The sequence below is a fragment of the Ruditapes philippinarum genome, unplaced genomic scaffold (assembly GCF_026571515.1).
Source record: "Ruditapes philippinarum isolate M1 unplaced genomic scaffold, ASM2657151v2 ctg3556_1_1_1_1, whole genome shotgun sequence".
NCBI lineage: Eukaryota > Metazoa > Mollusca > Bivalvia > Venerida > Veneridae > Ruditapes > Ruditapes philippinarum.
In genome coordinates, this window is record NW_026853476.1 from 2,569 (window position 1) to 146,747 (window position 144,179).

The 144,179-nt window shown below is 32.0% G+C and overlaps 5 protein-coding genes across 10 annotated transcripts in view; 2 read left to right on the plus strand and 3 right to left on the minus strand.

Annotated features, from left to right (window-relative positions):
• Positions 1-1,186: 1,186 nt before the first annotated feature.
• Positions 1,187-14,879, minus strand: LOC132736988 (uncharacterized). Its single transcript, XM_060724219.1, has 6 exons — positions 14,666-14,879; positions 5,326-5,528; positions 4,735-4,900; positions 2,682-2,763; positions 1,885-2,006; positions 1,187-1,245 (listed from the first exon to the last, which is right to left on the minus strand). The coding sequence occupies exons 1-6, from the start codon at positions 14,793-14,795 to the stop codon at positions 1,196-1,198; spliced, it is 753 nt and encodes a 250-aa protein (XP_060580202.1). The 5' UTR covers positions 14,796-14,879; the 3' UTR covers positions 1,187-1,195.
• Positions 14,880-14,923: 44 nt separating this feature from the next.
• Positions 14,924-54,290, plus strand: LOC132736987 (coiled-coil domain-containing protein 150-like). 6 transcript variants are annotated; one of them, XM_060724216.1, is made up of 23 exons: positions 14,924-15,036; positions 19,789-20,939; positions 21,629-21,753; positions 23,957-24,142; positions 25,230-25,359; positions 25,851-25,987; positions 26,716-26,745; positions 28,919-29,026; positions 29,964-30,073; positions 30,655-30,832; positions 31,536-31,697; positions 32,218-32,238; positions 38,885-39,076; positions 39,635-39,826; positions 44,620-44,789; positions 45,164-45,290; positions 46,517-46,711; positions 48,430-48,498; positions 49,275-49,436; positions 50,063-50,149; positions 50,900-50,979; positions 51,598-51,706; positions 52,994-54,290. In XM_060724216.1, the coding sequence occupies exons 2-23, from the start codon at positions 20,531-20,533 to the stop codon at positions 53,198-53,200; spliced, it is 3,186 nt and encodes a 1,061-aa protein (XP_060580199.1). In that variant the 5' UTR covers positions 14,924-15,036; positions 19,789-20,530; the 3' UTR covers positions 53,201-54,290. The 6 variants fall into 6 exon arrangements, with proteins under 6 accessions (XP_060580199.1, XP_060580197.1, XP_060580196.1 ...); XM_060724214.1 differs by lacking the exons at positions 26,716-26,745; positions 32,218-32,238 and adding exons at positions 27,366-27,419; positions 33,325-33,345; XM_060724213.1 differs by lacking the exon at positions 26,716-26,745 and adding an exon at positions 27,366-27,419 and having other exon boundaries at positions 52,994-54,289.
• A 6,024-nt stretch (positions 54,291-60,314) lies between these two features.
• On the minus strand, positions 60,315-68,287 carry LOC132736989 (thymidine kinase 2, mitochondrial-like). The gene is made up of 10 exons (XM_060724220.1): positions 68,156-68,287; positions 66,957-67,009; positions 66,040-66,114; positions 65,736-65,789; positions 65,315-65,404; positions 64,531-64,604; positions 63,816-63,904; positions 62,735-62,814; positions 62,031-62,111; positions 60,315-61,387 (listed from the first exon to the last, which is right to left on the minus strand). The coding sequence occupies exons 1-10, from the start codon at positions 68,181-68,183 to the stop codon at positions 61,298-61,300; spliced, it is 714 nt and encodes a 237-aa protein (XP_060580203.1). The 5' UTR covers positions 68,184-68,287; the 3' UTR covers positions 60,315-61,297.
• Positions 68,288-95,906: 27,619 nt separating this feature from the next.
• LOC132736992 (uncharacterized) lies at positions 95,907-127,883 on the plus strand. Its single transcript, XM_060724222.1, has 16 exons — positions 95,907-96,614; positions 102,720-102,863; positions 105,320-105,468; positions 110,186-110,229; positions 113,377-113,537; positions 114,483-114,692; positions 119,155-119,266; positions 119,768-120,128; positions 120,519-120,623; positions 121,390-121,480; positions 122,198-122,470; positions 123,039-123,259; positions 125,721-125,890; positions 126,255-126,261; positions 126,326-127,170; positions 127,772-127,883. Exons 1-16 carry the CDS (start codon positions 95,987-95,989, stop codon positions 127,881-127,883), a joined length of 3,633 nt encoding a protein of 1,210 aa, XP_060580205.1. The 5' UTR covers positions 95,907-95,986.
• A 162-nt stretch (positions 127,884-128,045) lies between these two features.
• Positions 128,046-144,179, minus strand: part of LOC132736991 (uncharacterized) — a 20,074-nt gene continuing 3,940 nt past the window's right edge. Inside the window, exons 2-7 of the mRNA XM_060724221.1 lie at positions 141,130-141,865; positions 140,401-140,892; positions 140,068-140,121; positions 139,388-139,858; positions 139,143-139,173; positions 128,046-136,010 (exon numbers count right to left, since the gene is read on the minus strand). Of these exons, the coding sequence (XP_060580204.1) occupies positions 135,119-136,010; positions 139,143-139,173; positions 139,388-139,858; positions 140,068-140,121; positions 140,401-140,892; positions 141,130-141,859 (2,670 nt within the window). The 5' untranslated portion in view covers positions 141,860-141,865 and the 3' untranslated portion in view covers positions 128,046-135,118. The remainder of the gene's footprint in view (positions 136,011-139,142; positions 139,174-139,387; positions 139,859-140,067; positions 140,122-140,400; positions 140,893-141,129; positions 141,866-144,179) is intronic.

A 144,179-nucleotide genomic window follows, 5' to 3' on the forward strand; every position in this document is an offset into this window, starting at 1 on the left:
ACTGTTTTTACCTAAGAGGTCAATGTGACCTTGACCTTTGACCCTTGACCCCAAAATCAATAGGGGTCATCTACTGATCATGACCAATCACCATATCAAGTTTGAAGTCCCTAGGCCTAAGGGTTCTTTCATTATTGATCGGAAACCGTTTTTACCTACAAGGTCAATGTGACCTTGACCTTTGACCACTTAACCCCAAAATCAATAGGGGTCATCTGCTGGTCATAACCAATCACCATACCAAGTTTGAAGTTCCTAGGCCTAAGGGTTCTTTTGTTATTGATCGGAAACCGTTTTTACCCAAGAGGTCAATGTGACCTTGACCTTTGACCGCTTGACCCCAAAATCGTTAGGGGTCATCTACTGATCATGACCAATCACCATACCAAGTTTGAAGTTCCTAGGCCTTAAGGTTCTTTACTTATTGATCGAAAACCGTTTTTGCTTACAAGGTCAATGTGACCTTGACCTTTAACCCCTTGACCCCAAAATCAATAGGGGTCATCTACTGATCATGACAAATCACCATACCAAGTTTGAAGTTCCTAGGCCTTAAGGTTCTTTAGTTATTGATCGGAAACCGTTTTTGCTTACAAGGTCAATGTGACCTTGACCTTTGACCCCTTGACCCCAAAATCAATAGGGGTCATCTACTTGTCATGACCAATCACCATACCAAGTTTGAAGTTCCTAGGCCTTAAGGTTCTTTAGTTATTGATCGGAAACCGTTTTTGCTTACAAGGTCAATGTGACCTTGACCTTTGACCCCTTGACCCCAAAATCAATAGGGGTCATCTACTTGTCATGACCAATCACCATACCAAGTTTGAAGTTCCTAGGCCTTAAGGTTCTTTAGTTATTGATCGGAAACCGTTTTTGCTTACAAGGTCAATGTGACCTTGACCTTTGACCCCTTGACCCCAAAATCAATAGGGGTCATCTACTTGTCATGACCAATCACCATACCAAGTTTGAAGTTCCTAGGCCTAAGGGTTCTTTAGTTATCACTCGGAAACCATTTGGTCTACGGACCGACGGACCGACAAGTGCAAAGCAATATACCCCCTTTTTTTCAAAAGGGGGCATAAATACATGTCAAGTGTACACTTGTCATCAAATGATCTAAATGTACAATTAGCAAATGTGAAAAGTAACGGTACATTAAATTAATGTAAATCTATCAGTCTCTAGAATCTCATCTGGCTCTGTGACGTCTTTTTTCTTTCTTTGCAAGTCTAGCTTGATCTGAAAGCAACAAAAACAACAGTTCTAATATACAGTAAGATGTTAATTCAACATATTGGCTGGGTTTGTAGTCAAATAGTAACATATGGTTGTGCTTTAAAGTCAAATAAATAAATAAATAATATTGTTGAGATTATAAAACAAATTCAATTTCTACTGATAAAAGTTGACTTCAGGTGATTGACAACACAAGGGAGGTAAATAGGGCATACATATATATATGTTCTAATTTACTACATAGTTGTTATAAAGATGCAAATTCCATAAAAAACCTTAACAATATGATAACCTATACAAATGTATTTAGTAAGGAGTCAATATTTTATTTGGTTGGGTATAACATGGCACCAACACAGTATACCAAGATAGGTCATATGGTGACCTGCCAGTTTTACTGGTGGAGGACGACCAGAGTAGAACCACCTACGTTCCGTAACATGAAAGAATCCAAGATTAAAACCCACAGAGGTGAGGAGCAAATGGTTTGCAGTGAACAACCTTAACCAAACGGCCATGGATAACCCCCATGATATTTACTTGCAACATGTGACTGAAACATTCGAATCAAGACTCAGTGTACGAAGTTGATTTTCAGATCTGGATATTTGTACAAAATGAAATTTCACAAATTTTACTTACTGCTCTCTCGTTTAATATCACGACCATACAATCTTTTCTGTTTAAAATCAGCAGCTAACTGTGCCACTGTTTTACTCTGTCTGTCTAAATGCTTCAAGTCTGCCACCTGTACTCCACTTGCACTTCAAAAAAACATTTATGTCACGGTTTAGAACAGTTCATTATAAAGGGGAGAAGATGAGTACCCTAGCGGACAGATAGCTCAGTTGGTAGAGGCATGGAACAGTATTCCGAAGGTCCCAGGTTCGAGTCCTGGTAAGGCTGCACATTTTTCTCGCCCTGTAACATTTGGCACAAATGTGGGACTATGACTGAATATAGCTCAGAGTTTAATTCACATGGTTCTGTACAATATAGCATGGTGTATAAAACGATTTAAAATGGTTCACTATATAGGAGAAAAGAATGTAAGCTGCTGGATATCTCAGTCGTAAGGTGGCAGAATAGTTTTCTGAATGTTCTGGGGTTGAGTCTCAGTCAGGCTGCACACTTTTTTTCACACTGTGACAACTGCAGTAAAGTTCATTGTATTACCATTTCATAATCAGGTTTGTTTAATCACATAAACCATATTATACCTTACCATGCTAAATATGTTAAATGTACTTATCGATCTTTCAATATGGACTAGTCCATTCATCATTAAAATTTCAAAAATATTCTGACCAAAGATCAGATGACATAGACAGGCTGGCTGATCTTGGTCTGCAGTGGACACTGGCTAAAGATTAAACTAATATTTTTCTTTGTTTGTAACTTGAACCTTATGTCATGTTAAAAGATCGTTTTCAACATACCTGTCAGTAAATGCAATAAAGTCCTCCCTTAGCCCATCTTTTGATCTATGTTCAGCCCCCACATCTTCCTCTACCAAACTTTCTGAAAAGACAATCACACAAAGAAATACATAAACAATGATTACTGAAATGTCAAAAAATAATTATTTAAAAATTATGTCAAGCATTACAGTAGGGGAGACAACCCAATATGTTAACATGATGACATTGTACAAGTTATTGCTGCCATTTTGACACACACTTTTAGTTGAAAAAGACAACCTAGAAAAGGGGGCATTATTCTGTAAACATGCATAGCAGTGAAAAATACCTAATATCCTTTAAAGTGACATTATGCCCATTCATGAGTAAATAGTAAGTGAAAAGGTGAAAGCACAAAATCAGTTTACATTTTGCCATTTTATAATTTACTTCAGACGAGTGATTAATTACTTGCATGGCCCAAGGAAATATCAATTAACATCCACAAGATTTTACATGTAACCTTCAATAAAAGACAGCAGCAGTCTTTTAATATTTAAGGCAGATTTATATTTTATCCTAAACTTTTTTCAATATCAAATAATGGTCAAATGCCATCGTAATAGTCAATTTTTTAATTTATACTAATAAACTTTAGTTTGTTTGTGTTGAAAGCTTTAAGCTTATTGAAACACTCTCGAATCCATTCCTGGAACCAACCAGTAATAACTTACTCATTGCTAGTAAGCAATGAGTGTAAAGTTTCTTGGTCACAAAAAAAGCACAGCTTGTCCCTGTTTGAACCTACATGACTAGTTATCCTTAGATGTTAACACACTTTGCCATGCCATCACTTATATCTTTTGAAATGAATAATTAGTAAATTCAGCTCAAATTGACAACGGAAACATGAGCATAATGTAGAGCTGTCATCGATAGAAACAATATTGTTTTACTGCTGATATTTTTCTGTTGATTAATAATCGATACACTACACATTGCAAAAAATCAATAATTTTGACTAATTAATTAAATAAACAAGTAAATCAAGAAAAGGAGAGAATACACATCAAACATCAGGATGGTTTGTAACTGATTTATTCTAGGATCTACCGGTTTCGGTCTTTCAAGACCTTCATCAGGATATATTTCAAAGAAAAATGATTACTGAAGTACTAAAAAAGACGGGACAGAATGTGACGTATGTTACTATAAATAGATATATAAATGAGTTTTTCTGGGCAAAATGCCAAGTTATTTTTCACATATTAAAATGTTTCAAATGTTGGTTAACCACAGATCATATCTATGTCAATGGCCAGTTTTACGGCATGATTAAAAGGTTGATATTCGACTAAAATGATTGTTTTACTTAATTAAATGTGTAGAATTTAGAAAATATCACCAAAAACATTACATAGAAGCTCAACACTATGTTGTTGTTACATAACATAAATATTTCATAGCAATGATGACAAAAAAATGTCAGGAAAAAATCATGCATTGCGTGTTTATAAATTAGACATTGAACTGAACATGACTGTATTTTACTGAAATCATTTAAACAAGTATTAAAGTGAACAACAGAAAAGGTTATTTCTGATATATCTGTGTATCATTGATATCTGTCATCTGATATCAATATATTATTGATAAGCTATGCACAGAATCAATGACAGCTCAAGGCCGTCTGGTTGGCTCATTAGGCAGTGTTGGATTGTAAATCTGGCGACCAGGGTTTGATTCCCAGATGGCGCAGGTCACTTTTATTGTGATTAATCATGAAATCCCTTCTAATATGGTCATTCGCACTGTACCTCTGCTCTTGTATGAACAGAAGTACTCAGTTACTTACGAAAGTGAAAGGCAACTAGTACTGGTAAATTTCTTGACAGCCTGCCTAGGAATGAAGCAGCGGCTGAACAGTGGCTCTGGTAAATTCAATGTGGCTTACTGATCCAGAGAGAAAACTTCCAATATTTCCAATGACAGCTCTAGCATGATGTCCAACAAAGTTTCAAATGAATACATGTACCTGTACCAGTTTTCGAGAGAAAGTAAAATATTTTAAGTCAAACCCTTTTAAATTTACCTGTCTTCTTTTTCTTATGCCGTCTCTTCCTGCCATCTTCATACCTATGACCTAAAACTGTTTTAACTTTGTCAGTTTTCTGTACTTTTTTTGGTATTTCATCAGCAATGCTCTGCAGAAAATCATCAGGTAATTTTGCGCTTTCTAGATATTCACGTTTCTTGGCCTATGTGAAAGAAAATATATAGTTAGTAGAAAAACACCTTGAAAAGGAACTACTGTATGTTCCAACTTGATTGACAGGGTTGAACAATGATAAAGGTACACAAATCTTTCATTTCCTTTTTACACAGTTCTCTCCCCTTAATTTTAGATTTGTTCATACATTAATGTCATCTAATAGTTCCTCAGTATATACATGCTTAAAGCTTTAATTCATATCTTTGTGTTAATCAACTTGTCTAGTTTTTAATCTAAACCAGTCGACTAGATCCAAATATTAAATTAAGTTTGCGAAGGTCTAAAATAAAATCAAACTGATATTACTTAGATGTTAGATTTCACCATCAACAAAAGGGCAACCATCGTTCATGTAATAAAAAGCCTTGGTACACAATTCGTTGGGCTAATATAAGGACATTATATAAGTACCTTCTGTTCTTTAAACTGAGCATCAAGCATTTTTCTCTTGCTTTTCTTCTTTTGTTTCTCCGCATCTACTTGTCTCATGGCAGATCGAAGTTGTGTCAGTACTGACTGTCGGCTGTCATGGAAACCAATGTCTTCCGGCCCTTCATCATCACTGTCTGTTTCTGGTTTTTCTTGTACATCTTCAGGGTCAGAATCCTCGCTTCCTAATATATTTTAAAAGTTAAACCATCATTATTTTTTTTTGCAATTACTTATCTTAACTTGTTTTGAATATTTGTATGACATGGTCTACTGTCTCGCATGTAAACAAGTTTAGACAGACTTTCATTACGTTTTAAAACAAGAGCTGTCCGTAAGACAGCGCGCTCGACTTTTTTATTGCTTGCCAATAAAAAAAGTTTTTGCAGTAAAAGGCAATACAAGAATCTCTGTATTTTTAAAGTGAACAATGGCCATGAGCATTAAGATATTTAGTGAAGAATTATTTTACTGAATTGTGTGATACCCTTGAACACTGCAGCAAAGTTTGAAATGTTTAAGTCAAAAGAGGGCTGGTAAGAAAGAAAAAAAAACTGAGTTGAGCCTTTTATGGTAAAGTGAACAAGTGGATAGGAATGAATTTTTTTAGATTTTTTAAGTTTTTTAGTGCTTGCCTATAATACAAAACATTGACAGTTAAGGGCCATAATTCAAATAAAATCTTTGACAGAATTACCTTCTCCTGGACATGTTTGGGAATCATGATTGTAAACAAGTATTCCAACTTTCAAATTAATATCTCAAACAGTTTCAGTCAAAAAGTGGACTGGTACTAAAAACTTAACCAAGATTCTAAGTCGATAAAAGGCCTTAATTTTTAAAACAAATCCTTGACAGAGTTACCTTCTCTTGCGTACAGATGGGGGTAATGATGTGAAATAGCATTAAAAGTTTCAAAGCAATATCTCAAAGGGTTAAGGCAATAAGTGGATTTTACCCATATTCAATGTATTTTCTAAGTCAAAAAGGGGCATAATTCTGTCAAAAACCTTGACAGAGTTATGTCCTCTTGTCTGTTGATGAAGGTCGTGATGGTAAACAAGTATGGTCAGTTTCAAAGCAATACCTCCAATGGTTTTTGAAATAAAGTGAGGTGGTACAAAAAACTTAACCAAGCTCAATACACTTTCTAAGTCAAAAAAGGGCCATAATTCTGTCAAAAACCTTGACAGAGTTATGTACTCTTGTCTGTAGATGGAGGTTATGATGGTGAACAAGTATGGTAAGTTTCAAAGCCATACTTGTAATACTTCTGAAATAAAGTGGGGTGGTACGAAAAACTTAACCAAGGTGTGACGCCGACGCCGACGCCGGGGCGAGTAGGATAGCTCCCCTTTTCATAGAAAAGTCGAGCTAAAAAAGGTCACATTTTTAGTAAATTTTACCAACGCTTCAATTTTATTAAGATACCAAGCTACGAAACCTTACTGACCTACATGAATTTCAAGCATTTATGTTATCGCGTGTCATTTCAGTCATACATAACATACTTTATCACTTTCTCTCACACATGCCAAATCAATTTATAGAAAAAATCAAAAATTGAGAAAAAATAATTTTTTGGTTATATTTGTACAACAAAAATCTTTTTTTTCTTCTATTTTTAAATTTCTTAATATATGGATATTATATTACATGAATAATAAGATTAAAGTTAAAACAAATTGAAGGTCAAATCAATGCGACCAGCACCTTTACATGTGCGTATGGCCAATATTTTCACCATAATCAAAATAAAATGTATCATGATTTTCTTTCTGTTTGCAAGAAATTTTTTTACAGTAAGTGTTCAAATATCCAATTTATTTGAATTATGCTGTCAGTGTTCGCATTTACTGAGTAAACATATCAATTTACTCACTAAAATTGCCAGGGAGGAAAGAAAAAAAAAGGTTAAGTCCCTGGGACGAAACACTTTTCCCCCGATAATCGGTTAATTCTCTGACTTAAATTTTTTTGCTCTGATTAAAAATGGATTTTCTAATAGTATTCACCTTAAATAAATTGTATTTTAAGAACTTGACTTTCATCTCATTTTGATTTGTTCCCTTTTCATAAGCAATGCAGATTTATAACCCAAACGTAGACTAGGAGCAAGTGCTCGACCTCGTTTTTGGCCAACCTATCAATGGTATCCGCTATTGTTACATCAACAGTCACTGTTGTCAATATGTTTTGACATAAGAGACTGTTCCGTTGCTAAGTAGGAAAATGTTACCTTTGAAAAGGTAAAATACACATGTAAATACAGTCAACTATCGTTATCTTGACATCGCTTTTCTTGATATTTCGTTATCTCGATGAACTTTTGAAAGTCCTGATTTTCTTCCTTCTTTATCTATATTGAAAATATTTGTTTATCTCGATATTTTTATTTCGATATTTTCAGAATCTCGATGTAAAATTTTAGCCCCAATAGTTATTTTCACACTATTATCCTTTGTTTATCTCGAGTAATAGTTTTCTTTCGTCTGTTCCTTCAGACGTGTGAAAAACACAAACTAGACAATAATTGCTCAATAGCCCGTGTCATAATGATGATTATGTTTGTAACAAGTTAAGCTTTTTTTTATAAAAGTTCATCTATTTAGCGTGTTGATTGACTTATGTCCAAAATTAGTGAATTTTACGTTTTTAATAAATAATCGAACACTGTATCAATTCATTTTGACTTTAAATGTAAATGAAATAGTGAAGGTATAGAAACGCTATCGTTGCAATACTGTTTCACAACATCACCACCAAATCCATCAGCGGTGGAACAATCTTGATAACTAACCCAGGAGGATATTTGGATCAACCACCCTGTATTTTTTTTTCACTATATTGGTGTATTACTGAGTAAACCTCACTATGTGTTTTTATCACAGACACCCGTATTTCCACTGGTAAGCATCCGCTAATGTTACTTTGTTAAATATTGACTAGGCCTATGAAAACAAGACATGGGGATATCATAGTTTATTTGACATAAGGTATGCACATGTCTTTTGTAAAAATCAGTTTCTGCCTTATTCAAACCCTTATATGTTTATCTCGACATTTTGTTATTTCGATATTTTTTGGACGGTCCTGATGACTTCGAGATAACGAGAGTCGACTGTATGTACAAAAATATAGAAGTATTTAAATAAACCCTTATCCATTGCTTATAATAATGCTAGATATTTAGTAAATTTAAGTAACCAGCAGTCTCTTTTCCACATTCTTTCGAGACTGGAGACCGTTTAAGAGTAAAGACTGTAGACCGTACATTTGCAGGCTCTTCAACATGACGAATTGAACATGACTGTTAATGTTTTTTTAGTTTATTGACCTTCAGTCCTAACCTCTTTAATATTATTCAAGAGCACACCGAGGGGTGAAAGCGAAAAGGTTCTAAGTGCATTTTCCAAAATTTTACAGGAGAAGCAAAAAACTGTCTCAAATGTTTGTAAAATAGCAAAATTCCACAACACTTTGATTTTACACATAAAAAAATTAAAGAAACCTGTCAATGATAATAAAAATGCTAGGAAAGACTTGGCAAACAAGATATTTAATCAAATGTAACTTAGAACTGTTCCGCACTTAAAATTTCTCATATTTTGATTTTTATGTTCAAAGCGAAAAGGTTCCAAGTGACATTTTGATAGAACAAAAGCATGTTTTTTTTCTTATTTAATTAAAGATAGAGCAACATTTTGGCATTTCTAATTATATTTAGTAAGAGATTGAGTATAAATTGCCAGATAGGACTGTTTCGCACTTACTTTTTATTTTGATTTCATATTTTAGGTGTGAGACATTCGCTTACTCCACTTTCAAGTTCATGAAATTTTAAGTTTGACTGTGTTTAAATTAGAAACATAAATAAAGGTCATAATTGATAGTGTACTAAGCTTTTAAAGAACATCATGGGCATTAATCACACCTGAAAAACAAAAAGCAAATGCCAATTAATTTGATAATCATTTTAAGCTGAACTATACAAAGTATATGGAGAGCTGTCCTCCTTGCCATTGTGTCCGCGTCCAGATTTCAGATTAAAGTTTTGGTGCAGTAAAATACTTATGGTATCAGCTTCAAACTTCAGATATATGTCCTTGGCCTTGGTGGTCAATTCCTATGTATCAAAACTCCAAACCGGTGTTAAATAGCCAATAAACACCGGTAAGATCGATATTATTTCTTGATCATTACATGTTGTGTGACATGGTACATAACTCTAGCGTTACTACCTCGAGAATTATTCCCCCTTGAACTTTGAATTTATGTTAACAAATATAATTTTTTTACTATAACTTCTTGTCATATGGATAAGAGTTATAAAATGCAAGCTCCTGTATTCCCAGCATTAATTAATTATCCCCATTTAATTTTTGAAATTCATTTGTAAATTGATTTTTAAGTATTATCTTTATTGTTATAAATGGTATCTGCTCTAGACTTAAGATAAATAATGGTTCTTTTTCATTAGTCATGCATGACAAGGTTCATAACTCTAGCTTCTTTTTTCAAGAGTTGTTTCCAATTTGAACTTATAACTTACTTTAAATTCTTTTTGCTTTTATCATTTTTGTTTTTGAAGGGCTTGACTTGACTTGCAGTCTTTCCATTAAAGTAACATTAATGTTATTGACAAGATCATTATGTTGTGCAAAATATAGAACATTTGACTGCTTTCTTGATACTGATACAAAAATATATTTATATCATAATTGATTTTTCTTTCATAGTTTCATCTTCCTTACTGCATCCAGTATTTGAAGAGTCAAGCTTCGCTGTCTTCTGTGACAGCTCTTGTTATCTTGCATTTCCTGTCATATTCTTTAATATTCAAAATAAAACAGTTACATTCATATTCTTTCATAATCATATTTAAAATGGTTACCTTCAATAAGATATTTATTCATGGAAATTAATGTCATTTCATCCACAACTATTTTCTAACAATAGTTTATGTATTAATTTTTAAACAACTTAAAAATTATAAGCGGCTTAATGCGGTCATCCTTAGCCCATAGGTCCATTCTAAAATGCGCCAAAATGACACTTTCTTTTTATGCTGTTCATAAATAAAATACGCTTAAATGATGCAACTTATCTGGCATCACCATAGGATATGAGTCTGATTCTGATTTAGATCGGGAAAATCCGATTCAGCCAGTGAATTCGATTTTATAATTTGTTCTGATTACCACTGTTTGAACCAATGAGATTACAGCTATTTTGAAATCACAATAATAGTGAACAATATTCTCTGAAAAAAACTTTTTGGATTTGTCTGAAACTTCATTCAAAGTGCAAGAATATCTTTGCAGTAAACAGTTTCACAAAAAGTCCCAGAATATATTTGAACTGAAAATATATTTTACAAATTGTGCACACTTGAGACACCCCCATGTAGCAACAATGCATAGAAGAGATGATATGTCTAAAGGCCAAGTCCCAAAGGCCACCTTCATTAGCATAAGTGTGACCCATAACTATACTTTATTTTACATTGTTTATATACATCAAAGTCACCCATAGCTCCACCTACATTAAAATTTTTCAATATCTCAGAGGCACACATAGCTCCACTTTCATTCATGTTACTTAATATTTCAGTGTCACACATAGCACCAGCTATATTTACACAACTCAGTTTCTTGGACCCACACATAGCTCCAAGTTCATTTGCAATGCCCAATATATCAAAGTCACAATATCTTGTAATTTTGTCTATAACCTTTCCTACCTTATCATACCCAGATTTCTGATTATCATCAAAAAATCGCTTTTAACCATTCTAAATATCTCACTATCACCTGTAGTCTCACTTTCAAGAACATCACCTGATATCGTATTGTCATCTAAAGTTGTGGTCTCATTTACTCCTGGCAGAGCCCAGGACCACCCAGGTAAGTTACTTGATCCGGGGTGAAATTTTTGTTGCGGTCACACTTACCCCGGCAGCACTACTGTAATTCCCAACTAACACACAGGATGCCCCCGGACCATCCAGGCAGAGCCCAGGTGAAGCTCTGGTTCATGCCGGTGCTTACCTGGTCATTCCTGGATGACGCGGGCAGAGCCCCAGTTGACCAAGGCAGAGCCCCAGTCGATCCTGGCAGAACCCAGGACGATTTTGGCAGAGCCCCGGTAGCACCCCAGTGGATTGAAAACGTGCAAAAATGATGACGTTGATACATCATTTTCATTAATATAATTCTAAATAATATTTTCTCCTATCCAATAAGTAATTCATGATGATTTTCAGAATAATCCTTATGCAAGACTGGACAGAAGGGAAATGGGGAAAGGGTTTTATTACAAACAAGTGCAATCATTGCAAATTGCCGTAATTCTTTTGAAATGAACCGGGCTTTGCCGGGGCTCTACAGGAATCAACAGTAGCTCCATCGTCATCCTCCGGGGCTCTGCCGGCTTTCACAGGGGCTCTGCCGCATTCACCGGGGCTCTGCTGGCATTCACCGGGGCTCTACTGTAGCTCTACCGGCTATATCATACCCCGACTCATCCCTAGTTTGTGTCAGCAGAGCTACAGTGCTTCCCTGGCGTAACCCGGTCATTCTGTCATTCCCGGCAGGGCTAAGGATGAAGCTGGTAAAGCTATACCTTCCCGGATCACCCCGGTGATATTAAATATTTTATCCCATCTAGGGTCGAATGCCGAATGTTCCGGATCATCCTGGAGGTTGCAGGCAGAGTTATGAATGTATCCCGCTTGTTCCTTGATCATCCCCAGACGTCTACCAGGGCTCTGCCAGGGTGTGAGACCACAGCTTAAAGCTAAAACTTTCTTCAATTATGTCCCTGGATTAAGTACAACCAGCTAAAGCATCACTTTCAGTAACATTATCAGATTTCTTACCGTCATCTATAGCCCTACCTTTAATATCATCACACAAAACCCTTTAAGATAGTGCATGATCATTACTTTTCATGTACACTTAGAACTGTTTCCCTTTTAAAAAATTGATTATTTCATGAGTGGAGTTAACTGCGAAACAGTTCTAAGTACTTAAGTTTTCTTCCAAAATCAAGACATCTACTCTGAAACTAATGAATTTCTTATGTGATATTATTTAATAATGTACAATAAAAGGTTTAGCTTTCAAAATTGCTTTGATTGCTCTTATTTTAATGCAGTTTAAGTTGTTTTTATTTAATCTTGTACATTTTATACTCAATGAAAGCGAAAAGGTTCTAACTGCCATTTGCAGTTAGAACCTTTTCGCTTTTCACAAAAAAGGTTAATTTCACTTAGAACCTTTGGACAATTTTTCATTTCACCCTTTTATAAGTAAACTAAATCTTATACGAGGGTTGTCCCAATATTCTGTGACAAGATTGATTAAAAGCTAAATAAAACAGGTACGAATTTGATATTTTAATATGTTATAAACCCATATAATCTTAACATTTTCACAAATTGTCATAGATAAATATCAACAAACAACAGAAATATGCCATAAACACCATGGCAACTAACTGAATCGCGGCGCACGTCCAACGTCAAAGACGGCGTTAAATCTATGTAAGGCGCATTTCTCAAATACTCTCAATGGCTTTCAACGCAATAATGGTACCCATAAATCGTCAATTTCTGACTTAAATCATGTGGTTGTTAATGTCTGTTGAATGTTTGGATGGCATACATTAATTTTTTCTATACGCGAACTTCCGGTCTCGTTACTCCTGATTTTAGCTGTAGGAAATAGGCGACGAAGATCGGTCTTCCTATCCGTGTTTTCCTAATTTTCGCTTTTTGTAGCGCAAAACTCTGGTTCCGTTCATGCCTTTTGTACACAAATGCTCAGAATATGTTGCTTAACTGTTATATTTGGTATATTTGCTGAAAATCGTTACATTTGTCTTCTCGAAATAGTCATGAAACCTGAGTGACATGTTCACTGCGCCGCAAATTCTTCGAACGTCGCCATTTTAACTTTCATATTTTATATGAGATATTTTCATTTATTCGTATCTTTTCAGTTTTTTAAGTTATTTAACTAAAACTTTCAGAGATGATTTAAACATAGCAGCAGAGGAAGTCAACGTGACATTGTGCAGACACATCATAAGATATTTGAAATATACGTAATTAATTTCAGCCTATTCATAACAAAATGTAAATTATTTGACGTGCGCCGGCAACTCAAACCAATGTCGTAAATACTGAAAATTTCTAAGTAACTAGGGTAATTTTTTTGTAAATGATTTGTTGTAATGTTAAATAATAAACTTAACGGTTATATGTGTGAATTATTTTCTATTGGCGCTAAAAATGAACCGGCTATAAAATTTGTCACGGACTTTTGGGACAACCCTCGTATATTTTGACATAAGATGTATACGGGTGTTTATGTTACAAATATAAAAAAAAGTGAATTTTGTAAAAAAAGTGAGTTAGAACCTTTTCGCTTTCACCCCTCGACACAGCCCTCAAATTATAGATAAAGTAACACAAATATGATTGTATTACATTGTCATTTTTGTAATTGAGGACTCGTCCCATTTGAATTATGACGTAACAAATCTATTAGCACTGAGCAGGTACTCCGTAATTTGGGAAAATCGCTAACACTGCTGAGTGTTGAGCAGCTGTGATATTCACAGGGTTGTTAAAATGGCTGGATGAAATTATTCCAAATGTGATGAGAAAAAATGCACATGTTTTATTCGGCATAAAATGAAGAGCATATCTTTTTATCTTTTTGAAATTATGATAATTAAGGGAACCAACGTCTAGGTTCCCTGAGCAGGGTTTGACACAATGGACAACTTTTTTTGACATTGTCAAAATAGCAAAAAACAAGATACATGTCGAGTTTGTAATTATCAGGCAGCTGAAAATGCCAGATCAGCTTATGACATAAAAAATCATAATACATTGTATATGACATAAACAGAAAGAAAAATATTTGCTTACTGTCATTTTGTGAGAATAATATCCCCTTTTTCATGATTAAATAACGCATAATTTTTGAAGTCCTTATAAAATATGTTACATATTATTATTATAAAACAAAATAGAGTAAATAACTTTGTTATGCTTTAATTCATTGCGCGACACCTGTCAGCATTCCTTTCATTCAGGTTTCAGAGAAATCTTCCAAGTAATATGTTCAGCTGATAATATGCAAAAATATTTTGATGTATGGTTTGCAAAATAAATTATCCAATTTGTAGTCAAGTTCGGTTCAAGAAAGTGAGACTGGCACACATAACCCCAAGTGTCTGGGACATTTAACACTGTTTAACAGAAAAGTAAAATTTTACAAAATTATTAAAGATAGCTGTAGGTCTTTACCAAAGTCCTGATCATGTTCTGGTTTTGAATCTTCTGGCTCGTCTTCATTCATGTGAGAAAATGCCTCTGTCTCGAATCTGTCTCCCTGCTCTTCATCCTCATGCCTGTAATACCGTCTTCTCTGTGGCATATTTACACAAATTTGACAGCTAACACACGTGCTTGTTGATTTGAGCACAATTTTCACTGGTAGAAATTTACCTTCGCACCAAAATTTCGGAATACTCGAATTTTTTCATTGTAGCAAAACGGTAAAGCCCGATTTGCGTCGTTCCGAATAAAAAATTCGTAACAACAAGCACAAACTGGATAGTATCTGTGAAAAAATTAGAATTCATAGAGAAATTATAGTGTATCAATGTGAAAAATAGGTTGGTATTTAAGCAAAATATTTTTCTTCTTTTGTTCTGTAACATGATGGAGCAGAGAGATGTTATGGCAATTGAAAACATTAAAAAAAAGTGGTCGCAATAAACGGAACCGGTCTCATGGCCAAATAATCCTGTTTCAAAACATCCTAGTCACAAATAAGAATTTTTTCATGACATGTTAGTTTTGTTTACTTATTCAAATGTAAGAAGTCTATTTAAATGAGAGGTTATGCATTAAACTGAAAAATAAAGGACTGGATTTAACTTTGATAATTTCACACACAACTTGAAAATTTTAAGGAGGTTGACGTCTCCTCGACGTCGATGTCTACTTCGTGGATTTTGTCGAGAAACCCCCGTTGAAGTTGAAGTCTTTGGCAATACTGTGATTTTGCGATAATGTCGCAAAGAAATTGACAAAATCGCACTGCTTTCAAATGTGAAAAAATATAGGATATTACTGGTAAGTCAAAGGCCAGGACCGCGAAGCTTTTGCTTGCTCGGCTATAGACTACATGTACGTCATATATATTTAAAAGAAAATCAAATTTTTTTTTTTTCAAAGACAATTGAATTATATAGAGTGATTGGACACGTCCTCGATCAGCCAGGTCCTCGATCAAAATTTTGTTTTTTATATCTTTTTCAAATAAACTTGATAAAACACGAACTTTCTTTGCTTTGTTTTTCCACTTTACTAAACTCTCACTGAAAAGTAATTAATTTATGCACGGACTTTAATTGATTGTAATATAAATCCGTGATTTATGTGAGGTCAAAGTTCACGCAGCAGACGATTCTAAAAACAATGGCGAAGTTAAAGTAGAAATTACCCAATAAAAAAGTAAGTGCATCTTTTCTCCTTAGCTCTAATAATTATACAAAATATATAAAAATGACAAAAAATAACTACTTTTGATAATTATACAAATTTTTTTTTCTACATAATAAAATTAAGTAAGCTTTTAGCTCTTTTCCCAGGAAGGGGGTGGGTCGATTTCCTACAGTAATCTAGGTCAGGGATCAGCCATTAAGAAAAGATGCTAAATATATGCATATTTTGCCCAAAATACATATTTTCCGCTTTCCTAAGAATAATTAGATATTTTTACATTTTGTCTATAATATCAAAAGTAAAAAAGTAGTAAATTAAAGGATAGATAAACACATAGGTTACAAACCACTATATTTTACTGTTTTTTTTCCCTTGGTTTAACACCACTATATTTGGTGACACTCAATTATATATTTTCAGCAATGCCTAGGTCTCAGAGGACCCACCCAGATCAAATATATAGTGAGGCAAAACGTCTTGTGACCCAAGGCTATTCCATATGTAAAGCAGCTATTGAATTAGGCCTTCCTTTCACCACTGTACAGAACCATATCAATGGGAAATACAAGGGTTATATTACAAAATTTTGGGAAGAGTGTATGTTAAAGCCTGCGGATGACAAATTCTGATAAATTATGCAACATTCATGGCATCAAGAGGCTGTCCTCTTTCTAGATTATTTTTAAAAAATGTTGCAAGAGAGATTATTATCAGTCGTGGAGGTGATTAACGCATGGATCCCAGTAAAGGATCTCAAATAATTCATTTCTATTTTATTCACATTTCTTTTAAATATAAACTCCAAATTTTGTCATACAAGTACTAGTTTAAATATTTTTTTACATTATCATGTCAAAATTAGCTGATCGACGACATGTCCATTATCCTAAGAAAATTAAAAATTTGGTGGTCTATGACCTATGTTGTTATTTTTATATTTAATAGTTGCTCCCTAGCTTAAAATATGACGTTTTACAAGAAGAGTGTCTGGTGATATTTTTCAACGGAAAATATTACTCATACAAGAAGTTTAATTTGTTGGGTGTAATTTTACAATAACATTGATCGAGGACATGTCCACTGAGTCTACAGTATAGAATTCTAACTATACCTATTAATGAAATTTTTTAGTGTCAGTTCTAATTGGGCTCCACCATTTTCAATGTAACTCAATGATATTAGGTGGGGTATTCCAATAAAGAAACAATCACAACTTTTCAGATTAACAATTATCGTCAAGTGTTCCGATTGAAAACAGAAGCTGTGCATGAAATACTGAATGACACCTTTAAAAAAAAAAAATGAACAAATTTTTCTTACCAACTTCCCCGTTCATAGGCTTTGCCTGATTTCATATTAACTTACCATATTTTACTAGCTTGTAGAGCTCCAGCAACTGGGCAATTTGAGTGACTAAGACTCAGCGAAAAATCATAAACTTAAGGTGACCTAGTCTAAGTCACCTTAAGTTTCTGATATTCGCCAAGTTTGAACATCAAAGAGAAATCAAGTTCGTCCTTATTTTACTTACCGCATGTACAGATCTTTTCATATCACAGAGCTCGTGTCAATAAATTAAATCTTCGTCTCTGGGCTTAATTTAGAACTAAATTGGTGATGACAAAGTTACTGCCAACAATTGGCTGCAATTAACACATTTAAATTATGTGACATGATATGCAGCTTCATGAGATAAAGTGCCTCTGCAATTCGCAGATGTAAACATTGCAATTTATTGAGCATAATTTATGAGACACTGTTGCCATGTTTAAACATTTTACACTCAGAATCAGTCTTGCACTAATTGACAGTAACTACCGGTACACGTAACATCAAATCTACCATTTAAATTTACATGTATAAATTGATATACAACAGGAGCACAAGTAAAAACAAATTTTCATGGTTTTCGCACAGGTGGTCGTCCAGTCTTGGTGCCCACTGTGTGGCACACACCTCCATTCCTTCCCCCCCCCAACCCCCCCCCCCCCCCCCCCCCCCCCCCAAAAAAAAAAAAAAAAAAAAAAAATAATAAAATTGAAAAGTTGTTTTTGAAGGTCTAATATTCTTGCTTTTTTTTTAATGATATAAAGGAGTGCAAACCATTTGCCATAGAGTTATTTATACGATTAATCATGTAAATGATTGAAAAAAGAAAATGTCAAACAATTGTTATAAAACAATACGTAAGTCCTGACATGTGAAAGTCCTGACATGTGAAAGTACTGACATGTGAAAGTCCTTACATAGTCCTGACATGTGAAAGTCCTGACATGTGAAAGGATTACTACAAGTGTAGGTCAATATGTAATGCAATATTTATGAAGTATATTTTCTAATATAGCTTGTTGCACAATATATGTATTTTAACAGAATGTTTTGAAAAAGTTACTGATGTTTCAGGCCGATTCTTAGTGTCGCTCAAGGTCAGAATATCAGACTCATTCCCAATGGCAAATATACTTATTTTTTTCCCAATCTTTTAAAAAAAATTCCCAGTCAAACTAAAATTCCCAATATCCTAAATAACAAATATGCTGACGTTCATTCCTGTATCTAACAAATAGAATTTGTCTCCTCTCATTTTATCTTTAAATACTGCTGTTTATGTTATGCTTTGATATTTGATATTGTTATTGTTAAAATAAACAAAGTCACACAATTCAAATACTGCACCAAAAAAAAACTGACTGAAGGTTTCAAACAGTACAAAATATTTTCCCCAATTTAAGCAATTTTATGATGCAAAATTTCTTGAACTGGGCCAGGTAATTTTTCCCAAAAGATTTGCATTAAAGCAATCAGTTTTGTGACAGTAAAATAGTGGTTTGTTTTTTTTACAAATGGGATGTTTTTATTTTCACAAGTGGCTGTTTGTACAAATTTTGACAAGAAGCTACAAGAAGGTTTAGTTAGTTTTGTTGTAAATGATTTAGTTTTTCATATTTTTACAGTTATTTGTAACTTTTTTAGCATAATATGTACATTTGCATTTGTACCTCTTACCTTTGTCAATCATGCTAAATTTATATAGTCTTCACCTTGTGTAAAATTGACTTTAATTTAAACAGATGCATTCACTATTTAATTTGAAATCCATAATCTTTCATGAGAAAAATATTAATTACGGAAAAAATATTTTCCCTGCCTACCTAAACCTGCCTGCCTACCCTACTCTACTCAGACTGGCATGTGTCACAGGAGGGGAAACAAAGATTTAAATTTGTAAGTTAGGCCCATTTGTATATCCGGGACAGTCTGTACATAATCCCAACTCTATACTGCCTTCTCAAATTAATTATGTTTTATTTTGAAAAATCCATAATGTTAATATTATTAAATAGACATTTGCCAATTCAATAAGTTAGTATACAAATTTATCAAGATAAGTGTTAAAATTCCTGACTGGGGCTATCTTGACCCATACATGCTGATAAATCTAATTTTAAAGTGACATATTTATTTATGCTCATTTTTCCATTGTCAAGCTGAATTAACTGTATATTTCAGAAGATTTACAGTTATAATGGTTGTCTTGATACTAGAAATTGTTTAAAATGAAATATAAATTTGCCTAAAATATAAAAAGACTGACCCACTCTTTTCAACCGATAAATTCCAATGCATATTTACAGAAATTTCCTTGGGCCATGTGAGTTATTTATCATTCATGCAAAGTAAATTATAAAATTAAAAGGAATTGTCATATGGCAAAATGTAAACACTTGATGTTGTTCACCTGTTCACTCACTATATACCCTTGGATGGACATAATGTCACTTTAAACCTCCTTCTTTATTTTGGTAGTTTCATAGGTCATAATGTGTTAAGGGGTTAAAGGTCAAACATAATGTCATATAGCACTAGAATAGTAATGTCAGAATTTATTGTAAACCAGTATCATTTTATCTTTTCAGTATACAATCTACAATGTAACGTGTTCATCGATTTGTCAACAAATCCTGCACAACAATAAACCTCCATATAACCGACATAAAGATGGTAACAATATACAGAACTGAAGGAATTTACGTATAAAGTCTTTTTTCTTGACCTGACTGAACACGAATAGTACAGTTATAAAGGGATCGGATACAGTATACTAAATATGTCAAACTCTAGTGGAAATTGTAAAATAACGAGAAACTTAGACTAAGTTCGATCCGTGGGTTGTCAAATATCATGTCTCGTTTATGTAAATTTATGGCATAATTGGTAGAAGAGTGTAGCATTTTAGTTTGAACACATGTTGAAGAGGATTACGCTAAAGTCTGGCGTATGATAAGAAATGGATTGATTTATTACGGAGAGCAAAATTCAAGTGCCTCCCTGTTTGTAAAGCACTACTTTTCTTCAATATAAAGTTGTAGGCAGAATTATTTTATGAAGTCGATCTCTCGAACAGATTTGAATAAAAGTGGATATTTCACTGTGAAACAGTTAACTTTTATCAGCCACTGTTTGAATAAAGTTCTCGATATTTGCTAGGTAATTGAAGTAAAATAAGCAAATAAAGACCTGTTTGATTTTAAAGTGTATTGAAAAAATGCATTGCGTCAGTGTTATGGTTTTTGTCAGTAGTATGTGAAATGCAGTTTGATAGTAAAGTGATAGGTTTGGAATAAAAAGTGAAAAGGGGAGATAAATAAAGGGGAAAACATGACGACAAGGGCTGTAATTCCGCCTTTAAGTGTGGATCATGTACCACAGAAGCAGACTTATGAGATGCTGGAGTCTCGACTTCAAGCCGCGGAAAATGACACTCATCAACTTATCGAACATTTAGGGAGTATGGGGTTCGACACTCAAGTCGGAGGCAAGAGTGGATCGTACGAGACGGTGTCGCCATTTAGAGGTCAGGTGAACCAGGTCAATCAGAAAAACTTTGAAATGTTTAAGAATAACTACGAAACGTTGGTGTCACGAGTGTGTAAAAATGAAAGTGTTCTACAAAGCTTGAAGCTAAATCTAGTGAACCTTCATGGAGATCGGAATTTTAAGCAGAAAAATGACAGCGAGCTGAGAGAGAAGTTTCAATTTGCAAGAGAAGCGTATGAACAGGAAATAGGTGAGATACTTGTTTATTACATACTGTGTGTAACATTTATGTGAGGCTTTGATTAGAATAAGATAACTGATACTCATTTTGTTTTCATTTTAGTTACAGTTCTCTGCATAAGCCTGATCAGTGGCAAAGTAGAGCTCTGGCTTTTGCACAATATATTGCCATCTAATTTTACAACACCATGTACAGTTCATTATTTAAATGCTTTTAAATCACTTATAAATGCTTGATTTGTGGCATGAAGATGTAGCTACATTTACTTAGAAAGAATTTTGGAGAACATTGAATTTAAGTGACTTGGTCAAAATTAAAAAAATCTGAAAATTGTAAAACTCTGACTTTTACATTATATTTATAAATGGTAAGTGTTACTGATCCGATACTACTTAATTTTTGCTGTACAATTTATTTTTTAAAGCATTTGTTTGTTTCAATCTACATGTATTAATAAATGTCAGTGTAAGAAACACTGATTGTGTGTAAAAAAAACTCTGAAGGTATTGAAAGTAAACCCTGATAATCAAATGTGTATTAAAAAACACTGAAATTTTCAAACTGTTCTCAGGTAGTGAAAATAATTACACAAAAAAGACTGAAATTCTACATATAAAATATATCTGACAATTTCATTATCTCTTAACATTAGAAGAACCAATGTTGTTTTATATCATTTTAATTCAATTCAATTTTAGGAAAGTTGACCCGGCAGGTAGAATATTACAAAGAGGAACTGAACTCTGAACATAATGCCAAAGAAAAAGCTAGAGATGAAATCAAAGAGCTTCAGAAAGCCCTTGGACAAGCAGCAGAGACAAGGGTAACTTTTTAAACAATCTCCTCTATTGTGATAAATTGCAATTGATTGTTTTGGTCCATGATATATTCATCTTTGAAACCCTTGAGATGATACTGAATAAATTCATTACCGAATTTATTGAATGAGTTGAATAAAATTATATTATGCCATCCTTTTGCGAGCATCATATTATTTTATTGAACAAGGTAAATAAATTCAGTAATAAACCAACACAAATATAATATTCTATTTATCACATACCCAAAATAAAAACTGTTTACAGTGAAAAAGAATCACTTTTCATCGACTTGTTTATAGTTTAACGCTAACATTTAGCAAGTCTTTACACTATGTTTATTTAACGCAGATGATGTCGCGTCAAAATATATGCATGGCCGTGCAGTACCCTTTTTACTGGCACGAGTATGTGATAAATATTAATCCCTCTTTCTGCTGGAGTCTTAAAGTGATTAGCCTTTTCAACCAGTATAGAACCTGGCCAGTCTGCTCTAACCAGGTCTATTCTGTTTGCTAACCAACTTTAAACATGTTAAAATATTCATATTGATTTCCCCAAATTTATAATGGACATTTCCAAAAAAGGAAGCTGGACAAGTTCATTTAAGAAATTCAGGTAGTTAAAACATGAGTCATTATTTCCGTCATATTTGTAATAAACAATACTAGAAAAGTGTACACTGTGTATAACATAAGTTGAACAAATTTAGTGCATGTGTAAATGATTATTTTATCACATAATATAATAAGGCAAAACACAGAAAATCATAAAATCACTGTATATGAAGCATCATCTTTATATTAAATGAGTGAAAGTCAGATAAATACAGTAAAGACTGTCTTAGCGACCCCCTGTATATAGCGACGTTCTGTCTATAGTGACCATAGTTAGGTGCGCCGAACAGTATTTACTATATAAATGGTCTGTATGTAGCGACTCCCTGTCTAGTCCGTACAACGACCATGATTTAGTCACCCGTTACGGTATTTGAGCCGTGAACAGCGACTTTTGCAAGGGGAGCATGGCTTGAACTAGGTGACGACTTTGGCGAAGAAGTCGCCTTCGGATCAGCGACTTTGTTTCAGTCGCCCGATTTTTATAATTTTCCGTCATACTTATTTACGCCGCTAGGTCTGTTAATAATTTGTTTACCTCTCAATTACAAGCAATTACCGTTAATCCGCTAATTAAGAACGCGTGTCAACATCAACAAAGTTCAATACACGCCGCAAGGCAGAGTTCACTATGTTTATCTTTCTCATTACGTATTCATGCGATTGACGAATCAGAACGCGCGTTGTATCTACGGCAGTTTGCATTGACCAGTTGGCGACACGCTAATACACTGGCTGTTTGTTGACAATTACACAATATGGCGACAAATTCAATCAATTTTCGCCGATAAAATGATTAAAGACACATGCATATACATAATTGCTGCGGTGTTTTGGCGAGTAAAGATAAACAATGCCAAACGTCTTAAAGATGTGGTTATGTTTGAAACCTCGATTGTTAGTTTTTTTCGGAGCACTTATCTGTAGAAATTATGTGGAGATTTGTATCTAATGTTTTATTAATACATTGAACTCCGTAAAGTAAACAGGTAGATTATACAAAATTAAATGTCTCTACAGTAACATCTCATTAGTAAAATTAAAATTAAACATTTTTTTACAAACAGATTTATCAATATAAATTACATTTTAATGAATATGTAACTTTTAGATACTAATGTTATGTTGTAGTTTATAATCTTAACCAATTATACATGTAATTTTAACTTAAACCCTTAGTATGGTTCTATCCTGCTTTTCAACAAAATATTGGTATGATATGTTCATATATCCGAATTATATAGAGACTGTCCACAGTGACTCCCTGTCTATAATGACCTTTTTTCTTTTCTCCCATCGAAGGTCACTGTAAACAGTCTTTACTGTATGTCAAGGTTATTATGTACATTTAAAAACGTTAGTGACATCATGTAATATCAGGTACATTGTATAATGTAATGAAAATGATTTGAAGATAAACACCAGAATTGTATGATATTTTAATGATTTATTGTAGGATATTTAATTATTATAGAGAAATAGGATGAAAAGCTGCACCTCAATTTGAAATCTGAATTTTTTTTTCATTTGTTTGAATTTGAAAAAAAAGAACAGTTGAAACTTGAGACAAACTTTTTATTATTATATTTAGATGGAGGTTGCCATGACAGCTGAGGGATTGAACATGTCTCAGCAAAAACTTCAAAAGAGAATCTCTGACTTGAAGGAGGAGGTATTGAGGGAGCAGAGCCTGCGTGCCAGCCTCGAGGAGTCACACAACACACTGTTAACGAGGGTGAGGGAGATGGAGACTGTTGTAGAAATGGAAAGATCTGGGGTATGTTTTATATTTTACTTATTCACAAAGTATTTAGTCTATGAAAACAAGGAACGTATAAATACATGTATACTTTATTAGCAGTTACATTCAATATAAGAAAGGGAAGAACAAACAAATAAAAATAATATATGGTTAGCCCTGTTTCTTTTTGCAAAAATCAGCAATATTTTAGCTCTTCTTGACCCCCTCTGAAAACTTAAATGAAAAACTTCATTTGGAATGTGCATGCATTTCACCGTGTTGAAATTTTGTGACTCTCTCTGGTTAAACCCTGGATCTACACTGCATCAGTATTAGAATTTCAATTTTGAAATCCCCAATACTCATAATGGGATCTCCAAATTCAGGTTTTAGATTTAGGTTTAAAAGATGACAAACATACATTAAGCTGTAGCAAAACGTTTAGCCACGATATATGTTTTGCTTTTGATTTTCAATTTAACAAATTTAGCTCTCTAACTAAATGTAAAGCAATGATAAAATTCATTTTTCTACTTTTTGGGCCGCTGCTGAAGTATTGGCGACAGAAACTTAAACGCTGTTAGGAAGATCCGCAATAAAGATGCATTTTTCATCACTATCGTCTAATTGTTCATAATATTCTGAGATGAATGCAAAATCTTCCATATAATCAACTCATCTGAATTTCAAAATTGCTTTTTACTTACATTGTGCACTGTGATAGTGATATGTTCTTTGTGATTTGGTTAAAAATATGACAATAATGAAACCTGCATGCACAGTTAGAGGCAGAGTTTTAATCTTGCATGGGATCAAGTCCTCAAAAATTTAAAATTGCATTTCATTTGTATTGTGCATAGTTACAAGAACTATTTTATATGTTATGTTAAAAAAAAGGCAAATAGTGTGCTTTGCTGGAGACAGTGTCTTAATCTTGTATGGGGTCAAAAGCCTTGCAAAAATTGTATTTTTCGCACAGTGCCTATAGAACTATTTTTTTGTGATAAGTTAAAAAAATGACAATAGTGTATGCTTTGTTGGAGGCAGTCTTAAACTTATATGGGATTAAAAGCCTTTCAAATTCAAAATTTGTATTGTGCACAGAACTATTTTTTGTTTTTAGGTTAAAAACATGACAACTGAGTATGCTCAAATGAAGGCGGAGGCGGAAATGGTGAAAGAACAACTGAAGGATGAAATCAAGAAGAAGCAGACGGCGGAAAGCAGTGTCAGAATGCTGTGTGAGGAAAAAGGTATGTAATTGACATCCTCCTTCCAACAAAGCCAATAATAAAAACAAAACAGCAAAGTCCTGGAAAAACAGTGGAAAGAAAACCAAAGGTCTTTGCAACATTGATGTGGTGAAAAACTAAGCAAAGATATGAAAATTATTTTTATCTCCCTTCAGTGGATAGATAGGGTATGATTTAGTTCCATCTATGTGTCCTTTTGTTCCTCTGCCTGTTTGTTTTTCTGAAAACAACAGAATTCTTAGCCACAACATTAACATGTTTGGGAATTATTTCTTAGACACAACTTATCTCTGATAAAAAGTATTCAGGACGCAGGAAATGTAATAAAAAAAAATAATTGACGAGCATTGTTTTATATGAGCATTTCTTGTTGTAACTTTCTGTGACAAAAATGTTCATAATGTCTTATCAACAATGTAAAGAATCAATACAGAATTTCTTTTTTATTCCCAAAACAGGCTAAAAAATTTGTTGTTGATTTTTACTTTCAGATAATTTGTTGTTGAATTACAATAGTGCAGAGAATGATCGTCAGGTGCTGGTGACGGAGGTGTCGCGGTTACGAGAGCAGTACGAAGATTTGATACGGCAGATGGAACAAACTCAAACTATAATTGATAAGCAACAGGTAAACTTTTAATTAAATTTATAATTATTTGAGCCGCGTCACGACAAAACCAACATGATAGGTTTGCGACCAGCATGGATCCGCACAGTCTGATCAGGATCCATGATGTTCGCTTACAAACCCTATAACAAGTAGAGAAACTGATAGCAAACAGCATGGATCCTGATCAGACTGCGTGGATGCGCAGGCTGGTCTGGATCCATGCTGGTTGCAAACCCATTATGTTGGTTTTGACGCGACGCGGCTCATTTATAATATTGTATTTATGATATACTTATATTATTAGTTAAAAAGATATTTGACTCAGTGGTTATATGGCCCTATATAATTGGTTGTTTGCATAATATGCCCGGAGCCACTAGGTAAGGGTTATATTGCAAACAACCGTTTATATATAGTCAAAACACTTGTGAAGCATCTTTATAATGAATTTATAATGCAGCAAACTTCCCTTTTTTTTGAGAAAAAAAGAAAGAAATTTCACCATAAATTGACAGCAGCTGTATATGTAAAACTATATAAATGTCACAATTATCCAATGAAAAGTGACATTACAAAAGTGCAGTATTATAAATTATAATATAATAAATATAATCAAAAATATGTTTCTCATTTGTTACTATTAGGATTTGTTTTGCTTGAAAGACATTCATAAGGTTATTCAGTACTATTATATGTATATTTTAATTTATTTATACCTATATTTATCCCTAAATATCATTCCATAGGGATATTCACTCAGGAGATATAACTCCAAAGTAAGGAATTACCTCACTGAAATTTTGCACATTGCACAATTTGGGTTATGGTTTTACAGAGTATGAACAGTGGTCACAATAGTGAAATTTTTATAGTGATTTGGTGTTTTTTAAATTTGAGTAGAACTATCTGGGTAGTTGGTCATTTATTAACTATAAAAATGGTGAATCTGTGACCAAGTGGTTTAATTGTTGACTCCAAACCACTAGCTCCTCCCTACTTTGGGTTTAAATCTGGACAGGGACTTTGGATACTTTCATGTGAAGAAGCTATCCAGCTAGCTTACAGAATGCCGGTGGTGCCCGTTTCTGTCCGAAATAATACATAGAGAGGTCTTCCTTCTCCAGTAAAGCTGGAATGTCGCCATATGACGTATACAGTGTTGGTGCGATGTAAAACCCAACCATAAAACATAAGTCATATTGATATGTAAAAGAAATCAGATATAGGAATGTAATAATTTGAGGGTTGACCGCAAACCTGTTGAAGTTCTACTTTATTTCATATAATAAGTTACTGCAGTTTTGCAGTAAACCCTCGGCATGCTAAATTCAGTGACCATATTATAACATTGGCTTACTGAATGACTATATTACACATTAGCTTATGAATATTGTAGGAGATATTTTTAAGTGATAAGCTGAAGACAACTGACCAAGTGACTGAATGTTTGGTAAGCCATGCTGTGTTTGTGATGATGATTCTGAGTGAAATAATGAACAAGAAAAATGTCAACAAAAAAAAAGATTAACAAAGATAAACATAAAAAAAAAAAATTATTGTAGATAAACAGAGAAACTCATTGCATGGTGTGATAATATAGAATGATAACAGAGCTATGTATCTTTTTTCCATATCTTGTTGTGTAACTTTGCCGTGTTGGTGGGGCTTAAACCCTCCAAAAATGCAACCATCAGATGAAAAAAAGTAATTAAGGGACTTGTATATATGTACATGACTAAGACCCCAAGAGCAATTAAATATCATGATAACTCTCATTTGTATTTTTCTTAATGTGAGATATTGAAGGTGATGATTTTTTTTGCGGATTTTATAATTTCCTGCAAGCTGACAGAAACATATTTTTGTTTAAATTGATTTAAAATAATATGAAAATATGGAAGAAATATACATAGCTTCAGTTTTCAATCTTACAAAAAAGAAATATAGCATTGTGATTGCTTGTCTGTGATTGTTGAATATTCTAATAAATTTATATCTGATAATTGTTTCTATAAGCAATGGCCCAGTTGTTCAAAACTTTTGTTAAATATTTAACAATGAAATTATTGTTAAATAAACAAAAGATTGTTAAGTTCTTTAAAAAAATGTTTAATTTTTGTTTTTAAGAAATCCTGCTTTTCAAACATTGTTATCGTTGAAGTTGTGTTTAATTAACAAAACTGTTGTTAAATTTATTTGTTAAATATCTTTGTTGAAAAAGTCAGTTGCTCAGAAAAAAACATTATCTTTTTGTTAAAACATCCGCTTTAAGAACAAAATTTATTCACCTCGATAAGTTTATGCATTTTTATATCCAAATTAGACATACTCAGTAAGAATTTTCTATAAATTATTTCTGCAATAAAAGTCTTTTACCTAAATAAATAGTATATATTTAAATAAAATCATAGAAAATGTGACACTTATGTGACTTGTATAAATTTTCTGGTACAACACCATCTTGGTCATTCTACTATATATATAGAATACAATGTTAGTATGAATGTACATGAAACTGAAACTGTGTTATTTAATGCTAATTCTTGCTTAATTTGTTTAAACAGAAGCTGCTTTTACCTTTATGTTATAACATGTCATAATGATTATTATACTGATGAGATGATTTTGATTGGTTTATAAATCTGATGCATTTTGGCAACTTGCCAACAATTTTGTTAAGTCTTCCTCTGAAATGATTCTAAAATATATATGATGTATTGTATATTATACTAGTATTGAATGCAATAGACCACTTAATTGTAGTCTAGAAATGTATATAGTTTCCGATCTCCTTTCATAATTATGTTTATAGATATTTCCCCTACACCGATTTCTCTATTTTCCTAAGTTATTCTATAAAATTATTCTTAAATTTAACTGTTTTATACCTTTTTAGAAGTGTACTTATTTCTTGCACCTATGTAGTCACTGTAGTTGTTATTGTTTTAGAACAAGAACAAGGAGTTGGTGGAGGAAAATGAAAACTTGACTCAAATGTTACGTACGACTGCTGCAGAGCACGATAAAATAAATGCACAATTGAAACGGGAACTTCAGGTAATGGTTGTAACAGTTGTATAAATTTCAGGTATATACTTCAGGTTATGGTTTTAACAGTGGTATACACTTCAGGTTATGGTTATAACAGTGGTATATACTTCTGGTTATGGTTATAACAGTGGTGTATAAATCAGGTTATGGTTATAACAGTGGTATACACTTAAGGTTATAGTTCAAACAATAGTATGAATTTTAGGTTATGGTTTTAATAATGGTATAAACTACTGGTTATTGTCTTAACAGATGTATAAACTACAGGTAGTGGTTTTTACAGTGGTATAAACTGAAAATAATGGTCTATACATGGGAGAGGTAGCATGGTTGTAGAGTGAGTAAGGGTAGGTGAGGGGTGGTTAGTGACCAATCAATGCTTGGAACACCAGTCAGTCGTTACAGAAGTATGAATTTTGGATAATGATTGAAATTATAGTATGAACCTTAACTAGGGAAATATATCATTTTAGGTAATGGTTCTTACAGAACAACTTTGTAGTTTCATTAGAAAATTGTTCATATACAGACATATGACTCTTTGTTAGATTATGTATTAATGTATTCTACTTTATCTTTTTATCTTTTGTAACTGAGAGAACTGTTAAATAAACGAACAAAATACGTTGTTAATTTAAAAATTTAATCAAATTGAAGGGCACTTACCATTTGTCAAATATTATTTCTGAATGATCTCCCTTTTTGCATCAAAATTTCCCTTTTACTGTACAGAACAGTCTAAGAAATGCAGTGGACTGAGACTCTTTGTGAAAGGTTCTTTTTTAAATCAAAGATGGTCTAAGTTATAGACAAAAAGTGAACCATTGAATGTGCAAGATGTTCTACATGTATAGCCATACAGGAAGTTATGTTGAAGTTGTGGTCTGTTATACCCATATGGTATATCATTCTTAAAATGCATTATAACATATTTATCTGATAGAATGAGAAAAAGAAGAATTTGGATAAAGAAGTGGTAGAAGATGAAGCTATGAGATTAAAAGACAGTGTAGCAGAAATCACAGAAGATAACCTTGATCTCAGGAAAAAATTGTAAGATTTCACTACATAGTAAAATTAAGAGCTGATTTTTAATGCTTCTGAGGGATCACTTTTTCCCCCAGATATTTATACATCACAACAGTAGGTGTTAAGTCCTTTGTGGCAGACGGAAAAAGTTGCCCCATACTTCACTTCAGTGTTGTTGTATTTATCTGGTCCTTTGGGATCATTAGTCCAGCACTATTAAGTGTTTAGAATTGAGTAAAGCTCTTGAGAATTGAGTACTGCTAAACTCCATAAAAACGGTATTGCACGGCTGTGCATATATTTTGATGACGTGATGTCATTTACGTTAAACAAACATAGTGTAAATTTAAGACGCGCTAAATGTTAGCGTTACACTATAGGCGTGTCAATATAAAATGATTCTTTCACGCTTTAAACAGTCTTTATTTGGATATGTGATAAATACAATATTATATTCATGTAACTTCATTACTCTATTTATTGAACTTATTGAATAAAATAATATTTTGCTGGTGAGAGGCTTGCATAATATCATTTAATTCAACTTGTGCAATAAATTCAGTATTGAACCTACACTCATTCAATATCGTCTGTTTACAACACAGGAAAAGATCAGAGGAGGAAGTATCTAAGTTAAGAAGTAAGATAAGCAGCAAAGATGAGGAGTTCAGTAAGACAGCTGGCAGTCTGGAGAAGGAGCTACAATCTTTAAGAGATCAGTTACAGACGCTACAGAAAGATAGGGACAAGGCGCTCAAAGATAAAGAGGCATTGTTAGAAGAGGTAGTGTAATATTTAAAGGGGGGAAAAACAGCATTAAAGATGTATTTTCATGTGATTTTTATATGTTTTTTTTTTTTGTTTTTTTTGTTTTTGTTTTTGTATCTTTGTCTGTCAAAAGCTTTTGCAGGCATCAGGCAAACCCAACACAAAATGAGACAAATATATGTTTTTCAACATTATTAGCATTTCTCAAGTTGAAAGCTAGTTCTGTTCCTATGCGCCTTTATTGAACTAAAGATTTGAGGGCATCATGTTTATGTTCAGTTTGTTTGTCGCTATTTAGAATAATTTCAGGTTAGTGAAATGGTAGATGTACATGATTTTAATTTGGTAAAAATTTGATCAATTCTAGGTTTATCAAAATGTAGATGTACTTGATTTTCATTTAGTAAAAAATTGATCAATTCTAGGTTTATCAAACAGTAGATATACTTGATTTTCATGTAGTAAAACATTTGATCAATTCTAGTTTAATCAACAGTATATGTACTTGATTTTCATAAGTATAAAATGTGATCAGTTTTATGTTAATCAAACAGTAGGTTTACCTGATTTCATTAAGTAAAAGTTTTGATCAACTCTAGGTTAATCAAACAGGTTAATCAACGGTATATGTACTTGATTTTCATGTAGTTTAAAAATGTTTTAAGTTAATCAGTAGATTTACTTGATTTCATTTAGTAAAAAATTTGATCTATTCTAGGTTAATCAAACAGTAGATACAATGGTTGAAGAGAGAACAAAGTTACAGAAGCAGGTTCAACAACTCCAGCTAGAGCTGGACGGTCACTCAAGAGCTCGCAGAAAGTTAGAACACGAGAATGCTCATTTGCTGGAACGAGTGTCCGGCTTCGAACAACAGCAGGTACATTACAGTAATATCTGAGATATCACTGATTTTATTTTTGTAATGATGCAGTCATTTAAGTAGATAACTGATGCCGCAATATTTCACTAACAGCATGGACTCTGCTGCCATTCAGATTTTAACATGTGGCTTGTTTTTTATGCATTTCCATTGACTAAATATTAAATGTTGTTTTTAAAATCACTGATTATTGCATTTTGAAATTTTGTTGACACATTAGTTTAAAGTAATGCACTTATGCCTATCTGAGGTATTCCTGTATCAATAATTTAGCTTTTAATTCCCCATATGATCATAGGGCTTTGATATTGAAAACTTACAAATAATCAACGGGCATGTACAAAATCAAAGTTGGGCAGGTCTAGTATATAAATTTATCTGGGTACTGGGTAAAAGCTAATCATACTAAACTACTATAATAAGAGTGATAATGTTGGATGGGGGGCCAGGGAGCTCAAGCGAATTAAATGATATGCACCTTTATAAACATACAATGTTTCCTTTTAATTTTATTCAGAAATACATATACGTGTTAGAGGTATCTTTCTTTTCTAATATATTATATAAAGTACTGTTTGATATCAAAATTGCATGTACATAAAATACTCCCAATAAATTTATATTATTCTGGTCATTTATTGATGAAAATAATGAAATAATATTCTTCATGAAAATTACACAATGTATTTACTTTATTTTTTATTTTACTTTTTATTTTATCTCTTTATTCCTACTTTCTATTTTGCAAGCAAACAGAACTTGAATATGTTATTCTCCGTTATTTTATGATTGATTATTGATTATTTTATGATTGTTTATGGTTATTGATTATTTTATGATTGATTATTGACTATTAATGTTTGTTCAATTATTTTCTTTGTTTATTGCATACTTTCAGTTCTTTCAGATACCTATAAGTTTACATCTGCCTCAAATATTTTATTGTTTATTTGATTCTTTACATTTACATTAAAGTGGATTGGTCTTTAATCGGTACATTTTCAATAAGCAAAAGAAAAATATTGATCAAGCTTTAAGTGATTTTGTATAAACATTTATATGATTTATGAATATTTCGTTCTAGAACACTTTATTATCTGCCATATGAATATATGTAACATGGGATCATGCATCTCATATTTACCAACAACGTCCATATATAATTTTTTCATGATTAGCTGTCATGTATTAATACTATCATCATCACTATTTATCACATACCCGTGTTGCTTCTGCGTTTCTGTAAAAACGGTATTGCACGGCCGTGCATGTATTTTCACGTGACATCATTTACGTTATACAAACATAGCGTTAAGACGCACTAAATGTTAACGACTTTAGTTTTGGTATGTGATAATAGAATATTTCATTCATGTAGGTTCATTCCTGAATTTTTGAACTGGTTGAATAAAGTAATATAATGCTCGCCAGAGGCTCTCATAATATAATTTTATTCCACTTGTTCAATACATTCAGTATTAAACTTACACTCATTCAATATCCTCTATTTATTGTATAATAGATCTGAATAGACCAATGCACTTTAAAACTGTTGAGCTTGATTTTTTCTATGTTACCACTGATATAAAATAAAAATAAAATGGGTATATCTATTAAACTTAAGGATAGACTAACAGCTCATATGGTACGCTGGCTTATAAATCATGCATGTGGCATGCCACGTTAATTAACCGAAGATTTGGTAATTTTAATATTCTTTGCAGTATTTTTGTTGCCCATAGGTGGGCACAATAAGTCAGGGGTTGAGGTTAAGTCCAAGTCTTGAAGTGACTTAAGGTTAAAAATCCATAAAGAGACATGTAGATGTGAATAAAGAATATATGCCTTTCCCTTTCGGGAAGTAAGTTGGCACAATTATGCTTATGTTTCTTGAACATTTTCTGTATGATTTCATTTTGTTTCTAGAATATTATGTTTTTATATAATATTTACAATTTATAAATGATTATCAGTACATAACGATTACCAAATCTTCAGTATTTAACTCAAATGGCATATAACATTATTATGTGGATTTGGTGCAGTGAATTTATATTTAGAATCAAAGCATTGCAGAACATCAAAGCAGCATGTTAAAAGAGCTTGGGGGAAAGAAGTCATCTTATCCCATGCTTTATCTGCAACAAATGATGTTGAAATTACTTGTATTATTTTATTTTGCTTGATTCTTAATACTACATTTTTCACCATGTCCAATTGTTACAACAAAAAATTTGATCAATAATATACTATGTATGACTTTGACTTTCTTCACTATTGATGGATAAAAAGACATATTTTTTCTTCTTAATTAGAAACGATTTTAAAAGAATAACATTAATTATATAATAAAAGATGTGCCTGTGTCATGCTTGTAGCTTTAAAATTATCTGTGATGCAATTTTGTTATTGTAACATTTAGATAGGGTGCTTTTCAAATTTCAGGAATACCAACACTTGTTAATAATTTATCAGAATTTCGTCTCAATTTAATCTTATTGAATCGGAAAACATATTGAAGGGTCTTTTAACATTGATTTGATTGATTCAATGAATACCTAAGACTTCTTTAAATCATGTCTATTATGATTTGACATTGGTTACTTATGCATTTTTTCTTCTGTCTTTCAAAATGTCATATTGTTGTAAATTAATAAATTAATAGTAAATTAATTGAAATATAAAAGGCCTGCATGACATGCAAGCCACATCTTCGATTTTCAGTTATACATGGTTATCAATCAATCTGACAGACCTACTGTATTATGTCATATTAAATAGGACATAAGAAAAATACTTAAAAAATATATGAAATGCAAAACTCTATCGATTTTTAGATCAACTGCCCAAATGCTCATCATTTCAATTCATTGGAACCATCTTTATACAAAGTTGTGATAATATTTTTATAAACTGCAAAAAAATTTTGGGATTATAATGAAGTTCAATGATTATTAAGATATTTTGGAAGCTTTTATTCATAGTCATTTAAGCTTTGAACACTGGTAAAAGTATTAAACATGCACCTTGGACATATATTATAACTTTATAAGGGCTTTGGTGTCCAAAGTAATTCAGTAAAAGTTTGGCTGCAAGTATACTGAATTGCATCTTATTATATCAAAAGCAATTTTTTTTCATAATATTAATTAAAAAATATTAAAATAAAGATGTTACTGTTATTTCAGTCATTCAAAGCATTAACCCTATGTGCTAAAAAGATATGATACTTTTACCTTTGGTTAATGTTTGGAACTTTAGAGCTGTACTGTATTTACTGTCTATAAGTCTGACACTCTTATAAGGCGCTGTCTGAATTTTACACATAACCAGCATGCATTTCAAATATATTGCCTATCATTTCAGTGGGTTCCAATTCTGTTAGAGACTTTGAATTTTTAATGTTAGTTCACAGAATCATGTGCCTGTGCTCTTATTACTAGAAATAATTCAGGCAGAGGCAGTTCACAATTAAAGCTAAATAAAACCAGTCTTGTAAATGAGTTAATACAGTACTGTCCTTGTCATTTTTTTCCTCACGAACATTTTTCATATTTTCATTTGTCTCATAGCTTGAGAATGAGGTCAGTATAGTGTAGAACTCATCGTGTTTTAATTGTTTAATTAATAAATACTTTAACAATGTAGAACCCTTAACTGAAAATGATTGTATTTAGGATGTTAACTAGTAGTAAGAAAATAACTTCATGAAAAAGTAGAAGATTTTGTGTGTCGACAAATGTGTTGAGGTCAATGACTGTATGTTTGACGATTTGAAGCTAATACCTAGGTAGTTGTGTTAACATTTTAAAGAAAGGAAGTTATTTTTTTGTATGATAACTTATGTAGTAATGGTTTTGTATGATAACTTATGTAGTAATGGTTTGTACTTTGTGAATAAGGATTAGACTATTACTAGCTTAATTTATGTTTTTAAAGTTACCATGTTGGAGTAGTCAAGGTTGTCATCATCAACATCAAAGTTGTCATCATCATCACCTATATTGTCATTATCATCATCATTAGTGTTGTCATCATCATTTTATCATCATCACCACCAATATTAACATCATTATTCATCATTATTGTCATCATCATCATCATAAGCAATATTATCAACATCATCACTATCACCAATATTGTCATTATCTTCATCATTATTGTCATCATTATCATGTCATCATTATTGTCATAATCATCAGCAGTATCAGTGTCATCATAATCTCCACCACTATTAGTAATAAATCATCAACATCATCATTATCATCACCCCACCACCTTCAACTATCATTCACACCATCATTAATATCAACAGTGTCATCATTCTTATCAAAAGAAACATATTTGTGAAAAACATTGTCATCATCGTCATCACCATTATCATCACCCTCATGGACATCCTCATCATCATTATCATAATGCTCTGCGACCTAATCTTGTAGCCAGAAACCTTAAAGTTTATGTCATTTGTACCAATTTATTCCAACTTTAATTTGTACACTTATTTTTCATGTCCAGAAATGTTATAATTTATTTGTTTGTCTGGTGCCATGGATCAGGTTTTTGTATGTGTTTTACATAACCCAATAATTTGATTAAAATGTTCTGTGTTAAAAGATAGAGAAAGTAACAGATTTATGTGGACAGCTCTGTTACCAGGTATAGGAAATTATTATAAAGATGTAACAGGTTTTTGTGTAGCAATTTAAATAATTCATCACCTTAGTGCAGTAACAGGGTAACTCCTTATATAATTTATTAGGTGTTAACCTGTTACTGCACTAAGGTGATGATATGAGCCTCATCATGTGAAAAAGGTACCATGCAATTGAAGCATTTTTTTTTTTGCAAATAAAATGTGTGTGTGGGGGGGGGGGGGGGGGACACAAGTGCTAAATACCAATATCATTCTGCTTGCTATTAACTTGATGGTACTGTCTTGTATGATGATGGTCTCATGTGATATGTAAAGTAAATGATATACTGTAAAATTCCTATTAAACGCCCCCCAGGGCCTAACATTTCCCAGGGGGGGAGGGGGGCTTTAGTACATGTATATAAAACACAGTATCACAGTATCTCCAAAATCCAAAAATCATTGTAAATATGTTTGATGTTAAACAAGTTTTGGTAAAAACGTTAAAAAGTGTTAAAGTTTAAAATTCTATAGGGATAAAATTATATATGGAGGGACGTTGAATAGGAATTTTACGGAAATTTGTACTAAAATTATAATCTGGAAAAAATTAGTTATTTATCTATATTCAAAGGTGTGGAAAGATTGCATGCACCATTATAACAGGAAATAGTAGTGATCATCACTCTTCTGCATGTTTAATTATGTAATAAAGTAATAATTTATAATGTAATAATTATGTAATAAAGAAGATGTAACCAGCTTACAGGTTCGTTAAATATGAAAATTGTTAAGTGTCACCGTATGCGGTTTATGAACACATCTGCGGACATTTTTAAATTTAAACTTTTGCCATATTCATGTCAGTCGTAATGTTACAAAATACATTAGTCAGAAAGAATAGTTTCATTTCTAGCTAGTGTTGGTAATTGAATATTTACAGTCTGGATTATTAAGCTAGTATTAATTAAACAATGATTTCTAAAAAATTTAACCTCATCATTATAATATGTCTAATATTAAAGGGAGACACAGGCAAAATTTTCATTTCCTAGTTTTGAATTTTTCATTCATTATTCTGTAAATGTCCTTAAAATGAATACAATAAACAGTAAAAGGAACAAAAAAATTCTCCATATAAAGAATAAAATTGTGTTTTCCTAACTTGACCCGCGTGGGTCAGGTTAGAGCGCTAAGATTTCACAATAGTTGTCACTGTGTACTCTGGAAACGTTAAAGAACATGTCAAATCAATTACTTAGACTTGTTTCAATCATACAATATCCACAATACCTGTTATTGTAACTTCCAGGGTTTGTTCAAATTACATGACTTGTTTTTAAACTATTCTGTGATTCTGTTGGCATCTAGATTTCGTTCAACATAATTGTATAGATATATTAAGTTTCAAACCCAAAATATATAGAATTTATACAGAAATTCATGCTGGGACTTTAGAAATGACATTATAGGGTGATTTGAGTACAGAAGATCATTTTTAGCTCGACTATTCGATTAGAATAAGTAGAGCTATTGTAGTCACCTGAGCGTCGGCGTCGGCGTAACCTCTTATGTTAAAGTTTTTGTAATAGTTCAAATATTTTCAAAGTCCATTGACATATGGCTTTGAAACTTTGCACACTTGTTCACCATCATGACCCCAACCTGTAGACAGGAGGAGGTAACTGTATCAAGCATTTTGACAGAATTATGCCCCTTTTTCGACTTAGAATTTACGTTAAAGTTTTTGTAATACTTCAAATATTTTCAAAGTCCATTGACATATGGCTTTGAAACTTTGCACACTTGTTCACCATCATGACCCCAACCTGTAGACAGGAGGAGGTAACTGTATCAAGCATTTTTTTTACTATCAAGCACTAAGAATAGTCGAGCGTTGCTGTCCTACCGACAGCTCTTGTTTATATTTTTGTCATTATTTTGCCTGAGTATCCCTTTAAATGCTTTTAATTATATTTAGAGTTGAATAATTTACTCCATAGAGAATTTTTAGTAATCTTGTTAAAGATTTTCATTTCAGGACTGTTACCATAAATAGTAATTTTACCTTGTCTGTTTCGCAAAAAGGCAAACTACTATGATCCCTGCGGCATCATTTTCTTTGTGCAAAAATTTTAATGTAGCCCATTATTAAAACGTTTCAAATGGTATCAACACGAAACTTGGAATACTTGCTTATGATGGCAAGGTGCAGTTGATAAACAAAAGGCATAATTTGTAAGCAATATTTTTGGAGTTATGCCCCTTTTAATAGACAAGCATTAACACCCAGTATGCGGTGCTCTTGTTTGAAATATTATAAGACAAAATTAAATAAAAAATTGGTTGACCAAAATATATTATCCTTTGTCATTTTGAATTATGGAGGGTTTAAAGATGATTATATATATATCGCTGTGATATAAAATGTGCTGGTACAGCTTTACAATGAATCATAAATCTGGTTCATACTTTATACAAAGAGAGGGTTGAGAAAATTTGTTTAACAAAGACAATCATGTTTATTTTCTGTTTTCATTTGATACAGCAAGCACAAAAACATGTTGAAAACACACTCAAGGAAATGATGGATCAGAAAAATAAGCTTGCGTATGAGAACGGACGTCTGCAGACGCAGGTGGAACAGGCCACGATCGAGCTGGAGTCGTTGAGGAAAACCGATCTTGAGGTCACGAAATATAAACAGATTTCAGAGGCGTTGGCTTCAAAATACAGCCAGGTAGGTGGCACTGCATGATTTCAGTTTACTAATACATGTAGTTTTCATAGAACATAGTTAAACTTTGCAGCACATAAATTTTCATGTTTTCAGGAAATCACTAAAATTTTGAAAAAAAAAAATATTTTGCAAGTTATACAATATATGATATTTCAGTTAATAACAATGTGCATTTCTAATATTCTTTCACCATTATTATGACCTTAGGATTATAAATTTGACTTAAAAGTCAAAAACCACTACACCCCCTTCACTGCCCCCCCCCCCCCCCCCAACATCGGAAGAAAAAAGATCAACAATGCCATACATGTATACAAAGCATTATTTAAAACCTCTAACATGATTTTTCACATTATATGATATGATTATGAGGCCTTTAAAAACCGCTTCCCGTATTGAAATTTTCTGTAAAATCATGCAGTTTTACCAAATACTTAAACCAGCTTTTATACTTCACAGATTAGTAATTTTAGAAATAATTTTTCCAAAGGTCTCTTCCCATAACTAAGAAAAACCTCTGCATTTCTAAATATAGCGTTTCTATTTATATATTTTTAGTGTGAGACAGAGATAAGTGAGTTGAAGGTAACAATACAGCGTCTAGAGAGTCAGTTAAAACAGGCACATGCCCAGCTAGATACCCGCCATAATGACTACAGCTCTGTTAGTATAGCCAAGGAAGAACTACTGAAAGATAATCAAAGATTACTGACTAAACTACAGAGTGTTGAAGAGAGGGAAAAACGCAAGGTATGTTCGATTGAATATGTGGTAATTTGTGGGGAATTGCTTGTCCTTGGGTTATAGTGGTTGTGTTTTGAGCTCAAAGACTCAAAGGATATGGAATCTATTGTACTTACCCAGGTGTCGGAATCGCCGTCACACTTTGGTCAAGTTTTTGCATGCATATTGATATCTCCAAAATTACTAAAAGGAATGGTTGAAACTTAACTAACTTATTTGAGAGCATAATAGGAGGGCACTGTTCAAGGCTCGTAACTCTTTCATGGATTTCATGGTTTAATCTGTAAATTTAATCAATATACTTGCCCATTATATTTGTGAAAAAAAAGTATAACCTTTTAAAGTAAGCTATTATTTATTGCCAGAGAGAAAAGGTAAGAGTGAGTTTGATGAATAACTTGTAGTTAGTAGCGATCTGGTTGATGTTTTTAACCCTTACCCTGTTGGAATCGAATGTGAATTGATTATCCCCTGCCACCAGTATAGAGCCTGACCAGCCTGTACATCTTGCAGTCACAGTCTGACCAGGCTCTATACTGTTAGTTGTTTAAAGACTCATTATGCCTCAGAAATTCGCTTTTATTAATTTTTTTAGAAATGTCAAACATGTGTTTAATAATGGATTTAGAGCATGTTAGATGTTTAGCGGCTGAAGAAAATAGCGCTTAATTAATGTGCAGCAATGTGTAGTAAAGGTAGCGAAATGTTAACAAAGTAGTATTCTGACTTCCATACAAAATACTAATTCAATATAATTATATGCCAATTGTCAACAAGGCAAACAAAACAAAGATAGTTCATCTATTATATGTGGCTAATGAGCATTTTTTGGTTACTGTAATAAGATAACAAAAATTTAAAGTTTTTTGTGAAATAAAAATGATAGCATTTTTTAGGCATAATGGGCCCTTAATTTTTGTATTTTGATGCTAAAATCCCTTTATCTTTGAATGGACTGTTCCAATTTAAAAGCAGGGTAAATCCATTATACAAATTCAGCTGGTTAAGGGTTAAATGTTTGAAATGTTTTCTAGTAGATTTCTTAAGCAAACATGCCTGGTTGAAATGTTGGTTCCTTTTTTCTACATTTTTTGTTTGGAATTTTTTGTTTATATGTTGTTGTTTTTTTTCTTTTGTAAATGATGTTTATATGTACAGTATGTTTGTTTGCTGAAATTTCTGATTTTTTTATAGTCATGTTGAAAAAATCATGTTTCTTTTTCGAATTCTGGATTTTCCTAGTTTCTCTGATCTGACCTGTTTTAAGCTATTTCTTTTTTTAAATCTTGAAGTCACTTAAATCTGAAATCAAAATCACAATTTTTGTCTATAAAATCTATAATCAAAATCACAATTATTTTGCACAAAATCTGAAATTGGGATCACAATTATTGTCTACAAAATCTGTAATTGGATCACAATTATTGTCTACAAACTCTGTAATGGGATCACAATTATTGTCTACAAAATCTGTAATTGGGATCACAATTATTGTCTAAAAAATCTGTGATGGAATCACAATTATTGTCTACAAAATCTGTGATGGGATCACAATTATTGTCTACAAAATCTGTGATGGGATCACAATTATTGTCTACAAAATCTGTAATTGGGATCACAATTATTGTCTACAAAATCTGTAATTGGGATCACAATTATTGTCTACAAAATCTGTGATGGGATCACAATTATTGTCTACAAAATCTGTAATTGGGATCACAATTATTGTCTACAAAATCTGTGATGGGATCACAATTATTGTCTACAAAATCTGTAATGGGATCATAATTTAAAGATACTGGCACTTTAAGCATGTCTTTATATTTATGAGCTTTAAAATTTCCTCGTTAAAATTATGCAGACAAGGTCTATGTATTGATTTTTAAAAGTAAAATATTGTGAAGTGAACAAAGAAAATAATCTACACATTGCAATCAACACTTACAATCCACCAAATTACCAAAAAGAGGTCAAAATAGGCAAAATTAGCCATTACTGCGTTAGTCACGCAGTTGAAATGAACATAGCATGAGTAACTAGTTTATTTCAGTTGATTAAGTGGTAGTTACACAAAATATAGAATATTAATGGAATTCTTATAAATATTAAAGCATGATATGTACATTGTACATATATATTTTGTTATTGTAAATGTTTCAATTATATAATGGATGATTGATTGAAAAGGGTTGTTCGATTATTTTCGATGATTGATTATGATTTTTGTCCGATTAACCCTTTCACTGCTATAGGGACGGCATATGCCGTCCCTATTATTTTCGGCGTATTTGCCATATGGACAGCTTTTGCCATTTCTATAATAATAATAATAATAATAATTATAATAGTAATAATTATAATAATAAAAATAATCATAATAAATATATAGATAATTATACCATCGACAATAATTATTATTATACTAGCAGATTTGGAAACATATATAATTATTATAATACTAATAACAAATAGTAATAATAATATTAGTTAATAATATAGTAATTTCTTAGAAAACCTTCTGGCAAATAGGTGATCAATAAATAAATGACCCTCTGGCAGGGAAAGGGTTAAGAAACCCTACTCTGATTGCATAAGAGCATTAAGAACAAGAGTGTGTTGCTCTTATCATAACATTTACTAAAATTATAGATTTTAATATAGTTTTTTCACAAAAAGTATATTTTCTTTATCTGAGATCTTAATGTCTTCTTGGTTTTTTTTTTGTCTGAAAAATTAGTTTCTTGTGGGTGTTTGTTTGTATTTGAAATGATGAATTTCCATTTTTTGTGATTATTTTGTTTAGTTTGTTACTTTGCTGAATTGAACAAATGAGTTTGTTGTGAATTTTGCGTCCTTAGATTTTATGTTCTTTCTTTTCATTTTTCAAGTTTGACTGTTTTACATTTTGAAGGTTTTGCAGACTTTGTAATACAATTTTTTTATGTTGATTGGAATAATAATATCTGTCATATTTTGCGGTTCGGATCGGAATATCCGTCCCGAGGTGACCCGCCCATTGGGCGGTAACGAGGCTTGCCGAGTTACCGCCCATGGGCGGGTGACCGAGGGACGGATATTCCCATCCGAACCGCAAACATATGTCAGATATTTTTTCTTGCATATTCTACCATATTCCATTATATTTTAAATTCTTTATCTTTAATTTCAATGGAAATTTATATAATTACAACCGTAACTACTTTCTTACAACAGCGTATGAATTACAACTTCATTCATAACGGTAAAATGACGTCATCCTGAGCGTGCCATTGTACAGCACGCGACTCATCTGGCACCCCCCATGCCAGATGAAATTTCCGGCATGGGTAAAACTCACGGAAACGCCAGTCTGATATGCAAGAATGTGTTTTAAAAAATAGATTTCTGACAATATGTTGGTTGCCTAGTTTTGTCTTTGTTTTGTTGAGTATTAGAAGATAAACAATGTATTTTACTGTCCTTAGATTTTATGTGCTTTTTCTTCATTTCTCAAGTTTTACTATTTTTGAAAAAGATCTTTTTTGGTAGGCTGGAACTAAATGTATTGTACTGTTGAAAATTAAGAATCATATAGAATATAAAGTTAAAGTAGTAAATTATTTTCTTCAGTTCTGGCAACATTGTATATCTTAAAATTAATGTTAATTTTAAATTTTTATTTTCTATTATCTTATTTTCATTCATGATATAAAATTATCACCTTCTTTGTTGATTTGTTGTTAAACAATAATTTAGGTTTGAATAAAATAAATCTATATTATCCATTAAAACTCATGCTATCTACAGATAAGAAATGTTAGAATGTAGTTCAACATTCATTGAAATATGATTAAACCATGGAATACGGACAAAAGGCCCCTTGCCCCCATCTAAAAATGACACAGTGGACAAAAGCCCCCCACCCCTATCAAATTTACACATAGGACAAAAGGCCCCACCCATCGATTTCATTTTGATGCAAAAGTTAGTGTGAACCTTGATGAATTTGAACACCTGGGCGTGTGAAAAAAGCTTTTCCCTGCCAGTTTGTTTGATTGGAGGGGGGCTTTTGTCTTACCTGTTCTTTTGATGGATGGGGAGGCTTTTGTCCTACCTGTATATTTCATTGGGGGCTTTTGTCCTACCAGTTCTTTTGATATGTCAAAAATCGTTTAACTTATAACTTGAATCTATAATCTTTTACTTTTTCTTAAAATCTTAATACATTTATCTCAAGTTTGATTTTCTTGAAATATTTTGGCTTATTTGGAGGCTTGCAGCTTGCATGAAAGCTAAGTGTAAGTGAAAAAAGTCTTAAGCTACACTTAAGGGCAGCTGTGATCAATTTGTGGGGTCCTAAACTTTAAACTATTTTGTTTTACATTTATAAGTTCAATTTTTGAAAAGAGCTACACACTGTGCCTGTATATAATTTTATTATGGATGGTAGAAGTTCTATGGCTTGTAACACATGCATTTTTTATGCCCCAACTTATATAATGGAGGTAGGAGAATATAGAGTTATTCTTGTCTTTTCACATTTTTAGTTGGGTTTCTGAAATAATGCATATAAAGTAGGCAGGATTGCATACTTTATGTCATCCTTCGCAAATGAAACTGAAAAGGTCATCTTTTTGGCTTATTACTGATTGTTCACTGATGTTTGACTTATATAACTGCATCAGTTAATGATAAAACTTATAATAAATGAATACAGATATGATTTCATTGCGAAGTTTTTGTCAGCACTGACTTTGTATCAAATATAGTCAATATACAATGCATTTTTGTCATACATTCTTTAAATTTTTTAATTCCAGGTGAAAGCTTTACAAAAGAATAATGAAGATGCTAAGGCTGTGAATAAGGAGATCGCGTCCACCCTCGAGTCTGTGATGACATCACATTCCCAGTTACAGACGGTCGTAGAGAGCCTACAGATTGACCTCGGCAAGAAAGACTCCCAAATTAGCCGGCTTAAAAATGACAAGTATGCTGTATTTGGCTTATTTTATGAATGATGCTTTCAAATTGTTACTGCAACCAGTAGTTTCATTTTGTATTAGATACTGTTTATATGTTGTTACAGGTTCTGTTAAATTGTCATTGAACTTGTTATCGAGGGATCCCTGATTTGATCCTTGTGTGAGGTGAAGTTTCTCAATTACAATTGATCTCAGTCTAGAGTCTATGCATCTGTTAGGTCCAGCAGGTGAGATGGTTTTGACATTGACCTGGTGTTGCTTTAAGTTTGTAACACCCGAGGTTAGCCAAAATTATCTTTCCTGTTTCAGCGCCATATTACCTTAATTGTGTTGGTGGGCAGAAACACCATTTAAAACAAACAAATTTATATAAATTCAGGAATCGTGAGCAGCAAGAATGGAAGGTAGAGATGAGACGGTTTGAGGAGAGGATGGAGAATTTGAGAGAAGAGCTGAGACAAGAGAGAGATAAATCACAGAGAAAAACTACCAAAGATATTGCTGAGGTAGGGATATAGTTTAACATTGTGGTAACTGAGTTATTGTAAAGATTGAAAATGTATATATAACTTGTTCCTTGTAAAAGAGAAATTTTTGTTAAAGTGACATTATGCTTGTTTTTAGCCTGACTATTCGCAGAATAATCAAGCTAATGCAGTCACCCATTTGTCGGCGTTGGCGTCCCTGTGGTTAAGTTTTTGAGTGTAAGCAAGTATCTCCATAACTGCTGAAGAGAATGAATTGAAACTTCACAAACTTGTTCTCTGTGATTATCTAACATAATTGGCACAAGTCCCATAACTCTGATTTGCTTTTTTGCATATTTATGCCCCTTTATTGATTTAGAAATTATTGGTTAAGTTTTTTCCTGTAATCTGGTATCTCCATAACTACTGAAGCTTATTATGTTAAGCATGAAACATTGTCTAGTTGACCTCTACAAAAATTGTTCAAATTATAGCCCTGGGGTTAAAATTTGCCTCACTCTAGGGGTCATGTATTTTCATATATAGTAAATACTTTAAGAATCTTCTCCTTCAAAACCGCAAGGGCTACAGCTAAGATTTTAGCATGAAAAATTGTCTTTTGAATCTGTACAAAGATTGTTCAATTTATAGCCCATGGATCAAAATTGGCCCCACCATGTGGGGTCATGGGTTTTCCTTATACATGTACATGTTTGTATATAGTAACAATTTGTTTGTTATCTGATGCACAATTGTGAAATTTGAACCATAAGCACACTTTCAGAACTTTAGAATTATGTCTCCCAAAATTTTTAAGAGGCCACACAGTTAAGCATGCCCAGTATTCCCTATGAGCCTCTGTCAAATATACAATGTACATAATATTAACTTTTACAAATAAAAGGTTTCTTTCACATATTGTTTCTTAAATAACATATTCCATCAAATGTATAAAAGAATTTAACAATTCATCTTACTTAGCTGTTTATATTGATGTTTTTGTCAGTTTTGTTAATATAGAATATTGACCTCAAAAATGTCAGTTATAGTAATATAGAATATTGACCTCAAAAATGGCTGTCACTTTCGGCAAGGGCAATATTGTAAAAAAGGGAACTATCTACTGCAATTAACGGTATTACTACAAAGATGTAAGATCTATGTTTAGAATAAAATGGGTTTTTTTTTAGAATTCTGAATGAAAATCACAGTAATGGAATAGTAATAGAACAAAAAGTCCTATTTTTAGATTTTTTTCTTCTCAGATAAAGAAACAAAATGACAGTTTGTCAACGCGCAATATGGAGTTGATGAAGTCAAACACGGAGTTACGACAGAAGATGCGAGACCAGGAAAGCACAGTACAAGAATACAAGGAGAAAATCATTGACCAGAAACGTAAAATGGATTATTTGAGGCGAGGGAAAAGTGATGTGGAGGAGTATGTGAAGAAAATGAAGGTATAAAAAAACTTTTGAGCCACGCCATGACAAAACCAACATAATGTGTTTGCGAGCAGCATGGATCCAGACCAGTCTGCGCCTCTGCGCCGTCTGAATAGGATCCATGCTGTTAGCTTACAAACCTGTGGTCGAGGGGTTAGAGTCGTTGACTTTTAATCCAGTTACCTCTCTGGCGTGGGTTTGATCCCCGGGAGATGCTTTGGTAGTTTAGCATGGAGGAAGGTAGTCTAGTACTGGTGTAACTCTCCAGGAACGATGGTTAGGAAACTAACCGCCTATATGACTGAAATACTGTTGGGAAAAGGCGTAAAATGAAACAAACAAACAAAATCTTACAAAGCTATAACAAGTAGAGAAACTGATAGCAAACAGCATGGATCCTAATCAGACTGGGTGGATGCGCAGGCTGGCCTGGATCCATGCTGGTCGCAAACACATTACGTTGGTTTTGTCATGGCGCGGCTTATTTAATGATTTTATAGATTAAGTACGAAGGGTTTAACATTCTTCTCACTTGGATGTTAACCTTTTGCACTGTGAACTGTAAGCACACAGGTACTTGAAACAAACTATTTTAAATGTTCTATATGGACTATATACTATAATAAGACTAGTCTTATCATAGTATATAGCCCATAATTATAGAACATTAAAAATAGTTTGTTTCAAGTACCTGTGCATTTGTAGTCATAGTGGGGGAAAAAAAGGATATTAAGCAAGTATGGGGCTGAAAAGATAATATGTGTATAAAACGTATATTATTTAGCTCTGCATGTGACAAATTCCTTTGAATGTAGTTAACAATTCAAAAGTTTTTGCTCTAACATTTCACTTTATGCTTAAAGGCTGACTTACTGTAAAGAATGTTTAAAGATGTTTTGTAAATAAAGCTAATTCTTTAATTTGTGATATATAACTCTTTAACTAAAATTCAAGTTAGAATGTTCATATAATGATAAATTGAGCTGCGTCACGACAAAACCAACATAGTACGTTTGCGACCAGCATGGATCCAGACCAGCCTGCCCATCCGCGCAGTCTGATCAGGATCCATGCTGTTCGCTTACAAACCCTATTACAAGTACAGAAACTGATAGCAAACAGCATGGATCCTGATCAGACTGCGCGGATGCGCAGGCTGGTCTGGATCCATGCTGGTCGCAAACCCATTATGTTGGTTTTGTCATGACACGGCTCAATTATTGTGTGTCGAGTAGTACCGCAAGAGTTTAGCTTTTGACACCAGTATAGAGTCAGGCCAGCCTGCAAGTCCATGCAGTCTGATCCCTAAAATTGATAATGGACAGTCCCAAAAATGAAAGTGGGACAAGTCCATTTAAAACATTCAGCATGTTAAGTGTTAAGGTTCTTGACTTCAAACCACTTGCCTTGGTATGAATCCTGCAAGGGACTTTGGATTGCTTCATGTGATGAAGCTGACTTATGGAAGGTTGGTATTTTTACTCATGTGTGCGGCTGTGCCCTTGTGCCTGATACAATTCACAGAGGGGCACCTGATGTTTCCTCCATCTGTAAAGCTTGAAACTGCTGATATGACCTTAATACTGGTGGTATGACTTAAAATTTTGATATTTTGAAAATCTCTTATTTTAAGAATGGACATTTCAGAATTCGTACAAGGTCAAGTCCATTATATAAATTTAGCAGTTCACAGGTTGAAAGGTTCTTCAAGAATATTTTGTTTTGTTTTGTAGGAGATGAAAGTTGACATAGAAGAGTTGGAGTCCCTGAGAGATACCTATATAGCTAAAAACCAAGAACAGGTATACATCTATTAATGTTGATACTAAATACTGTAATACCCTCATCCATTGTAACTTTGGCTCCCCATCAATGGGTAGCTGCAGGAGAAAGTGGGGGAAAATGTTTTCATCTTCTGTCTGTCCCAACAATACAATGGTTTTCTTTTCGCACCTATTGGCTGAAGATATTTAGTGTGAATTTTTACCATCAAATTTGCTCTACAGACAGTGGACTATAGAATATACGTTAATTAGCAGCGTGCCTTTAGATTGAAGCAGTCCAGTTGGCTTGCTATGATATTTTAAGTTCTGCTGAGGTGCCATTTGGTTCTACTTTGGATCCATTCAGGCCCCATTTGGCTCTTTTTGGGTGCCTTTTAGTTCTACATGGATGCCTTTTTGTTCTATTTTGGTGCCATTTGGTTCTACATGGGTGCCATTTGGTTCATTTTTGGGTGCTTTTTGGCTCCACATGGGTGCCTTTTGGTTTTTCTTGGATGCCTGCTAAGGCTCAAATGATATAACGTAATGCACCCGAGGTCTCCCTATTTCCTTTAATTGGGAAATATCACCATGTAACTAAAATACTTTTAGTTTAACGGAAAATCCAGAACCACAAAAAAAACAAAAAAACAAACAGAATATATATTTTATTAATTATTTAATCTTAATGAGATCATAATGGTTTTTCCTGTAAAACATTGCAACTGGACTTACTGTAATCAAATGATAATTTAGCATGCAGTATGATGTGTTACAAGAATGGTTGATAATAATGATTATGTTCTTTTATATAGGCTGAGATGATCTCCACATTCATGGCTCAGATAAACTCACTACAGACCGAGTTACGACAGCTGGCACATGCTCAATCACAAACCCAGGATCTCATGACTCAGAAAGAGAAATCTATTGAGAAGGAGAGAAAATTAAAAGATGACTTCAGAAAGAAGTACAAGGTACCGTAGAAGTCTTTGAAATGCTCCCCAATGCTCCCACTTCCTAATAAATGCCCCCTTAATAAGCTATGTTGCCATTGCATAATAGATGTTTACTGGTATTTCGTTAGTCCAGTATAGAGGAAAGTTTAAGTCAGTCCTTACATTTCTTGGATGAGTTAGGTTCATTTGAAATGACAACCAGTGTAAGATTTTCTCTTTCACAAAAATTCAAGGGCCTCTGTGGCGGAATGGTTAAATTGTTGACTTAAAATCACTTTCCTCTCACCACAGCATATCCAGATTCTTTCATTTGAGAAAGCTATTCAGTTAGCTTACGGAATGTAGTTGTTTCTACTCGGGTTTCCGATTATGTCTGAAATAATGCACAAAGTTGTCCTAAAATTTGATAATGGACAATTCCAAAAATGGAAGCTGGACAAGTTCATTAATGTCATGAAACAGGTTCACAGTTAGGCTGGAAAGATATTAATAAAAGCCTTGACCTTGACCTTAAAGATAAAATTTTCCGAATTCTTAAAATTTCACCATAGGTTTGTTACTGAAGAAATTTTGGATGGAGCATTTGGGGTGTTATTTAAATGTCAGATATGTAATTACATTTTATGTTTTTTTTTCTAATTTAGCATTCAAGAAGGAAAGAAGATGAACTTGATCATATGAAGTCTTCTGCAGAAAAACGTCTGTCTGAAGTCAGAGAGGAGTCTCTGGAAGTAAGTACACGTTATCAATACAAACTACAAAATGTTGTACCGGTTTCCAAAGCTTGATCCATTCATCCATCACCTTTGTTTTCATGGAATGTATGTGGTCAAGTAAATGAAGTACTTGTTTTGAATACAGGAATTCTGTTAAAATATGTGAAGATATTGGTAGAAATTTGACACAGTACAGCTAGGTTCTTCTCCAATCTACAGAGCTAGTTGTTTATTTCCATTTATGTTTATTGACACTTCTATATGAGGTCCCTATAGGGGAGGGGATATCAAAATTTTCTTAATTGTCCTCAATACAATACCATGTGTCTAGACTGTTTTGAATGGCTCTAGTTTAATCTTATAATATAATTTAGATTAATACAAAATCCTGGAATAAATGCAAGTACTGGTATAGAACCCAAGAATTCTGTTCAAATATTGGGATAAAATTCAGGAATAAATGCAAGTACTGGTATAGAACCCAAGAATTCTGTTCAAATATTGGGATAAAATTCAGGAATAAATGCAAGTACTTGTATATAATTCAGGAAAGGTAGTTTAAAGGTTGCAGACATCCTAGGTATATATGACTTAAATACTAGTACTTGTTCCCCTCTTGCACATAAACAAAACATACATTTTTATTTATTTATTTATGTATGTAAAAAGGAATTTATTTACGATTCATTTATTCCTGCAAGTAACTGCCATCGTCATGTAATGGTATTTATTGTTATATGTGTATTTTTCCACCTTCATTTTCAGATATCAAATCATTTAAAAAGTGCACACGAATGGTTCAAGGACAAATTTGATAACTTACAGCATGAACTTGTCGCTTCAAGGTATGTTTTCTCATTTATTAACCTTCACAGTGCTGATATTGTGTTCCTCTTAATTTTGGTCTGTCCATTGCTCCTTGCTTCTAAGTAATTTAAGGGATTTTAAGATAAAAATGTTAGGTTTCAACATTCAAAGATATGTTTGTTTAAAAAAAAAATAATTGAAAATTATGCCTTGGTATTTGCCTGATAAAGGCATACACACTAAAACGCCAAACATTTGTCTTATAAAGGCGCATGTAAATGTCTTACATAATAAATTATTTACTGGTACTTAATTAAAGGCTAACATAAATAAAATACTTTTAGTATTTGATTGAAAATGGATACACAGGGCTTCCATTAAGTTTCAAAATTTGGAAGTCAGAGACTGCAAAATCTCTGACATTAGAAGTCACATTATATAGGTAAAGAAGAAAAAATAGAAGTCACAAGCCAAAATGACTCCCAAACTTTCATCAACTTAAGCCCTGGATACACATGAAGATGTCTTTGATATTTGTTTGAAAAAGGCATGCACATGTAAATGTCCATGTTGTTTATTTTACATGTAAATATTCCAAGTATTTGTTTAAGAATTACATGAATATTAATATTGCTAATAAAATTATATGAATACAGGAGGGTGCAAGAGAAACTAGTAGATGACAACTTGGAACAGAAGAAAAAGTTGGATGGTGAGAGGAGGAAAGCCCAGGCAGCTGCAGAAAAAGCCAGGGAAATGATTCAGGTAGGTGGGATAATTCCAGGGAAATGATTTAGGTAGGTTGTCAAATTCCAGGGAAATGATTCAGGTAGGTTGGTAAATTTCAAAGAAAGATTCAGGTAGGTTGGTTAATTCCAGGGAAATGATTCAGGTAGATTGGCAAATTTCAGGGAAATGATTCAGGTAGGTTGGCTAATTCCAGGGAAATGATTCAGGTAGGTTGGCAAATTTCAGGGAAATGATTCAGGTAGGTTGGCTAATTCCAGGGAAATGATTCAGGTAGGTGAAATGATTTGGGTAGATAGGTTTATTCCAGGGAAATGATTTAGGTAGGTTGGCAAATTCTAGTTAAGTGGCGCAGGTACGTATGCAAATTCCAGAGAAATGATCCAAAACAGTTATGGAAATTCAAGGGAAATTAGGGAAAACATGTTGAAGATGTTAAGGAAATGATTATAAATTTAGGTTTTAGGTATGTAGGCAATTAGATGGAATCAACAAGACAAAAGAACCATAGCTATTCTTGCATAGCAGGCTTGTGTTTCTAGTGTTTGTACCAATGCTGGAAAATGTGGAAGATGAATTGCATGCTTTGAATTGTATCATTCTGCTGCTGCTATAAATGATATTAAAAATTCATACCTGCTTAAAGAAAATTGATAAAATAAAGATATGGTAAAAGTTTAGCAATTTAACATTATTTCTTTTTTAAACATAATTTATATTTATTTAATGTAATATATAAGCAAAAAAATTGCTTAATGTAATTTAAAGGAAAAAATGTTTAATCCAAAACGAATGTTTAATGTAATATTACAAGAAAAGAATGTTTAATATTATATACAAGAAAAAGAATGTTCAAAGTAATATACAAGAAAAAGAATGTTTAATGTAAGGATACAAGAAAATTTGTTAATGTAATATACAAGAAAAAAGAATTGTTTAATGTAATAAACAAGAAAAAATTACCCAAATTAATCTGTACAGAAAAAGAAGTTTAATGTAATATACAAGAAAAAAGAATTTTTATGTAATATTACAAGAAAAAGAATGTTTAATGTAATGAAACAAGAAAAGAATGTTTAATGTAATATACAAGAAAAAGAATGAGTTTAATGTCATATACAAAAAAAAATGGGTTAATGTAATGATACAGAAGGGAATGCTTAATGTTACAAACAAAAAGTAAAAATATATACAGGTTGGTCCTGTCGGAATTTGACAGATTCGACTGTCTTGGAGTCCTTTGCGCGTGCAAACCTTTTAAAATTTTTTTGCGTTTTGACCCCCCGGTAAAATGTTTTTTCCCAGGCAAGCAGACAGACTATCTCACGTCTTGGTGATTATGCCGATTTAGCGGACCACGAAACTAAAGAACAGTTAAGCCAGTTATACAGCCAGTTACAACAGGAGAAAGATCATTCGAAATATCTCGAGATGAAACATCATAAATACAGAGACGCCAGTGCTCGACAGTTTGAAAACCTGCTTCATGAAACAGAAGATTCATACAGCTGATAGGTGCTTTTGGTTATAGATGACGGAACTACTTTTTTCCAGAGATTTTTTTTATTTTTTATATTCTTGTCAAATTGGGCCAATGTCTAATTTTGTGCTAAGGTCTTATTATTTTTTGTACAGGTGTATATGTATTACTGTTGGAATCTAGGACTTGGATTGATTAAAGGAAATACACAAAGGACTGTGATAGATTCTAGGAAATTGTACAATTGTTCATCGAAACTTGACTCATTCTTGTGAAGTTGAAGAATTTATCACTATATTTAGGAAAAAGATATCAATTTTGGGCGTATTCATATAGTGTAATGAATGGTTCAAGTTCCAATGCGAAGAAACAAAATCGCAAAGGCCTGTAGGAATGAGTGATTAATTTTAAATCATTTGAACGTTAAATCATGCATACTACAATGCAAGAAATTTAATATTATTTTTATTTAAAAATGCTTATAAAATAGGGAATTGATTAAAATTTACTTTAAACTACATTGAGCGGAGAAGTCATTTTTATGACGTCATTCGGTTAGTTGGCATCACGTCTAAGGTCACATGACAAATGTAAGCATTTCGTTTTTACACAGTGCATTTTGACAGTCCTGTCAAACCTAGGAACTATGTGAAGTGTATTAGAATTTATGTTTAGAACTAATATTTTAGGACTAACATTTAGATAGTACTGGTAGGTGAATCTAAGATGTAGATAGGAGTATATATTGTAATTTTGTATGTCCAAAATGTAAAACATTAACTAGTTCAAGTTCAAACCTTTAGACTTGGTAATAGCTTTGACTAACAATATTAGACTACAGAGTTCTCAGACAACAAGTTGTGAAATGTAAAAAAAAAATTGTGAAATGTAAAAAAAGTTAGTTAGGTTGAAAAATATTCATTCTTATTGTTTGTAAGTGTATATACTAGTAGGTAGAAAAAAAGTGTTTAACCAGTCAGCTGAGTGACATCTTTATTTTAGAGAGGAAATTAAAAACAGAAGCTGTTTTTATGGCACTTGTTCTGTCTAATTGTGTCTGGTGCCAATTGAAGTAAAGGGGTATCTGTCTGAAAAAAAAAATTTAAAAAAAATTGAATGCCTAGATAGTGTTGTATATTGGTGTATAAAAACTGCCAAGGACCTTTGTGATTCAAAACATGGCAGCAATATTGTAGGCTTGATAGGAATTGGTCTGGCATTCGGGAATCGACCATTTCTTATCAAATCTTCAATACTATAGATCTGTGATATTTAATAAGATGTGGTCTCTGTTTAAAATACCAGATAAAAGAAAATGAACGAGCACCGAAAACGATCATCCCCTGTTTTGAATTTTGGACAGTCCATTGCTAATATCAGGGGTTTTATTGTAAAAGGTGCATGCAATTGACTTATTAAACCATTTGAAATTAGATGTAACTTAAACAACAAGGGTACAAGTTGTCAAATGGTTAAAATGTCTGTCTGTCCAGCAATGAATTAATGGGTTCAAGCCATACAGAGATCACAATTTATAATTTATACTGGAACCAGTAAGATTTTTATATTACATATAAAGCTCCATAGTACCAGTATTTTTGTCACAAGTTAAACTTTCAATTTTTATCTTTCTTCAAAAATAATTTTTAATTTTCATCTTTCTATGAAAATAATTTTGTAATATAAAAGTACCAGCTAACTTCACATATGGAATAAAACAAATGTGATGGTGTTTGCATCAAGTTAGGCTAGTTGATACCACATAAAATAAGAAAATATATTGTTACAAATTGGCCTTTTAATAAGGTGTTTTAAACAGAGACCACCCTTGAAATGTGATATTTGTTGTTGTTGTTTTTATTCTCATGAAAAATATATGTATATATGTGAGAGAGATGATTTTTTTCTCACTCTTGTTTCACCTATAGTATACCATATTAGTAATTGTCATATGTAATGGCAGGACTGTATGTTATGTTATGACTGTAGAAATGGAAGTAGAGTCATAATTTGCTGAATATTTGACTTGTAGTACATGTACATTAAAGGCCCATTATGCCTCAGAAATGCTATCATTTTTATTTCACAAAAAACTTCCCATAACTATCTTTGCTTCTTTTACTTTGTTGGCAGTTGGTATAATTAAAGTGAATTAGTATTTTGTATGGAAGTGAAAATGCTACTTTGTTCACATTTTTCTATCTTTACAACACATTCAGCACTACTTTATTCAGCTCTAAATCCATTAGTAAAACATTTTTAAACAATGTTTGGCATTTCTAAACACTTCAATAAATATGGATTTCTGAGGCATAATGTACCTTTAATAAAGATAAGAATATGAAATATTGCCAGCTGGCATGAATTGATATGTATCACACATATAACACGTTTGTAAGATGCATTTTCTTACCTTTGAGATTAAGTTTAAAAAATTAAAGATCTGAAAGGCAAGTTGCTACTAGTTATTTTTAATTAAAAATTTATTTCATGTACTTACCTTAGTGTGCAGGGCTTGAAGAGGATTTTTAATATTCTGAACATGTCAATTTACAAAAAAAGAAATCAAGTTGCAGCCCTTTGGATCCTAGGCGATAATAATAATTACGCTTATTATTTGATTTATCTGTTAGCAAATTAGATATCATGAGGGACATTTTTTTCATCAGGTATTGCATTTTTACTTAAATCAAGTCACAAAGTATTTGAAATATTTTATGATTATTTATTTGAATTGATGACTCATTTATATTCTTGCAATAAATGGAATAAATTTACAATGTATACTTTTTGTTTGTTATTTTATTTGAACCAGTTTTTGTTACAATGTGGTCTGCACATAAATCCTGCAAACTCACAAGAAACGCCAACTTTTGAGTCAGTTTTCATACTTTATTCATATAGTAATTTGTCTTTTGGAATGGTAGTCAAAATGATGTACTAGTTGCCCAAGATAGGGAGACTTCCAAATTTTAATGATTGAGCAAGATCTTGGGTATTAACCACTGATCTTCTCAGCTGCCTGGAATGTCCTGTGCATCTATTCTCGGTGCTTGATTGTACGTGAATAAAACGTGTGGATCATATAAGAATATTTACCAAGTGGGATTATTCAATAAACTAATGCTGTATATAAGACTGTATGCTCAACTATTCTCAAAGCTTGACGTTAAGGAAAAGGGCTTAAGGCAGCACACCTCCAGATTCATGCTAATTTTTCATGACAATGTATTTAAAAGTAAAATATTGTGAAGTGAAGAAAGTAATTAACACATTGCAAACAACACCAACAATCCACGTAAATTCCCAAAATGAGGAATAAATACCTCTTACTGTGTTAGTAACGCAGTAGAATTATAGTGATTCTTACTGCAATATCAGTCATTAATCACATAACATTTAAATTAAATAATCAAATACTGAATCTTTTTACTTTTCTTAAGAACCCAATACATTTTTCTAAAGATTGAATTTCTTGAAATGTTTTGGCTCATCTGGAGGCGTGCAGCTTTAAAAGGTAGCTCAATTATGGGATCTGTGCCAAGTATGTTAGATAATCACAGAGTGTTTCTACCCTTTCCCTCGAGTAGTTTTGGAGATATCCACTTGCATGCTAAAAAAACTTAGCCAACCAGACAACAGGCTCTCCCTATTCTTGGAATTGTAGAGCTAAATAAATGGAGTTATTGCCTTGGAAAATGGCCTGCTATTCTGATTCTATTAGAGATTGATGACCTTAAAGATGGATGTGGAGTAGTACCTTCAGTGGTTGTTGAGAAAGGCATTGGACCATAAGTATTCTTATGTTCATAATGAGCTATAATTTGGTAAAACTCTAGGCATTGAAACATCAAAGCACAATTAATGCCATATGTAAAACAATTGTGTACATTGTATTTATTTTCTGTTTCCCTATTGCTTTAACAGATATAAGCTGAAGTAACTTAACAGCCTTTCAGTGATTTTTCACCTTTCATAACAGGACTATAAAAGGCCTTTTCCGACTCAAATATTCTTTATTTTCTCCAAATTCTGAGCTTACACCAGCTTTCTTACTTCCCAAATTAGCATTTTCTGTGGTAATTTTCCCTCCCAAAAAACAAGAGACTTAGGTTTCGAGAGAAAAAAAAAACCTTTGCGCTGGAGTGGATAGGGTTAGTGACTTCAACTGACTTGAATCATGGCAATTTGTCCGGATCCTGCCAGATATTGGATTCTTTTATGTGCAGAAGCTACCCAGCAATCTTAGGGAATGTCGGTGGTTCTGCTTTTGTGCTGCTTACATAGAGCCATACCTGAAGTCTTACTCATTGTGAATGGACTGTATTTTTGGGACATACAAAGCATGGACAATTTTGAGCATATTACAGAAATCATAGTTCTATAATTAGTCTCAATTAACCATTCCATTGTTATATTGTTAAAAACGAAAACGTTTAAATAACTTTACTAAAATTGTAATTTATTATCATTAAATACAATTAAGACACAAAGACATAAATCATTCAAAACCATGTTAAATGTAAAAAGCACATACAGGTATAAAAGTATTAACTAAAATAAGTATAAATAATCCATTCATACACAAAATAAATTCTCCATTACAAGTCTATCTTAACAATTACACATCCTAACCATATCAAAGATGATTATTTTTGACGTTTCACTTATCTTATTTCATTCACTAACAAAAACTTACAAACAAAATCCTAGCAACATAATTAAAACACAAAATACATACAATTAATTGAGTACATATCCTTTGAGCTGAGAGAAAAGAAATTAAAAAAAAATTGAATCAAAATTTCAAATATACTTTGTGTTGATACAATGTATATAAAGCAATGAGCAGATATGAAAACACTGTCCATAACAAAAGCTGTAACATAAAATTAAGTATTCATATGCAAAATGGTTTAAAATAGACTGTAGGTAGCTATTACGGTCACATTATGTCCAAAATTTATATGTAATCTGCAAAAAATCATTGATGTTGAAAATCTGCACAAAACAGAGTGAAAGAAGAACTTGAAATTTTGCACTCAAGTTTGGGCTAGCTCTACATCAAATGGAACATTTATGTTGAAAATTTAACTTCAGTCCTGTCATGCCCAAACACCTCAGTGGAGTCTCTTTAATTCAATCAAATACACAGGAAAAGGTATTGAGTACACAAACAATGTAAATACAAATTAAAATAAAGTTTTTATACTCATAAAATGCACAGAATAATAGCAACAAATAAAAATGTGTTCTTAACATTGAAAAAAATACACAAGTTATGACAAATTTAAAAAGAATAAAACATTATTTTGTTATATAAAATGAGTTAAAAGTAAAATTCTATTACAAAAGAAAATACATTTTTTGAATACTAAAACAAAAATAATTCAAACTAATTTTTCATGTTCAGAAATAAAATAAAAATCTTTCCAGTAAGTGGCGGGACACCTCTGTATGAATAAATAAAATATAAGAATACAAAGTCAAAACAAGCATTTGATAGTATTGCGGGCAATACAGTAGTCCCCTACCGGTCCCTCAAAAAGTTCTTTAATTGTCATACACTCCTGTGTATTGCCATTTATAATGAATTTGAGGATGAAGTCTGTATTTGAAAATATCAACCACAAAACATAATAAAATAAGTTTGTCTATATCACAGTAATGTGTTAAGTTTCCATGCTTAGTAAGGAAATTATGTTTATACAACCTTGTCATATTATTACGATGTGGGATTTTAAAGTAAATCCTATAAGGAATGAAGAAGTTGGAGTGAAAATACCAGTTTCTCGAAAAAAATCTAAGTTAAAGGGGGACATAATTCTGGAAATAGTCTTGCTAGAGTATTTAACCTTCTCAAAAATGTCGAGTGATAATAAGAAACATATATATGAAGTTTGAAGTAGATACATTAGGAAATAAAGAAGTTATTTAAAAAAGACAACATTTTTTCCCCTAAAAAATCTAAGTTCAAGGGAGGTAATACTGATATTTTTTGTGCTAGAGTTATAAACCTTGTCACATATGATGTGGTTGATGACCAGAAACTTATATTTAAAGTTTGAAGTAAACACCTTAAGAAATAAAGAACATATAGTGAAAAAGCTGAAAAATTTAAATCAGAAATCTTGAAATTCAGGCTATTTGTTGCCATAGCAACCAGAATTTTCAACATAGGAAGAAAAGAAAAAGATGTGCATAATCTCCAGACTGCCATCTACCCATATTTCAAGTTTCATAAAAATATTTTCAGTACTTTTTGAGTTATCACTGGATCCAGTTTATGTGTTAAATTTGCCATATTTTCAGACTATTTGTTAATATTTAAAAAAATCTAAGTTAAAGGGGACATAATTCTGGAAATAGTCTTGCTAGAGTATTTAACCTTCTCAAAAATGTCGAGTGATAATAAGAAACATATATATGAAGTTTGAAGTAGATACATTAGGAAATAAAGAAGTTATTTAAAAAAGACAACATTTTTTCCCCTAAAAAATCTAAGTTCAAGGGAGGTAATACTGATATTTTTTGTGCTAGAGTTATAAACCTTGTCACATATGATGTGGTTGATGACCAGAAACTTATATTTAAAGTTTGAAGTAAACACCTTAAGAAATAAAGAACATATAGTGAAAAAGCTGAAAAATTTAAATCAGAAATCTTGAAATTCAGGCTATTTGTTGCCATAGCAACCAGAATTTTCAAAATAGGAAGAAAAGAAAAAGATGTGCATAATCTCCAGACTGCCATCTACCCATATTTCAAGTTTCATAAAAATATTTTCAGTACTTTTTGAGTTATCACTGGATCCAGTTTATGTGTTAAATTTGCCATATTTTCAGACTATTTGTTGCCATAGCAACCAGAATTTTCAACATAGGAAGAAAAAAAAAAGACGTGCATAATCTCCATACTGCCATCTATCCATATATCAAGTTTCATAAAAATATTTTCAGTACTTTTTGCGTTATCGCGGGATCCAGTTTTGTGGACGGACGGACTGACGGACTGACAGACAGACGGACAGACAGACAGACGGACGGAGGGTAAACCTAAAGTCCCCTCCGGTTAAACCGGTAGGGGACTAATAAGGAAAAGTATGTTTAGTTTGAGGACTGTAATAATCATTCCAAGTCTAACAAAAATAAATTTCTCAGCTTTTTTTAAGCTATACACATTTGGATATGTGCAGCTTTAAAGTCCCATTAAGCCTGACAAATGATGTTGATTTTCCCCCTCAAAAGTCCATCTTGCTTCTTTGAACAGCTCAGTTTTCTTCATGTGATAAGCATATAACATGTTCTCAACCCTTTTTTACAACATAATAAAACACATGTTTTCTGTTGTCTACAGAAGAATCTGCACTTTTGAGGCCTAATGCGGGTTTAACAAAAAATAATTAAATAATTGGTCTCATTGCCAAATGGGGTGCAATGATATTTAAAATTCAGTAAACTACAAAAATTAAGAAAAAGAAACATGGTGTCTTAACAAATAAAGGAAATAAGATATATATGTTATCTGCATAGAAAATTGAGATCATTAACAAAAAGAGAAAGAATCTTGAAATCCTCAACCTCTAAAGATCTTCTATTCCATACATTTCAACTCCAACAGCCCCTGCAATTTTCCACCACTTTACTATCTTAAGATTAACACCAATCTTATTCACAATACAATGATCTGCTTGGCTTTTCAATTTTTCAGTGGTGCATTATTTTCCATTTTTTTCCAGTGGTGTATTTTTTTCTATTTTTCCTTTTTTCAGTTGTGTATTTTTGTAATTTTTCCGTTTTTCAGCAGTGTATTTTTGTAATGTTCCTATTAAGTTTCTATCGGGTTTTCATTGGAGTAATTTGTTGTTTTCTTCCAAGGTTTTCAGTCTTTTTCCATTTTCTGTGGAGTTTTCTAGGTAATTTTCCATTTTTTCAAAAAGTTTCCTTGCAAATTTCCATGGGCTTCCCAGTATGTCTTTCATTTGCTGGAAATTCTATGTTCTACATTTTAAATTCTAGGCCTTCCCTACCTGAACACTGCTTCCTTTTTTAAAAAATCTTCTTAGCATTTTCTTACAATTCAAACCTGTAAGTCACTTTTGTGTTATTTAAAAAATACCAAGGTGGAATTTAGTTTTCTTTATTTAACTGCAGGATTTCATCTCTGTGCGCATCAAACTTTTTATACATGTCATTTAATCCACAGTCGGTGTTGATCACCTGGGGAAAGATAAACATAAATAATGTACATTGAACAAATAACATCTAAAATCCTTGCAGAGAAAAACAACTGGCAAAAATGACATTCATGGTCTCCCTGTGTAATATAACTTTTATGTCTAGATTTCTTTATTTGACATTTTTTAAACTCTTTTTTTTAAAAATCTTCTTAAGTTTACAATAATGGAATAATGGGTGATAGCACGGGTGTATCATTTATTTCCTATGTGATAAGACATTGACTCAAACATCGTCATAAACATTTCCCAACTGTATGTTTTATCCTATTTCTTTGAAGATCCAGGGCTGTCGTAAAAATCATTCTCAGTAATCACACGGACAAGTTAAGAAATGCTTTACATAAAAACAGGCAAGTAAGTCAAAATCAGATTTTGGCAGCTCTTGGAGGAGAAAGGTCTCAGGTACCCTTTCCTGCATTTTTTAAGCAAGAGTAGGCACTCTAGTAGAACTATGTCCCTTCCTATAAATCAAAGTCCCTCCGTGGATTCAAACCCACAGCAGTGAGAGATAAGTGGTTTGAAGTCTGCCAACTTTACCAATTGACCTAATAAATTTAAATAACCATGTAAAATGTCTAAGACAAAAACACTAGTCCAGTGCAAAAAAAGATAACACCACTTACCAACACAGGACAAGGGGCCTTGAATTTATTTTCTTTTATCAACCAGTCTTCATGAAGATCATTCAATGATTGTAAATATTCCTGAAAATAAATATTTTTACGTAATCCTCTGCAATATCAAGGAAATTTTTCTTTTTAGAAAATGGTACAAGTATTGGCATAATCAGGCAAAAAAGCCAAAAACTTAAGTTTTTTTGGTTTGCAACCAAAAAACAAGGTTATATAAGTAGGAATTTCTTTCCTTTTTTAACTCAATAAAATCTGTGCAGCACAAAAAACATTAAAACTTTCCTGGCAGTACAATATCAGGCACTGAAAAATATTTTGAGTCACTAGTTCTTCAGGAAGAGTAGCTTCTAAATCCAATATGCAGGCAACATTTTCCTACTCATCCTGCATCAAATTCTCTTAAATTCTACTCGTAATAACGAGCGGACGAGTGGAATTTTCATTCACTGAATAAACCTAGTTTAAGTAATTTGTGCATGTCACCTAATGCGGGCAATGATTGTATGAAGTTTGTAGGCAAAACAATTATTAAAATGAACAAATGGATTAACACACAGATTATTTTTCCCATTGAGTTAAGTCAGAGAAAGAGAAGAGGCAAGCCGTTTTTTCCCCTTTTTACTTCAACACCTCAAGTATGAGAAATAGAATTTCTAATTTATATAAGAATTAAATTAATACTGTATAAAACTCACCAAGGGTACACTTTGTTCCTCATGTCGGTTTCTCATCTTAATTCTATTCTGACATGTTACAGGTTTAGCTTGCAGGTATACTGAAAAACAATTAGAAAAACATTATCTATATTCATGGAGCTAAATATACATGGAGAAGAAATTGTGACGTCACACAGTTAAATTCAGTACTGACGGAATTCTGTTCACGCAAGTTCTCATATGTGGCATGATTTTCAGAGATTTGATGCATCCTGGGTAAAAGTAGCCAAAATACCGCCATACTGAAGTCCCAGAGGTACATCGACAAAAAAGACAAATAATTTTCTACTTATATAAGAAGCAATAGTTACTTATTCTTAAATGTACAAAACACACTTTTCCATACAAATATTTCTCCGATGAAAATCCATGTCAGCAATGTAAACAATAATTCACGGATATTGCCGAAGTTTAACAGAAGCATGAAAATCAGAGATTAGAGGGAAAACCTGATGATCACGGAATGTGCAAAGGATTGTGGGTCTGAATCTGACTATCATCTATTTTCGGAGCTTCCTATCAGTTGTAAATACATCTGTGATATATTAAAATCATTCTGTCCATTACTGATGCTTATTAGCAGGGCATTAACTTTAGATAACAACATTTTGTATATCATACATGTCATAATGATTAAATAACATGGCATTTAAGGAGTAAGTAGTTCATGTACCTAGAAAATACATCTGATTACAGGCAAATGAACAAAACATGAAATAACATGTGTATTATATCAATATCAAAGTTAAACACAGAGTTGTTAAAATGTTTCCGATTTTACCCTGAGGAGGTCAAATGTTGACTTTACAGCTTTACTGGTGGAAGGCAACAGTGGCTGCTCCTGCACAATTTCAAGGTACAAACTTCAGGTCAGCTGGTCAGTAGAACCAAAGACATTCTGTTAGCCAGTTGAAAACATTTCCTGTTCCACAGAATCCAGTGTCCAAGATTGATTTGAAAACCTTTTTTGTTTGGGGACTAGTAATCTGAGCTAAGCAACACTAACCACTCGACTACAGAGGTAAGTGTAAACAATCTACTACCATGTAGTTAAGTTTACCTATGAGATCTATGTGCATGTCCTCGTTTTCTTGTATCCAGTTATACCATTCAGATAGTATGGCATAGTCCACATCAGGCATCAGACCACTAAAAGATATAAACACAATTTTATATATATTTTTTTGGTAGGGTTTAACATCGCACCAACACAGTATAAGTCATATGGCAACTTTCCAGCTTTACTGATGGGCTGCCGAGTAGAATTACTGACGTTCCGTAAGCTGGATAGCTTCCTCACATCAAAGAATTCAGGTCCCTGGTGAGATTCGAACCAACAGCGGTGAGGGGCAAGTGGTTTGAAGTAAACGATAACTGTGTTGCCCATATGAAGCTCAGACTCTTTACCTGCTGGCAGCAACAAATTCTAATTTAAATAATGGTCTACTGGTTTCAAACCTATCTAGTTTTTTAGGATTTTTATTCTTTAATTTAAATTATCTTGTAAGAAACTTTATTATACTTTTATGTTAATTTCCTCGCTTTTAAATAAAAAAGTATTCTATGTATTTTTACTTTGTAAATTTGCAGATAGTTGGGAATTAATACTGTCATTTTTGCCACTATTACTCAATTAAGTATTGCTGCTCAAATTGTGTACATGTATCCACAGCAGTAGAAACGTCCCCCCCCCCTCCCAGTAAATTCATTTTTATTACCAAAATAATTGATTTGCCTTTAATTTCATTTCCAAATGTTTTTAGATGTGTATTTACCCTTTAAACAGGTTTTCTACAAAGCAGTATCTAGCACTGTACAGTGATCGTTCAATCATCTTCACTGGACAATCCTGTAAAACAGAAAAAATATGTGAAACATTTGTTTATGTAGTGAAATCCAAGATCAAAAATTACATTTGAGGGCAAAACTTTAACTTTTGCAGCAAAAATTGAATTTATTGATGGGATTTTAAATCACACCAACACCACCTGAAATATGAATTCCTTACTAAGATAAACTGGAGCACTTAAAACAGAAAGACATACAAAAGATAATTAACACATATACTCAGAAACAAATTCAAAATTATATAAGGTGCTATTCTTAGCCAAATTTTAGTGAAAAAAAGCATTGCAACACTTCAATTATTGATCATTTTCACAATTAAAATAATTATCCTGGAAAAAAAACCGGTGTGAGCAAACAATCTGAAATTTCACACACAAGTTATTGGTCTAGAACATCAAATGGAACATTTATCTCAAAAGATCATTGCCAGTGCCGTCATGTCAAAAAACCTCAGTGAAGTATTTTTAATATATCTACATGTATTGTTGTTGATAGACAAAATTCCTCTTGTTATTAGAAACGACATGAAAGTCCCCTACTTCAGGGCCCCTGGCCCCAGTGCCTATTAGGTAATTAGGGCCCTCTTGATCTATTGATCAATTAAGACAAAAATACATGGGTCAAAGAATATCTGAACAGGTTGTTCATATAACTCAAACTGGTACCCAATAAATAATTAAACAAAAGAGTATTAAAACCAGGAAGACTTACCGTTTCTTTTCTGTGTACTTCAGCCATGGTGAGTTGCACGTAAGACTGGAATGCCAAACTCCATCGTGATGCATCCTTATACATAAGCTCCTAAGTAGCAAAAAAACAGTTAATTCAAACATGATCTTAATTTCATACTTTTGAGGGAAAAAAAACAAGGCTGATGACAAAAAAACGAAGGGTTGAGTCACACAGTAGAATCACCAAGTTGCACCAACATTCCACAGGCTACCTGGGTATCTTCCCAACATGCAAGAATCTAAAGTATCATATATTCATGAATCAAGAGTCAAAAGAATTCAGGAAACTAGTGACCTTGTGGCTTAGATTTCAGCCTATCAGCCCAAGGTTCATTATCAGTTCATTATCATAGGTGCAACAAAACTTACTCTATCTCAGTGTCACATACTAAAATGCTTACCAGAGTGTTGTATCCTTTGACATCTTTCCATTTAAAGACTGGCTCAGGGACAACCTATAATTAATAACAAGTGAAAATTATACATGAATTCAGCACAAATATTTCTTAGTCTGTAATGTGAACTATTTCTAACACCACTTTGGAGATTCACCACTTCACTCGATGTTTCTATTTCTATCCCAGCTAAAATTAAAAATATGATGAAAAACATACAGCTATGGGGACACTGACATCTAAGTGCACTAATGTGACAACATATTATCAACGTTTAAAGTAAATATCTATCTATCTATTATCCTCTTACCTCCACTTGTTTCTGCTTTCTGAAGTATTCAAGACATGTAGACTTTCCACTTCCTATATTTCCTTCCACTGCAACCTAAAACAAAGGTACATTTTTCATATTTAAGTAATTGCTTATCACTTCCAAAAATTCTATAGATGTGATCCAAACAATAGTGTCTGGTTTGACAGACTGCAGGCTTGTTACGTTGTAGCTAAATGGAATTGTTTGGAAATTAATGTATTTCACATAGCATTGTGTTTTGATTGTTGACACTTATGAGCGCACAAGGCTGCGTTCTACAAAACCACAAAGAGTTGACAGGTAAAAATGGTAAAATGATTACACTGATTACAATTTGCTGACTAATTAGTGGTTGCTGGTAACGTTGAGCAAAAGTCGCTATATAGAGAGAAAATAATCAGGGGTAGGGCTGGTAAATTCTGATTTTGAATTACTTGTAGGTTTCTATCTGAAGCATTTCTTAACTTGTCTGTTATGAAATTTACATAGTTAATTCTTGAAAATTTTCGCTTGTACATACAGGCTGTTGGACAACTTTGGCAATATGAACAATCAATTTTGCCACCCCATCAGGGGAAATTAAAAATGTTTTTGCTAGACAAAAGTGGCTTAATACATGTGGGGGCTTGAGCAAGTAAGACTGTAGTGGTGTTGTGTATTGGGAAGGGCCCCTTCCCCTGAACCTGTGAAAAAAGTCTTGTTGAAGATTCTTGTGAAAATGTACAAGCTGGCAAAATTATACTGTTTGCATATATATATATTCTTGTATTAAGTCAAGTTTTCATATCCCTAGCATGAAAAGATATAGGAAGCTAAGCTGCTTATCCCACTATCTTTTAAGTTTCAAAAATTGATGAAAAGTGTTATTATGATCCTTTCCATAAATTATGTTCATAATATTATTATATACTCACTGTGAAAGGTTTCTTTTTCTTGGGTTGTCTTTTTTGTGTTGGCTTGACATTTTCTGTAAATAGAAAATTACTGAAATTCAATTTTCTTGTAATTAAAATGATCAAAAATGGTTTATCTATTCTTGACATACAATACCACTATTTTTTCAACTACTAAGTCCCAAGTGCAACCAAGCCCCTCCCATCCATTAGGATAGAAGAAAAATGAGTCAAGTTTTTACCTTCAAATGTCCTTGTACTTCCAGGTCAACAAGCCAAGGAGGTTATGATTTTGGCACCAAATAGCCAGGGGTCCTACTAAACACTGCTAAGGAGGCACAAAGGACTGTTAAGGCGGTACAAATTAAGGACCACTAAACACTGCTAAGGAGGCACAAAGGACTGTTAAGGCGGTACAAATTAAGGACCTTAAAATACCTCCTAGGGCATTCTTAAACATATTTCAGTATGTTTAGTGATAAAAAATGTATTTTTTAAGAAAAAATATAATTTGAGTGATAGACTTTATACTTTCGATGAGTTACAGGAGCACTAAGGACTGCTAAGAGGTACAAAGGACAGATAGGGAGGCACAAAGGACCTCAAAATACCTCCTAGGGCATTCGGCAATCTCCTAGATTAGACCCCTATGTATATTTGAGGTAGAATTTCTTCTAAATAAATAACTATAGAAAACGGAATGAACCTAATATATACTCCTGGTTTAGACCCCGGGGTCTAATCTAGGATATAGCCGGGCATTCTTTTAACATATTTCAGTAAATTTAGTGATAAAAATTGTATTATTTTAAGAAAAAAAAATTTTGGTGATAGAATTCATGCTTATGATGAGTTGCAGGACCGCTTAGGACTGCAAAGAGGCACAGAGAACTGCTAGGGAGGCACAAATTCAAGTCGGTCATCTCTATTCCCTGGGGTAGAAGGGCAGAGCAATTTCTAAATACTGCAAATATACACTCCAGGAGTAGTAAACAAATCTTTCTTTTAATTTAAAGGATAAACAGGTTTTAAATTTAAACATGCTTTATGCTTCTTTAGGCCCAAAGCAGGGGTTTAAATGATCTAAAGAAACAGAACTGTCCGAGAACATGGACATATCCGATTACTTTTCACTTTGAATTCGTCCACTAAAATAATCTAAAATAAAAGATTGCCATACAATGGATAACTTAACACATACAAAACAAAAAATATCATACCAACAGATAGACTTTTCAAGCTCAGCATCTTGGAGGTAGAACTTAAAATCGATTCTTTGTGAGTTGTCTCTGTTTTGCGGGAAATTTTGCGCTCGTATTTCCCGCGTTTTTGTATAATTTAGTACATGTATCAATAAATTATATAAAGAAGCGAAATTAGGTAAAATGAAGCGACAAGGTAAACCATGTTTAAGTAACTTTATTATCCTATCAACCCCTTGCGGAAACGTATACATGTTTTAAACACGTTATTACTATGTTAAATATCTATTTTAAATATACATTGTAATTTCGGGTGCACACATATTTAATCTGGGACACAGATTAAATTAAGCAGTAATGTGCAGAAATACGGCAAAATGTGTAATGATTATGGAGGCCATCTAATCTGTTTACTGTACTGTTCGTTATAACTTTTTGTGTGAAATCATTAAACCAAAGAAGCATAAAAATATTTGCATATACGTGTATTGGGTATCTTCCAGATTCACCTAGAAAAGCATAATTTGTAGAGTTTTTGTCAACACAAGTTTTTTTTTTATGTAACACCACGGATTTACATTTTGTATGTTAATTGATGGAACTTTATAACCTTACAGAAATTTTGCATGAACTTAATAAATTTCGTATTTTCTTCATACATGCACTTTTGGCTTTTGGTCAATGTCGAGAGGCAATATGGGCGGATTGTTACGTTTTTGTTTATTATTATTATATTATTATTATTATTATTATTATTATTATTATTATTATTATTATTATTATTTGTTATTTTGTTATTTGGCAAAATGGCTAAACAATTATTTTGGTAAGTCTCTTCCTCTATTCAACTAGGTTGCAGGACGCCTGTGGTTCTATTCGGATGCTCGTTCGTGCCAGAAAAAGAAGGAACTGAGGTCTTCATTCACCTGTAAAACTGGGCATCGCCAAATGACATTTACAGTGTTGGTGAGACATAACAATCCCAATCTCAAAAATCACTACTTTTAATTTAAGTAATTATTTTGTCTACAATGGAATGTGTATCGGTCGACAGTTTGGACGTACTGGTCAAAATCGGAAAATGAAAGAATTTATTACATGTATAAAGTTTAAAGTAATTTAGAACGTTCTTCTGAACTAAAAGGACAGTGCAAATGTAAGACAAGTGACTGGGAAAGGGCGTTTGATTATTAATTTTAATGTCCGACTCCTCTATTTCAGGTGGAAGAAAAAAGACAAACTCTAATTTGATCTAAAAGTAAAAATATTTATAGTCACTAAATTATATTAAAGTACATGCGTTGAAAATTTACTTTGAATTTCTTTCTGTCATCCTAGTTTTTTATGTTAAAATAACTGTTTGTCATATAATGCTTTGCACTCTCTTTTACTTCAGTTGGATACTTTCTGGCGGATGGTCTGCTGGTACTCTGGTATTAAAAGAATAAAGAAAGAAATTATAGTATGAACGGTTTGGTTTTACTATACTCCTTCTGGCGTCCTTTTCCTCGCTAAAATGGACTTTTAGTTTACTTAAAAGACTTTTGACCTTACTTTTCATTTCTTTCTCGTCAACTTTTCCAGATAATTTCCAATCAATTTCCTTTTCCTCCTCTAATTTTCTCATTAATCTCCGCCTTTCAAGCACGCTGACAAATCTTTCACTGGTATCGTTATTGATAGAAACATCTTCCTCTGTAACATTAGATATGTCAACCACTACATCTGATATATCAGGACCATCTCCGGTACCATCCGTGTGTGTAAAGTGACCTACTTTTTCTAACAATTCGCTGTTGAAACCTTGATCCGTTGTCGGACAAAACAATTCTGAAATTGTGAAAAAAGGAAAACTTACAAAAAACAATTACATAAAATTGTGGACACTAAACGAACGAAAGAACGAACGAAAGCATGCACGTACGAACGAACGAATAAAACGAAACAAAAGAAAACAAGTAAACAAATAAATAAATAAATTAAGAAATAAATAATCAGAGGATATTCAAGTTTTTTTTTCTATAAATACAGGATTTATGTTCATTGACTGGTATGAAAGTAAATATTTCATGAGTGTCGGTAGTCCGTCAAGACACCAGTGAAAATACAGAAAATATGTTTTAATGCAGTTAAAAAAAATATAGTGAAAATACGGAAAATGAAAATACGCATTTTATTTCATCAATATTTCTCAATATTTCAATAATAAAATAAAGTGAGATGAAATGAAATGAACAGAAGAGAACAGAACACTGAACTGAACTAAACTGAACTGAAAAATAAATAAAATAAAATACCTTTCAAATAATCTGTAGATACGTTTTCCATGCTTATTTTATAAAGTCGCGTTGCTTTGTGACTTTCTCATAAAATTATTTGCTATCCTGCATTTTAAAAAGCGGCTGTCGTTTTGCGTTTGTATAGCTTACTGTCTTTTTACGCTACATTTTATGACGTCATGACGCTATTTTTGACAATAACTTTCAGGGGCGACAATTGTGGAAATTGCAATAGTTTGGAGTTATTTCCCTTTACACATGTAGCCTCGTGTTTAGATGTTCTTTCTAATTACTTAATGTGTTCGCCGATTGATTTAATAATTATGGTCAATGTATTACAAATTCTGTCGAAGAGCTTGCCCTTATTCTTTTTAACAGGTCATATGACGTTCTTCATTCATACTTTCATCCGAACGTCACGAAATCTCCGTATTTGCAAAAAATGGCGCAATTTGCAAACATTACGCCATTTGCAAAATATAAGTTCGGATAGTTACGCCATTTGTAAACATGACACCATTTGCAAACTTTACGCCATTTGCAACAACAACAACAACAACAAGAAAAAAGAACACCAACAAAAAAAACAAACAAAAAAAACAACAAAACAACACTTTATAGTTAGTGGACTGGTTATGGACTTCGAAAAATGAAAGAATTTTGAAGATATCTCTAAAAATAAAAAAGTTATGGCCATTTAAAAAGTACCCTAATACACCGTTTTGGCGCTTATGTTGAATGCGCATGTGTTACGGAAGGCGTAATCATGAAACCGCGAAAAACACGAAAATACGATGACGAAAACACGATAGGTTTAGTGATAATTATCGACTTCAAGTCGATAAATATCGCGTTTTAGTCCTCGTATCTTTGTCCTCAAGTAGATAATCATTGCCTTTTCGTTCTCGTATTTTCGTATCTTCATCATCGTATTTTCGCATTTTCTTCCTCGTACTTTCGTTCTTCGTGCTTCGAGTGGTCATCATCGTTCTTTCGCGTTTTCGTCCTCGTATTTTTTCATGTTGTAGCGTTCAAGGTTTACTTTATTTATAGGCGATGGTCCTAACGGAACACCGTAAAATCAGAATTCAAGAAATATATTTGCATTTTTATAAAATTTCGAGTTCACACACGTGTATGGTGTAAAAGTCTGTTAATCAGCATCAATTAATGCGTAGTTATACAAGAAAGGGAGTTGTAATACTTACTCTGTAGTCTGTACATAATGATTAATGAGTAAGGAGTAAATTAGAATTTTACCTCTTAAGTTTTTTAATTGTATTATTTTAAGGTTATCTCTACATGTATTTTGTTGGAAGATAAGCCGTTTTGATAGTTTTCTTATGTGTTTTTTTGTTGTTGTTGCAAACCAAATTTGATACGTAACATGTGCACGAAAGAATGCTTTTAGAACTAATTTTACTAAATTCGATTATGATTCAATCATTTTTATAAAAGACATTTCTTTTTTAAGTTTAGGTATCGGTGACAACTTACAACAGTAATTTTGATATAAGAACATGTAAACACATAACGAACATTTTAGAAAAGGGAGGTCGCAAACGATCGAGCAATGAAATAAATATAAATAAAAAATAATATGTGAAATTATCACACTCGGTTCGAATGAATCGGTTTATGGGGGTCAATGTATATCTACTCACTTATCTGGATAAGTTTGCCGCTGGTCAACACATTGGTCCATTCAGCTTAATTACATTCTGTATGATTTTGGCCTCGTGTGGAGCAAAACATCAATGTATCCCATAAACTTGCCCCTAATTTACTTACGTATGTAAATATATGTACAACGTTCTTCAAAGAAATTTTGAAAAAAGGTGTATTTTTCACCAAATAAATAAACATGACCATATGCACGTTGAGGACTGACATTTCCCAAATATAAACGCCATCTCTGGCACCAGTTTATCTGTGGGGGAGTCTTCAGCAGACCTTACTCGATTCTGGGCATGGCACGGGTACATTACATTATATGAAGATGACTGAGTCAATAGCCAACATGTACTGATCGAGAGAATGTCAGTCTAGTCCACTTCTCAAACCATATTAGAATCGCTTAACGGAGTTGGACGAATACGAATATTTCCCATGGATATTTCAGCAGTAGTTAATTGCAGCCATGGTATGCGCACGGGCGTATGATTTTTGACACATTTAAGATGAACACAGGGGTTTTAATCAACTGGTCATAATTTTTCTTCCCAGGTCCGATACTCGTGCCTGTGGTATGGGGCACATTGTGCGTAAAGGTAGGTAATCAAAACTAAAGTGTCGTTGTACGAAGATTGAGTTGTCTCCCGCAATGTAATCGTTATTAGTTTTGAATAATTAAAAATACGATATAATATTGCCAAACTCAGTGAATAATATTATTGAACTGCCTTTGATAAAACCAAATATGGCTGGTTATAAACTGTTGCATATATATCATATTGTAAAATTCAAGACGACAATTAAAACCGAAAGTAGAAATTTACGGACTGTCACCAACTCAACTGTCAAATGATTGGATAACGTTGTGACAAGACCCGCCCCCATTACTACATGTACAGAGGCGGTTTACTTTGATCATCAAGGTAAACTTTAGTAAAAACAGCTGATTGAAGAGACCGTCACATAGTGTGTGTGTTTTCACTGCTTTTTTGCATGTATGGATTAAATTTTGCCCTTATAATCTGGCTGTCATGTGTAATTATTTGAAATGAAATTTGAAGGAAAGAATAATTCATGCGAGGGAAATGGTTTATAACGTGTGCTGGGAGCAAATGGATCAACTTGAAGGTAAAGTAAGATTATATGACTATATAACAGTACTATATTGAAAATATATGCGGCAGTGTACACAAATAGATCTATATAGATAATGCTTTCTAAAATTGTCACGTTTTTACGTATTCAATACAAAAATATTTATGTAAGAAATGAATGTTAAGATAAGTGTTGTATCATAGATATTTAGGAAGTTAGGAAATTTAGTGTTCTCTTTTCTGGTATATATATTTATACTACTGTGTTTTCCTAATTTTTGGCCTTTAGAATGTTGTAAACATGTATATATTTTATATTTTAGTTTGACATATAACAATTGTAAAAACATCTTCAATGCATATAAATTACCTTGATTGGCTTGAAATATAAGATTGTTACTGTTTGAATTAACTTTATAAAGTATAACTGTGTAAAAAAAATAAGACAGATAAATTTATAATAGAGTATGTATTATAAATTTATGTGTGGATCCACGGATCTATTTGAAAGACCCTGGTGGATCCAATTAAAGTCTGTGGTGAGGGGATGTGTTTAGCCGGTCAAGACCCCAGCACCCCCTGGGCCCCCATGACGTTTGGCTAGAATGTGAAACCCATCTGAGATTTGGTTATAAACTTAGTTTTTTTTATCGAAAAGTCATGCAAAAAAAGTAAATAAATAAAAAAAAAATTCTTGAGCCCTCAGAAAAACTAGTAAAATGCCAAACCCCATCAGGAATATGCATAATTCCTTGTTAAAACTTTGAGATCCCCTCTGGTAAAAAATCCTGCATCCACATTTCCTCCCTTAATTGTGTCTCGCATTGACTCATTTCATCCTCTAAAGATCATGAGCTGCACTTGGGGTTTGGAATCTCAGGGCTAAAACTTACTCAGGCACATGTAATCATACCTGAGACATGGATCGATGCAAACACTGCTTAGCTTGTGTGACCAGTGTAAATTTAATTTACAATGACTAACATAGATAAAATATATATACTATCAAATATTTTGTTTCTCATATTGCAGTGTTTTGTTTCCCATGTCATATCAGATAATGTTTCATATATCCATCCTAATGTAAAGATCACTATAAAATTATGATAATATTATGAATAATGGTTGAACAATTGATATAAACAGAGATTTATATTATCAAGTGTGCTATGTATCTCTGGTATATAAATGCAAATTACATGTGCCTAGGCCAATTCAGGCACATTATGCCTCAAAAAATGAATAAACTTTTTCTTTCGGTAGAAAGTGCAAACATGAATTTTATCAAGTTTAAATAATTATGTAAGATGCCAATATCACACAAAGAAAGTAACATTGAATGTGATTTTTTTTTTCAATAAAAGTTGCAAAATGTATTTTGACTTCCATACTAAATTATAATATTGTCAAAAATAGAAGCAAAAGAGGGTTTAGGTACATGATAGGCAATGAGCTCTAACAGGACACCAAAATTGAAATGCTTTTGAGAAATAAAATAAAAGCATTTCTTGGGATCAATAGGGCCTTATAGATTTATTCAGAGTTATTATGATATCTATATATTACTGTTTTAAAAACATAAATATGGCATATTTTGATGGAATGTTGTTGATAGTGGTAGAAATATGTGGTTTTTGCCTTCTTGGACCTTTACCTTCCATCTGCATGCTGGAGTCTTAAGTGTGGGGTCATTTTACTGCTACTAACCAGTGTCTTGCCACTAATACCAGTGTCCTCGCAGCCACTGTAACTGGATCTCTTTTATTCATGATACCTATAGACTAGATTAAAGGGACTCCACTGAGGTTTTTTGACATGATGGGACTGAAAATATTTTTTCCAGATAAATGTACCATTTGATGTAGGTTTAGACCACTAATCTTTGTGCAAAATTTCAGATCATTCGCACACTTCGTTTTTCCAGAATAATTATTCAAATTGTAAAAAAATGACCCAAAATGAAAAGCGTTTAAACACTTTTCACTCAAATCGGGCTAAGAAAAGCATAAAAATACGATTTTCAATTTATTTCAAAGTATATTTCTTAACTATATTTGCATATATTTCTGTTTAAAGTGCCCCGCGTCATTTATGTTAGAAATTCAAATGTTATGTTTTAGGCTTTTAAACCTTAGTGGAGTTCCTTTAAGTATTTCTATGAGAACGGATTAAATCAGACCAGAGGAACATGAAATTTTATCAATATTAACGATAATATCCAAAATATACCCCCTATAATTATAGTGTAAAAAAGGGGGTATATTTTGGATATTATCGTTAATATTGATAAAATTTATTAATAAAGTTCCTGTAATCATACCCTGTACTCATTGGCAATTTAATAGGCAAGTTCTACTTGCAGTTTGCTAAAAACCATTCTTTGGTTTAGATGCCTTATTCTAGTTGAGCATAATAATATTTTTGTTTTTTTGTTTACTTCAAGTAAGATTCATAATGATACCCCTTATAACTATCTCTTTAAGAGCCAGGTAGGCTGTTAAATATTTGACATTTATAATAAAAGTTGACTCTGTTTATTATCAAACAAGCAAAAAAACACAGAAAAGCTAAAGACTCAGAGGAGAAGCATGATAAATATGTTGATAATTACAAAATTATAGTTATTATTATCATATTTCAAAATTCTCCTGGGAGAGTTTATAATACTTCCTTATTATATAATATTCACTTTTTGATATTTTCATAAATGCAGGATATCTATTCAAAGCACATTCTAATTTTTAGTGTACCCTAGTATATATTCCAAGCTTGTATTATATTTATATGCATTTAAAGACTAAAAGAAAGACTCTGGTTAGCCTTCTGATCCACTGGGCATTGTCATTGGCATAATTACATTTCTTTAAGGTCTTGTGGGCAGTTTTTTTTACCTCTATTAATGCTTTTAAACTTCAAACATGTCAGTTTTGGATCATAAATGTAAGTCCCATAACTGAAGCATTATTTTCTTTTACTAAATTATTTCCCTTTTGTGAACTAAAATTGAACAATTTTGCTTTTATTTTATTGTGAAGCACTAAGACTGAGAATTTTAAGGTTTGCAATCACACTGTCTTATTATTTAACCCCTGCCATGCTAAATATCTTAAATGGACTTGTCCATCTTTTAATTTGGACTTATCCAAATATTATTTTTAGGAAAAATTTTATGTACATTTGCTGACTGAAAAGCGAACAGTGCAGGCCATGATCTGACAGTAAGGTCACATGCACTAAGGGACATTTACTGCCAGTTATTTTCCTACTTATATAAAAGACTCCAAAACAGACTCTTCTCAATTGAAATTTTCTTTAAAACCATGCAGCTTTCCCAAAAATCTGAACTTTAAACCAGCTTTTTTACTTCCCAAATCAGCAATTTTAGCAATATTTTTCCCCCAAATCAAGAGGCTATGGCCTCTTCCCAATTAAGTGAGAAAATTCACTGACTGCTAGCAGATTAAGACTTTGTAATTATAAAATTTAAATATGTGACCTAGTTGTTTGCCCTTCTTATTGAGGAAATAAAGATATTATCATTATGAATTGTTAAAACTTTATCAATAATTCTCAATGTTTTGGATTTGTCATCTTCGATATCTCAAATGACACTTTTAACAAAATATGTATCAGATAAGAATAGGTAAAGATTTTACATAAATTATTCAACTGAAGTTTTCATTGATTTTAGCTTATATTTCAACCATTTGTCAATAGCGTTTCAAAATATAATGCACCTTTTCCCTTTTGAAGAGTCAGTACATGGACCAACTGTAATTTCTGTGATGTATTTTACCTTCTTATATCAACTTACCCTGGGTACTTGCAAACTGGTATAGTCTTGGGGAGGGGAATCATTTAAAAAAATTTTACTATGTATAGTTGTATGTACAATAGTCATATCATGTCAATGACAGATTTTCATGAAAGCGAAGGATTTAAAAGAAAACTATATTGATCATAGTTTTACATAATTTATTTAGACTTTAAAATTTATTAAATTTTTCCTTCAACTCAGGCCATGCATGTACACCAACATATTGACAAAACTCAAAACTGCATTACACAGGTGCATATTGTACACTTAGGTATTTATCAAAACTTTGATAAAGACATTATCTACAAGGTAAAAGGTTATCCTATTAATAATATATAGATCTATAAAACTGCACGACAACAGATCATCAGATAATGTTTAACCTTTAACCCTTAACCTGCTGAATTTCTTAAATGGACTTGACCTGCTTCCATTTTGGAACTGTCCATTATCATTTTGGGGGATATCAAGTTGAAAATCTGAAGTTGGTCTGAGCCAACTGCATAGAGCTTGGTCAGACTGCATGGATGTGCAGGCTGGCCCTGCTCTATGCTGGTGGCAAAGGTTAAAAAAACCTGCAAGGGTTTTACTCATTAAAAAATTTTAGAAATAATACATGACCAGAGTTTAGAAATGTATAGACATTTTCAAACTTTCAAAATGCTTTCTGCATGATTAAGGATTGAAAATGATGAAATTGCACTGTAACTAAAGAGGGCATGCATTAACTTTTAAATGAACATTTAGCAAAAGAGTCAGTTAAATTTGACAAATGAAAAAATAATTATGTCATACAGCGGTCCCTTATGTATTTAAAATAAAAGCACGGTGTACGGCTGATATGTATATTCAAAGTTAAGTTTTGATTGGCATCCACATAAATGTAAATACTCAGTAAAATATGTAAATATTCATAATTTTTTTATGTTAAATAAATAATATTATACAAACATTCAATGTAAAACTTTACATGTTTAAGCTGTAATTCTTTTTCATACAAATGTTAAAATGCTTTCAGTTGAAAAGGCATGTTCTTTTCATACATGTATCATGTCTATAAAATTAAATGCCTATTGCATGATTTTCCTGACCATTTTTGTCATCACTGCTATGAAATATGCTTTTGCATAAAATTATATTTTGGGTGAATTTTCATGCAGTTATTAAGTCAATTTAAATTATCGATTTTCTAAAATGTGCATTGATCATTTATTGATTGACAGGAAAATACCATTGATACATCAATATCATTTCTGTCAATGACAGCTCTACTATTTTAACAATGAAAAACAAGTTTTTACATTGAATCAATAAGATTAGATAAATATAATGTCATGCATATTATTTGTTGTATTGAAGATTAAACATGTTGTATAAGATTTAAAATGTTGTTATTATTAGTTGAATAAGATTAATTAAACTTATGCTTGATCCTGCTTATAGTAAAGCTTTCCCTTTCAGTTAGTCACACAAGACAAAACTTGTGAAATCAAAGCGCTGAGAGCACTAAATTTTTTTGGGTCTTTGATATAATATTATGCAATAGCTTGTATTATTACCCCTCACAAGTTTTGTAATGGTAATTTCTCGTAGGCTAATGGGAGTAATTCTTACTGTTAATTCAAGTGCTTCTTGTGTCTAAAGATTTTATAAAAGCACACTGCACTGTGACCGTGTTGATCTTCTTCAGAAATTATTCTTTTTTTAAGCTTATAATTTACAGCAGTTACAAGTCATGTTGTGGAACAATAGAACAATTTGATTTTAAGAATTAAATTACTTGGATTTTTTTAATAAATTTTCATGATTCAAATTGCATAACTGTTTTTTAATACAAATCATGCTCAATTACACAGGCAGATCAAAATAGAATTATTATAAATGCATGTCAGACTTTGTTTTCACATGTACCATTATTATAATTTGTGGAATGATTTTTCTTGTTTTCTTTTTAATTTTCCTTTTATTTACAAAAATATAATAATGATAAATGAAAATTTTCGTCTGAAGTTTCTGCATGAGTCTGACAATCCAAGCAAATAAAACCTTTAAATTTCATATTATTGTCAAATATTTGACAAAATATGGTAGAAAATTCATATTACTGTATGATTGACATTTTCTATTAATTTGTGCTCTCGAAGAAAATATTTTTGATTCCTTTACCCCTATCCCATTATGCCCTTGTCATACGGTTTATTATTGATTTTAATTAATTAGTGATTTCTATGTTTGATTTGAAATGATGAAATTTCGCATCCATCAGTTTATATGACGGCATCTTGTGTATAAGTAAACAATTAGAAATAAATCATTTAAAGTTAAAATTAACCTATTGAAATTGGTAAAAGCTTGTTTTTGCAATGGCTAACAATTACTTAAAATGTAACACATTATAAAAATTATGTCATTAAATTTTACACACAATTGATTCTTTTACATTAATCCATGTAATATTGTTACCTAATCATAATAGTTCACAATATTATATTTATGTGGGTAAAATTTATGTATTTGAAAAAGGAGAATTAAAAGTTAAACAGGCTATAGATGTTGGCCTTTGTGATATTGAGGAGAAACTTTATTGTTTTTAGACTAAGGCTACTGATCAAATTATCACTGCCTGAGTCTCAGTCTTTATGTTTCTTTGGGTTTGAATCAATTTGCAGGTTTGATGTGGGTTCAAATCAGATTCCATAGATGAAGATTTTTAAGATTTTTCATGATGATATCAGATAAATCAGGATTTGTAGACTTCCAAAATCCATCATTTTCTAGGCTTCCAAAATCCATCATTTTCTACCCAATGCTTAGTGTGGCATGGCTTGTCATTTAAATTATAAACAAAATATTTTTAAATTAATTTTTTTAATAATAAGTATTATGCTTTTAGCTGATTTGGGCCAAAATTTACATTTTTTAAGGTGGAAATTTCAATATTATAAAATTAAGAGTTTTCAGTAATTTCATTAATTAGAGAAAGGTCAATGTTTGCCCTTGTAATATTTGGAGCGAAACAAATTTATTGTGCGATGTGAACAGCCCGACCAAGTTGTTAAATATGACAACAGTTTATGAAACGCATAATTAAAGAAGTGACAATTAAATTGCAATATAGTTTAAAGCTGAAGTAGGCGTTGAAATATAATAAATCTTGCTGGTTTTCTTCAAAGCTTTTCGTGTGTATTCATGTGTATTGGTTTAATTATTGCATTCAGACGTAGCGTGTCTGATTTTTCAACTTCCTTCACAAGACTGTTTTTGTTTGTGGTTAAAAGTTCAAGGTTTTTTATTTTGACTTTTTTCATGAGCACAAATAAATTTGTCAATAATTTTAAAGCCCATTTTTCATCACTATTATACTGATTAAATTAACACATTCATCACATTTGTAGCTGAAATTGGGAAAAACATTCACAAAATATGTCACAAAGGATGATAAAAGATCAAAAAATTGAAAAATTGAAATACACGTACATGTACTATCAGCCATGGGTTAAATGATCATTTTGTAAAAGTTAAAGTTTTTGTTTCTTCAAATAGTTATGATATTTAAATAGTTGCATACTAGTCTTAGAAAGTATTGTAAAGTTAAAACTAAAACTGCAAAACCTTGTTAAAAGCTGCATCAGGTTCCAGATGAGACTAATTTTTTCAAGAAAATCAAACTTGAGTAAAATGTACTAAATTCAGAAAATTTAAAGGAAATTTTTTTACATTTTTAAAAAAATTTTAACTGTTTTCATTTTTAACCCCACATTTCACGCATTACAAAACACAGAAAGGTTTTTTTGCATTTTTGACTTATTTTTTGTAATTTTTTGTTTTTTTATTTTTTTTGAAAATTGTAAATTTTTTGTTAAATTTTAAAAAATTTTTTTATTTTTTAATCTTTTTGAAATGTTCTTTAAAACTAAAAAATGAATCTGGGGCCCAATATCTGCTTTAAAAGTCACAAATGCACACTGCAATCAGACTGAGTGCCAACCTGTCAATCAATGCAAGTTTAACTTGATTAGCTGACCAGCTTTTCAAATTTCTGATATAAATTTAATATGAATATTCTTGAAATTGGTAATAAACTCTTCTGTCAAATCATGATTTCAGAAATAATCATCACATTAATACTGAGATAATGTGATGGTAATATTATTTTATTGTCATTATTAGTTTTAAAATAAATAGTCAACCAATCTTTGGACAATGGACTTGTCATGGTAAATTGAATCTGAAACTGTGCATTAATATTTTTAGAGGATTTTATTTTGAAATTAAGGGAAGTGAATATGATTATTGTGGAACTGTGGTCTCTTTAAAAGCAAAAGAACCCTCACAAAAGGGAATTTTTCCATCTGTATCTTTAAACAAAATATTTTACACTTTTAGGGAAAAATTTTAAAAAAATAACTGAAAAAATAGGAAAAAAGTGTAAACACAATTGGTTACACGGACATGATATTTAATAAATAACTTAACTCTAAGTGCTCACTATAGACAGGGGAGCGGGGTCCTAGTGATTAAGGTTTCTGCCTCTAAACCTAGGGATCATGGGATTGAGTCCTAATCTAGTCATGACCATGTTTCTTTCTTCATATGACACCAGTACTGGTTGGTTCCAGGTAGCGAACTCGAAGTAGATTTATATAAGTTGCAAGAACTCGTTTAACAATCGAGCTAAAATAAATATGTTAAAACCAAACTATAATATGTCTTTTGTTATTTAATTGTACACAAAAATGTACACTTAAGTTTTCTGTCAACTTTTGTTATATTGACACATGCAGCAGGTAAGGCACACATGTTATTCAAACTGCGGAAAAGTTTATGTAAGGTAATAAAAGTTTTCTGTACAGCACTAAGATTTTCAATAATGATAACAATTTTATCTCAAGTTTCTGCTCAGTGATTTTATTGAATATAAAAAGAAAATAAGTTAATATTCGTGGATACATGACAGTCAATTTGTATGCAAGATTACATTTATCCTGCATTATATACATATGATCAGTATTTTTGCCTGAAGAAAAAAGAAATGTATGCATGCATGGGTAACTCTAAACCTTTAATGTTATTTTTCTGATTTATCTTCGAGCATTTATGCATATAATTTTAATCTTTAATCTTTTTGTTTTCATTCTAGATCTATTTCTAAATGTTACCACTGATAATTGCTAGAAAATGTATGATAAAAATCAGGGCAATATTAAAATGGTTCTTTCGTCCTCATAAAAATGAGTGATTTATTGACGTGTGACATAAGTGCACGCGACCCAGTACAGGGTCTTGACCTTGAAATTTAACTTTCCAAAAAATGTAACACTTGAATTTAGGAAAAGTCAATTAAGTGACACACACCACTAGCCTTTTAACTGAGAAGAATGTGTTAAGCTGTAGAGTTAAACTTTTCAGTTTCGTAAAATTTGTATGTTTTTAGCTCTACTATTCAAAAACTAGGGAGAAATATTATTCACTCACATTTGAGAGCAAAATAGCTCCGTGTACTCTAACATTATGGCCTTTAACAGAATTACGGCCCTTTTAAAACTTTAGTTTACCCTGTGTCACTCCAGGCCACAGCGCTGAGAATGAATAGTTGAGCACACTATCCTGCTGACAGCTCTTGTGAAATTGACATAGTCGTGTCCAAGAGTCACCTCAATTATGTGTGACATGTGTATAATGTCATGCATATATTGGGGCTGCATGCATCCATATTTGGAAAATTAATATGAGATCTACAGAAGCCAAAAGGTGCCACCTTCACAATTTCTTTTTCTAGTGTTATGGCTGTCAAAAGGATATTAATATTTTATTGTGTGCTAATTTTTGTTTTGGTGTGGCAATTCCCCACCTACAACAAAAACTGCTCAAGACATTTATTTACATGTTGTAATTGGTTTGAGTTCTTGATTCATTGCCGATTCATTGCCGTATAAAATACTTAGCAGGTGGTACTTAAATATGTAATATATATCAATACCAGATATGACATACTGATAATTTTTTTTTCTTTGTAGCATTAAATTTCCTTGTTGAATAATATACATTACTGACATCCATACATATTGCCTTTTTGTGACTATAGTAACCAAATATGCATAATAGATATACCTTTATTTCCTCCTTGTTATGAAGAGTATAATAGGAAGATACTAAAAATAGACATTGAAATATGATTATCACCACTCATTGCCATAAAGAATATCATTGTTTGGTATGGTTGGGTTTTATTTTAAATTTGACTATCTTAAAGAATGGTGGGGCTACTCAGCAGGGAATCGGCACCAGCATAACATGTTCATTTAAGTTTTATATGCAACATCATATGTCATAGACGACTAATGATATTTGCTTGTAACTTTACACATCTATTTGAGAGCATAATAATAATGACGGCACTATACAAGGCAAATTACTTTATCATGGATTTTGGACAGAATCAAGCCCCTTTTTGAACTTCTTTAAGTTAAGTTTTACATACAACATTTGTCTTCAAAACTGTTGAAGGTTACTTCACTTGAATCTAAATTCATGTCTTTGGGATCATAAAAGCTAATTCTTACATTATCCAGGATCTTGTTTTACTATAAAACACTGAAAATAGTTGAGTGTGCAGCTAAGCTTTCCTACTGACAGCTCTTGTTATAAGGGAGGCTGTCTTGTAAATTTCCAGATATACAGCCAAGTTAATTTTATTATCATAAATTATAATATACTATTATGCATGACTGATTTAAAGCTTGATGGAAACAAGGGCCAAAAAGCTGCATTTGGTTGATCTTACTCTTCAAAATAAAAAAGCATAAAAGTTTTAAGGCATGTCCATTATAAAAATTTTGCGCGACAAAAGCTTTTACATCTACGCCTGCTTAAGTATTACTGAATCAACACACTGGCAACCTGCAGTACAGAAGCTGTGCGATCATGGTCTGCATGGCTGTTCACTATCCAGTCAGTACTTGATTTGAAAATTTTTCTAATATGATTAATGGTTTTGTACAGATTGAAAAATGGACAAGTCCATTTAAAATATTTATAATTAGCCTGGGAAATATGAAAAAATCAAACATATAAACTGAACTTTTACCATTTATGAAAAGGTGCAAGTTTGATATTTTATAACTGCGGCTAATAGCACCAGCTATAAAGTGCATGGTGTGAATTTTTAAGTGAGTAATAATACCTGTCCAATTAAGTTTCAAGTTTCATTAAAAGTGAACTTAATGCCTTTAAGGCAACTGAAATCTTTCATTTAATTCACACATGTCCCATGATTAGGTAATTAAGCAAAGATATTTACAGTTTTCAATGACAAATAAAGTTTTGATGATAAATTTTATATCTTAAATTCATATCGGTTTATGGTTTATATTTTGATATCGTAGTTTAGATTCATTGAGCTGTGTTATTGATATTTACCACAGGAAGATATTAAAATCATACTACATGCATATTTTGGTGCATTTTCCAATTCAAACTTTATAAGGAAACTTAAGCGTACTCATGAAGTTTGATAAATTATCATCTCTGTTTCTGACTAATTTTTTTTTTGGCATTTTTTTTGTTGCATTCATATGCAAAGGATATAAAGCTATATAATAATCTAATCAAATATTTTTATAAAATTTATATAAAACAATACAATTATGTTGTTTTGAAGGTAGAATGTCTCTGTAATATAACACACAAGTTTGGTACATAAACTTTCTGTACAAAACATTGCTGCTATTTTCAGTTTAGGGTTTTTTACTGTTTATCTAGTGCAGTCAATTTGTAGAGCTTAATGAGTGACTTAAACATGTAATAAAAATAAAAATTGAAAAGCCAGGTCTGGTACTTTGAGCCTCAGATAAGACTTTATGGTTGTGAAGACTGGGGCCAGAATCAAGATATAAACTTGTGTCCTAGGTCTGTAACTTATAATAATCAGTATAATGTTTTCAGGTTGCTTCAGTAAACAATATTTTAAATTCTTATATACTAGTATATGAATCTAACCATTTTCACCTTAAAATACATGTGAATATCGAAGCACGAGGATGCTTCAGCAGATAAAAAAATTCCATAATTATTATGTGTTAGTGACAAATAGGGTTCCATATATGGAAGTGCCTTACTTTTTTTGTTGGTTCCCATGTTAGCTATATATGTATTGCATATCATTTGGACTATATAGAAGGTGTGACCTCTTTTGCAAAACTTACATATGTCACGGTTCAGAACTGTTCACTATTTAGGGGAGAAGATAGCTCAGTCGGTAGAGCCGCGGTATGGTATTCCAATGGAACCCGAATTTGAATATCTTAAAGAATGAAGGGGCTACTCAGCAGGGAATCGGCGCCAGCATAACACGTTCGTTTAAGTTTTATATGCAACATCATATGTCATAGAGGACTAATGATATTCAGGCTTGTAACTTGACAAATATTTTTGAGAGCATAATAGGAGATCACTGTACAAAGCCAATAACTCTATCATGGATTTTGACAGAATCAAGGCCCTTTAGTAAAGTTTAATTTGCATACAACATATGTTTTCAAAACTATTGAAGGTATTCACTTGAAACTAAATTCATGTATTTGGAATCATGAAATCTAATTCTAATACATCATCCAGGATCTTGTTTTACTATAAAACGCTGAAAATAGTTGAGTGTGCAGCTAAGCTTTCCTACTGACAGCTCTTGTTATAACTGGGAGGCTGTCTTGAAAATTTCCAGATATACAGCCAAATTAATTTTATTATCATGAATTATCATATACTATTATGCATGACTGATTAAAAGCTTAAAGGAAATTAGTGCAAGAAAGTTGCATTTGGTTGATCTTACTATTCCAAGTTCAAAACATAAGTTTTAAGGTTTAAATGTAGGACAACAGCTTTTAATTCTAAGCCTGCTAGAGGCATTACTGAATCAACACACTGGTATTAAATTAAATGCAGATGCTTTCTTTGAAACATGGTCTGGTCGGTCTGGTCTGCACGGCTGTTCACTATTCAGTCAGTACTTGATTTGAAAATTTTTCTAAAATGATTAATGGTTTTGTACAGATTGAAAGATGGACAAGTCCATTTAAGATATTTAGCCTGGGAAAACATGAAAAAAATCCAACATATGAACTGAACTTATACCATTAAAATAATAATAAAAATTTATTAAAAGGTGTAATTTTGATATTTTATAACTGCGGCATAGCACCAGCTATAAAGTGCATGGTGTGAATTTTTAAGTGAGTAATATACCTGTCCAATTAAGTTTCAAGTTTCATTAAAAGTGAACTTAATGCCTTTAAGGCAACTGAAATCTTTCATTTAATTCACACATGTCCCATGATTAGGTAATTAAGCAAAGATATTTACAGTTTTCAATGACAAATAAAGTTTTGATGATAAATTTTATATCTTAAATTCATATCGGTTTATGGTTTATATTTTGATATCGTAGTTTAGTTTCATTGAGCTGTGTTATTGATATCTACCACAGGAAGATATTAAAATCATATTACATGCATAAAAAATTATTTTTCCTATGCAAACTTTATAAGGAAACTTAAGTGTGCTCATGAAGTTTGATAAATTATCATCTCTGTTTCTGACTAATTTTTTTTCTTTCATTTTTTGTTGCATTTTTTTGTTGCATTCATATGCAAAGGATATATAAAGCTATAATATAATCTAATCAAATATTTTTTATAAAATTTATATAAAACAATACAATAATGTTGTTTTGAATCACAAAAGAGTTGTAAGGTAGAATGTCTCTGTTATTCATTTTGTACATAAACTTTCTGTACAAAACATTACTGCTATAATTTTAAGTTTAGGGTTTAACTGTTAAGCAATGATTTCCTACAATTTACGTCATTCTCTCCTTATGAAATATACAAAAATATTTTGTTTTCAAAATTCAAAAACTAAGACACTTTATGCATTTTAATATAAAGATACGTTAAATACAGTACAGAGTTTTTTTGTTGTTTTTTTTGTTTTTTTACACTGAATCTGATTTAGTCTTATCAGAATGGATTTCCTGTGCTTTGAATTTAGTACAGTCAATTTGTAGAGCTTAATAAGCAACTTGAACCTTTAATAAAAATAAAAATTGAAAAGACAGGTCTGGTACTTTAGAGCCTCAGATAAGACTTTATGGTTGTGAAATTAAGATATAAACTTGTGTCCTAGGTCTGTAACTTATAATAATCAGGTTGCTTCAGTAAAATATATTTTAAATTCATATATGCATGTATCTATAAAATTTTTACCTTAAAATACATGTGAATTTCGAAGCTAGAGGATGCTTCAGCAGATAAAAAAAAATTCCATGTTATGTTAGTGACATTAATAGGGTTCCATAAAATGGAAGTGCCATACTTTTATTGTTGGTTCCCATATTAGCTATATTACATAGCATTTGGACTTAATATAGAAGATGTGACCTCTTTTGCAAAACTTACTTATTTATCAGTCATTTATGAATTTTATTTCTTGACAGCTACTTATTTCAGTTTCGAAAATAACTAATAGAAGTTAAGTAAAGTATATAGAAAGTCTTTTTGTGTTTAAACATATACTTAGGTACATGTATATAATAAAAGGATAATGATGTTGTAGTATGTACTAGTATTTTGCTACTAAATTCTGGCTGAAATGTTGTGGTCTGCATTGGTCATGACCATTAGGAAGATTGAGTCACTCCCAGCAGGGTATTTTGAGTAATATTAAGTTTTAAAAAGAAACAGATAATTATTTGCATATTGCTCTCAACATGTATATAATTATACATGTAATACATATTCTAGTGGAATTTTATAATATTGTATTTTAATAATTATTGGCATATCCGTTTTAACAGTATATTCACAAGAAAGAAATATAAAAAGTGTTAATAGAATCAGATAAGAAAAGGGGCGAAGTGTTGGCAATTATAAATCTTTTGAATCTTTTGATCTTAATTGATGTTGTTGTTTTAATGAAATAACTGGGCACCTAATATCAACAGGTGGAGGTTCATTATGGAATATTTATGTTCACAACTTGTCAGGATCACTATCATCAGCCAACAAAAAAAGGTGCTGAAATAACCTATGTAGGAAATGGTTCATTGCTCTTTTATGTAATAACTGCAAATCGGCTCTTACTCGGCAGTAATTAGTGTAGCCGTTATTTCATGAAGAAACCAGTGCTGATATTGAAAATTGTGATTGGCATATTTTAATTAGCCAGGTCAGGTGTTTCGAAAAAGGCTGATAACACTGTAGCAATGTGAGGATACATTCAAATTTATTACATAGATAATGCACGTGGAGCTCAGCTCGCAGAGACAAATGTGAACACAGTAACTTTTTGATATCCTTTAAACTCTATGAAAAATGTCAATTATTAATTGCTGACTGTTTTATATTTTCTAGAAAAAAGTAAGCAAAACATTATTTTGTTTCATTAACAGGAATGAATTGCATTAACAATCCTAGGTATTGTTGAAAACTCATTGTTTTACATGCCAGATTAAGTAATTGGACCCCATCCTTGTTTGTACGTGACTGCTGGGGAAAAATAATGTTATGCTTAATTAAAGAGGTGACACTTTCTATATTTTTTATCTGATATCGAGTTGTAAGAGCCGATTTGCAGTTATATGGGTAAGAGTTCGATAAGACTCCCTACGGTCGTCTTAATACGAACTCTTACCCATACTTAATTAACAGTTATGAGTCAAGAGATCATGATTTTATTATTCAACTATTTGAACTATCCTACTCATGCACCTTGGTATAATGTTCAGCACACATTTTCATTTCTCAAATTAATTTATTAACAATGGAATAATGATTATGATGATGATGATAGTAGTAATAATATTGCATAATGATAATTAGAGTAAGAAGAACAATAATAATAATAATAATAATAATAATAATAATAATAATAATAATAATGATGATAATAATAATAATAATAATAATAATAATAATAATAATAATAATAATAATAATAATAATAATAATAATAATAATAATAATGATATAATAATAATAATAAAATAATTATGATAATAATAATTATAATAATAATAATAATAACTTTATTTAGAGATGATAACACATATTTAAGACATAAATGCAGATTAAATATGCTTCATGATTAATGATCTGATTATTGTATTTGGGTATCCAAGACCCATGATTCTTGCATGGATTTTATGAAGAATTCCTCGTTTGAAATATATTGTGCACAAGTTCATATAATCTTTTAAAGAATTATTCCCCTTGGATAAATTTGGTAAAAATTATTGTACACTTAAATTAAAAAGCTTTTGAGGAATAAGAATAAAAGCATTTCTGAGGCATAATGGGTCTTTAAATATAACCATATGTAAAGTGGATTTGGATTTTGACCTGAAACCCAACATTAACAACCTTTAATTTATATGCATTCTTGACTCAAAAATTACTTTGCATGCATGAATTGTACACTTACAAAAATAAACCTTTTTAAAACATTTCAAAGATTTTAGTATTCAGAACGGGAACGTTATTCATTTATGTTTTTTAATCAGATGAACAGAAAATTTGGAAACTACTAGAAATGTTGTTTTAAATCATTTATAATATTATTTCTGAGAAGAATTCTCCCAGTAAAAAAAACTTTTCTTTTTTTGTCTGGGAACATAAAAGATATTTCTTGAGTAAGTTTTTAAGGAACCTGTTCTCTTCTGAAATAAGACAGAATCTAGAATTAGAGATGGCAGTGAAAACAATAGGTGTATGATAATGATATATACATACCAATTAATATTTGAGATTGCCTATAGGAGGGTGCCACTGCTAGAAAAGATAAAAACACACTTGAGAAAATAGGCCAGTTTGTGCTGCAAATCTTATAGGCTCTCAGAATTTAGAGATGATTGTTCTGTGCATGTTGCATTTGAAATCCTAAGATTTTTGCAAATTTTGATATATTTTATTTATAGGCCATGCTGTTTGTATGCAGTCTTGGGTTCTTAGCGTCGAAAATTTAAATGCAAAGCAGTTTAAAAGTAATTGAGGTTAGGTTCTTAGATTTGAACATTATTATGTTCTACTGAGCAATTTGAATTTAATCTTTTAAAGGTTCTCATAGTTGTTTGTTTGTTTGTTTTGGGTTTTACGTCACATCGACACAGTATGGGTCATATTGCGACGTTCCAGCTTTACTGGTGGAGGAAGACCTCAGGTGCCCTTCCCTGCATTATTTCAGGCACGAACGGGCACCTGAGTAGAACCACCGACGTTCTGTAAGCTAGCTGGATAGCTTCCTCACATGAAAGAATCCAAGGTCCCTGTAGGGATTCGAACCCACAGCGGTGAGGGGCAAGTGGTTTGAAGTCAATGACCTTAACCACTCGGCCACGGACGCCCCTCTCATAGTTGTAATTAAATATAAAATAGTAGCCTGGCAGTTTGTATAATATTAAAGTTATTTTTAGGGCAGTTATAAGTTGATGTTAGGTTCTCAGAGATTTAAATTAAATTGTGTGTTACTGTAACTATGTTCAACATACGTTTATATTGTCTGCTTTAAACACAGGTGTGACTGCATTTTGAGATATACCTTTATTATATATCTTCTGCTTTAAATACAAGTGTGACTGTAATTTAAAATATACTTTTGAAAATTTTGCATGTTTAAGTGCAATTCAATAAAACAGTTCACATTCACGATAATTATTCAAGTCTGAAAATCTGGTTTCCATCATTCAATGATCATTAATAAAAATTTCATGGAACATTTTTTTGTTATTTATAGATTTCCAAGTTTTTTTCCACTATTTTTTATATATAACTAATTTGAAATGTCAAAGTCTGTTGCCAAAACTTAATTGTAGAAAGTTTAAGAAATTTTATTCGGAGAAAACAAAAATCATCTGAAGTATCTTAATGGTATAATTAATATAGTTAATGGTATAATTTATGGTATTATAAAAGGTATAATGGTATAAAATGTGGTGTGATTAAATTCTTACAAAAATATTGCATTTTCAACACTTTTTTTGGTAGATTGTATTAAGTTTAAATACCTTTATGAAACTGCTATAATTCTTAGCTTTAAAGCCAACTTACTCCATAATATTTGGGGTTTTTCCCAGCTTAAATCTGTAGATTAAAACAAACACACTTTTACAGTTATAGCTTCCAAAATAAGCGCAACAGGTTGACTTATCTATTGTGACGGGTTGTGCACCGTGAAGCTTTGGTTAAAGTTTGTTTGTACAGGGATTAATTGTAGCTTAGGGGAAAACCCACATTTGCCGAGTTCCGAGTTCCGGAATTATCAAAGAGACATTGAGATTATAATTCTGGATGAAAGATGTCTAAATTTTTCAGTATGATATAAAAAGTCTGTAAAATGGGTCAAACCATTCACACCGAATTTATAAGGCTAGTTAGCTGATTCGACCATCACAACCAGTGCAGACCTGAAGATCATTCTTCACATCTTTATAACCATCTGATCATGGTCTGCACTGTCCAGTGACTATTTAGCTTAAATAAATAATTAAAATTTTTCCTACAACAAGAAATGAATGATCTTGGCTAAATTGAAAGAGGGGCAAGCTAGAACATTTAAGATATTTAGCAGGATAATGGTTTAAGAGAGTTGAAATTTAATAAAAATAATTTCAAAGAAAAGGAGGAAACAATAAATTCAATCCATTTCAGTAAAAATAGGACTCGGGTGAGATTAATCATAAAATTCCTTAAATACCACATTAATTTTTTTAAATGGACTGGTCCAATCTTTCAATCTTGAGAAAACCATTCATCATACATGTATTTAGGGGAAAATACAAAATAATGGTACTGGCTTGATTTAGGGAACATTGCATTTTAGTTTACAGTGCAGACAATGAGATGCTGAACTTGGTCTGCGTCTAAGAATCTTTGCTACCTGTAATGCAGGCTAAGAGTTTTAGCTAATGACAATAAATTTCATAGAAGATCATGATATGCAGAAATGAAAGGATATTTACAAGATCAGCTCATGGTTGTTAACTCATTTGATGATCCAACTGAAATAAATTGAGGATATTGAATGAGTGTAGGTTTAATACTAAATATATTGAATGAGTTGAATAAAATCATATTATGCGAGCCTCTGGCGAGCGTTATATTGTTTTATTCAATGAGTTCAATAAATTAAGTATTGATAAAAGTGTAAAATTACACTAGTGTAATATTGTCTAGTGTAATATCATTTTTTTTAAATGGCTTTATTACAGTACTCCTGCGCTGTGGGGGGTTATGTGATAAATTGAAATAAAATAGATTTATATCTTTGGTTTTCTAAATCTATAGTTATAAGTATGCAATTTTCTAAATCTATAGTTATAAGTGTGTGATTTTCTAAATCTATAGTTATAAGTGTGTGATTTTCTAAATCTATAGTTATAAGTGTGTGATTTTTTTTCATCTATTGTTATAAGTGTGTGATTTTCTAAATCTATAGTTATAAGTATGCAATTTTCTAAATCTATAGTTATAAGTGTGTGATTTTCTAAATCTATAGTTATAAGTGTGTGATTTTCTAAATCTATAGTTATAAGTGTGTGATTTTCTAAAGCAATAGTTATAAGTGTGTGATTTTCTAAATCTATAGTTATAAGTGTGTGATTTTCTAAATCTATAGTTATAAGTGTGTGATTTTCTAAAGCAATAGTTATATATGTGATTTTTTTCATCTATAGTTATAAGTGTGTGATTTTTCAAATCTATAGTTATAAGTGTGTGATTTTTCTAAATTTTTAGATACAAGTATGTGACTTTTTTATTTAAATCTATAGTTATAAGTATGTGATTTTCCAAATTTTTAGTTACAAGTATGTGACTTTTTTATTTAAATCTATAGTTATAAGTATGTGATTTAATTTCTAAATCTATAGTTATAAGTATGTGATTTCTAAATCTATAGTTTAAAGTGTGTGGTTTTCTAAATCTATAGTTATAAGTGTGTGATTTTCTTAATCTATAGTTATAAGTGTGTGATTTTCTAAATCTTTTGTTATACTATATGTGATTTTTTAAATCTATAGTTATAAGTTTTTCTAAATCTTTAGTTATAAATATGTGGGTTTTTTAAATCTATAGTAATAAGAATGTGATTTTTCTAAATCTATAGTTTTAAGAATTAGCAAAGCTAAATAAATAAAAGGACACCTTTGGAAGCTACATGTGTTGATTTTAAGGTTTCTTGAATTTAAAGCACAACTTTAAAAGTATAATTAATTTTCTTCAGCTAGTTTTTAGCTCGACTTTTCTATGAAAAGGGGAGCTATCCTACTCGCCCCGGCGTCGGCGTTGGCGTCACACCTTGGTTAAGTTTTTCGTACCACCCCACTTTATTTCAGAAGTATTACAAGTATGGCTTTGAAACTTACCATACTTGTTCACCATCATAACCTCCATCTACAGACAAGAGTACATAACTCTGTCAAGGTTTTTGACAGAATTATGGCCCTTTTTTGACTTAGAAAGTGTATTGAGCTTGGTTAAGTTTTTTGTACCACCTCACTTTATTTCAAAACCATTGGAGGTATTGCTTTGAAACTGACCATACTTGTTTACCATCACGACCTTCATCAACAGACAAGAGGACATAACTCTGTCAAGGTTTTTGACAGAATTATGCCCCTTTTTGACTTAGAAAATACATTGAATATGGGTAAAATCCACTTATTGCCTTAACCCTTTGAGATATTGCTTTGAAACTTTTAATGCTATTTCACATCATTACCCCCATCTGTACGCAAGAGAAGGTAACTCTGTCAAGGATTTGTTTTAAAAATTAAGGCCTTTTATCGACTTAGAATCTTGGTTAAGTTTTTAGTTTTTAATTCTTCACTAAATATCTTAATGCTCATGGCCATTGTTCACTTTAAAAATACAGAGATTCTTGTATTGCCTTTTACTGCAAAAACTTTTTTTATTGGCAAGCAATAAAAAAGTCGAGCGCGCTGTCTTACGGACAGCTCTTGTTTTTTCCGCTGTATTATATCTATCAACTAGTAACAAATTTAGTGTGCTTTTAATTGTTATTGCATTGTTTGTCCATATGTTAGTTTTACTGTTTATGTTGTTAACACCAGAAAATTAAATGGTGTGTGCAGTAATGCTGATGAACCATCTGGCTGTCCTCTCTATCTATAGAGAGTTCTGCCAGGAGTATACTTCTCATAAAAAGAATTGTTACTTTCATCTGGTCATTTGCTTCCTAACTTTGTGTCCCTCTTTTCTTGTGTAATTGCATTAGGTAATGCTTTTCCAAATGCTGCAATGTTTTGACATGAATTATCATCCCTTAACCTCCTGAATTTCTTAAATGGATTTGTCTAACTTCTATTTTTGGAACTGTCCATTATAAATTTGGGGGATATCCAGATAGAAATTAAAGTTAGTCAGCAGACGGTATTGAACCTGGTCAAAGTTCAAGGGTCTTCAGGCTGGCCTGGTCCTATACTGGTGACAAATAATGCTATTCACTTCTGGGTCCAGAAAGGTAATTTTAACTGTTCTGGTGTTTTGAGGTTAGTAAAACAGATTTTATGAAGTAAAATGCCTACTACTGGGTATCTGTTCCAATATTTAAATGAGAGGTTACAAAATTTTCTTATTTAGTTTAAAGGGACTCCACTGAGGTTTTATGACATATCAGGCTTGGAAATAATTTTTCGAGATTAGTAGGTCTAGACCAAAATCTTGTGTGCAAAATTTCAGGCCATTTGCTCATTCCATTTTCTAGAATAACTATTCTATTTGTGTAAAACAACCCAAAATTGAAAAGCGTTGAAATTTATATTTCATGTCTTTAGGTTTTTTAACCTCTGTGGAGTTAAAGTAGATGTTACAATGAAGTATTGCAGTGGATTATTGTATGTTATGTTGCTTTGTTCTGTAGTGCAGGTTGGAAGCTTAGCATACCTTTTGTATGTAGTGTAAGTCAGTTGTTACAAAGTTTTGTTATGCAGTATATTTCAGCATGATGATTAAGTTTACCTGGGAAAAAATGAAGGAAAAAGAGGCGGCACACTATCTCTAAGAAATGCATTTTTCAAAAGTGTTAAACTCTTGAATTTAAGACACGTTTTGGAGAGTGAAAGTTTTAATAGAAATTTGCAGGATTTTAAAACTAAGTGGTTCAGTTGTTGTTTGGATAAATAGTGTATTCAAAGAAATAATAATGATTTTTTTTTGTTTGGTTTAAAGTGAAAAATGATTGATTGAGAATTGAATTTTCTGATTATAGCTTGGAAACATTAATTTAGAAAATAAAATTTGGATTTAAATCGATGAAAAGTAAAATTCATGCATAATAAAAAATGTGATATTAATTAAATTTTATTTAATTTAATAAAAACTGAGTTTTTGACTTTTTATTCTTAAAAAATAATTCTTAAACTTGAAATTTTATGGTTATAAATCAAGTGGTATGGCCATATAAGAAGCTTAGAAACTTAAGCATAAATGTCTGTGGTACAATGCCTGTAACTTGCCGTTAACAATGCTGCACATCTAAATTACTAAAAGGATTAAAAGGGAGAATATCACATACAAACACCAGGATATTCTTAAATTTGCTTAATTAAACCTGGTCATATGCGATGAGTGAACAGTATTTAACCCTTAACCTGCTGAAGTTCTTAACTGGAATTGTCCAGTTTCAATTTTTGGACCTGATCACTATCAATTTTGAAGATAAAAGATGAAAATTTAATGATAGGCAGTCATCAGTACAGAGCTGGGTCCAACAGGCAACCAGCAGTTTAGAGCCAGGTCGGACTTGCAACCAAACCCCTGGGCAGCCATCGGTTTAGAGCTAGGTCGAACATGCAACCAGCTGAAACTGCACTGGTGGTGGCAAAGGCTTATCATTTCTATCTCATGACTTTAAGCTGAGTTTATAACTGCCATTTTTGGGTATTGAACATGATGGATTTGATAACATTGTTAAGATGAATGAAACTGACAAAGCTAAAGGAAAGAAAGACATCAATGAGTGTATATCAGAACTGTTTAAAAAGAAGAGTGAATATGAAGAACTGGATGACATATTACAAGAAACATATGAAGAAAAGGAATGTTTAGAAATGGGAAAGGAAGTTAATGTAGAAGTTGGTGACAATGCTTCTCTTGTTAAAGATGCTGTGCATGAGGTAAGAGAAATTGATGACAAAGTAGATGTTACAGAAAGAGAATTTGCAAAGAAGGGCAATAGGAGCATAGAATTTAATAATGGTTCCAAAGGGGAAGTTGCTGGTGAACTTAGTGAAGTTGGTACTACTTCTAGTGTAAAGCGGAATGCATCTGAAGTTGATATAGATATAACAATCACGATGGCTGCAACTGACTCTTCCATGGATGATGAAGAAGTTAAAACCATTCTAGAGTCATGTGATGAACTGGATAAGAAACAAAAAGAAAGGAGCAAACGAACTAGAAAATTAAGAAAACCTAGAAAGTATGAAGAAATTAATATGTGTAGAAAACGAAGTAAATCAATAGATAATGGGAATCTTCATTGTGGACATAATATTGACTTTACAAAATATGGAATATCTGTAGGATCAGGACTTCCTAATGGTAATAATAACTTGTACAGTTTTTTTGTCTTGGCATGAAAATTGTTAATCTTTATTCTTTTATCATTTTATATACCCTCATACTTGAGGAAAATTTACAAAACTTCTTTAAAACATTATGAAACACAACCATGTTCTTTTCCTACAGCACCACCCAAATTTCACAAAAACTCAATCTTTACTGTTTGTTTGTATAATTTTAGAATCACTTGAATGCATGACATAATGTTATATTATGTTCTCCAAGCTCCTGCAGTGTATGATTGAAAAGCTTATCTTTAGTTGAAGTTTTCTCTCCATTTGCACAATCTTTGTGAGAATTGCACAACCTTATGATTAAAAGTCAGAATAGATTAGAATTGTATTTTGCAAGTATATTTTAGATAACTAGTTATATGAACCTTTTCAGTTACACCTGATACATATATATTTATATGGACTTTTTCTAAATTTAGAGCAGGGTATGTCCGTTACACCTGATACCTATACTTACATAGACTTTTCTCAATTTAGAGCAAGGGTTGTCCATTACACCTGATACCTATACTTATAATGGACTTTCCTAAATTTAGAGCAGGGCATGTATGTTACACCAGTCCTGATACCAGTACTTACATTATGGATTATTCTAAATTTAGAGCAGGGTATGTCCAATACACCCGATACCTATACTTATATGGACTTTCCTAAATTTAGAGTAGGGTATGTCCGTTACACCTGATACCTATATTAATATGGACTATTATAAGTTTAGAGCAGGCTTACTGTATAATGTCAGCTACACCTGATACCTATACTTACATGGACTATTCTAAATTTAGAGCAGGGCATGTCCGTTTCATCTGAAACCTATACTTATATGGACTTTTCTAAATTTAGAGCAGGGTATGTCCGTTACACCTGATAGCTATATTTCTAATGGACTTTTCTAAATTTTGAGCAGGGTTATAATGTCAGTTACACCTGATAACTATACAAATGTTTTTAAATGGACTTTTCTAAATTTAGAGCAGGGCATGTGTGTTACATATGATACCTATACATGATTGTATTTATATAAATTCAGAGCAGGGCATATGGGTAACACAATTTTAGAAAGTTATGGTTTAATGGTAATAGAGCACTAAATGTACCATTTTTTGAATGTTGAGAAGTTTGTTTTCACTTTCACAATGTTTCAATTCAGTACATATATTGATACAATTATACAGTTAATGCTCAAATTTGTGTAAATTTTGCATTGGTTTTGGACTTGATACATGTTAAAAATTGATAATTACATGATTGTATAATGTATAGTAGAACTTCAATCAGTTGATTTTCTTGTACCTTTGTACTCATGCGTTATACTAATTTTACTTTTTGGTGTAATTGCATGACAATGTGAATGGGCCCGAATTGGGAAATAGTTATGAGATGGTTATCTGTAGTGAGGAATTATTAAGAAGGGAGATGGAGATGTTTTATTATAAAGTGGGTTGTTTATTATATGAGCAAAACCAACATAATGCGTTTGCGACCAGCATGGATCCAGACCAGCCTGCGCATCCCCGCAGTCTGATCAGGATCCATGCTGTTCGCTATCAGTTTCTCTACTTGTTATAGGGTTTGTTAGCGAACAGCATGGATCCTGATCAGACTGGGCGGATGCGCACTACTGGCTGGTCTGGATCCATGCTGGTCGCAAACGCATTACGTTGGTTTTGTAGTGACACGGCTCATATAACCAAAATAAACATCTTCTTTGGGAGGGCACTATTTTGATTGTTTAGTCTGAACTATTTTATACTGCAGCTATGGTTTAAACTATTAAGATTCTTTGTACAAACAGATGTTTTAAGTAAACTGTATAGGTAAATTGAGACAAATATTTTTATTATTTTATTGTTGTATATGTTAGAAGGCAATCGTTTCAATTTTTGTTTCCAGTCGTTAATTTGATTTTTACTACTGTGTTCAAAGGATCAAAGACTTCTGTTCAAATAATATCAGAATAATATCAGAATTGTGTTCTAATGATGGGCGTATTGTGTTCAAATGACTTATATTGTTTAAGTCGAACAAGTGTCAGTTCTGAAGGTATAATAAGGGTCAAGTTTTATTGGGTCAACTGATCCAAGTTTTCTCCTATGATACAAATACCCTAGTTCAGGCCAAGAATCAGTGTACTTGAGACAGTGATTCTTTCACAATAAATCTTAAAAAAGATTAATGCTTTAATGGAGATAATATATAACTGAATCATAACAAGGGTTTGAGAAAAAAACTAACTGTATTAATAATAACTCAATTAACTAAAATAGTAACTATTCAAACCAGTTTGATTATTTACCATTAAACTGCTAAGACCGCAACCCATGCGAGCAACTTTCAGACCATTAGATCTGTGCTGTCTTAGTCATGATCGGCACTGTTCGGTATTCAGTCAGTATACATTTTGAAATTTTGATTAAAAGTAATACATGGCTTTGTATAGATTGAGAAATGGACATGTCCATTTCTGATATTTTCTGTGGTAAGAGTTAAAATATATACATAATGTTTCAAACTATATGATGTCCACAAAAAAAGAAGAAAATAAAGAGTAGAATTTGACATCAAATCTGTTCTGAGTGATTTATTCTTTTATAATGATCTAATTTGACTACAAAAAGAGAATAGTTTACATAAAATAAACATAATATTTCCCTAATAGTGCAATCACGTCTTTTAAAAAGCCGGCAAAATTGTTTCAGATTACGTCCAAATTGTGGTGTAGTTTGTACAATAAGATCACTTGATTACTCGTAGTGTCTCAGGTGTAAACAATAAATAACATATGATATGTGAACTTTGGCAATAAACTACTTTCAAACCTCCAACGTTTTTAATAAAACACTGGATATTGTCACAATATTTTTGTTTATGTTGGTAGGGAAATGACTGGCGTACTGTTTGATGTGCGATATAAGTGATTTGTTTAGTGGACCTTTGTTTTGACAGTTACGATCACTGCTCTTTCCAATTGAAAAAAGTTACCTATCTTACATTGTAAATAATAGGATGGGACTTTTATTTCATGCTTTCCAGAGTTTTATTGTAATATATCAGATGATTATATTCTGATAAACCACTAGTGAAATTTATAAAATATAATTTTCACTGTAGCCGGACTATATCTAAATGCGGATGAAAAGAAAATCATAACTAAATGGAATAACAGGCAGAAATAAACGCTGTCATGCGTAAATTTTGCTTCTTTATGAAAAGAAAGTCGATGTCACCACACATCATGTTAAAAATGTAACAAAATTAGAGAAATTTAACAGAACTATATTTCAAAATTGATGATGTGACGTCATGATGTGATGACGTCACAAAGGAGAATGCGCGAGTTACGCGGCAAAATCAGTAAATAATACTTAAAATCACTTAAAAAGCATGAAATAAAAAGAAATTTTTTTTGTTTTACATATAAGATTGAAATATATTTCATTCGTGAACACCAGCTATTATATTTTCACTCGTGGCTACGCCACTCGTGAAAATATTGCATCTGGTGTTCACTCAGTGAAATTATATTTCAATCTTACATGCAAAACAAACAAATATCCTCTATATTCACCATTAGCAGCGTGTTATAACTAGTATCACAATTTTTTTTTATACGACTTGAATATTATGTAAAATGATAATCAGATATCATAATGGTGTAAAAGTACTATAGCTGATGCTAAACAATGACTTTGTTGACTGTCTGCAATTTTCATGCAATTTTGCTGCTTTTAATGCTTCCGAGGGATGACTTTTTTCCCAGATATTTTTATTTAGAATATACATGTATTCATATACTCCCTGTATGATTGACCTGATTAGACATATTAAAATTAAAAAAATATATTAAAAAACCCGATTTTTTTGTGCCGTTTGCTACAGAGGAATTGAAAAAGTATTTTGATGCCATCAGCATATTGTGATATACTTTAGTTTTGGGCCAGAAGCATATTAGATAACTGCTCATTATAATATGGAAGTTGGAAATCTGTCATTTAAGCACATGAGTTTGACATAAGAACAGCAACATTGAAAAATATTTGTTCAAATTTACTTAATTCAAATTATACTATGATACACTAAAATATCAAATTTATCAAATTATCAATTTCATTCAAAAGCATTCAAAAAGCTGATTTGTTTTTATTATAAAAAACAGCTGAAATAACATGGTCATCTAAATGTGTCACTCTGTATTTATTTTCTCATGAAATAAATGAATCTTTAAAAAATAGCCTTTGAACTTCAGGTAGGTCTAGGTATATCATTATTACCCCTGGTCAGTTATCATGGCCAGTTATAAATTGAGATTACCATGGTGGTTAAACTGTCAAGTGGCTCAGGTTTTATGCGACAATGTCCCAATATATGGACTGATAAAATTGATAATTTTAGGTAACTGGTCAATTGACAAGGTCATATTTTTAAATCTGTACTGATAAGATAGTGTTGTAATTATATAAACCTTTATTACCACACCAAATAACTTAAATGGACTTGTCCATCTTTCAATCTGGACAAAATCATTTGGCATATTTAGGAAAAAAGTAAAAATAAAATACTGAATGGATAGCAAACTCGACAGTGCATGCAGAACATGATTTGATAGCAGACAGTGCAGACCATGATTTGATAGCAGACAGTGAAGACCATGGTTTGATAGCAAACAGTGCAGACCATGATTTGATAGCAAACAGTGCAGACCATGATTTGATAGCAAACAGTGCAGACCATGATTTGATAGCAGACAGTGCAGACCATGGTTTGATAGCAGACAGTGAAGACCATGGTTTGATAGCAGACAGTGAAGACCATGATTTGATAGCAGACAGTGCAGACCATGATTTGATAGCAGACAGTGAAGACCATGGTTTGATAGCAAACAGTGAAGACCATGGTTTGATAGCAAACAGTGAAGACCATGATTTGATGGCAATCAGTGCAGACTATGATTTGATGGCAATCAGTGCAGACTATGATTTGATGGCAATCAGTGCAGACCATGATGGGGTAGCAACTAGTGCAGACCATGATTTGGTAGCAAACATTGCAAGCCATTATTTGATAGCAAAACAGTGCAGACCATGATTCGAAAGCAAACAGTGCAGACTATGATTCGATAGCAAACAGTACATATCATGATCTGATAGCAAACAGTACAGATCATGATTTAATAGCAAACTGTGCAGACCATGATTTAATAGCAAACTGTGCTTACCATGATCTGATAGCAAACAGTCCAGATCATGATTTGATTAAAAACATTGCAGACCATGATTTGATGGCAAACAGTGCAGATCATGATTAAATCACACAAATGAGAGTTGATCTTGGCTTTGGTCTGGTAGACTATCAACCTAGGAAAATGTTCCCTTTGACAAAGTTTCAAAATTTCATGTCCCAAAAAAATGAAGAGAATTCTCCTTAAACATTTTCAACTTAGTTACAACTCAGTACTGTTTGTTACAAGTACAATGGTAATTTGAATTTCATGCACAACTTTCATTGAGAATATATTACAAATTGAAGGGAACTGAGTCTTATCAACGTGGGTTGTTTAAAAATTAGAAATTTACTTGTAAACCGCATACTAGTAGATTCACTGTTGATGTATGTACTTTTCAAAGGAATCACAGTGTATCATTTATTGCGAGTCTGTACAGTTCATTGTGTTTGCCTAATTGTGAGCTCTGATTAATTTCCTGTTAAATAAATCTGATCTTTGTATAATTTATTACCAGCTTGTTTTTGCTTTTTTGATTCAACTGGCCTTTCTTGCTAGCACAAGAAGAAGATGCATTTACGCTCATTCATGGAAAATTTTGGTCACAGTCTGTAATGCCACATTTATTGTGTTGACTGTGTCACTGATTTCCTCACTTTAGTCTGGTATATCAACTCATAAAAGTCCCAGTCTGTGAAATCTTCCTCTATATCATCAACAGAGATTCAGTTATCATATTTAGTAAGATTGAATCTTTTGCATTTTTTAAGTAAAATACAAAGGTATAATAACATAAATCTGTAGAAAATTGATTTGATATCATTACAATGTTGTATTTTCTATTTACAGACTTGCTGCCTGGTATAGAAGACTATTTAAGTAACGTTCTTGCTAATGAAACACTGTCGGAATATGCCGAAGAACAGCGTCAATACTTCTTAGAGAGACTAGACATCATTAAACTGCCTCCCTCCATCCCCCCACGACCTCGTTGTAAGTCAATATGTCAAATTTTTGTCTGAAATTGGAATATATATATATATATATATATATATTGGAATATATTGGAATACATTGGAATAGTTTGAATATAGCTAATTTGAGAGTCAAATTTGATGATAGTAAGCTTGAGAAACCACTCTTGAGTCTAACTCCTAAATCCTGAAACTTTTAAAGTCTCGCCAGTGATGTCAGACTTTTTCTCATGTGAAGAAACTATCTAGTTAGCTTTGGTGGTTCTACTCAGGTGTCCATTTGTGCCTGAAATAATGCATGGAGGGATACCTTAGGCACCAGTAAATCTGGAAAGTCTCCATAATGATTATGATAATTACACTGTTGGTGTGACATAAAAACCAAACCACCTCACTGCATTCTATATTACAATTTAAATCTTTCAAATGAGGTAATAAAAACAACATAATTTTACTATTTGATTTTTTTTCTTCAAATTTTATTGAAATATTTCATCTGTGATTTAGGTTAAAAATATACTTTAATTGTAATCAACCAGTGCTGGTGTAATGTAAGTTAAGTTACTGGCTTCAAACTGAGACTGGTTGGCAGACTTTTTTATCACTTGACTCATAACCTGTTTGGTTTTATAGAAGGGCTTGTTGAGATTTGAGTTGGTGTTTTATTTGTTCAATCTTTACCAGTAAATATTATGTACATGTACCTGTAACAGTAATTTGTATTTCTATTTTAAGCAGCATGTGCCTTTAAAACTGCATGCCTCCAGATGAGCCTAAATATTTCAAGAAATTCAATCTTCTAAAAAATTTATTTAGATTTCAAGATTCAAGACATTTTTTTATTTCATGTGCAATTAATGAGTTATTATACAGTTTTACTTGTCAATGACTTAAACGCAGAAAGGGTTATTTTTGCATACTTTTTACTTCATTTGGTTACATAGATTTGCAGTTTTAATGTGTCAAGTAATTTTTTGTTCACTTCACCATATTTGAATTCAAAAAAATATTTAAATTCTTTTTCATGAAAATTAGCATGAATCTGAGGCATGCTGCTTTAAAAGATGGAAAATAATTTTTTTTGGTGAATTTTAGGTTAATTTATTAACTCAATAATTTTGACTAGAATTTTGTTTTTGTTGGTTTAAAAATTTTGGTAATCAAAATCAAATAAAAATACGATAAAGTTAAAATTGCATAAATCTAGAGGTTACATCTGCTTTTACTTCATGAATTTATTTATATTGTATATTGTAATGTACATGTATGATTTCCAGGTATTTTGTAATGTATATTTTACATGAAGTAAAAAAAATAAAATAATTCCATCATAAAGGTGAAAAAAATACTCAATAATAAAATGGATTAATGCATGATAGGAAAATGAGCAATTTATAGTATACAATACAGATGCTTCACATATTATTTTTCTTTTGTGAAATATTTGCTTTTATATCTTTGAAGGAAAGAAAAAGCAATTTAGCAGATTTTTTTCTGTTTGAAAGTTAATGAAAATGGGCCTATTGAAGGCTTTTTAATTCAGGTTTTTTTTATCAAGATTGTATTTGAATAAAAATTCTTGTATAAAAATTGCACACACAGGTTATTTACATTTAAGAGAAGAAAACATGCAATAATTGATAAAATCACGTGAGCTGCAATAATTGATAAAATCACGTGAGCATGTGCTGTTGTTGCATGTATTTTTAATATGCATGTCTCAGGGCCCTTTGCTGCAAAATGACTGCCCTGGTAGTTTCATTATCAAAACATAACATAAGTCACTAGAAAGTATGACAAAATGGTTTTTCTTTAGGAAAAATCAAAAACGAAACAAGCTTTTATGAAGAAATATAGCATTAATGCTTCTTCTTTGATCAATGTTCGCGTAAAATGTCTCTGTTATTTAACACACATGAATATTGTACATAAACAGAAAAAAACGTTCCTGAACAAACTATTATTCTGCTATTTTGAGTTTGGTTTTAACCATTTTAGCAATGATTTTGTGCGTGCGCCATTCACTTTTAAGGCAATTTACTTCTATATTTATTTCAGGAAATATTCCTTTTTGGATATTCAAACAATATTTTAGGCAGCAGATATACAATGTATAACTTTATTCACCTTAAGGGTTTGTTAAGAATGCACAAAAGTATTAAAGGTTGGTCTGGCTTATAATAAGAGGATTGCGATAAGATTATTGTAAGTGGCCTCTAAGTCTATACAGAATTTATTGAAGTTCCATTGCGTAAGAAGCTATAATTGCTTATAGACACACTTTCGAATACGTTCCTGGAACATGAACAAGTATTGAGCAATGACTGTTAAGTCTAAATTTGCTCAAAGAATCAAGGACTTACCCCTGAGGGGGTTTGAACACATGCGGCTAGTGATCATTAGATAACTAGTTTGACTAATGGCCTCTTAAGTGATTGATGATCAGATTGATACAAATATTTGTTACATTTTCAGCATTAGGTGTACGACTATATCCGTTACACAGTTCGCCACCATCGTCTAATCATGGCAGTTTACCAAGTTCGGAGCAAGACGATTTCGCTGCGTATCAGAGAGAACTTTCACGAGCCCTACAAGGAGATACCCCAACATCACCTGATGTGGTAGGTCTTTTTCTCGTTATACACTGGAAAATATTATTTTCTCATGTATTAACATCGCATGCAATGCTCTTGTAAGAATAGATCATTCAGTCCTCTGTACATATTATTTTGCACCTTAGGTTTTAATTAGCAAGGTCAGCATAATTGTTGATCCATTATTAAAGAAATGCTCAAGACATATCCAGACTGTTGCCTGCTAAGTTTTTATGCTCCCCAAACGGAGAGCATTTAGTTGCTGCTTTGTCTGTCCTACCCCCTTTCTTGTCCGTGACCTAGCTCGTAAACAACAAGAGGTATCCACAAGAAACTTGGTAGGTAGATAGATCTCATTTAGTAGAAGTGCATTGCAAAAGAACTATAACTCTGCCTTGCCAAATTTTGGAGTTATTGCCCTTTGTTCATTTTTACACTTTGATTTTTGTTCAGGACATAACTCTGAAACTACAAGAGGTATACTTTTCTGTGTTCAAAACCTATTTGGGGGAGCGGGGAGCATCACATGGTTTGACCGGCTCTTGTAATACACTTTGTTTGTTTGATTTGGTTTAACGTCATACCAACACAGTATAGGTCATATGGCAACATTCCAGCTTTACTGGTGGAGGAAGACCTCAGGTGCCCTTCCATGCATTATTTCAGGCACAAACAGGCACCTGAGTAGAACCACCAACATTCCGTAAGCTAGCTGGATAGTTTCCTCACATGAAAGAATCCAAAGTCCTTGTTGGGATTTGAACCCACAGCAGTGAGGGGCAAGTGGTTTGAAGTCAACTGCCACGAACGCCCCTGTAATATACTTTGTTCAATGTTTTATAATTTTGTTTATCTTAATACAGAACTGATTATGCAAGTACCAAAGGGTACATGAAGCTACTTTATGATTAGAATTAATTTCTTTTTATAAGGGGCAGTGAATACCTGGCTTGTGGTTTAAGGTTGTTGACTTCAATATAACTTGCCCTTCAACATTAAAGGTTTGAATCCCACAATGAGCTTTGGATTCTTTCATGTGAGGCAGCTATCCAGCTAGCCTGTGGAATGCCTTTGGTTCTACTCAGGTGCATAATTGTGTCTGAAATAATTCATGGAGAGGCACTCTTCCTCCACAAGTAAAAGCTGGAAAATCGTCATAATGACCTCTAACGTGTTGGAGCGACAAAAAACAAAAAAAGCAACACACAAGCAAAAAAAAGGCGCATTACAGTTCTACTCCAGTGCCATCTTGTGTTTACAATATTGAATAGAGGAACACCTAAGGTAACGTATTCCTCTAATGACATGTGACCTTAGCTTCACAGTGAAAAAAACAAAAACAAAACAAAAACAAGTTTCTTGTAAAATACATGTATGTCAGCATCATGGAAATACTCAGCCTGCCAGACTGTTTACTGCTGCCGGTTTGAATCTGTTTAGTTAGGGATACTTTTTGCCATGGATAGGAAGTTATCCTGCTTTTACAAATAGTGTTCATATAAAACACTTTGTTTTTTTCTCAGCCAATAATGTTGGAATAAACATGTCACTGAACTACCTTCAAAGACTGTCCCAACATGATTTTAAAAAAACAACGTAAAAGGCTTATTGCACCATTTTTTTTTTAAGACCTTAAGGAATTCTGAAGATTTGGGAAGATTGAGTATGTTTTCGTTCAGATTCCTATTGGTTTGCCAAATCACCTGATATTATTAAACAAAATTCTTACATAGGAAACAGTTTTTTCATGGCAAGGAATAGAGTACCCAATTAATGTTTAAATATTTATTCACTGTAGCTGAAGATTTTCTTGTTTTCTCCACTGTTTCATCATGGCCAGCTTGTATTTCGATTCCCCCTGTTTGAAATGTTTACATAACAGCAAAATGTTTATTATGACTATGTTTAAACACAGTTTAAGAATCAATCTCTGGATTTGCATAACGGTTTCGTTTTCGATTCTGGTTTAATTTTTTAGGCCAGACAGTGCATGCACACATACTCAAGTAAATATTAAGAATAATTGATTCAAATTTTTTTTTTTTCAATTCCAGCATTGTAATCAATGTGCCATACTCTGAATTCAAAAATTGAATACATCTTTACAAAATCCCAGATAAAAGACCCATAAATTGTACAAATAAAATAGTGTCATACCCATTATAGAGCTGCTTAAATTGAAAAAAAAAATGCAATAAACACAATAATACATGTTACCCCACCTGGTCCCATTTTAATTGAGGTCATCAGTGGAATCTGTGCACATTTAGAACTTTCCTCTTTAATGTGTTATGTACAATCACCAAACCATTGGACAAAATAATCAGCATTTTTTTCAAAGCGCATTATGCAGTCAGTCAATTGCCTCATTATTTAGGATGTAAACAAGCTTTTTAAAACTTTATGGTGAGTATGCTATGCACAACCCTCTCCACACTCAAGTTTCAACCTGCAACCCTCCAGCCTCAATATAAGAAAATATGAATATAAAAATATATTTTACAAAACGGTATAATAATTATAAAGTGTCCCTGTAAATACATGTAAAACTAATAAATTAGTCTTTTATGAAAGGAGAAGGTAATTATTTTAAAGAAAGCAGATTGATATTTGAATTGTGAAGTGAGTAAAATAATATCTGAATTAAATTAAAAGTAATCATTTATCTTACAAAACTGTAATGAGAAATGATTATTTGTTACACCTTCAACCTGCCACTCTCCACCCTCCAATTTTAACCTCACAACCTTCATATGCAACCACTTTTCAGCCACCAGTTTCAACCTGTGATTCTCCACCCCAAGTTGCAACATTTTAACGTCCAGCATTAACATGCAACCTTCAATCATTAAGCTTCAACTTGCAACCCCCACCTGAAATCCTCAAGCCTCAACCTGCAATTCTTCAGTCGCAAGCTTCAACCTGCAACCCTCCACCATAAAGTTTTAACCTGCAACCCTCAAGTTTCAACCTGCAACCCTCCATATACACAAGTCTCAACCCTGAAGTTTCAATCTGCAACCCTCAACCATCGAGTTTCAATCTGTAACTCTCCATACTCCTCAACCTGCAATCCAACATCCAATATCAACCTGCAACCCTCCACCCTCAAGTTTCAATATGCCATCTTCCACCCTCAAGTTTCAATCTACAACCCACCACCCTCAAATTTCAATCTGCAACCCTCTACCCTCAAGTTTCAATATGCCACATTCCACCCTTAATTTCAAAGAATAACATTTTTTTTTAGACATTAAAAGCTTTTTTTGCAATTTTTAGGCGTCAGATTTAACAGAGACTGTTAAAGTGCTGTTTTAAATTTCCACCTTAGAAGAGTTGTGTTATATTTGATTAAAGTTAGAATATCTCAAGTCAAACAGAGGCTATTACACAATATTAGAAGTTTAGTTAATTTAATACACCCAGACTGCAGGAACAGTTTGATCCAGGTATTCAACGGATGAGGCTTGTTAAAATCTACTTTCATGCTCATTAGATTTTTATTACAAGAACATACTTAACCTATAATGCAGGTTCAAAGTGACTTCCACATGCTCCTACATGCTTTGTTTGTAATCCTCTAGACAGATTTTATAATGGTTATTTGATATATAGGTACATATGTTTTCTTGATGGGGGTTATGGTGTGAGTTTGTGTTTATTCTTGGGGTAGGAGATGAAAGAGGTAGGGAGGGGGTGCGCTAGTATTGGTTTAAGTGAAATTAATGTTTGGCAGCAAATAGAAATTACTTATCTTCCTTGCTTCCTTAAACATTGTTATGAAAAATCTGTTAAGTTTTTTTCCTTTAAGATAGTTTGATATTTTAAAGATATCAAATACAGAGAAGTTTCAAGGACCATACATTTTATTTATCATTTTATCACCTTTTACCCAGATAAAGTCATCTTTCATTAGATTTTTTTTAGTTTTTAGTTTCCTTGATTCACAATTACATAATATTAATTTACTTCCTCCGCCCCCCCCCCCCCCTCACCCGTCCTCGCATTGATGAGGAAACTTGTGATCTTCCATAAATTAACACAATTTTACAGCATTATCTTAAGCATTAATACAATGTATATACAAAAGGGTTGTATTAAAAGTTTTACTAACATTATCTATGGTCCTTCTCTACTCACCAAATCAAGTCAAGTCAAGTAAATTTTATTTATAAGTCGGATACATCAACAATAAACATAAGCTCTGATGAGCTTTTTACACTGACCGGTCCACCACCCACCGGTCTCAACGGTCCACCACCCACCGGTCTCAACGGTCCACCACCACGGTCTCACGTCACTGCCCCGGTGTCGGAAGTAATGCACTGAGGACACCTGAGGTCTTCCTCCGTCATAGAAAGCTGAATAGTCCCCATATGACCTTAACCTTTCATCAGACTGATATTATTGTAACAGATTGTTGCAGATTGTTGCAGTCATTGTTAGACAAATAAGTTTTAAGAAAACCTCCTTTTTTCCTAGCTGTTGATATTGTCTAATTCTTTAATGTCCTGCTTCTGGAATTGATAAAAAGTAAAATAATGCTTTTTATAGGCCTGAATCGAAATACTATTTTTTAATTAGAAAAAAAATTTGATCAAGGACATTTTTTTTTATCCTGGGGTATAATTGCCTGCCTAAAATGGTGTTTGAAGATCTTGTTTTAAATAAAGGTAAAATAAGTATTTTTTCACACCAATCAATTGCATAAAAACCTGTAAATAACTTTGTTTGTGTATTTCAGAGTGAGGTTAAGGTGTATGATGATATTGACACCACAGATGGCAGGTAATTTTAATGTTTTACAAATCATTTCATTTTGAAGTATAGACCGACCTTCTTAAACCATAATAGTTTTACACCTAATTTTTTAGTTTCAATACTCAAACAGGCCCTAATTCGTCATGAGCATAGCCAAACTGACAGTGGTTAGCCTTTGCCACTTAATATCATAGGGATGTGAAATTATTTATCTTTTAAAGTTGTTATTCTATAGATTTAATATCTGCGAAAGGACAAAAAAAACACAAAAAAACCCAAAAAAACAACAAAAACAAATGAAAGTATGTTATTGTGGGAGGTCAAACTGTTGAACTCCTACCTGACTAAGTTAAAAGTTTTGCAGTAAATACCACAGCTTAGTTTGTCTGTGTATAATGTAAGTTAATATAATATAAAAAATAAACATGTAATATCAAGATTTAAAATGAGGTTACATCCAAAACTCTCTCGAAAACCTACATTAATCTTAAAGGGGGAAAAAAACCTGCAGATTATTTATGGTGTACAATATGGGACATAATTTGATACCATTATCAATCTTAATGTAATTAACAGCTTCCTATATTTGACAGTACAGATAATAGGTAAATGTCATCAGAGAGAGAAAATGACAAATTGCCCATCTCACTGCATTGATATAATAGCTGTAAAATACATATTAGGCCAAGCAAAAATATTTATCAGTTTTTAGGTTATTTCATATTTAGGCCAAACAAATGCAAATAAGATTTTTGTTATGACTTTGATACTAAGTACTTAAATGTACACAGTAGGTAATGGAAATTACTGAACTGTACCCTGTCTTGCGAGTTAATACATTTGTGCATAATTTGTCTTGGGATTACAAGCAAGTTATTTCCTTGTTACTTCGAATCACTGTACCTTTATTATGAGCCTTTATATTTTATCTTGTATCTCTCTTGTGATCACAGGAAGTAAAATAAGTTTTGTTTATACACTGGGCTATATAAGCTAAGCAACTTTTTATTATGTTTTCATTAAAAAAGTAGTTTTCATAATTTCACTTTTAGGCCAAGCCTAGTCTAAATTAGGTTCTTAAGTTATATGTTTTGCTATTATATGTATAGGGCAAGCCAATGTAAGTCTAAGGTTCTCATAACTTGTTTTATTTATTTCATGTTAAGGCCAAGCAAATTGTTCAGTTTTCTTATATTATAATTTCCTGAGTTGTTTGGCAATTTGTCAGGATGGCTAGGAAATTGTTAGGTTAAATTTCTTTTTTAAATGTTTCTTGAGTTGTTTAAAAATTGTAATGTTTTCCTACTGTTTTCCTTGTCAGTTAATTTCAATGTTAGGCTGTATTTTCCTCAATATTTGATTTTTGTTACTATAAACCAACTTCATCTTAAATTTTAAAATGTTACAGTTGATATTTTGTGTGAAGTTTGTTGATCTGAGGTTTGTTTTTGGTGTTAGGCCATGAAAATTGTTTGGTTTATATTTATTGTTATTCCATGTTTTTGTTGTAAGGCCGAGCAAATTGTTTGGTTTATATACATTGTTATTTTGTATTTTTAGTGTTAGGCCAAGCAAATTTGTTGGTTAATATTCATTGTTATTTTGTATTTTTAGTGTTAGGCCAAGCAAATTTGTTGGTTTATATTCATTGTTATTTTGTATTTTTAGTGTTAGGCCAAGCAAATTGGTAGGCTTATATTCATTGTTATTTTGTGTTTTTAGTGTTAGGCCAAGCATATTTGTTGGTTTTATATTCATTTTTATTTTGTATTTTTCGTGTTAGGCCAAGTAAATTGGTAGGTTTATATTCATTGTTATTTCAAGTTTTTGGTATTAGACCAGGCAAATTGGTAGGTTTATATTCATTGTTATTTTGTATTTTTAGTGTTAGGCCAAGCAAATTTGTTGGTTTATATTCATTGTTATTTTGTATTTTTAGTGTTAGGCCAAGCAAATTGGTAGGCTTATATTCATTGTTATTTTGTGTTTTTAGTGTTAGGCCAAGCATATTTGTTGGTTTATATTCATTTTTATTTTGTATTTTTAGTGTAAGGCCAAGCAAATTGGTAGGTTTATATTCATTGTTATTTTTCGTTTTTAGTGTTAGGCCAAGCAAATTGGTTGGTTGATATTCATTGTTATTTTGTGTTTTTTTGAGTTAGGCCAAACAAATTGATAGGTTTATATTCATTGTTATTTCATGTTTTTAGTGTTAGGCCAAGCAAATTTGTAGGTTTATATTTACTGTTTTTTTTTGGTTCAGATATTGAGTTTACTATTATCAGTTCATGCTGGACACACCTGTAGTGATTCATGGTTGACTGTGCAATTTTTATGGTACTGAGTTATGTCACTGTTTTATAGTTAATTAATGTTAGGCCAAGAAAATTGTTAGGTTTTCCTCAATAGTTACTCATAATCAGATTTTCAAATTATACTGTTAGGGTTATCCCAGGTTAGACCATGCAAATTTTTTAATTTACATCACTAGCTATTTGCAATTAGCTTCTAAGAATGCAGTTTTCAGTTTTTGCTATTTAATTTTTTGCCCAAACAAAATGTTAAGTTTTCATTATTCTATACTTTTTTTTTTATCATTGGCTTAATTAATGTTAGGTTTTTGTTTTTGATTAACAAGTTGATTGATATTGGACTTCGCAATTATAAAGTTTTGTTTAGATATTGAATATAATTATATATATATATCAATTTTTGTTCCTAGCTTGGTGAAGATTTGATTAAAATGTCATTGAAAGAAACAATACACACCTTTAGATATAAATTACTTATAGCATATGATAATCGGCCATTTGCATATAATCACTAAATGACAGTTTGAAAATATATAAACAACTTCATAGGTTTAAAAGAAACTGCCATATTTCTTGAATGTATGATGTTTACTAGACACATGTATAGCTATAACTGTTGGCTAGCTCTACTTGCATTTATATTTTGAGAGTTTATTATATAGTTTTTGTACCTATCATTGAAATATAATGAGTGACCAGTTGGATGTGACAGCTTTAATGTTTGTAAATTGACATTACCTCCCTTTACAGCTTTTGTAAATAATTTTTTCATTACCTCCCTTTACAGCTCTTAAACAATAATTTTTTCATTACCTCCCTTTACAGCTCTTGAATATAAACTTTTCATTACCTCCCTTTACAGCCTGGATGAGATCAAGCCCTCCAAAGTTGAAGATGAGGAGAGCATGTATGAGATCCCACAACTCCAGAGAACTCTCAGTGACTCAGGGTATGAAAAGGCACTTGAGTTGTCTCCCTTATCGAAATCCACAAGCTCTGAGGAGCAGCTTTCTGGACAATCAGGTAAAAATAAGTTTTGATCAATTGGATATTGTCATAGAGTCCTCATGTCATGAACCCTTAACCTCAGCTGGAACCAAGTGATTAGCCTTTGCCACCAGCATAGAGCCAGGCCAGCCTGCGCATCCGTGCAGTCTGACCAGGCTCTATACTGTTGGCAGCTCAATTTTTATATTCAGATATTGAAATCCCTTGAACTTTGAATGGACTGGTTTTAATTCAAATCTGGACAGATCCATTATAGAAATATAGCAGGAAAAGGGTTAAAAGGACTCCATTAGGGTTATTTTTGACATGAATGGTCCAGAATAACTTTTTCATGATTTGTATAAGATCATATCATGTAGATCTTGACCAATAACTTGTGTGCAAATGTTTCAGTTATTCGCTCACGGACATTAATTTTCATTGTGCAAAATGACCCAAATTTGAAAAGCAATTAAATGCTTTTAACTCAAATCAGGGAAAGAATTGCACACAAAATTAATTTTGAGTTCAATTTTGAGTATATGAGTTTGGTCTTTGTCTGGTGTATATGTTTTTCTATTAGAAGTGCACCCCGGAGTTAAAAAAATGATGTGTGAGAATTTCAAATTTTATGTTTTAAGGCCTATGTATGGATCATATTGGAGTCCCTTTAATGTTATGTAATTATAATATTATATATTTTAGATAAATGCATATAAACATGTTCATACCCATATAAATTTAAAGTTGTAAAATGTAGAAGAAGACACACAATATAATAAAGAGTGTACTATAGTATTCAATTATTGGTATTCTACTTTTTTTTCTTATTTGCATGTTTCGAAAAAATTATGAAGAATATGTGTGAACTGGCCTGCTTTATAGAATACATGTAACATAGAAAGGATATAAATATGCTAGCGGTTCAATTTAAATATCTCAGTCCTGAGTGTTTTAAATCGAATTGAATATATTTGTTAGGCCCTCCGATGCCGCCGCCATTACCACCCCGAGGGGAGAGGACAGGGTCAGATGCAGCAAGTCGAAGTTCTATCGGAAGTCTTTTAGAAGAGCGAATTTCGGATACACCGGTTTTCCGTACAAAGCTAAACCGAGAGTCATCAGTACCGGCTCGACTTGAGAACTCTGCTGATACAAGAAGTGAAAAGTCCAGCGATGATTTTCTTGATGGTAGGTATTTTCTAAGTTTAGATGACTGTGTTGATCAATAATATTACCATGATATATTAGTACCCCAAAAGATCTCTCCGAATGTCAATGTTTTGATGAAATAAAATTTATTTTTCTGACAGTTTTAAATTCTGTTTACTGTAAATGAATTCATTAAAGTAGAGTTGAAATTGTTTCAACTTCTTTTCTTTACATATAACTTCTTATACCAAAGCTACTGAATATTTTGTTAAGGAACATTTTATTTTGTTTTCTTAGGTAATTTGTATATATTAATCAGACACTTTTCTTAACTTGATTGAATTGATGTCTCATATAAATTAGAGCCAGGCAATTGCCTCCATGCAGTCTGACCAGGCTTTAATCTGTTGGCAGCTCAATTTTTGCACTTTACTATTAAAACCCCTTAAACTTTCAATGAAAAGTTCTAATTTCAAAACAGGTAAAATCTATTACATGAATGCAGAGGTTAATGGGTTAAATTTTTAGAAATCAGCAAGGCAATGTGACTGTACAATTTTTGAATTACTTAAAGTATGTTTCACCTGGTATAAAACCTTTACTCCATTTATGATATTATTGGCTTCATTTCTTAATACTCATCTATGCTTTACTTAAATATTGTGAGAAAAGATATTTTTCTATAGAATGTAACATGTGTTACCAGAAAGAATTTTGTTAGGATATTTTTTGTTTAATTTTGAAGGCTTTATAGAAGTATATGAGTATTTTTTGATTGTACCAAGGTTTAAATTTTCTTATACTTTTACAAGATTGCTCCAATATTCTTAATGAGTCAGACACTTGAGGCACCTATAATTTAATATTTAGAAATAGATAATAATACAAATTTGGTAATATTGATGATGTTGATGATGATGATAATGATGATGATGGTGGGGATGATGATGATCGTTGATAATAATTATGTTGTTGATGGTGATAATGATGATGTTGTTGATAATAATGGCTATGATGTTGATGATGATGATTGCTATAATGATGATGATGGTGATGATGTTGTTGTTGATGATAATTATGATGTTGTTGATCATGATGAGGATGCCATTCCTAGCACCAACCAATACTAAGCACTTAGTGTCATCTTTAAGTTTCTTGCTCTTGCCTCTGATAGGATTTGAGCTCAAACTGTTAGCTATCCTTAGATAGACTAAGTCCAGTGCCTCATTGATTGAAATACAATTTCATTTTCCTTAATTGCCTTGCTCTTTTGGCATTGAATGTTGTTTATTAATACATTTATGATATATATAAAAGATTGTTAACAAAGAATAAAGCGAATGTTTATTATTTGCTTTAATGTTGATGAAAAAAATGTTTATACTTGTTATAGTGTCAATGAAAATATAAATCTGGCGCTGATTGACATTTTCATGGGATGACTTCACAGTTTGTTCACATATTGATGTGTATTTTATGTCTTCCTTCTTTATAATAAAACAGTTTATTAGCCTCATTGTTTAGACATATGAAATGTCATACTTTGTATGGTATTTTTATTTGAAGGGGTAAACATGAAAACAAAATTGAATGTTTACTAAACATATGACATAAAACTTTGGCAGACTTTTCATACATAGCAAAAAAATTGTCATTTATCCATGTGTTGACCTTATAGGTACTCACCTGATGTCCATTCAAGGCTGAAAAAATAAAATTTGAAAATCTTACAAAATATTAAGCACAGCACTTTAAAAATGAAAACATTTGTAAATGATAATGAAGAAATATAGTCAGAATTTATTAGAAATTGATTTTTTATGCAATACAATTCTTTCATGTGAGAAAGCAATCCTGCTAGCTTCCAGAAATAAGTGGTTATATTCAGGTGCCTGTTTGTGCCTGAAATAATGCATGGAAGGCCATTTGAGGTCTTCCTTCACCAGTAAAGCTGGAAAGTCGCCATATGACCTTTAATGTGTTGGTGCAACGTTAAACCGAAACCAAAGAAAAGGAAGAAAAGAAAACCAAAACAAGAGGGCCATGATGGCCCTGAGGTCGCTCACCTGTATATAGGCCGCCCCAACCCCCCCCCCCCCCAAACATTGCAGGGCCAATTTAACCAAAGGGCTTTTATTTGCACAAACTTGTAGACACCCATAAGAAAATGTTTCATGCTAAACATCTAAGCTCTAGCTCATTGGGCTATTTAAAAAAAGATTTTTTTAAAGTTTTTACTATACACATATAGTTAAAAACAATGACCACGCCTGGGGGCCGGGCCAGTTATGACCCCCAGGGTTTTTATTTGAACAAACTTTGTAGACACTTACTAGAATATATTTCATGCTTAATATCTAAACTCTAGCTATTTGGGTTTTTTTCAAAGAAGATTTTAAGTTTTTTGCCTATACACATATAAGGAAAATCAATTGACCCCGGGGCAGGGGCCAATTTTTGACCCCAGGTCTTTTATTTGAACAAACTTTGTAGACACTCACTAAAAGATGTTTTCATGCTTAATATCTTAACTCTAGCTATTGGGTTTTTTTCAAAAAAGATTTTTAAGTTTTTGCTATACACATTATTAAGGGAAAATCAATGACCCCCCGGGGCGGGGCCAATTTTTGACCCCAGGGCTTTTTTATTTGAACAAACTTGGTAGACACCTATTAGAACATGTTTGATGCTAAATATCTTAACCATAGCTCTTTGAGTTCTTTAAAAGAAGATTTTTTAAGTTTTTACTATATGCATATATAGGAAAAAATCATGACCCCCCGGCGGGGTCAATTTTGACCCCAGGGCTTTTATTTGAACAAACTTGGTAGACACCTATTAGAAACATGCTTTTCATGCTAAATATCTTAGCTCTAACTCTTTTGGTTCTTTAAAAGAAGATTTTTTTTAAGTTTTTTTACTATATGCATATAGAGAAAATCAATGACCCCCTGGGGCGGGGCCAATTTGAACCCAGGGCTTTTTTCTTTGAACAAACTTGATAGACACCTATTAGAACATGTTTGATGATCCTCAATATCTTAGCCATAGCTCTTTGAGTTCTTTAAAAGAAGATTTTTTAAGTTTTCACTATATGCATATAGGGAAAATCAATGACCCCCGGGCGGGGCCAATTTTGACCCAGGCTTTTATTTGAACAAACTTGGTAGACACTCAACTAGAAGATGTTTCATGCCAAATATCTAAGCTCTAGCTCTTATGGTTTTTTAAAAAGAAGATATTTAAAGTTTTTTTTTCGGTTGCCATGGCAACCAGAGTTTCTGCATGGGAATTAAATTCTTTGAACAATTTTTTAAAGGTGACCACCAAAGGAACATTCCTGTGAAGTTTGGATTGAAATTGGGCCTTGTGGTTTATTGGGAATGTCATTTAAAGTAAAAAGTTTAAACGGACGATTGGACGACGGACGCAACGGACGTGGCGGACGGAAACGAGAACGGACGCCGGGACCGAAAAGCGATCACAAAAGGGCTCACCCCTGTCAAATTTGTAACAGGTGAGTAAAAAAGGGAAACAAATTTTTAATCTATTTTCTGCTAAATGGTGTGTAACAATTTTTATTCTAATAAATTCAGGTAGTTTATGACATTCCACTGAATATGAATGATAAATAAACTGCATTTCATGTGTTTATCAAAGTATAAAATCAACACCAAATATTTAAAATGAATTTTAATATCTAGACACGGATGCATAAGTCATGCCATAGGAATTTAGACGACCTCTAAAGCAAATTTGATTTAAGCGTAAGTGTTACTCAAATGCATGGTTATTTCTTTTCAACTTAGTTCATTGTGTTGTTACAATACTATTGTGATACAATGCTTTATGTGTATTACTGAACAACATGTTTTGACAGTAAAAGTACGAAAGGAGGAGTACAAATATGAAAATGCCTAAAAAAAGTTTGAGTAAAACTGCTATAAATGAGAGGGAAATATTTGGAGCTTAATGTTCCATTTGTATAATGTAGGTCTAGACCAATAACTTGTATACAAAATTTCAGATCATTCAATCACTTTGTTTTTCCAGAACAATTACTCTAATTGTGAAAAAATGACTCATCAATAATAAACTAAATCGGCTGAGAATAAGACAAAATACTAGCTATTTTCAATTTAATGTTAGTATATTTTTTGAATATCTTTTACATATCTGCATGTCTGTTTTAAGTGCCCAAGCTGATCTATGTAAGAAATTCAAATTTTATGTTTCTAGGCTTTTTGAATTCATTGAAGTTTTATTAAAGAATGCCAAAAAATGACAAAATTGAAAATATTGCTGGTTCGTTTAAATCAGGGATATGGTTAACATCCCTGGTTTGATTAAACCTGTTGATGGACGGTAGTGGTAAGAGCAAGCCCGTAAACAAACTCTGTATGCTCAGAGCTATGACAGTATGGGACATTAATTTGCTTCAGCTCTAATTATGTGTTATACATGAATCTGCAGTAAAACTATTATATTTCTTTGTTTTTAGAAGAATATGATGGTGCATCATGTGACTCACTGGATGAAGTTTGTTGGTACTCTTCCCGGGGCAAGGATTCCAGAATGCAACGCAATACAAACTACCGAGGTGTGTATTTGAAGTATCCAGACATCCCAAAACTCATTGTCTTTGTTTATGGCTCATCCAGTAGTGCTTAAAATAACACATATCAAAGGGCCCAGGTTTAAAATAACACATATCATCGATGGGCCCAAGCATACAACATAAAATGGTTTTGCTTGTTAATTACAATTTTGGCTTATTCACCACAGCCTGGATGTCTTTTGTGCACTTCCTTGTTTTGATCAATGTCCGACTGGGTTTTTTTTTCTGGTGGCATTGTGTAGCTTAATGTTAGGGTCTGTATTCTGTGAAAGTCTCTCCTTGTTAATTTTATAATAATATTTCTTTGCACTATTGGATAATGAATTGGTTCCATCTAAAAGAAACTATGCATGTCTAAGAATTTGTCAAGATTTTGATATTCCTCAGCAACTACAAAAGGGATGTCCTGACTTCAACCAAGTTTAGTAAAACGCAAACAAAACGAATAATAATTTGTAACGTTCAGCAAATATTATATATTACTTTTTTGTTTCAGACCAGTTAAAAGGAAGCATATAGCGCACCACAGGAAGCTTGGGAAATCCCTCTCGTCGCTATGGGAGATAACTCAGCCATTTGGTATGCTCGAAGATGTTGTCATGTCCGGTGAGCTACATTACCGAAGCAAGTTAACGTGGACTCGAAAAATTGTAGCACTTACCAATGGAAGACTTGTTTGTTACAAAGTTGATAAAACAGATTCTCGACCTTCATTTGTGATATTGTTAACTGGCTATAAAGCATCATTCCATAAAAGGGAAGGAAGGCGGAGTTTTGAAATACATTTGGACCATGATAATTTTGAATCATATGTTTTTCTTGTGGAGTTTAAAGAGTGGGCAGTTATTTGGTGTGAGGTAGGCGTTCTTTAATGAAAATATAATTGGATAACATCTTTGAAAGAGCAATAAGAAAATTTGTCAGCATTATTCATCTAAGCAACTTTGCATAATCTGAAAAGAAAATCTAGTGCATTTTTAAGGTTCTGTCAGAATATAGGGCATACTTACACAATTACCAATTCTTGGATTAAGTGCATGGCAAATATTAATTTTTCAAAAATAAATGATACTTTACCAGAAAGCCTTGTAAATCTATGTGAAAGTAAAGACAATGAAGTGAATTAATGACTTTGAAAGATTCTGGTAGTAGTTAAATGTATGAAGACCAAAATGCAAAAAATTACGTATTAAAATTGAAACTGTCGTAAGTACATTGTAATTCAATACCAGTTACTTTTATTACAGCATAATAATGCAGCAGCAAAAGGTCAAAGGGCTGCGGGGTCTGTAATGCATCTTGCACGAAATTCAATGATAGCAAACCCAGACGGGACATATCATATGGCAAATGTAAGTGTTTTGAATCACTTATCGGTACTCAACTGAAAAGACTATGTTTTAATTTTTTTCTTATTAAGCTTAGTTTAAGTGTTTATATTTATTCATATTTTTAGGATCGAGCTGTCACTAGAGTGTACTTTTTAAAATATAATTCCAATTGTGAAGACAGACTGAACTGATTTATCTAATCAAAAGGAAGCTAATGTGAGAGTTTAAGTTTGATTTATACTGTAATTGTAAGGGAGACTACTAGAAGAGTATGTTGGTTCGAAAGTACCAACTGGTTACCCTTCTTTTTCTTGTTTTAGATGTCATAAATTTGATAACTGATGATAAATTAAATGCAATAGCTATGAACAGAACTGGAAAAGAAAACGATCATCATTTTAGTTCCAATAGGAAATGTAAAGAACAAGTATGTTGTAGCAATATACACATGTATGTCAGTAAAATATGTTCTTGACCTGTAAATGATGAAAATGATCGTGAAAGTTTTGAATTTTGAAAGTTTTAGAAATTTTATGACTTAAGTATTAGTACATTTAAATGAAGCTCTAATTCAGAGGAATGTTATGTCCAAGTATGAATGCTCATGCTTTTCCAGGAAATATGTTACTGTCATAGTCATAGCCAAAGTCATCTCTGCAGACAGGCATGGCGATAAACCTCAAAGACAAAAATAGATATTCCTTCCTATAAACGAATTGATAAAAGTCTTGATACATACAGGTCCAGTTTATTTAAAAGATTCACCAATTATGTTATTACTTTTCAGAGTAATGTTCAGTTATCAAGTTCTAACGCCTCACTTGTAAGTTCAGATGGTTTTGAAGTTGAACCAGGAACTGTCAAAGTGAAAAGGAAGGGTAGGTGCTTTTCGTTTTTTAACATTTTTTTTTGGTCAGACAAAATTGGATATTATGTGAAACAGAAAGGTATATTATGAATTCATGATAACAGTTCCGACATGAATTTGTTTCATTTCTTAAAAAGTTTTGAAAGTAAGTCCATTTTGTAAGCTAATTGACGTCTCTCAATTAAGACCTAGAACCTCAGATAGCTGACAGTTCTGAACACTTGCTACACAATTAAGCAAGTGCTGGAAAAGTAAATCCAAATAATGAAAATAATGATCTAGAGATATTTGGCTGTTCACAAAACGAATTCAGCAATTTTAAGTAAAGCTATGTATATGTAAGGTATCATTAAAATACAGCAGCGCATGTCAAGAAGCTTAATTATGTTTTGAATCAAAATCCTAGTCATTTTTCTAACATTTAAATTTTTTTTGATAATTTTTTTTCCTTTTTTAATTTTTAAAAAAAAATTTTTAAAATAAACCAATTTTTCCCAAAAAGAGGTAAATAATTTTAGTAAAACACCCCGGTTTTAAATTTTTTTAAAAAAACAAATAAACTTGACCAGTAATAGGAAATGCAGCTTCCCAAAAATAATTTGTGCATTCTCTTAATCAAATAAGAGCTATTTAGTGAGAATTTTCTAAATTTTTATAAATTCTGCAATGAAAGGATTTTACCTAAAGATGAGCATAGTATTTAAAAGTTACTTTTTGTCCTTTTCAGACCCATCAGGAGTGAAGACAGTCAAAATGGGAGCGTTTGCTTTCAAGGCCACTCAATTCTTTGAATCTCTCGGTAAAAGGTCCTCCTTCCGGAAACCTTCCAGTGTTGGTGCAGAAAGGTCACCATCTGTTGAGAGGGTGAGGCAGTTATCTTGCTCTCAATCGTCCCTGAGTGAAGTGGCAGAAAAACCAAGTACAATCATCCCGGAAACCCATATTGAAGAGTCCGTTTTTGAATCTCCTGTGGAGATGAAAAAACATATTAAACATCAGGGTAAGAATAGGATAGTTGCTAGATAATTTTATTAATATTATTCATTCATTACATTAATATATATAATTATGTAAAATGATATTTATCATACCTTGTGATACCTGTACCTTGTGATGTATGGGAAACTTTATTAGTCCCTTATGGACTATAAGTCCCTTCGAGTTCTGTTATCTTGTCATCCGCTCCGATATGGGTTTTTTTCAATAAATATGGTCAAATTTGAATCTTTTTCCACCGCCAGTGTTTATCAAAATTTGACTTAAATTCATGCACATTCTTGGATAAAACTATTTCACTGGGAAACAGGTTCCATGAGTTGACAACTCTACAAGCGAAGGAAATTTGTCTTATTGACTTAAGTGGTCTTAATTTTTGCTTCTAACTCATGAATATAGTAAAAAAAAAATCATTTTTTTAGAGCCAAATGTGAAGTTTAAAATCCAAACTTTTAAAAACTCTTGTATTTTAGTATTGCTATACATTTATAATGAGCAATCAAGTTTTGTCACCAATATATTGAAAAGAGACCCTTTTTTGGAAAACAATAATTAGTCTTTATCCATTTTAGGTTATGTCGATGTATACAGTAGTTTCAACAAGCGTAAATGGGGAAAACGTTGGTGCCTTGTACATGAGAACAATTTTGAATGTTATCGGACACAAACGAGTGAAGTTTGCGAGTTGGAATTTCTTCTCAGGAATTGTATATTAAAGCGAGCCATCAAGGAAACAAAAAGCGAGCTTGGTCTAATGATCCTGGAAAATAATAGGGAGAAAATAACAATAGAGGTATGTGTGAAGACAATGAGTCTTGAGTTTTGAGTAGATTTGAAGGCACTTTGATTTCTACAGATTTTAAAGTACTCTGTTGAAATATGTTATATACGACTCTGTCTCTTAAGTGATATAATATTAATATGAATGTTTAAAAGGCTGTTATTTTGTCGAAGTCATAGATTTTACACAATACTCGTAATTATATCTTAAATACCGGTATTGGACACATACAACATGCATTATGCTTCTGAAATGTAATTTCTATGTGATGTTTGCTGTTACTTTTGAGTAATAGGGTTCAAAAAATAGGACACTTGCCTGGTTAAAACCATTACTTGCCTGGTTAAAACCATTAATTCGATAGGTGAAGTATTTATGTATTAAACCCAAGATCAAGTTTAGTATAATACTAGGTTTGGTAAAAAAGTTTTACTGTGGACATTAGCACTTTCAAGTACCATTCATGAACACGCTACATCAAATTGAGCCTGCAACATTTTTAATGTTTCCGTTTTGGACGTTCTTAAGGGATTCATTTTTATGCCCCCGCCATATAATGGCAGGGGCATATAGTGTTACCCTGTTCCGTCATTCCGTCATTCCGTCATTCCGTCCTTCCGTCCTTCCGTCATCATCAGTTTCCGTTCATTATCTTAATAACCGTTGCACATATTGAACTCAAATTTGACATATGGATATGTCATGAGAAAATACAGGTCAAGTTCGAAATTGGTCATGGTTCGATGATTTTTGGAAGAGTTATGCCCCTTTTACATTGAAAATAATATGAAATTTTCAGTTTCCGTTCATTATCTCCCGAACGATACAAAACATTAAATTCAAACTTGACATATGGATATGTCATGAGAAAATACAGGTCAAGATCGAAATTGGTCATGGTTCGATGATTTTTGGCAGAGTTATGCCCCTTTTACTTTGAAAATAATATGGAATTTTCAGTTTCCGTTCATTATCTCCCCAACGGTACAACATATTCAACTCAAACTTGACATATTGATATGTCATGAGAAAATACTGGTCAAGTTCAAATTTGGTCATAGTTCGATGATTTTTGGCAGAGTTATGCCCCTTTTACTTTGAAAATAATATGAAATTTTCAGTTTCCGTTCATTAACTCCCCAATGGTACAACACATTCAACTCAAACTTGACATATGGATATGTCATGAGAAAATACAGGTCAAGTTCAAATTTGGTCATGGTTCGATGATTTTTGGCAGAGTTATGCCCCTTTCACTTTGAAAATAATATGAAATTTTCAGTTTCCGTTCATTATCTCCCCAATCGTACAACACATTCGTCTCAAACTTGACATATCGATACGTCAAACGAATGCGCAGGTCAAGTTCAAATTTGGTCATGGTTCGATGATTTTTGGCAGAGTTATGCCCCTTTTACTTTGAAAATAATATGATATTTTCAGTTTCCGTTTATTATCTCCCCAACAGTATTAAACATTCAACTCAAATGTGACATATTGATACGTCAAACGAATGCGCAGGTCAAGTTCAAATTTGGTCATGGTTCGATGATTTTTGGCAGAGTTATGCCCCTTTTACTTTGAAAATAATATGAAATTTTCAGTTTCTGTTTATTATCTCCCCAACAATATTACACATTCAACTCAAATTTGACATATGGGATATGTTTTTGGAATGCGCAGACAAAGTTTGAATCTGGTCATGGTTCAATGATTTTTGGCAGAGTAATGCCCCTTTCACTTTGAAAAATGATATGAAATTTACAGTTTTCTGTTCATTATCAACCCAACAGTGTTACATATGCAACTCAAAATTGACATATGGATATGTCAAAGGAATGCGCAGGTCAAGTTGGAATTTGGTCATGGTTCGATGATTTTTTGGCAGAGTTATGTCCCTTTCACTTTGAAAATAATATAGATACATCTTAGGAAAAGCAGTTTAAGTCTGAATTTGGTCGTGGTTCAATGATTTTGGACAAACTTATCTTTCCTGAATGTTGGAAAAATTTTGAACTTTCAGTTTCAGCACTCATACTTTTGTGGAAATGTATATAGCCATTATGTTGGCTACAAATATGCAATATGCTATTTTTAAAAGGTTAAGACTGAATAATTTCAGTGCCTTGAACATTGTATAAAAATGGTTTGTGTTAACATTGAAAAGTTTTAAGGGCTTTGAACTTAGAATGAAAAAAATAAAAAAAAATTTGTGCAAACAAATTTGGAACTAAATATTATAACATTTGAAATTTTGGCTGCATGCGGGGGCATCCGTGGCATGATGACACATTTCTAGTTATCTATGTTAGGCAATCTTGAATAGAAGGTGTATTTGTGTATTATTATTTTGTTATTTAGCCAATTAATTTGACATGTATTATTCATTTGTTATGTAGCAAATTAATTGGAAGTGTATTATTATTTGTTATTTAGCCAGTTATTGGACATGTATTATTATTTGGTTATTTAGCCAATTAATTGGACGGAGCTTGGTTCCTGGCTTCGAGTTCTGATGCAGGAGACGAGCACACAGAAAACACCTAAAGGACTTGAGGGCTATATGGATGATACGCATCCTTATCATGAAGCTGTTGAGATAACTCGATTTTACCGACCCTTTACCAATGATTTTTCCAAATTGTAATCCCCAAAATTTTTCCCTTTTTGAGTTTTTATTTTTTAATCCTGTAAAGCCTGTAAGGTGCACTTACAGCAAAGATATGAGAAATAATGTGTTAAAATTGGCGTAAAACCAAACTCAAACTAAACGCAAACTGAAATGTAAACACACAAGCATCTTTTACAACAATAATATCGATCTTTATTTTACAGTCAAACAAATCAAAACAATTAAAAGATAAAGGAAAAAGGAAGAAAATGATTTTCAATGATTAAAAAAAATGCATATAGAATATTTTTCATTAATTGTTCTTATGGTTATTGTTTTTTTTGGCTTTACGAACATAAGAAATGAAAAATATGGATCTATCTTGTGACAAAACAGATTCAAGGTCTTAAGTCTGAATTATTCTGAAAAATATCTTTCTCGCTAAATAATATGTATTTTTATTATAGTTATCTGTTAAACCAAGAGGACAATCATCATCATCATTGCCTGATGAACAGACGAGATCAGGTGACCATGAGAACCGTGATAGTGGAATATGTTCCTCAGAATCAACTGAAGACAGATTTAATTCATTAGATAGAAACAGAAACTCTCCAAAAGTACATCCTTGTTTCACAGATTCTAGTCTTCCACGAGTTAGTGTGTGTGAAACTGGTGCTATTTATACTCAGGTGAAAAGACCTAGTGTAACTGAATCTTCATTATCACCAACAACAGGAAGCGTGAGTAACTGCAGCAAGTCAAATGAAAGCTGTAGGAAAAGTGATGAAACAAATACAAATAGTGATGATGATAATTTATTCTTTGACTTTGAAATTGATACATTTGGAAATTCATCTAATAAAAGGGGCAGCAGTTTAGTAGATGAGATAATGTGGGAATTGAAGATTCAGCACGATACTGATAAGACATCTACTGAAACTGGTGAACAGAACATTTCTGAACTAACAGACAATAATCAAGAGTCATTGACTATAACTAAAAGGAAATCAGTGGAGTTCAGTCCTATAGAGAATGATATCAGTCCAATTAAATCCGAACATGTAACGACTTCAGGAAGAGAATCTGATTTTCTTTGCTCAAGTTTTGATATAAATGACAATGAACAAGTAACAAGTGATTTAAAATGTGATAATAATGAAGAGCCAAATTTAGTAATTGATGTTAAAACATGCTCAGTTGGAAAAATGACGTCAGTGAAGAGGCATCCTTCAAACGTGTCGGCTAAAATAGATGTCAAAGAAACTTTAGCAGAGCTGAGAACAAGACTTGTACAGCTTAAGAAAGACAGGTTAGGCCATTTATTTAGACAACAATTTTTTTTATAAAAACATTGGATGATGTTACTTTTGATATCAAGAAAGGGGAAATGGGACGTCTGACTAAAATATTTTCATTAATTAGATTTATTCCTTTTTGGTGAAGAAATACTTCCGCTTGTTTGTATGTATAAAGGTTAAGTCTTTGAAATAATTCACATTGATACTTGAACATTTACATATTTTGCCGCAGAGTTTCAGTAGTGTAACTGAATAAAGAAATGATACGCTTTTAGTCAGATGCAAGCGGGTTTCTTACAGAACACAAACCTCAATGCTTTAAAATTCCCCTTGTGGCTAAAGTATATTTATAAAAGTCAACAAGCCATTTAATAAGGATGCCTTTGTTAATAAATGCACATTACTAACAGGTTTATTATGTCAAAGTTTGCTCAAATCTTCATATAATTTTTTGAATAATGAAGACTCAATGGTATTGTTACTAGGCGGCCAAAGCTGGTTAAATTTTCCAACTCGTACATTAATATATATATATATATTACTGTTTTGAGTCGTTACGTCAAAACCTTGGCTATCTTACTGAGGTAAATATATTTTACATATTATTTTCAGAATAAGTATCAGAGACAGAAAACAACAGATATCATCAGAGAGGGATAGAGAGTTCTTAGAAGCTGTATATGAAAGATTAAATAAGGAGTGCAAGAAAGTAACTGAAAAATAGTTAGAACAACCAGTTGATAAAAATGTGATGATTTTAACAGAAATTTTGAATTTAGACGTGGAAACGCGACGCATCAGTGAAACAAAAAAAAACATGTTGTGATAATCTAGAAATACAAGGCGATTCTGCTGTTAAAAAATAAAGTAAGTGTGCTGAGTGATACTGTTAAAATGAAAGAACTGTGCAATGACGTTGATTGTAACAATGACATAATTTCAAGTACCACTGCAATAAAACAATTTGACCCTGTTGTAAAACAACCTACTGATAATGTTTTAGGCAAGGATGGGAATGTAAGTAGCACTGTTTCAAAACTATATGAAGATAGTCTTTCAAACAGTACTGAAATGTCCAGGGAAACATTAACAAATGAAAGTACAGAATGTATTGCAGACAATGTAACTTTATCGGAAAAACAGTTAAACTATTCTGAGTTCCAACAGAAGGATTGTGATAGTGAAAGCTTTGATACAAGTGTTTCTAAGGAAGAAATATTATCTAGTGATCCTGTAACTAAACATTTTATTGACACAGTAACAAGCAAAATAGTGTCAGAAAAACGACAAAATGAAATTAAGGATACTATTGACGATGAAATAAATACAAACTTTGACATTTTACGGAACAAAATTCCCAGTGCTGATCACACTGTTAATGATTGTTCGAATGGCGAAGAAATTCAAAATACTTGCAAACATGTGGAAGATTCTGTCTGTGATAATTAAAGTGTGCCAAATGTAGCTGAACCTTTCAAAGCAAATAAGTATTCTAATAATTTTGATAACAAAGAAGTCAAATCTGAAATGGAATAAAATTTTTGTTCTACTACTGGCCTAAATATTTATTTAATAAGAAGTTATAGAATGTTAATTTTAAGATCATGCCAATCAGATGTTTTATCACTGTATGCATAGTACTTTTATTTCTTCTTAGAAGTGTAAGTGCGATGTATCTAAAGATGTATGAGTACACTAAATATGATATTTAATTTTTTTAAACTTTAGATTTAAATCACAACCTTTTTATTTTGTTAAGACTTTATATTTATGACATTTTAGCATATTTATAGCACAAACTTGTGAACGATTTCTATATAGTACATTTAAATTTGAAGTTTTAACACCAATGGCGTATTAACAATGCTAAGTTTGATGAAAATGCTAAAGTTCAGTTTCATAAAATTTTGATATTAACAGTAAACGAAACCTTTACGAGACCAAGATCATATCTTATAAGTTTTACAAACTGTAATCATTAGAAGGACGATAAACTTTATTTCTGTATCCAACGATGATGTGAAATGTAAATGATTTGTTTTTCAAAGAGGCACGAAATGTAAATGATTTGTTTTTCAAAGAGGCACCTACCTATTGTTGTTCTTGACTATAAATTTACTGCCATAATACCATTTATCCATATGACTGTATATCTTGAACTGACTAAAAGTTATGTATTTGTCCAGATTATTAAAGTATTTGATGGAAGCTAATTTTAGATAATCATGTAGTTCGACATAAAAACTGCTACATTGACAGTATTTTTAATTAATTTAGTTCGCTTACATAATTCAAGGGCTTTTTTTATTAGTTCTTATAATTTTTAGCGCTTAAAATTTGACCAGAGTAATAACGTGCTGGGGTTTAATTCTTGTTTCAAATGAAGGTACTTTGCTAAATCATAATAGAAAACAAAAGTAAACACATGGTTTTTATTTGAATAATCCATTTTTAAATATTGATGACATATCCGAAATAATAGTTTATAATATAAAATGAATTTTAAATCGAAGTATGCTCGTTTTGTATATTCTGTTACAAAAACTCTATGAATTTTTAATCTATTGTTGGTTAATCTTACGTTAATATAAACATTTTATGTATATGTTATAATTTATCATTTATACTCGTTTAATGGGTATTTTTACGATTATTTGTGCTCTTGTGTTTTATCAAATGTTAAAATAACATGTGTAACGCTCTGCAATACAATTGTAATACACAAAACTTGTTTGGTTTATTTATGAATAACCCGCTAATATGTTCACTCTGTAAAATTATCCATTCATGAGCTTGTGATAAAATAAACACAGGGACTATGTGCCATGTATATCTGTATGCTATACTAAAAAAGTGAAAAATATTTCAAAACATGATGCTTACAATACACACACTAAGATAAATTCAATACAGGTTGTCAAGAAATTCATTGTCATAACATCAATATACTTAGAGTGATTAAAAAAACGTCTTTCGAATATTGTACCCTAACCCGTGAACTTGAATAGTATTACTGAAAATAAACTGGTTTTATTCTGGATTATACAATAAGCAGTTTGAACATAAGTTTATTGAAGTATAAAGTCATCTATCATATTTAAACAAACTTATAAAGTTATACATTTTTCATTTAATTGGGAATATTAGCTTAAATCTATTTACATTAAGATACAAAGTTAATTACTCGCTTTCTGTGTGAGATAAGGTCAAAAATGGGAATTAATATGTACAAACATTTATTTCACAAAAACAATGTCAAACAGCTTTTTAAAATGTAAATCTAATTTGCATCTTTAAACAGTTACTCAGTTTAATAGTCTGTATTATCACTTGATAATAATTATCATTTATTTCATAAAATAGGTACATACGCCTTTTTATGAATATTAAGTATTAATAAATGAATATCACTTAAGTATTTACAAAATGAATAAATGCATAAACAATAAGTACAGTTATAAAGTATTTGGATGATAAAAATTGGAAATACAATTGTTTAACAACAAAACATAGTATGATATTTATAAAAACAACATGTACATAATTAATGTAGACTACATATTTACATGTTTAGTGAGACGTAGATATGAAAATTACATTACTTTTAACAAATTATTTTTTATAATAAATGACGACAATCACATACCTGGAATTATCAAATAAACAATTTATTCAAATTTTACAGTTTGAATATAAGTTTATTGAAGTAAGAATTCATCTGAACCTCATAAGTGGTTCCTTGTCTTTTATTAGCCACATATTTCTATGGCAACACATTGCATAATAATAATCATTTTCTGTTTGAAACTGTATAAAATTAATTGAAATATTTCGTTTAAACCAACAGCTAAAATGATTTCAGATTTGGGATTGGATAACAGCTGATTAGTTATCAAACAATTCAAAAGTTCACAAAAGAGTTCCAGGATATGTAGTTGTAAGTAAGTAGGTTTAACCGGTTTAAACTCCCCAGCAGTCATTATTATGCTGCTGACCGTTCCAAGGCGGCGCCCCACTGTGTTCCTCAGATGTATGTCTATGTTGTTTCATACTGTTTTGGTGACACTTTTGCTTGTGTCCCTTGTTGTTTTCTCGTCTACGGTAAGTATCTTCCCCATTGCCTCTAGTTTTTATTTCTTTAATTACCCCCCCCCCCTTCCCCCGGTCTCCTGTCCACTTCCCCTTTGTGGGCCTATTATTATTTTCTTTGAATTCCTAATCAGTTCCAAATTATTTATCATTTAATGATAAACCTGTCCGTGCTCTGTCTTTGCCCTGTCCTGTTTTTGTTCGGGGTCCGCCTGGGCTCCTTGCCGTTGGTTGCTGGGTCATATGGGGGTTGCGTTCATTGAACGCCGCCTTTCCTTGTTGATCTTGTTTATCATATTTTGACATCTAGAGTATTTAAAAGCTTTATGTCAATAGTAATCTATTTTAACATCAATATTTAGGTCCCAAGTATGTGTTTTTAATATGAAATGTTTCGAAGAAAAAACAAAAGGGCCATGATGGCCTTAAAATCGCTCACCTGTTTATAAAACTCTCCATGACAAGGAACATATATTAGTATTATTGTAATCTATAAACAAAAGCAGAATATAAAATCTAAAACTGATATCACAAAGTTCATATTTGTATCTGAATTAGTGCATGTGTAAAAAGATTACTGGTTACCATTGCTTAGGGAAAAGAACAGTTCTAAAAGATGTGTATATATAAGAATAATCAATGGCTCCCATAGTTGACCCCAGGGCTTTTATTTGAACATTCTTTGTAGACACCCACTAGAAGATGTTTCATGCCAAATGTCTAAGCTCTGGCTCTTTGGGTGTTTTAAAAAAGATTTACTCCATGAAAATCTAGACTCTCACTAGAAAATGTATCATGTTTAATATCTAAGCTCTAGCTCTCTGGGTTTTTTTTAAATATTTTTTTTTTACTATAGACTTTTTACAGTACGATTTTTCTATAGCAACGTATGTTGCATTTTAACGCATGCGCATTCTGCGTAAGGCCAAAGCTCAATAAAGAAAGATTACATTCTAGTGTACTTTAAGGCTTTAAAAGGCGTGATTTCAAGTTATGTTACCCAGATAAAAGAAAGTTTGGGATAAAAAGAGGTGGTAAGTACTTAAAACGTGAATTGATATTTATAACAGGTACACAAAATTAGCGGACAAAAGTCCTCTATTCAAGGTATCATTAGGTGACTTTTTCATCAGTAATTTAAATTAAAACAGCAGGGTGTTAAAGATCACATATTATTACCCATGTATAACATAATATTCCTTTGAAAGTGGATTGGCAAGGCGGTAAGTGTCAAACAAGTTGACTCGTGACCGGTTGTTATTTGCCAGCTAGTTTATCATTCAACCGGGTCGTTTTAGTAACATGACATATTAATTTCTTAAAACTATGAAAATGATTAATCGTAATTTAAGTAACTTTCATTTATACCAATCTCATCAATGTTTATTGATTTTGTGATGTGACAAATAGTGTACGTGACGTGCATTTCCATGTGTTACAAGGAACCGGACAAAATGTGTGTTATTCCACCACTCATCTTAACTTCTCAAGAGTTTAAAAAATTATTTGAATATATAATTATGTGACTTAAATTTTTTTGTTTGGCATCTCAGTCAAGTCGGATAAAGGATTAAATTAGCTAAATTGAAAACTAAAACGCATTATAACACGTGTTCCGACTTTTTTTCAGATTGATAATTAACCTCGATTTTAAATGTTATATATTATATGTTATAATAAGATAAATTTTATATGTTGTTTATATTTCAACAACAATTAAATTGACTTCCTTATTTGCTAATATATATATTTCAACATTTTTTACAACAATAATTTCAATGTCAGGGTCGTGATCGTAAGGGGGAATTCTCAAAAAATCGTCTTTCCGTACCCTTTTAGCCAATCTTGTCCATAAAGCTATGAAGACATCTTTTGTGTTCTGTTAAAAGCTATTTTATATGATTTTCTAATTTTTACCTTAAACTAACTCCGAATTGTCTATGAATTTATACTACATTTCTATGTAGGGCAAGGCTCTTTTGCCCTACGCAAATTGCGCATGCGCGAAAAACTACCACTTCCAGTCAATTTTTATAGCATCCGACCGCGTCGTAAAAAGGTCTATATACATATAAGGAAAATCAATCGCCCTCCCCCCGGGCCGGGGCCAATTTTGACCCAAGAGCTTTTATTTGAACAACATTGGTAGACACTCATTAGAAAATGTTTCATGCTTAATATCTTAGCTCTAGCTCTTTGGGGTTTTCAAAAGAATATTTTTCAAAAGTTTTTACATTAGACATATATGGACATTCAATGACCCCCGGGGCAGGACCAATTTTGACCCCAGGGCTTTTATTTGAAGAAACTTGGTAGACAAGCAAAGAAGATGTTTCATGCAAAATATCTAAGCTCTAGCTTTTTGAGATTTTTTAAAGAAGATTTTTTAAGTTTTACAATTGACATATGGGAAAACCCATGACCTCCCAATGTGCGGGACTAATTTTGACCTCAGTGCTTTTATTTAAACAAACTTAGAAGACACTCACTAGAAGATGATTACTGCAAAATATCTATGCTCTAGCTCTTAAGGGTTTTTTAAAAAGATTTTTTTAAAGTTCTTTCCTTTCAGTTGCCATGGCAACCAGAATTCTATATGGAATTAAATTTTTTGAACAATTTTCAAAGTTGACCACCAAAGGAACATTCTTGTGAAATTTGAATGAAATTTGCTCAGTGGTTTATGAGGAGATGTCGTTTAAAGTAAAATTTAATGGACGACGGACGGACAGATGCCGGACGAAAAGCGATGACAAAAGATCACCTTGTCTCTTTGTGACAGGTGAGCTCAAGAATCACGGTATGTAAAAAACATACTTTCAAAGAATTCATTAAGCAAGTTTTCTAGTATTATATTTGTAAACATAATTACTTGAAAATTCCCTTTAAAGATAAATTGACATGTATGCATAGAATATGAACAATATAAAAAATTGTGTGCATTAACGGGACTCCACTGAGTCTTTTATGACATGATGGGACTAGAAATAATCTTTAGAGATTAATATTTAATTTGATATGTGTAGATCAATAAATTTTGAATGTGTTAACTTCAGATCATTTTCTAGGATAATTATTCTAATTAAATATTATGAAAAAATGACCGTAAACATCAATGTATACACCAATACTGCAACGCCTTTCACTCAAATCGGGCTATAATTTCCAATTAATTTCAAAGTATATTTCTGATTTTTTTTTACAAATCTCTTTTTGACCAGTGTAGGAAATTAAAATCTTATGTGTTTGACCTCAGTTGAGTTCTTTAAAAACAAACATTTAGGTATATGATCATTTATGACTGACCCGTCTGTAACGACAACTGGCACACATACAACCGTATTATTGAGGAACTTGTAGAAAATATATGTTTCTGGATTATAACTAGTGTTAACGATATATTCTTTATCTAAAACAAACAAAAAGTAATTTTAAAAAATAAGTTAACAATTTTATAATTTTATGTTCTTTTTGAAAAACAAAGTGAAAACCTGCCCAGAGATACTGACTCAAGGGTTACAAAGCTAGAAGTGTTTACTATTATATTGAATAAAACATATTTTTTCTAAAAGTGGTGGGACAGACTATAGTATGATTTATCCAGTTTTACACACCATTTATTTGTTGAGATAATTTGACTTTAATAAATTGTAAAATATAAAGTAATCTATAGATTATGAAATAATTTTTCTTCACAGTTTTCCTATAGCATGTTTGAAAAAGAAAACATTTTACTGAAGTATAAAATATGAGGAAATTAAAATCATCGTTTTGTTTATGAATATGAATAAAGCAGGTAAGTACAGTGAAACTGCATAGACTGTCTATGTTGGAGAAAAAATATACATGGAACACTGGTATATAATCAGTTCACTCTAAGTATATTGTATGAAACATTACGAATTCGTCATCGTCACCAATTGATGTTATGACTAATCTGGAATTATCTTTGTCAAACACTATTTTATGTTCATAACACAGATCAATATGGTCCAACTCATTTCTTTCTATACATATTTCTGAGAGCAGGGTCATGTCAGTGTTCACCTGTACAATTTTGAAGACCCCAGTCTGTCTCCCAAATACAAATACGCTATCCTCAGTAGCAGCGCACATACACATAGGTAGAAATCCTTCCTTTCTTAAATATTTAAGTTGCTTAAGTCTGGAATCCTCACATATGATACATTTATTGAGAAAATCAAAAATACTAATGTACTTTTGTAATGAACATGGTAAAATATTGTCGACACCAATTCCCATAAGTTCTACTCTTCTCTTTATATCTAGATTTGTATCTAGAATTAATGATTCCTCATCAGTAAAACAGTAAATCTTATTCTTGAAGTAGGAAATACTTGAGCAGGAAAACTCCATATTTGTAGATTTGATGAATTGAAGTTTTCCGCTTGAAATTCTGTACAATCTTATTTGATTAACCACATAAATCAACACATCCCCAGTATCAGTACAACAGATATGTTTTTTATAATACCAGTCTTCTTCTATATCAGTATTGTAGTAACACTGGTATTCAAAGTCTGAACTGATATGAATAATAACAGTTTTATATATCTGAGATGTATAGATGGAATCATCTTCATCATCATCAACTGATGATACTCGTATGTTGGCTAAATAGAGAAATGACCCATCTGGATGTTGACACCATTCTGTCGTCCTGTAAATTGTCACATTTTCAGGAGATTTAATTGTATGCGTTTGGATCTTCTTTACTCTGTTATAGGATGATGTGATCGTACTGAAATATAATAATAATACAAGTATAACACAGTATTATTGACAAATGTTGTCATATGTTGTCAATATTTAATTTTCTTTGAGGCCTTTTACCGTACGCTGTATTTAGCTCTTGACTAAAATAGCTCCAAGAGAGCCTTTAACGCGGCGCTGTACATAACGCCATCCAAGAGCTTTATTCGTTATCACCGAATAAAGCTCTCGGACGTGTTTTTGACAATATAACAATAAAAAAATGATACCGCTGTTGATCAATAAAGCTCCACGTCATGAACTTTCTTAAATCAACGTTGTCGTCATCATTATATTCATCACTATTATCATTGAAATCATCACCTAAACCATCATCGTCATCAACATCATCATTAAAAACATCATCACGTCCATCATTATTCAAATTATGATGATTATAATGGTGATCATGATGATGAACATCATCATCATCATCATAATCATATGCCTCTTCCTTATAAAATTATCATAACGCCTCTTTATATTGATATGATAATGACCTTAATATTCATCACTTTAAAATCACATTCATTGTCATCAAAATTGTTATCACCACAATCTTCATCGAAACCGTAATTACCATTGCTTCCGTAATCATCATTACTGCAATTATTATCATCATTAGAATACTATTATCATCATCATCTTCTTCATCATCATAATCAGGATCATTCACACCTGCATACCAGCATTATCATTATTAAAATAATAATCATCTGCATAATCATTTTAATCATTACACTCATCATCAACATTAGATCATTATTACTCCTATCATTATCATCAATATCATAATTATTATCTCTTTCATCATCATAATCATAACTTCCATTTTAAATTTATTATTATCATCACATTTATTATAGAAATTTTTAATTAATTATCTTATCAAAATCAGCTTGATTTGATCACTTTCAACAGCATCATCATTATTTTTATGGTGAATGATATGAAGTCCGACGTCTCTTTTGATATGTATTTCAATGTAAATCGTTGGTCTCATTCATCTGTTGGGTATTTTTATATTTTAATTGTTTATTTTTTACTATAACATTGATAAACATTTAATACATTCGTGTAACTCGATAAAGGTGTATGCCTCTAGATGTGCAGAAATATTTCAAGAAAATCGTACTAAAGGACTTTAGACATATAGGCAAAATTGAAACTTTTCTATAGAGTTTCTTTATACTTGGCCATTTTTTATCCTCCGCTTCTGCGACGAATATTCCACCGTTGCTGCGATGGACAAACTGCTTAGAACTGCTAAAGCTATGGCCAGTGTGAATATTATGAAATATTAACTGGAGTGCAGATATTAGTTATTAGTGCACTCCAATCTATTACGTTTGTTTGTTTGTTTCATTTTACGCCTTTTCCCAACAGTATTTCAGTCATATAGAAGGTTACTTTCCTAACCATCGTTCCTGGAGAGAAACACCAGTACTAGACTACCTTCCTCCGCGCTAAACTACCAAAGCATCTCCCGGGGAGCGAACCCACGCCAGAGAGATAACTGGATGAGAAGTCATCGACTCTGACCCCTTGACCACGGTGGCGGTTACCAATCTATTACGACATCCAGTGATTACTTGCATGTTGTGTACCTGCACTCCAGTTAAGCACTGTCTGTTGGGGATATGAAAAATGTATGTTTTTTGATAGGCTAATTTTTCTTGAATTTACTTATTGTGTTGATAAGGAAAGGGATAACGATAGAAAAGTAAAATCCAAATGGTCGCTCAGGTATGAAACAATAGAGAAAGAACATCAAAACACTCGGCAATCTGACTAATCATAAGCTTCGTTTCTCGATGCTCTATCTATTATTTATAGCAGTGTTTGAATATTAACGACGAAATAACCTCATCCTTAGCACGCCATTCATTCAAAAAAAAGAGAGAATGACATCATTTTAAAGCACTCAGCTTTATGTACACAGGTCTGGTGTAAGATAAAATTATAAAGCACCGGTGTAATCACTAGAAAACAGATGTGTAGGAAACTTTTATTTTACTCTTTCAATAAATTCAATATTGAACCTTCCTTTACTCAAATTCCTTTCTTTTTCACATTGTGAAATGATTAAATCGTAAAATGATGATATACATGTACATACAATTTGTATCTTTATTAAATGTCGTATGACAAAAATAACTTAATATTAAGACTTCTTTCACCGAAGACGACTTCAGATGTTCAAAATAATTGCGGCATATTGTTTTACGAATGATTTTTCAAATGACAAAAAAGGAGAAAAGTATGTCATTTACAGCAAACATAACAATTTCTTTTCATGCAAAGTTAAGGAATAACATTGTATGTTAAAACGGAATTATTTATGAAATAACTGATCAGAGAAATAAAGTACAGATTTAACGACTAGGAAGCTCAATATCAGTGTTTTAAACATTTAGCTATATAGCACTTACACTTTTTAAAACTTCGGTGAAATATTTCTTTTTTTACAACATTTGAAAAATCGGTGTTATATTTTATTATTATACTTTTTAGATATATATGCTATCTCCTTCGCCACAATATCATCATTACCATTATCATTATCTTATCATCATGATCATCATGATTAAAATGATCAGAAGCAGCAGCAGCAGCAGCATCACCATATTTTTAATAAACAATATTATTGAAAACGGTTTTATTCAATTAAAAAGCACATGTGACGTATACGTTCATATTTTCATTTTTATGCGCATTTTTTTTAAGTGACAAATACCTTTTAATGAGCATAGAAAATCTCAATCCAACTGAATAATGCACATTTTATGTTCCATTTCTGGCTGAAATGTGTGCTTTATTCGAGCGTATAAATATTGTCACATATATAGAAATTTAAGATAAAGTATTATCATATTGTAACATCCCTCGTATGTTTATATCTTTTTTGTTGTTTTAATGTAAAATCAAAAGATGTTTTACCTGGGACAAACATAACCTTATTTGTCCCAGATTTTACTTAGAATACAAAATAACAATAAATAATAAAAACAAGGTATCACTATAAAAAATCTGCTTGTAACACAATATCAATTATCTTAAAACAAACAAAGACAATTAAGTATCACCTGGAAAAGAACAAACCGAACAAAAGAGGATTTACCTTATTCCAGCGTACACTACAGAATTACCATCTGAAAACATATATGAGATAATTATTTTCCCTTTATGCAAACAAGAATAAGATCTTCTTTTAAATACATTTATATGTAGATATATATCTAAAGCCAGCAAACGTAAATCATAAATGAATAATTACCAAAATTTAAGAATCAATATTGAAACAAATATTCGGAAAATTTAAGATTAAATATTATACTGGTAGATGGTATAACATTTCATACGAACCTGTCGATGACTCTTTCTTGATTTCAACAGAACAATCTTTCGGTAATTCAATGACAGTTTCAAGCATTGGATGCTTTGAATCGTGAACGCATGATAGCAACCGGTCTGTTAGACATGTGATGATCACGTTTAATTTTCCATCTTTGACTGCCGAGTAGAGCATATCAAATTTCCGCAACCACTTTTGAATGACGGACTTTTCGAACGAGTACTTTCCCCCAAGATCTTCGATGATAACAACACAGGTAACACCAAATCTGACACAACTGAGATCATCCGGTTCTGTTAGTATGAGGTAGTGACCATCTTGATATGACGTCAGTAGAGAGAGAGCAAGCGTCGTTTTTCCACTGCAACGTGGACCGGAAATGACGATTACCTTCTTAGAGCGGAATCCTTCCAACGCGTTTTCCCGGATGCTGTCGTCTGCCATCCATGCTCTATGATGTTTATTGTAGGCAATTGATTGAACTGCAAGATGGAAAATGAGAATTATTATTTGATTATAAAACTACCGGAGTTTTTAACAACTTCTGACTTTACTTGTTCAAACATTATTAGAAGTATCTAGAATATATATTAAATTTTGTGTATTTACATGTAAAAAATGATGCTTTATCGAATAATTTGTTAGATAAACTTGCCCCTTTTTATGTTATTAAAAACTGAATTATGCATACCAAGTAAGTTTTTATAGTGTGGATCTGCTTCAACCTTTGACATATTGCTCTCACCTGAAAATGAAATATAAAAGATCGTATCATATATTGTATTCTTATCCCACATCGAAGGCTTATTTTAAAGTTTAGGATAAGGACCATGTATTCTAAAGGAGTATGTTGTGGATCCAGATCTTGATGTTTAAAAAACGAAATGACACACATAACAAATAGCTGACTTACTACAAATAAGTAAAATATTTTGTCATAAGTAAGTAGTCAGATACAGATGCCCTTAAAACATGTTTGTATTTGTAATCAATAAAATGAATTAGCGTTACTAAATACGTGTACCTTCAATAAGGTCCACAGGTGAGTCTTCAGTGGTTGGTTTGTAGACAACGATTGGTTGATCCATCATATCATGATTAAAATAACTTTTCCATTCTTCTAAAATTGATTTGTCCATTATTATAACAACATCTAGCACATCATCATTGTCGCTAAAGGAAGTTGTTTCAACAATACTATCCACAATTGAATGAAAGTCTTTTGCTTTCTGTAAATCAAATGTACTCTTGCCAAATGGGTGAAGGAACACAACTAACTTGGCATCTTCCTTACCGATATGACGCCAGTCTGTGGGACTTGAACATAGGATGCAATCGTCCTCTTCATATCCCTTGCTATTTATAGCATAAAGTGCCGCTTGTAGATACAGACCTTTGCCGTATCCTGACACGACCACTAGGTGATTATCGTCGATTTCTGCAATGATTTTTGCACTTTCTGGCGGAGGTGAAAAGTCGCTGTCAAGTTTGTTGGTTAGTAAAGACGCAAAGTCTTCTATTTGAAAACATAATGTCAATTATACAAGAAAATGTTAATTCATAATGTATCGATAATAATCATATGAACACTGTTTTATTGGTGGAAACCTTAGGGTATAAAATTCTTCAATAACAAGTATAAACATTTACTGTCAGATATTGCCTCAAAACGTATATTGGTGTTTTAAACGACCACCAAATTATAATGCCATTAACTTTTTGAAAAAACTTTGAAATTCATAAGAAGGCTTACCTCTCATATTTTCAAGTATATGATCAACAGTTTTGAAGCGTTTCGACATTTTACCTCCGGCTCGTGTTCGCTTGACAGTGGTTTTCTTTAAAGTTTTCATGGTTTGGCCTGTATCTTGTTTTATTTCATCTATCTGATCCTTAAGGTGTTCTATCTTTGCTTCCAATTTTACGATTTTGCTCATGTACCATGACCTTAGCACTTCTCCTAGATCTGTTAATATAGAACTTTCTACCTCTTTAATATCTTGTTCAATCTTGTCTGCATAAGATTGACCTTTAACAGATAATGCTAAGTTTACAATGTTCACAGCTAAGTTTTTGTATTTATTCTTAAATTCTTGTTCAGTTATTTTACACGTACCTGCGATATGTTGGAGATCATTTCTGATTGTCCTGATATTTTCGATACACACAAGATCATTTTGGGCTAAGTTAAAAATGTTTTTCAACAGAGCAGTTAATAATGTCACATCCCACGCGATGATATCTGTTTGACCTTGACCTGCAGGTGGGAACAACAAATAAAATTGATCCTTTCGTAGAACACATTTTGGCTTTTGGGTAAGTTTATTGATATCCTTTCTCCTGAACGCTAAATAAGCATCTAATGTAGTGTATGGTGTTTGGAGATTAGGGTCTGCGGCTGCCTGTTTCAGAAATAACTCCCGCAGAGGATCAGGACATATATTAACCAAAATGGTCACTAGTCGATAATATTTGTCCGTCATTTCGTCCTGAAACATAAGAAATACTAATCAACCAAGGAAGAATTTGAGAAAGTAGTTTTAATTTCATGCTTTAGTGCTTTAAAAGTTAGACAATGCTTTAAAAATGAACATATAAAAATATAACAGAGACAGAACAATACTAAAAACACTAAAAAAGCATTTACTGGTTGTTTTAAAAAAAAAAAAAAAAAAAAAAAAAGAAAAAAAAAACAGAAAAAAACATCCATAGTTATCTTTTATTGAATACAGGTAAAAGAAAAAACTTTTTTTTATTGTTCACCTAAAATATAAAAAGCTGTTATAGGCATTTTGGAAGGATATTTAAGATAACACGATTAATCACCGGATAATGTAAACAAAATGATCATGTTAAAATATTTTGAGAATATGATAAAACGCTCCTTTATGTGTTATTTTTATAACTATGAAGATGAATGCATTTTGAGGTTAGGTAATATTATACAATTATTGACTAATGATCCATTGAATATGATGTGAAATTCACCGGCATATTGACCGAGGCGATATACGATGTCAATATGATTTTCTGCAGGTGAAGATCATATCATAAAGTCAATAATTATTTTATGTATAGGTAAAGATTAAAAAACACGCTCAAAAGTAAAGCCTTATAAGGAAACAAGCTTACGCCGTTAAATAAATAAATAGATCATATTTAGATCATATAAAATGTTATGTGTTAGAGTATTGTCACAGCATTTTCAGTTTGAATAATTTTTATCTTTTGATGTTTTATTGGGGTTGATAAGAGATATTTACCAATGATGAAAACTTATTTTGGCAAGCTTAATATGTCTTTATTTTGCCATAAGAGCATTGATTATGACCTTACTACTTCTCTCATGTCAATCCTGTACCTCTTTCATATTTAACAGCTAGATAGTGGATATTGTGTCTACTCATAATAATAATAAATCAATCAACAGGTTTTGTATCATCCTTTCCAAAGCATAATTAACTCATATAACAAAGATAGAATATATTTGATTTTTCAAAATGTAAATATTTAGAATATTGCAGTTTCTATTGTTATAAATTTAGTGCATTTAATGTCATTTTATTTTATCTTAATATATAGAGGATATTTGTTTGTTTGTGTGTAAGATGAAATGTTATTTCGGCGTAGCCACGAGTAAGAATACTGTTTTTAAAGTTCACGAGATGAAATAAAATGACATCTTACACAACAAACAGCCAAATTTTCTTTTTATTTTATGCTTACAAACAAGTTAAAACGAAATTTCCATAATTTAACGTTAATATTAAAACTGTTTCCCCAATTGAGAGCCCCATTTAGTCGGAATTTCTCATTAAAAACAAGAAGTCTTGAGCTGAAAAATAAGTCCGCCAATCAACGTTAAATGACGGTGATATTTATTCATTTTATTAAAAAATTTTGAATGATCGCTTTATTTAATAATAAAAACAAACAATTCTTGTAGGAGAAAAAGTCCAACCATCCATCCATATTTCTGTTACTTACTGCGAATTTATATTAGACCTGGCTTTGTAAATTGTAAACGGCAGCCATTTTTTAAAGTTGTGTATTTCATGGGAGGAAAATAATTGTGTAAGATTCAGAGGGATATAATTTGGATTTGTTAGTCATACACCTTTTTAAAAGAAAGAAAACTTATTTGAGGATTGTAACAGACAAAAAATTAGTGTTGACAGATGTGTAAACATTCAGAAAAGGAGCTAGGAAAATGGAAAACTTGGAAGCTTGCTCAAGAACGCTGGGTTGTTTTACTTATTCTTCGAGTGATGGCTGTCAATGCTTTTCAATTTTTCATAAAGCATACGGCAGTTATTGCTCATAGGATACTTTAATATGCCCAAATGTCATCAAGAGCAGTTTTGCATGGGGAAGGAATGTATTTTTCAGACTGTAAAAATGAAACAAAAAATTTAGGGACGAAATTTGGTGATTGGAATTTGAATGAATAGAAGTAAGTTTTCTTCTTTTTATTACTTTTGACATTTAAGTTATTTATCAATTTCAGCTTTGCTTTTTCTTTAAACAGCCTGACATTGTCAGAATTGTCAGCAAAAATAAAATTGAGGTATCACATAGGGAAAATCTTAAAAAAGTAGTTTCGTCATTGAAAAGAGTGAAACTATATTTTGATAATTTTCACTGTGAAATTACCAAATATAATTTTCACGAATAAATCAGTAATCCAATGAAAAGCATAAAATAATTAAATATCTTCTTAAAGTGATTCATTGTTACTTCATTACCATCTATTAAAACCTTAGTAATTAAAAATTAAAATCAAATTTTATGTGCTGTTACATG

Bases quoted from the DNA above. Each gene is read 5' to 3' on its own strand.
- LOC132736988 (XM_060724219.1), bottom strand. From the start codon at position 14,795: ATGCCACAGAGAAGACGGTATTACAGGCATGAGGATGAAGAGCAGGGA. The intron at 2,007-2,681 runs GTATGTTGAAAA...GTTTTTTTGAAG, and splicing joins TTTATTGCATTTACTGACAG to TGCAAGTGGAGTACAGGTGG. The intron at 1,246-1,884 runs GTAAGTAAAATT...TGTTGCTTTCAG, and splicing joins TGATATTAAACGAGAGAGCA to ATCAAGCTAGACTTGCAAAG.
- LOC132736987 (XM_060724214.1), top strand. From the start codon at position 20,531: ATGACGACAAGGGCTGTAATTCCGCCTTTAAGTGTGGATCATGTACCA. The intron at 50,980-51,597 runs GTATGTTTTCTC...ATATGAATACAG, and splicing joins CATGAACTTGTCGCTTCAAG to GAGGGTGCAAGAGAAACTAG. The intron at 51,707-52,993 runs GTAGGTGGGATA...GTTTTTTCCCAG, and splicing joins AAGCCAGGGAAATGATTCAG to GCAAGCAGACAGACTATCTC.
- LOC132736989 (XM_060724220.1), bottom strand. From the start codon at position 68,183: ATGCTGAGCTTGAAAAGTCTATCTGTTG. The intron at 67,010-68,155 runs GTATGATATTTT...TTCTATTTACAG, and splicing joins CTTGAAAAGTCTATCTGTTG to AAAATGTCAAGCCAACACAA. The intron at 64,605-65,314 runs GTAAGTCTTCCT...TCTGTTTTACAG, and splicing joins AAGTACACAGAAAAGAAACG to GATTGTCCAGTGAAGATGAT.
- LOC132736992 (XM_060724222.1), top strand. From the start codon at position 95,987: ATGAATGAAACTGACAAAGCTAAAGGAAAGAAAGACATCAATGAGTGT. The intron at 96,615-102,719 runs GTAATAATAACT...TTCTATTTACAG, and splicing joins AGGATCAGGACTTCCTAATG to ACTTGCTGCCTGGTATAGAA. The intron at 122,471-123,038 runs GTAAGAATAGGA...TATCCATTTTAG, and splicing joins AAAACATATTAAACATCAGG to GTTATGTCGATGTATACAGT.